The sequence below is a fragment of the Hemicordylus capensis genome, chromosome 1, assembly GCF_027244095.1.
Source record: "Hemicordylus capensis ecotype Gifberg chromosome 1, rHemCap1.1.pri, whole genome shotgun sequence".
Taxonomy (NCBI): Eukaryota; Metazoa; Chordata; class Lepidosauria; order Squamata; family Cordylidae; genus Hemicordylus; species Hemicordylus capensis.
This window is the reverse complement of record NC_069657.1, coordinates 403,473,583-403,607,807: the sequence shown is the minus strand read 5'-3', so window position 1 is coordinate 403,607,807 and position 134,225 is coordinate 403,473,583. Positions and strand designations below refer to the sequence as shown.

At 44.7% G+C, this 134,225-nt stretch overlaps 1 protein-coding gene across 2 annotated transcripts; it reads left to right on the top strand.

The window, feature by feature from the left end:
• Window positions 1-22,631: 22,631 nt before the first annotated feature.
• On the top strand, window positions 22,632-113,113 carry LOC128349513 (uncharacterized). 2 transcript variants are annotated; one of them, XM_053305926.1, is made up of 6 exons: window positions 22,632-23,241; window positions 37,397-37,475; window positions 39,698-40,188; window positions 73,296-73,349; window positions 93,102-93,143; window positions 110,655-113,113. In XM_053305926.1, the coding sequence occupies exons 1-6, from the start codon at window positions 23,083-23,085 to the stop codon at window positions 110,781-110,783; spliced, it is 954 nt and encodes a 317-aa protein (XP_053161901.1). In that variant the 5' UTR covers window positions 22,632-23,082; the 3' UTR covers window positions 110,784-113,113. The 2 variants fall into 2 exon arrangements, with proteins under 2 accessions (XP_053161901.1, XP_053161912.1); XM_053305937.1 differs by lacking the exon at window positions 93,102-93,143 and having other exon boundaries at window positions 22,633-23,241.
• Window positions 113,114-134,225: the final 21,112 nt, after the last annotated feature.

Genomic DNA, 134,225 nt, shown 5'->3' with positions numbered 1-134,225 from the left:
CCTGGCTTCTCCAAGATAGGCCTGAGAGAGATTCCTGCCTGCAACCTTGGAGAAGCCGCTGCCTGTCTGGTTAGACAATACTGAGCTAGATGGACCAATAGTCTGACTCAGTATATGGCAGCTTCATATGTCCCTGTGTGACTGGGAATAAGAATTACTCAGCTTGGAATGAATTAGTCAGCTGGGTTTCAGGGCTGGGTAGGGCAGTGCTGTCCTACTCAGTGTTTCGCTCCCGCATGATCACACCCCCCTTCTCCTACCGAGGTTTTTGCTTGCACACAATCAAAAATCAGGAGCACACATTGCTCCCAAAGTTGGGTAGGACTCTTGTCCTACCCAATTAACACTTGTGAGAACCAGCCTACTGACTGGCAGTCACTCTCCAAGGTTACAGGCAGGAGTCTTTCCCTGTCCTACCTGGAGATACCAGAGACTAGACCAGCGACCTTCTGCATGCAAAGCAGCTTGCACTTATCTCTGAGCCATTGCCCCATCCCTAAAATACTTGCTGTGTGCCCATGTCCTGCCAGCTGATGCATTTCACACAATCAGCCCACAAAAAGAGTCAGGGGTGTAGTGGAGGGGAGATGCACAGGGACGGAGTGCCGATACTTCTCGGCTTCTCTGGCTGTTGGGCTGGGCACGGCCATGAGGGCTGTCATGGAGAGTACAAAAGAAGCAACCCTGGCCACGACCCTTTTCATGTTGTTAGCTGCCACCATCCCTCGCTTACTCCACTTGCACCAGTGCAGCCATCCTGCTCTCCACAGTGGAGAACAAATGCAGGTTTTGAAGCCCAAACGCAACAGGAGAGCAAGTGCCTTTCTCATGGGAGGGTTTCACAGAGAGGACGGGGGATTGTAGGGGAAATCATGAAGACAGGAAGCCATGGTCTGGCGGGCATCATAAAGCAACTGAAATGCAATCACCTCCTCTAGATTGGGCAAGAAGACATTTTCCCGTGGGCTCAATGTAACGGGATGATTTTATTCCGCAATCGATCTGTATGTACTCGGAAGGTTCCTCTGCTGTTTGCACTGGCCATACTTTAAATCAGGTAACACTTGGCAGCAAATTGAATTGACAGCTTCTCCCAGAAGCAGCCGTTAAACCGCAGGGTGCCCTTGCATGTGTTCTTCAGCTTGGCTAGTTTGGAGATCGACACTGTCAGGATTCACCAGCCCACTCTGGCAATGAAGCTCTCTCATCCACACTGTCCTTATTGGCGGTATATAACTTTCAACATACATCACAATCTTTCACCTGGACAAAAGGGAAAGGTGTCCTGGTTATCTGGCCTCACTAAAAATACATTAGGAATTAAGGGGCAATAAGGTAGCTACCTTATTGCCCCATAAGCCAGATAACCAGGACACCTTTCCCTTTTGCCCAGGTGAAAGATTGTGATGTATGTTGAAAGTTATACACCGCCTAGAGCCTTTGGAGACAGGTGGTATATCAAATGAATGAATGAATAAAAGGTCACGCACTTTGATCAGTACATTGACCCAGTACGTTATTTCAGTTTACTGCATTTTTAAAACCTCTGATTCTCTGTGTTCAAGCCCTGTCAGTGCAAAGATCTGCTTCAATGTTATTTCCTTCTGAAAAGTGTACAGAAGGAAGAGGGGGGATTGGGGGGTCCAAGGGTTAGATCTGTGCGAAGTGCTTTCAAATTTTTAGAGGACCAGCCATCACTCATTGGCAAAGCACAGGATGTATATGCAGAAGGCCTCAAGTTCAATGCCTGGTATCTTCTGGTAGGTCTGGGAAAGATCCCACTCCCAGTCAACAGGGTTTTTTAAAAGGGAAATTCAGATTGTACAAATATGAGAGTAATCCGCACATGTAATATGTGCACATGTAATATGTGCATATGAATATTACATATGCACATGTAATATTCGCACATGTAATATGTACAACACAAACCTGTGCATTTTCCTTGTCTGTGCACACATATTTTGTTGCCTAGAGTCACATGCTATGACATTTAGAAGCCTACACAGAGTGGGAGAAGAAGCTCAGAGCTGGGAATCTGACAGAACTATTAGAGAAGAGTGTTACATTAATTGGTGAAGACTCTGTGGGGAGTGGCAGCAGAGTCTGCGGGAAGCATCTTTGGCAGGGGGAAGAGAAATGGGTACACTCTCTCAGGGCCTGCGTTCTAAAGGAGTCTGGACTACTCACTTTGCTTTTCTTGTTACCTGTCGCTTTTTAATCGTAGCATCTAACATAATACAACTTTTGCATTACTTGGATTTTTGAACGGCACAAATGTTCTTTTGTAACTGCAGTGTGTGTGTGTGTGTAGCTGCATGTTTTGTGTCTGCACATTTATAAAAGCCCTGCCAGTGCCAGTTCTGAGCTAGAGGGACCAGTAGTCTGACTTGATAGGTAAGGATTTTACATACAGGTTCAAATCTCACTTCTGCTGTGGACTGATTACATGGCCTTAATGACTCTCAGGTTCTCCTCCTCTGTTTACCTGGGACAACCTTACAAGGCTACTGTAAGGCTGAAGAGAATGAAAATTGGAAATCATTCAGGAAGGGGGCGAGATTCATGGGCAGAGCACATGCTGAGCTGCACGAATAAAGGTCCGGGTTCCATCCCTGGCATCTCCGGTTAAAGGGCCTCAGGTACCAGATCTAGGGAAAGCCTGAGACCTTGGAAAGGTGTTGCCAGGCAAGGTAGACAGCAGTGGGCTAGGTGGACCAGTGGCCTGATGGAAGCCAGCTCCTTTGCAGCATCATGAGGACAGAGCAGGGGCATAGCTAAGGGAGAGGGGGCCTGTGTTCGCCCCTGTCGCCAGTGGCCCCTTGGAGTAAGGGAGATATTGAAGAAAATAGGGAGGAATGGAACTGGGTGGTGGCCCTCAGTAGCTGGGGACCCCGGGTTCTTGGAACCCCTCTACTCAGTCATAGCTACAACCCTGGGACAGAGTCAGCTATGCTTCTGAACAATTTAAATTCTTCCTATCTCTAATGTTTTAATGAGAACAGTGCCTTCATAAATCAGGCTGCATTAGTGCCGATAAAACTTTGGCCCTATTTAATTTGATAAATCTTTGCTGCCACCTAGTGACAATTACTTTACTTTTCATAATGTCTGGGTGAGTTAGAAAGTGTTGTGCTGCCCCCTGCTGTTCAGAACTCTTCATGACAATTGAATGTATTGTTCTGGTTTCTCTTTTGCTCTGTATTTATATTTGGGATGTCTTTTGATTAGATTTTGCATTAGTCTAGAGTCCTAACCATGGACATTACATTGTACATGCACACAGATGTCTGTTCACAGGTACATGTTTTTGTGCAAATGACTGTATGTGAATTCACTTTAAAATGGAACCTGAGTATGCAGGCCCCCACAAATTCAGGGTACAGGTGCACTTCAACATATGAATTCAAAGCTCCTGGACTTTGGAATGCACTCCCTGTTGAAATAAGATCCTTCCCATCTTTGGCAACTTTTAAAAAGGCACTGAAGACACATTTATTTGACCAGGTTTTTAATTAGATTTATGGTTTTAAATTTTTAATGTTGGTTTTAAATAATTTTAATGTTGATGAGTTTAATGTTTAAATGATTTTAATTGTTTAATTGATTTAGTTTTGATTTTATTTGTTCATTCATTTTAATTGTTTTTATTTTGATATAAACCACCTTGAGCCATTTTAGGAAGGTTGGTATATAAATCAAATAAATAAACATAAGTGAGAATATATACATGCATACATATTGTACATGCATACTCTGTACACAGATGGCATGTGCACTGAATTTAACGTGTGAATTGGGCTTCTGGAAATCTATGTTTCTTATATAAAAAGAAATCCAAACATGCTGCTTTTGTAATTTTCTTCTCCCATAGTTACTCTCGCTTTCATTTTCAGAAGACTAGGGCCATTCTAGGTGGTGGTTTGTTCCAGCACAACAGCTGATTCTAATAGGCTATTTTGTGGGCTGTCCAGATGAGATTCTTCACATCCATGGGCATAGCTACAGTAGTATCTGGTATCCTCTGTCAACTCCAACCTTTAAGATATTGTGTTCTTTTGTTGTCTGCAAAAACCATGCACAGTCAGACATTTTGGTTTTTCACTTTCAGTCTAGCAGCTCTAGTTTGCCAGAGCCAATAAGTTCTGATCTTTCTCTCAGCCTTTTTGGGTGATGTGGGGTGGGACAAGATGTAAGCAGGAGGCTGGGAGATCCCAGGGCACTGTCTATCATTTATGGGGTTAATTCCTTCCCAGCAACTGTGCTCCCAGCTCTGTGAGGCTGAGAGATGTCATCTCCTATGAGTTGTGAGGATAATTTTGGCCCACACCAACTCCATCCAGGTTTGTTGGTCACATCTCTCCCCCTTCCCTCTCCTTCTGGTGGACTGCAGCCACTTCTGTTTGTTCCTCCTTGGTTAAGCTGTCCTAGAAGTTGCCTGTCACCTTAAGTGGTGCAGTGGGAAAATGCTTGACTAACAAGCAGAAGGTTGCTGGTTCGAATCCCCGCTGGTACTATATCAGGCAGCAGCGATAGAGGAAGATGCTGAAAGGCATCATCTCATACTGCACAGGAGGAGGCAATGGTAAACCCCTCCTGTATTCTACCAAAGACAACCACATGGCTCTGTGGATGCCAGGAGTCGAAATCGACTTGATGGCACACTTAGAAGTTGCCTGTGAATATTCCTGGAAATCCAGCCTGTAGAACTAGGACATACCTACCTTCTTATATGCCTGGTCTTTTCATCTCCCCCTGATTTTTGTTCCTAAACTTGTAAACAAACCTTGTTAAAAGTTATTTTAAAGTAAGTTTACTCTCTTACGTTCCTATTTGGCTCACACACCTGTATACCTCCTGTATCAGTAAAATACAAAAGGATGCTGGTTAAGGCTTTCTTAACTGGGAAGGCCAGGGGTGGATAATTCCCAATGAACAAGCCCTGAGAGACCTAGGTCTTTCTTTCTGGGCTCGTTAGTATTAAGGAGGTGGTGATATTAAGTGGGTGGTGACAGCAAGGTCACAAACAAAAGAAGAATCTGGAGAGCCAGGGATGGAGAGCCATCTATCTATATATTTATTTCTCTTAGATGTTCCTGTCGCTAATCCCCTGTGTGGCAGCTCTCGCAAGAGTTCGGAGAGCTGCCAGATAGTGACAGGGATGATAGCGATGGGGATGGGTAGCTGGCAGGCGGGCCGGGAATTAACGGCGGCGAGGGTGGGCAGGTGCTGAATGATGGGAGAGCGAGGAGGCAATGACAGCGGAAGCAGGCAGGGAGGAGGCAGAGGAGGCAGGCAGGGACTGGGAGGAAACCGTCGTGGAGGCAGTTGGGCGAGGAGGAGGAGGAAGGAAACGGCGAAGGGGGCAGGTGGCCAGGCTTGGCGGGGGGAGATGGGGCGGGCGGGATGGGAGAAAGCTGTGACAGCAATGGGTAGGGGGGAGGAAGGAAATGGCCGGGCGGGGAGAACTAGAGTTGCAGATGCTCTGTGCCCAACCCAGCAAGTTTTATTTATTTACTAATATCTATATAAACTACTTTAGGAACTCTTGTTGAAAAGCGGTATATAAATATTCACTGTCTTCGTCTTGTGGAGATCTAGTCATAGGTCATGACTTTACTGCAAGATCCACAAGAGAATCTGTGAAATGCCAGTGTCTTCTCATACTACATTTATTCTAAGCTAGTCACGGAAGGAAAACCTTGTGTGAGGAGGGAAAGGTGTAGACAGGCTGTTGCGCAACCTGTAGAGGAGGGGTTATTTGTGTCGGTAGTGACATACCGGAGGGTTAGCTCACAAGACGTATGCCCCCGCATGCCTCCTCTCTTCTGCACAGATCACATCAACATACAAGTTTATTTTGTAATTATACCTGTATATGTAAATGCATATTCATCCATTTTTGGGGGGGTGGACTCACATTGAGGTCTTCCACATGACCTCAAGGCCTTAGGTGGGTGAGCTGTGGGGCAGGCAGGAATGTGTCTGCTTTCCCCAGAAGATGAGCAGTGGCCACCCTCCCCTCCGCCATGCCGCATGCCCACACAAGTAGCAGCGCAGTGACTGTGGGAGCTGGGAGTGGGAGGATTACCCCACTCCCACATTCCAAGGGGCCCCAGGGCATGAGCATGGCAGCTGTTCTCATTCGAGCAGCTGCTGCACTCAGTGTGGCTGCTCCTTCCCCTCAGCTCACTGTCAGAAAAGGCAGCGGGATGGGTGGAAGCTGTTTAACTTGACGGCAAGTTGACCCAGATGAGTGGGTCAACCGAGGTTAATCTAGGCTAAAACCTCTGCTAAAAAACTTGGCTACAATCTCGCTTAACCTCGACCAAAACCGCAGATAACCTCAGCTGAACACTGGGTTAAAAACTCAGGCCTGGTGTGGGGGCAGCACCGGGATCGGGACCAATCACAGTGCTTCGCACGCACAGCCTAGCCCAGGCTGGGCTGTCCTATCCTGGGCTGGACTCTGCGTGTGAGGAGCCTCATTGTTTGAGTGAAACAGAATAAAGGTTGTTGATTAAGAAAAATATCTCAGGGCAGTTCACTCAAGCACATTTGGGTAAGAGAAGCCTTACACCCTAATTTGGGAGCTGGGCATACCCCAAATTTCAGAGCATGTGTTAGATACAAAGTCAGAGGTGGGGAACTTGCCCCAGCTGGGCAGGACAGTTTTTCCACCTGCCTTGTTCAGAAGTTGAGGACAGATAGGGATGTGCCCAAAGCAGGGGTGTAACTATGACCGGGCAAGGGGAGGCAGATGTCTCGGGGCCCACCCGCCTCGAGGGGCCCACCAGAGGCAAGTCACATGATACATCCCTACTCCCCAGCCGTCGCCCACTCGATTGCAGCCCACTGCCCGCCCTGGGCTTCCTTCAGTATTTCTTCCTTACACGGTATTCCTTGTCTCCCCTCTCTCCTTTCCCCATCTCTCTTTTGCCGCGTAGGCTCCTCCTTCCCCGTCCTGGCCCCAGCCAGCCAGCCTTGAGCCTTCTCTGGAGTCAGGGCTCAGAGAAAGGCTCTCATTGGCTGGACGCCTCGGCGTTCTCCACACACGCAGCTGCTGCTCCCGCCTTCCTAACATCACAGACCCTGACAGAACACCATGCGGGGATCGAGCCGCCAACACTGTGAGGGCAGCAAAGCACATGCAAAGGGCCTACACACCTTCCTTTCCAGCTGTAGCAGGCAGCTCTTCTCTGCTGCTGCCCCTCCAAATTCCCCCTTCGGGCTTCTAAGATTACTAGGAGGTACGTTTCACCTGAGGAAGCCCATTTTGAAAGGCCTCCTTTGTCTGAAAGGCTGGAGTTTTAGGGATCCTTCCCCGCCCACTCACTCTGGTTTAGTCTGCTTCCTGCCTTCACCCGTGAAAAGATTCTTACCCGGGCTAGGAGGACATAGTTCATCTTTTCTTGATCATTTTAATAATTCGATCCTTCCCAAGCCACTTTCTTGGAAACAAGACCCATTACTTTCAGAGAGTTAATTCCAAAAAAGGCTACTAAGGATCGCAGCCTCAGTATCTGCAACTAAATTCGAACAGCCGAACCTGGCGTTCTTTGGCACAAGGAAGACTGGTGGGGCAAGGGGGACCCGACATGGACACGCCCCCCCCCCGGCCTCAGAGAAGCCCGCTGGTGGGAATAAGTACTAAAATCTTTTTAAAAATTACTCGCGAACCCCCCAAACAGCGCAGAATGGTGGTGGTTTTGGTCTGGGGTTGGACCAAACAGGAGGTGGTTCGGTTTGACCCTGAACTGTTGAACCAAACCAGTTCAATGTTGAAAACATTCAACGTTGAACCTGTTTGCACATCACTATTGGGCACATCCCTAAGGAGAGAATCTGGGTAGGGCACGCTTGTCCTACCCAGCTGTGGATTAACTAATGATCAAGCTCCTTGCCTCCTACCTTATTTTTATCTAGCACACAATCAAGGATCAGGAGTGTGCCCAGCTCCTGAATTAGGGTGGGAGGCTTCTCCAACCCTAATGTCAGTCGTGTGAATGGCCCTCTAATGTACGAAGTCCCCTTGCCTCAATGGCAGTTAGTATAGCTCATTAAAAAGCAGATGCAACTACAAAGATGTTTTTCACTGGGGGGAAAAGCCCAAACACCACTGCAACATCCATTTGAATCATGCACATAGTTCATCAGGATGTATTAGAATATGAGGAGCTATGTTGCGCTGAATCTGATCATCGGTCTATCTGGCCTTTCCGTAGCATTATTGATTCAGCATTAAAATTATTAAACTAAACTATCACTATATAATATTTTGATTCCCTGTTGGTTTTTGCATATGTTGTTGAATCCAAATAGGATTTTCTTATCTTTTCTTGATTGTTTCAGATAGGAGTCTTTGCTACAGGGAAAACAACAACAACAACAACAACAAATAAGATGGCTCCCTGTCCCCAAAGGGCTCACAATCTAAAAAGAAACATGAGAGACACCAGCAACAGTCACTGGAGGTACTGTGCTACAGGGTGGATAGGGCCAGTTACTCTCCCCCTGCTAAATAAAGAGAATCACCATGTTAAAAAGTGCCTCTTCTCTTTGCCCAGGTAGCAGGGGCAACATTTTTTGGGGAGGGGGGAACAAAAACACCTTGGTTGTTTTTTTAAATTTTAATGACCACCCATACACCCAGGACTTCACAACTCTAGTCTTTGTCCTGGTTCATACATTACCTGTACCAACTCTCTCAATTTCAATGGGACTACTCTGAGTAAATTTCTCCATCACCAGCCATTACAATTGGAATCCCTCTAAGCATGCAACTAATATTTATTGCCTCTGCAAGCCTGAGGCTTCTGAGGTGAGACCTGGTGAGGTGATGAGAGTGCCAACCCTGAAGGGGAAACAAATCTAGTCCAGGATAGGCTCAGCACTAATGGCCGAGGAAAGGTGGGGAGGGAGGAAACAATTCTCCTAATGTTTTGGATACATTTTTCTAGGGCAAACCTTGCAATATTTTCCCTTTGGGAATGATGAGTGAAACACTTTTTAAAGAAGTGTTATAAAGCAACACCGTTACAGCCAGTTACGCTGCTGAGAAATGCCTAGCTTCAAAACTGGCAATATTAGTGAGGTTTGAGGTGATGTTGCCTTGGGTGTTGCTCCGATACAGCTGGGGTTGCCAACTAGGGACTCTTATAGAGGACATGTGACTATTTGGGGGGACCAAACAACGTTTTTTGCATGTGTTGTGGTGTCTGAAGTTCTGAGGAGAAGCTGAAACATTTTGTTCACTCAAAACACTTTGTCCCCATGAGCAGCTTCTCTTCCTCTGTCTCCCTCCCCTTCCTACGGGCCATCCATCCAATGGGGAAGGCAGAGGGGAGGTTCTGATTCCATGGTAGGATGCAGAGCCACGTGATGCAGGAGCACGGCTAGGTGGGCCCGACAGGTGCAGCTTGCTTCCTTCATGTGGCAGCGGTGGCAGCAGTGAGAAGTTGGCAGTTAGCTAACTCACTTTACTCAGCAGTTACCCCTGCTAACTGAGTAAAAAGGCACCTTTTAAACTAGTGAATCTCTTCTATTATATTGGGGAGGGCAACTGGCCTTATCTAAACCCATTCCTTCAGAGGCTGCTGCTGGTATTACCTTGCATTTCTTTTTAGATTGTGAGCCCTTTGGGGACAGGGGAGTATCTTATTATTTATTTTTCTTTGAAAACCACTGTGAAACCTTGGCTGAATTCAGATGCAATAGGGATACCAGAGGTATGGAAGAGGATGCCCTTCACCTCCTGTTTCCATAGCTGTATGTCCGGATGTTGGAAACTGGAGTTAAGGACAAAAAGGGACCTGCGGTTCCTTCCCCAAACTCCACACTGGACCTTCGTACAGAGTGGAATTTCGCTGCCTTTAACTATGGTTTTGTGGTGCCCACATTACGCCCGAATGCTGGCACTGCAGTTTCAGTCCCATGGAACCAGAGTTGAGGGAGGAAGCTCCTCCCTCCCTCCGGCCTGATTAGCTGTGCGGGCTGTCTTTCTGTCAAGCCTACACAGCCACCTCCCCCACCTCTCTGCAATCTCCCTGACTGTAGAAAGACAGCTTTCCTGAACATCCAAATTCGGATGGGAGAGTGGGGGTAGGGGGTGTGTGGAACTGTGGGCTCATTGGACCTGCGGTTCGACGTGGTGTGTGAATTCGGCCCTTCTGTTGAAAAGTGCTATATAAATGTTTATAGTTGTAGAAAAGAGCAAGTGAGTAGGAGTCCATGCATGCACTGCTGTGCCAGCATGCAAAGAGGCTGGCTCGGTAGCTAGTTGGTTGCCATGCCTTGAGCCAAGAGGTGAAGTTGCTGGCCTGGCTGGGGAGAGAAGGCTGGGTGAACCATGGGGGAGGAGGACAGAGGACTGTGTGTGTGATAAACCTAACTAGGAGATGAATTTACGGTTGGAAAGTATGGGTCTTGAGAACTCTGCACCTAGACAGCAGACATACAGCTCAGTTGGTCATCGGCTTCAAAGTGGTGAGATGCATTTATTCTCAAATTATCCAATTTTTAATCTCTCTCTCTCTCTCTCTCTCTCTCTCTCTCTCTCTCTCTCTCTCTCTCTCTCTCTCATACCAATGAACATGTGCAAATTTTATGCAAAGTGGAGACATTTGGGAGACTTCTTTGGTAAAAAGCATCCTCTATTTCCATTTTTTTTGGTGATGGATGACTTTTTCACCATCTGGACCTGGCAACCCTTGACTGACTGACAGACTGTCAAGTAGGTGTCGACTCTTAGCGACCGCATAGATAGATTCTCTCCAGGATGATCTGTCTTCAACTTGGCTAAGGTCCCTCAGTGGTGCATTCATTGCTGATGTAATCAAATTCATCCACCTTGCTGCTGTTCATCCTTTTCTTCTCTTTCCTTCAACTTTCCCCAGCATTATAGACTTCTCAAGGGAGCTGGGTCTTTGCATAATGTGTCCGAAGTATGATCGTTTGAGCCTGGTCATTTGTGCCTCGAGTGAAAATTCTGAATTGATTTGTTCTATGATCCATTTGTTTGTTTTCCTGGCTGTCCATGGTATCTTCAAAAGTCTTGTCCAGCACCAAAGTTCAAAAGCATCAATACTTTTTCCATCTTGCTTCTTCAAAGTTCAGGTACAGCTAATTTGGTCAACTTTGCATGTGTTATACTCTGCAACAGGTTCTAAAGATGCTGACCTAGTGAGATTTCCAGATAAGGTGGGGATGATGATGATGATGATGATGATGATACCACAATTAGATTACATGCACTTCTTAATCACAACACATCCTTTTTTATTTGAAAAAAAATGCTATAAAATGTTTGTGTTAAAGCATCTGATTATGTAAGATGCTTTTCTGTGTGTAAAAGCATGTTATTAATGATTAACATCATATGTTAATCATTACAAACATCATTTGTGGTCTGTGCATGATGCTACTAGAAGCCTATGAGCAGAGTCATCATTTTTTGTGATCTTGCATTGTGATAACTTCTAGAGCAGAGTAGGCAATGTTGGCTCTCCAGCTATGGTTGAACTACAACTCCCATCATCCCCAGCCACAATTTATTGGTGGGAGCTGTAGAGCAGACACAGTTGGAGAGCCAATGTTGCCTGCCCCTGCTCTAGAGGGAACATCTGTGTTAGTTTGTTGCAGCAAAACCAATGAAGGGCCATTTCAGATGATACTTCTTCCACCAGTCTAACCACATATGATAAGGACACGTGTGCATCATGAGCATACACTTCGTTCTCCTCTTCCAGCATGCTGGGGTATCTTTCCTTAGTCCCATGGTGCGGGAGTGTGTTTCATCCAAACCATTCCTTAGTTGGAGCTGGGCCTCTAGCAGCGTCAGCTGTCAGCAGCAATATCTCCTAATGACCACTAGGGGCTTTAGCAGACTAGATAGAGAGTAGGGATGTGCATTTTGTTTCGGATACAAAATGTTTTGTGAACAAAACAGGCCATTTCGGCTGTTTTGTAGCCAAAACAAAACACCCAGTGCTCAAAACAGAAAATTTTGTAGCCAAAACAAAACATCCCTGTTTCGGATACAAAATGTTTTGTTGTTTCGGCTGTTTTGGAACTCCATTTTGCAATCGCAGAAAGTCTTTCTCCTTCAGTCTCCATTTTTAGTTTTGACATCTGTTTGAATTTCCAGACCTTCCAGCCCGCAGATTGGCCAGTGAAAGAGTGCGCTGATCTGCTGGCAATTGCCTCCTTATTCCTTTTAAGCAAATTTAAGGGTAAATTTTACCCTCATTGGCCAGTGGGGCACTGTGCATTTCATTGTTGTTGTTTCACACTGTTGTGTGTAGAACAATTGCATTTTGGGTGGGGGGGATTTGGATGTGCATGACCTTTAGAAATCTGCCTGGTTCTTTGCAAAGCTCTGCTGTTGTTGATGTATGATGTTGATGTTATTTGGGGTGGATTCAGGGCAGAAAGGGGGCTTTGGGGGCAGAAGGGTAGTTCAGGTGGTAATGCCCCAATAGGTGCTTGCTGCCACCCAGATTCCAAAGGAATTGAGAAAAGGGCTGATTTTTAAAGAATTTCTGAAGTTGAAATGTCTTTGGGGCAGATTCGGGGCAGAAAGGGGGTCTGAGGGGCAAAACAGTGGGTTGGGTGGCAGTGCCCCAAGGGGCGCCTGCCACAACCCAGATTCCAAAGGAATAGGGCAAAGGGCTGACTTCTTAGGAATTGTTGGAAGTTTACGCTTCTTTAAGGTTCCCTCCCCCAGGGAATAATGGAGGTTTCAGCAGACCCATAACTCCACCTGGGGGGCTCTGGGGTGGCCGGGAGTGAGTGGTGGTGTAGTGCACATAGGGTGCCAACCACCCCCATTGGGTGCTGGGTTCTGTTGTTTCTGAGGTGTTCTGAGTGTAGATTCCCTGGTAGCATATGGGATTTTCAATGACAAACCATGAATCCACTCTCATATGCTACCAGAGAATCTGAATCTACACTCAAAACAACTCAGAAACAACAGAACCCAGTACCTCATGGGTTAGCAACCCATGGGGGTGGTTGGCACCCTATGTGCTCTACACCACTCACTCTGGGCCACCCTGGTGCCCCCCAAGTGCAGTTATGGGGCAGGAATTATGGAGGTCCATAATTCCCTATGGGGAAGAACTTTACAGACACGCAAACTCAATTATATCTTTAAAAATCAGCCTTCTGCCCAATTCCTTTGAAATAATTCTGGCAGCTTCCTTGCCCCCCACTGGGCACTACCACCCACCTTACTGTGCTCTGGGCCACCCCTTCCCCACCAACATGAAGCTATACTTTTGCTAAAACCTCAATTCTTCCATAAGGGAAAAATCCTATACTTCAAAAATTCACCAAAACCCAGCCCTTTGCCCAAGTCCTCTGAAATTTGGGTGGTAGTTCCCACCCATTGGGCACTACCACCCTCACCCACTAGTTTTTCCCTGGGGCCATTTTTTAAAATCCAAAACGTTTCGGATTTGGATTTTGCAATTTCGAACAAAGAACAAAATTGAGGTGTTTCAGATTGGTTGGTTTCGAATAAAGAACAAAACGGGGGTATTTCGGATTCGGGCCAAAAACAAAACAGAAAAAAAAAACCCCAAACACACAACCCTAATAGAGAGTGCCAGACTCCTCCTCTCTTTGTCCCCCCAAAGTTAGTCTCTCAGTAATCTCTCCCAGAGATACTTGTTGGTTAGTCTCCCTCCCTCCTTTCTACCATAAGCACGGCTAGAATAGGCTGCAGACTTTCCTATTGTGTTTGTAACTTCTAAAGAACTCCATGTATTCTTACAACTGTCTCCAGACCTCCTGCTTGGCTGAGTTCTCACTATGCCGGTTTTACTCTGCTGATAGTCTAGTCAATTTCACCATGCCAGTTGTTTGGGGCCAGGAGAAAAGCTGCAATTAGGAATAATTCAAACACATAATTAAAACACTTAAAATGTGAGATTTCTCTGCACACACTCCTCTTTATGGTTGTATTATTGAGCTACTAATATTGTATCATGGTTAGTGCCACAGTAGCACTAAGAGAGGGAATGTACTGCATAAAGAATCATCTAAGCAGAGCTTCAATATTTTTCTGTATCTGTAGATTTTTTCCCCTTAAGATTGCCCTCTTAAGAAAAATGACAGTCACCTTCTGCCTTAGATAAGATGGCTTGACTTTAATGAAGGCAGGAACTGGGGACATTGTGACATTTGCAGCTATTATTTGCAGGTAATAGTGGGAGTTAAAGCAGTGGCCCAAATTTCTGCTCACCAGGGGCTTTTTTAAGCAGCACAGGGAGTTTTTTTTAAGGAAGCAATCCTTATTTGGGAGTAACAGGGGTGGCCCAAGCCACTGTAGCACCTGAGGGGAAGTGCAAAATGCTGCTTTGCCCCATGCACCTGTTGAGGGCAAGGCCTCTTTCAAAAACCAACCTTTGCAAGCTTTGTACAGAAAGTGAGGAGAGGCCCTCCTGACAAAGTTTGCAATGGTCAGATTAGTCCCAAAGAGCTGCTTTGGTGGTGATTGAGGCGGGCGGGCTGCAGGTGCTCTAATAACCTGCCACCCAACTGGCTCACCTTGCCTCACAAAAAGGCCACCCCTGGGGAGTAAGCCCCAGTAAACCTCTGGGGAGATATATGAATGGGTTCGAGAAAAACCACTTTTAACGGGGGAAATTAGCTTTTCTTTTCTTTGTGCAAAATAGGGTTGCCAACTTCAGAGTTGCCTTTATCGACAACTTGATATACAGATGTTAGCAGGTGATAGAGCTTATCTCTATGCCATTAAAGGCTTCAGCTGCTGCTTTCTGAAGTGCCAGCCTCTATAAAACACAGAGTATGAGGCTAGGTTGTTTCTTCTCATTAGTTATTAATAGCTCTCTCTCTCTCTTCATACACACACACACACACACACACACACACACACACACATACATATATATCCCACTTTTCTGTCAAGGAACTCAGGGTAGTATATATGTGTTGCCCCCATTTTATCATCACAACAGCCCTCTGAGATAAGTTTAAGAAAGAGTGACCGGCCCAGGCAAACTCAGTGAACTTCACAGCTGAGTGTGGATTAGAAGTGTGGACCTGATCTCCTTGGTCCTCATCCAACACTCTAACCACTTCACCCCAATGACCTTCAACCTCAGAGCTGGTCTTCTTGTAGCAAGCATGAATTGTCACCTTTGCTAAGCAGGGTCTGCCCTGGTTTGCATCTGAATGGGAGACTACATGTGTGAGCACTGTAAGATATTCCCCTTAGGGGCTGCACCACTCTGGGAAGAGCATCTGCATTCTTGCATGCAGAAGGTTCCAAGTTGCCTCCCTGGCATCTCCAAGATTGGGCTGAGAGAGACTCGTGCCTGTAACCTTGGAGAAGCCGCCGCCAGACTGGGTAGACAATGCTGAGCTAGATGGACCTATGGTCTGACTTGGTATAAGGCAGCTTCCTATGTTCCTAACCGTACCCTTTGCAAACTAACAGTTCCACAGTTTCCTGATGTCTGATGTCTTGTGATGTTACACTGATGTCTTTATCTTGCAATACACTGGCTGTTAGGAGCAGAGGATATTGTGCATTCAGTACAGAGTTTTAATTTATTTAACAAGTTGTTCTGGTTAGAACTAATCCGCCTACTTTCCTTTCACTATCCCCACAACTGGACTAAATGTGGTCCAGATCGGTTAGGTGTTCACAGATTAGCCCTTTTGCTCTTCAAACATTCATCTGCCTTCTTGAATTGGGGCGGATGACATCATCACAAACTATGCAATTGAGGTGTCCCTTTATGTCACTCACTGCAACAGCACCATATTTGCTCCAAATTGGTTAGATGTTCCACAAGTTAGCCCATTTGTGCCTCAAATGTTCATGCATCTGCCATCTTGAATCAGAATGGATGACATCATTACAAACTACACCCTTAAGTTGTCCTTATGTGTCCCTATAGCTGTAGCAAATTTGGTTCAAATTGGTTAGGTGGTTCACAAGTTATTCCCTTTGCACCACAAACGTTTATGCATCCACCATCTGGAGAGGATGGTGGATAGTTTACACATCTACCCGTCTGGGAACTGGGGAGGATGACTCCACCATTGAGGTGTCCCTATGTGTCACTCACTACAACTGTACAAAATTTACTTCAAATCGGTTAGACATTCCACAAGTGAGCCCACTTGAGCATCAAACATTTATGTGTCCACCATCTTGAAATGGAGTGGATGACATCATCACAAACTACTCCACTGAGGTATCCCAAGGTGGATACCTCACTAAAATTGTACCCAATTTGGTTCATATTGGTCCAGGCATTGCAAAGTTGATGTGAGGACACGCACACACATATTGCCGGGTTACCTCATAAGCTTTCCTTAAGGAAAGTAGGCTAAAAACCTTTACAAATAGCTTCTTTGTAGTAGAAAGATGCCCCAGGGAGAAGGTCTGGGCATTTAATAAACCCCAGTGTCTCACATTATTACTTTCAAATACCTTTTGCTACTGATGATGGCTTGAATCCAGTATAAACTGAAGGGCTCCTGAAAGCTGTTAATATCTGATAGTTTTCTAGCAAGATATGTGAAAAGAATTCCCCCCTACTGCCTACATAGTAAAATGATTAACAATTTCTACAGTGACAAAGGGATCTGCCAGTGTCTTGCAGGGATCCTGCCCTTTCAGCATCCCGTGCCACCATTTTGTCTGGCAAGCATCCAGTGCTTTTTAGCAACTGTGCTTTTAGTTAGTTTGGTCTTATACCAAGTCAGACCATTGGCCCACCTAGCAAAATATTGTCTGTGATGTTGGGCGGAAGCCCTACAAGATTTCAGGCAGGAATCTTTCCCAGTCCTACCTGGAGATGCCAGGGAGTGAACCTGGGATCTTCTGCACACAACACAGACACTCTACCACTGAGTTATGGTTCCATCCCTCTAAACATACAAGAAGAAATTCCATAGGCATGGGTTTTCCTGGCATAGGTATGTCTCTATAGAGGAAACTGTGGTTCTTGAATTTCTGCATGACAAACAGCTGCCAAAATCACAGGAACCCCTCACAAGGGGTGGGGGGAGGTGGCAACCCTCGTGGTGGAAGCAGCAGGATTGAATATAGGTGTTCTTGCTGTTCTGTAGAGAGAAGTTGCTTTTTTAAAAACCAAAAGCCATTACCAGAATATTGGCAATAGTTCAGATATATCCTCCCTTTCCCTTGATTTTAATTTCCCTTAATGTTAATGACAGGTATCTGATAGGCTTTGACTGATTGTTTAAGTGCTGTCAAGTCAGTGTCGACTCTTAGCGACCACATAGATAGATTCTCTCCAGGATGATCTGTCTTCAACTTGGCCATTAAGATCTCTCAGTGGTGCATTCATTGCTGTCATAATCGAGTCCATCCACCTTGCTGCTGGTCGCCCTCTTCTTCTCTTTCCTTCAACTTTCCACAGCATTACAGACTTCTCCAGGGAGCTGGGTCTTCGCATAATGTGTCCAAAGTATGATAGTTTGAGCCTGGTCATATGTGCCTCGAGTGAAAATAATGTGTCCGAACGATTCTAATCTTTGTTAGTATAGTCACATCATGGCATCTAAATATCCTTTTCAAGGCCTTTATTGCAACCCTACCAAGTGCTAGTCTGCGGCGTATTTCTTGACTGCTGGATCCTTTATTGTTGATGGTCATTCCTAAAAGGCAGAAGCTATCCACCACTTCAATGTCTTCATTGTCAATTCTGAGGCTTGTTGCTGTACCTCTTGTCATTAGTTTAGTCTTCTTTACGTTTAGTTGTAGTCCCATTTTTTCACTGTGCTCCTTGATTTTCATTACTAGAGCTTGCAGATCATCCACATTCTCAGCCAACAGAGTGATGTCATCAGTGTAGCGCAGGTTATTGATATTGCTTCCTCCAACTTTAAAACCACGCTCATCTTCTTCCAATCCAGCTTCTCTCAGTATACGTTCAGCATATAAATTGGATAAAGGAGAAAGTATACAGCCTTGTCTAACTCCTTTGCCAATCTAGAACCAGTGTGTTTTACCATATTCCATTTGGACCATGGCTTCCTGTCCTGTGTATAGGTTTCCCATGAGAACAATGAGATGTTCTGAGACGCCCATTTTCCTAAGGATATTCCACAACTTGACATGGTTGATGCAATTGAAGGTTTTTTTGATATTGACTTCTTTTTGGTGTACTAAAATCAATGTAAGATACTATTTGGATAAATAGGAGTATATGTAAGGTTACATTCATATGGTCCAACATGTGAGCTAGACCCATACCCAGGGAGCTGTCTAGGACAGACCCACCCCCCTGAATTTTTTTCTGCCTCCCCTAAAGTTTTTGCAAACAATTTTTGCAATGTAGTGTGATAGAGAGCATCACACTCTAATGTCATGTGATGGAGAGCAACTAAACGTGCCCCTGATAATTTTTTTGGCACTTTCCCAATTTTTTAGGCTGGCTACAGGAGATTTGCCTGCCCACCAAATACAGTGTATTTGGTGGGCAGGAAGTATATATGGCAGAGTTCTCAACCTTGGCTCCCTTGATGTTGTTGAACGATGTCTCCCATCACCTGAAGTCCATTATGGCTGGGGATAATGGGAGTTGTAGTCCAACATTTTGGGACCCAAGTCTGAGAATCCCTGGTATATGAAGATTCCAGGCAGCCCAGGGCTGAAAGAAGCATAAAACACAGTGCTAGGGCTTGAGACAGGCACATCCCTTTGTTAGCACTGCTAGGACAGCTATTTGAATGGAAAGTGTTTTTGTCCCTTAGCCCAAAGGACCTGGGTTCTGGGCTTGTCAGCATCCACCCGATGAGTAACAGTGATCATAACTATAGTATGCTGTGGTTCTCTCTGTACTGAATGCCCAACACCCATCAAATAATGAGGCTGTTTAGGGTGTATCCGCTTGAACGTTAGCAAACTTCCTTTGGGACTTCTGTTGTGGTACTTCAAGAGGCTGTGTGGAGACAATTTTATATCTGGAGTTACTTCCCCCTTGCTGCGGCTCGTGGTTTTATAATCTGTACAAATGTAAAGCAGGGAAGAGGAAAAAGCTTTACAGCAGGTGGGTGGGGGAAGGGTTCATTGCTGTGTATTCACAGTCGCTTCCCCAAGACTTAGACAAGTAAATTGAGTGGAGAAGTTCTCTGAGGACAGAGGTTGCCTTGTCCCCTTTGTTTTTAGAGGAGTACAAGTGCACATGTGTGATGACGCACCCATCCTTTGATGCACTTTTTAAAAAGTCTTTTAAAAACAGTCCCACAACTGCTCTGGGCATGGGTGGTGGGAGGTCATCATGGGCTGCTACAGCAGGGACAATCCAGTAGACAACAAAAGATATAGAGGTTCAGAGAGGCTCGGTCCACTTCTAGCTTCTGAGGCTCCTAGCCATAATAGATTTTTTTAAAATGACAATACATGAAAAATAAGGCACCAAAAACAAAACAGCAACAGCAACAACAAAAGTAAGTGTGTGTGTGTGTGTGTGTGTGTGTGTGTGAGAGAGAGAGAGAGAGAGAGAGATTTTGGTCCACTAGGGATGTGCATAAAAACAAGCCACAAAACTTATAAAATGCCAAAAAAATAACTAAACATGAGAACCATTTTGAGCTTGAGGCACAAGCCAAGTGATCTCTTCCCTCTGATTGTCCCTGGACATCTAACTCCAGCAGTGCTGGCCATCCTTCCTGAGGGCTAGTTTTGGTTTTTTCACAGTACAGCTTGAAGTGCTAAACACACACACGTACAAAGTGTTAATTAGAAACTATAGCCTAACCACACGTTCTGTATGATCAGTCAGTCAGTCAGTCAGTCAGTCACGTTTATTTACGGTCATAGACCAAAATTTAAGGCATACATAATAATACACATATGATATAGTAGTAATATATACAGAGATCCAATATTATCTCATCCTAATCAGCAGTTTCCAGTTTACATAATCTGGTTTACCATCTGTTGTCTAGCATTCTTAGCTGCCTCACAAAACTTAGCAACTTTAATTGTTACTTACTCCTTCTGATCTGAGAGCAGATAGTTGACGTAGAATACAGCTGTATGTCCTGGAAAGTCAGCCAGCAATGAGGAAATATAACGAGATCGAAAATCCCTATAGAAGAGGCAGTGGAGTAAAATATGAAAGATAGACTCCTGTTCTCCAGAGCCGCAAGGGCATAGCTCTTTTGGTATCCCTCTAAATTTACCTTCTAGTTCAGCTAAAGGTAGCACATTAAATCTGGCCAGTGTGAACATCCTGCAGTACTTAGTAATCGTAATCTTTTCCAAGTAATTCGCAGGTTTAGTATTATACATTTGTAATCCCAGAAAAACTTCTTTAGAGATTAGAGATCGATCAGTCTGCATTTCCATGTCATAGATCCGCTGCTTTAGTATCAGTCTTGCACGAGAAAAACCAATTTCTAATAAAACGTCCGGACTAAAGCCACATGAACTTATTTGAAGAGATATTGACAGCTTCCAACTAGAGTTAAATTTATCAATAAAAATTAGGTGAGCAAGGCCTGTAGAGAGAAAAAACAACCTTAACCAGAAACTCAAAATGGATCTGTATGATCAGTGTACAGTGCATGCATGTACAAATCTGTATGCACATCCAGTTATTCACACATTATTAAGTTCAACACACATACTGAAGTGCACTTCCTATCTGAAGGTACCTGCATTTAAGGGAGGTCTGTATTCAGGGTCACTTTTTAAATGTACAGTCATTCACATTAAAAAAACATGTACGTGAGTATATATAGGCACCTGTACAACATGATGTACAGGCACATGCAACACAATGTATATTAAGTATAGGCATGTGCAGGGTTTATGGTGCAATAGAAAAAATTAACATGTCTACCATGTTCAGCAATATGGTAGTGCTCTACAACTGTGCAGCAAAGTCTCTGAAAAGCTATCTTACATGCTTTCAGAAATAGAATACTAACAGTGTTTTTAAATGCCCCTCTCTCAGAAATATAAGGTTTTTAGTGAAGGTATCAGGCATCTAACACAAAGTTCTTCTTGACTCTCCTTCCTGCTATGCAGGTAGCCATATTCTAGTTCACAGAAGCAACCATGGCCTCTACTTCTGTTTTATTTACATAAAAATGAAAGGAGTTAGTTATTCCGTTTGAAGAGGTGTTGATACTCTGGATCTTTCCTTATGTACAGCCTGCCTGACCCTATCAATGAAGAGGGAGGAGAGCTGGTCTTGTGGTAGCAAGCATGAATTGTCCTCTTTGCTAAGCAGGGTCTGCTCTGGTTTGCATTTGAATGGGAGACTACCTGTGTGAGCACTGCAAGATATCCCCCTTTCGCAATGGGGCCGCTCTGGGAAGAGCACCTGCATGCTCGCGTGCAGAAGGCTCCAAGTTCCCTCCCTGGCAGCTCCAGATAGGGCTGAGAGAGCATCCACACCCACTGGGGCCCCTCAAATCCTCTTTAGTCTGTCTCAGGTGGTGTGGTTGCCATGCTGTGCACCAAACGTGACCTCTGCTTTAGAGACAAAGGCTGTGTGTGTAGGGGGATGATGCTTAACTTTCAGCGGTGAGGGTGCGGGGGCTCCAAAGGCCTTTAAGTCCAAGCTCCAAGATCGCCTAGGTGCACCTCTGGAAGTAATTCCCACTGAGCTCAATAGAGCTTACCCTGAAGTGACTATGCTGTGGTTGGATCACAGGGGTGTGTGATCTTTTGTGTTACACACAACTTTTCTTTGGGCAGAATGGGGAGACCAATGAACCCTATTCTGACTCTACATTGTTTCTGTGTTGATTACATGTATTCATTTTAAATGTGAGTCTGGGAACGGTCCCCCTGAGATGCAGGGTACAAATAGAACAGGGGTTAGGTTACTGTTCCTCTTTAAAGAGGTGTTAATACTTAAGTTGCTTCCTTATGTACTGCCTGAGCTTGTCTATGTTTACTTGGAAGCAAGTCCTAATGATATGTCAGTAATTATGTGCATGCAGATCTGAATGTGTACGCGAACATAGCTTGTGAATAATCTTGCTTTAGGTACAGCAGAGAAATACCTATTCATGCAACTATTTTAAGTTGCTTCAAAGCAGATAAATGTCTATTAAAAGTTTGGTGCATCAAACATACCCAGAACAGTGCACTGATCGGGAAGACATTCTAGTCTAATTAAAGGCTATGGCTTTTAATTCCCAGAATGGAGCATACTGTCTTTGTACCCAGGCTGAAAGGGGATACCAATTAATTAATATCCATGCTGTCCAGTTCTATTCTGTTAGTTGTCATTGGCAGGAACAGCAGGAGAATATTGTATAAAAGAACCAGCTCAGGCAGAGACGATGCTTTGAGGAGGCGGGGGGAGAGAGGGGAAGGAAATCGTATTAAGCTTGTCCTCCTCCTACATAGCATTTCCTTCTGCTGCCCGCGAGTGGTCTTCCCTGAAGTGGTTAGCCTTGGGGAACGAGGAGACAAAATCCGTTCGTGTTTTAAGGAGATGGTATCTCACACACTTTACCTTTATCTCACTCCGGATCCGCAAAGTGGTTGGGGAGGTACCCTGCTCTCCTTTTGGTTTCCCTTTAAATGGAAGCCCCGCCCATTGAAATTGACACAAGTCCTCGGTGGCTGGCCAATGGGAGCCTCGGCTGCGTATTCTGTTTGTTACAAGTTTCACATTGCGAGAAGACAGGGAGAGAGAGAGAAAGGAACAGAGGCGCAGTGTGAGAGCGTGCAGGAGGAGCGATGCTTGTAGGCAACTGTTGGCAGCGTGAGGGAGAGAGAGCGAGGTGGCATGTTAGACCATTCTCATAAGTAGTGGAGTCCCGGGCCTCGGTTGGGCTGAGAGAGCTTCCCTATCTCTCCTCTCCTTATTGCATCAAGTGCCTCTTGCCCTTTGCAGAGCGGAATATTTCCAGCTGCTACTGTATTTCTTCTGCAACCTGCCTTTAAAATAAAATTTAAAAATCGGTGTTCAAAAAAAAAAGGGACGTGTGTGTTTGGAGAGAGAGGAAACAGCATCCAGCGTGTCCCAGGAAGACAAGAGAAGTCGAATCGAATTTCTCTAGATTTGCTCTCTCCTGCTAAAAGTTGGATGTACCTGGAGCTGCTGAATGCAAGCTATTCTGAGCACCTCCAAGCGTGGCGGCGGCTATAGATGTGAGTGCATGCTTAACTTTTTCCTGGCTCCCTGGATTTGTACCATGCTCAAGATCCTTACCAAGAAGCTCAGGAATCAGAGTTTGAATGAGATCCAGCCTTTCCAGCTAAAGGTAAGCAAAGCCCTCTCTTCTCTGGAACGGCCGGCGGTACTTGCAGTCGCTTGGAGTACAGTGGGTTTTTCCACGTTTATCCTGCGCTCACAAGTTAAGAGTGCGAGCTAGTCTCTCTGTATACAAGAAGGCCCATTTACTTCCCCCCTTTTAAATACCAAGTTGCTTTTCTTGGTACAGGAACTCGTGTGATAAAAGGCCTAGCTCTGTTTGGACAGACTGATCCTCTTAAGTTCTTCGTGACTGTAAGGTTGATTAATGGATCATTTTTGAAAGTCGGTATTTTGACATGGAGAGGACTCTTTCAGAAGGCCCACTTAGAGTAATTTGTCTCTGTGTTCTAAAAGACTGAGAACTGTAAGTCGTTCATGCAACTTCCTGTGCTAGGTGCTGTCTAAATCAAACCATTCTTCTGCAATATTCCCACACTGGCTTGAGAAGAATGGCTCCCTGCCGTCGAGTACAGTCGGGGGTTATTTCTGAGTAAGCATGCTTAAGCGTGCATTGCATGGCTGCAGCTCTGTATCACTTACTTAAGAGTAGCCCTATTGAACTCTAAGTGTGACTTCTGAGTAAAAGTTGGTGGATCAGAGTGTACTTACTAAGAGTTTTTCTCCCCTACCCCACCCGCTTTGCTGGATATGAAAGATTCAGTTAGAACTGAACATTAGTCCTTAACTCGTTTAAGAGCTGATCTTTGGCTGACTGGATCTTGAATTAATAAACAAAGGTAAGGGGGTCCAGACACTGGAAAGTTGAAAACTTTTTTTTGCTTCTTAATGGTATGTAACAATTGAGCATGTGATCCAGAGTATAAGATGCTGCTCTTCTGGCTCCACTGTGAGTGTGGAATGTGCTTTAGAGCCAATGGGGTCTGCATGCAGAAGCAAATGCTACTGAGCAATGCATACCCTGCATCTGACCTCCTATGGAGTCGTTTGCATGCATGGTTCTAGAATGGGTCTGATGCATTTGAAAGCATATATATACTGAGGAGAGGGAATGAAAGAGACTCATGCAAGACTGAGGACTGGTTATATGTGTTTGCATTAGTCTTAAACTTTTTCTTTCCCAAAAGAGAATGGGTGTGTGGGGGGAACCAGATAATATATACAGCAAGTCTGGTTCTAAGCCCTTGCATGCAGTTGATACTACTGGGCTTGGAGTACTGGAATAAGGAATTTCTGGAAATTTAAGTAGGCAACATTGATTTTTGTTTTGCAAAGCATGCTGTTAATACTAAAGCAAAAAATAATAACCTAGGTGTAATTCTAGGCATGTTTATTTGGAAGCAAGTCCCACTGTATTCAGTGGGGCTTATTCTTAAGTGTGCATAGGATTGGAGCTTAAAGTAAATGAAATGACATTTGGTAAAGAAAGATGTTAAAATATTTTTATTTGTTTTAAGAATTGTTTTATGCTACTTTTGTATTGTTTCATGTATCTTAATCTGTGTAGATCTTAAAATATATTAAATGTTATACACCATCTATATCAGGTGGTATAAAAATAGGATAAATAAAATAAATAATGAAATATGCATTTGGAAGCAAAATGGCTTCTTGTCCACCTTACACAGCTGTGGAAGGGGTATATTTCCAGGTTTGCATTTTTATTCTTATATAAAAGTTTACAGCCCTGGGTTTGGTTAGAACACAAAGTCTTGCAACATCAGACTGTGAAATCTTTGAGCAGAATTGGTCTCCTGTTGAGTCTCCAGGGCCTGTTGCTTGGAGTTGAGTGATAATCTCAAGTTCTCATGGGGGTATCAATATGCACAAAGGGCAGTTCCCAGGGTTCTGCCACATACCTCATCAAGAAGCCCAGGGTGGGGTGATGCAAATAGGAGCAGACCCAATTCTCAGTGGCTGCCAAAGTCAATGGGGTGTGCAATTGGCAGAATGATTGTGGCCTATCTCTTCTACTGTCCTAAATATAGCAAGTGCAAGACTTGCAATCTGGTGTTTGATTATATCCATTTTTTTTGCTATGTTTGGGATGACTTAGTTTTATTACTACTACTACTACTACTACTACATTTATATCCTGCTCTTCCTCCAAGGAGCCCAGAGCGATGTACTACATACTTAAGTTTCTCTTTCACAACAACCCTGTGAAGTAGGCTAGGCTGAGAGAAAAGTGACTGGCCCAGAGTCACCCAGCTAGTATCATGGCTGAATGGGGATTTGAACTCCAGTCTCCCTGGTCCTAGTCCAGCACTCTAACCACTACACCACGCTGGCTTTTAGAAAAAAGGAACTCGGAGGAGGATAGAATTATACAGGGTGTGTGAGAGAGTAGATAGAGAGCAATTCCCCACCCCCTCACAATGCTAGAACCAGTTGTCATCTCATGAAACAGGCTTCTAGGAAATTTAGGACCAACAGAAGGAAGCACTTCTTTGCCCAGCACACAATTACAGAGTTCTCTGCCCTGGAATGTGGTGATGGTCACCAGCTTGGATGGCTTAGACAAATTCATGGAGGACAGATCTATCGAAGACTACTAGTTTTGATGGCTACAGGCTGCCTTCAGGCTGAGTGATGATGCCTCTGTCAGTTCCAGGGGAGCAATTGCAGGAGAGGGGGCATGCCTTCATCTTCTGCATTTGGGCTTCTCAGAGGCATCTGGGAGAGCACTGTAGGAAGCAGGATGCTGGACTGGAAAGACTTCGTGCCTGATCCATCCAGCAGGGCTATTCTTCTATTGGTAGGTTTTCCTTATCCACCCCACCCCCACCCTCCTGCCCCTATTCATTACTAGATGTGTATAGTTGCCAGAAGTGCAAACTCTGAGCTGGGAAATCTCCATTTCAAAACTTGGTCTGCCCAAGAACTCACTATGTGGGCCTTAGGCAAGCCACTTTTCACACCCACTCCACTCCCTGTAATATGGAGCTAATAGTACTAATGACCTCGTGTGTTATAAAGCCGACTAAGATAATATACACCAAGTACTTTGTGCACTTCAATGCTCTGTAAATGCTTATGTTCATTAAATGATTGCACTTCATAGGAAGCTGCCTTAGACAGAGTCAGATCATTGGTCTGTCAAGCTCAGTATTGTCTACACTGATTGGCAGCAGCTCTCCAAGGATTCAGGCAGGGGTCCTTCCCAGCCCTACCTAGAGATTCCAGGGAGTGAACATGGGGCCTTCTGCATGCAAGCAGATGCTTGAACACTAGCTACAGCCTCATCCCCTCCTGCTGTAAGGGGAATTTATTAGAGCAGGCAGCTCTCACACATGCAGTCACCCATCCAAATGCAAACCAGAGCAGACCCTGCTTAGCAAAGGGGACAATTCATGCTCATCAAGGTCATTCTGCATCCATGATGTCATCCTGATTTGTAGCTCAATGGGAGGCCGCATGCTCATTCTCTGCCTTCAGAGGGGCCTGGGTCCAATCCTCGGCAGTGTTCCCTCGAAGGCATGCCCATGTGTGCGCACTCACACATGTTTTGATGTCTGCTCAGTTAACTTTAGATCCTGCTCAGGTTAAATCAGGAGGGCCCCACACTGATTGCATGTGTGTACACACTGCCTTGATACCACCACCCAGAACAAAACTCATTCTGCAAACAGATGAGAAAAATGAGCACACTGATCCTCAGTGTATCTCCAGATAGGGCTGAGAGAGATGCTTGGTGGCAGCTTCCAGTCAGCAGAGGCAATACTGAACTAGAGGGGCCAATGGTATGGCTTGCTGTGAGGCTGGCAGGCTGAGATGTGCTTCTCGCAGTCCTGTGAGCCATATGGAAGTCCTTGGTCACTTGCCAGGAGAGGGGTGAGCTAGGGCATCAACTGAACAGACCTGCTGTGTTTGTTTTTATAAACAAACAGCGGGGTATAAAACATTTATACCCTGCCCCTCCAGTACATTACTGCTCAGGGCACTTATAAGACAGTTACAATATAAGATCAGACTAATCAAATTAACCAAGTTAAAAATCCCAGCTGAAACCACAATCAAAATTAGCTTTTAAAATTCCAAATTTATTTATTTCTCTAACATATTTTTATACTGCCCAAAACTTACGTCTCTGGGTGGTTTATAACAAGAGAAAAACAGAAAGTAAAACATGAGTTAAAAACACAAACAAGAAATTTAAAACACAACCATTTAAAAGCTTTAAAATGATATTCTAAAACATTAAAACAATATTAATTAAAAGCCTGGGTGAACAGATAGCAATAGCAATAGCACTTACATTTATATACCGCTTTATAGCCGGAGCTCTCTAAGCGGTTTACAATGATTTAGCATATTGCCCCCAACATTCTGGGTTCTGGGTACAGATGTGTCTGTTGTGAGGAGGTGGGTAATTGCTCTTTATCTATTGCTCTTTATCTACTCTCTCTCTACACCCTGTATAATTCTATCCTCCTCAGAGTTCCTTTTTTCTAAAAGCCAGTGTGGTGTAGTGGTTAGAGTGCTGGACTAGGACCCGGGAGACCAGAGTTCAAATCCCCATTCAGCCATGATACTAGCTGGGTGACTCTGGGCCAGTCACTTTTCTCTCAGCCTAGCCTACTTCACAGGGTTGTTGTGAAAGAGACTTTTTAAAAGCTGTCAGAGATGGCGAGGCTCTCATTTCACTAGGGAGCGCATTCCAAAGCCTTGGGGCAGCCACGGAGAAGGCCCGTCCCTGAGTAGCCACCACATGAGCCGGTGGCAACTGCAGGCGGACCTCCCCTGATGATCTCAGTGGGCGGTGGGGTTAATTAAAAACCTTAAAGCTAAAAACTAAGAATTATAAAAACTAAAGAACCTACCAGGTATAGGTTCTTTTAAAGCATTTAAAAGCCTCTTTAAAAAGATGTGTGTTTAGTTGTTTCTTAAAAACACTGAGAGAGGGAACATGGCAAAGCTCTTCAGAGAGGGTGTTCGAAAGCTGAGGGGCCACAACCGGAAAGGCTTGTTTCCTCATTCTTGCCCTCCCCAGTATATATAACACAGGAGCCTGTCACCTTGCATCAACTCCTGTATTAATAATAATCAGGGTGGATTTGATTTAAATCAAACTGATTTAAATCACGATTTAAATCACTAGCAGGGTGGATAAAAATAAAAAAAAATCCGATTTAAATCAAAAAAATCGGATTTTTTTTATTTAAATCGGATTTTTTTGATTTTTATCCACCCTGCTAGTGATTTAAATCGTGATTTAAATCAGTTTGATTTAAATCAAATCCACCCTGATAATAATCATACACAGATTTGTTAGCCAGCTCGTAACAGATTGTTCTCTGGGTGGCTCAGAACACAGCAGTATTGATGATCAGCTGCTGTTTAGTTAGCAGATTGCCACCACCTTGAAGATCCTGCCCCAGGATGTCCAGTTTCAGTCTCTCTTCTTGCTACCCTCAGTTCTAAGAGGAGAGCAAGTCTTGCCAGCTTTTGAGCATCAGGTCCATATACGTGCAGCCATTACTAGAAACATCCTTGTAAATGTGGGTGTCTCTGGTTAAGTCTACCTAAACCACAAGGGAAGCTTCTCTCACAAGCGGGTGATTGTATGGAGCTCTAGCCATTAAGCTCTAAGTGGTTATCTGTGGGTGGTGTGCTGGGTCATGCACACAATTGACTACAGATGAGGGATGGCCGGCCAGCCGGCCGGTCACTCTTTAATGTTAATGGCTGTTGGACAATGGATTTAAAATGAATAATGCAACCAGTTTAGAAGTATGAGGTTAAACAAACCAAAACACAAAAGAGCCCAACCTGCAAACACTATGAGTTGCATGACAACGGTGCTGGCGGTCTCTTGGTAGCCAAGTAGCCGTCTCAGCCAGTCAGCTGGCTGAGGAATAACTAGTTGCTGGTTCAAAACTTAGGAACATAGGAAACTGCCATATACTGAGTCAGACCATTGGTCTACTTGACCTAAAGGTCTTGACCTTTAAGGCTCTACACAGCTTGGGGCCGGGTTATCTGTTGGACTACCTTTGCCCATATGAATCTGCCAGGGCCCTCTGCTCATCTCACACCCTGCTCATGGCCCCGCCACTGACAGATACCCGGTTGGCGGGAACTAGAGTTGGGGCTTTTTTGGTTGTGGCCTCTTGGTTCTGGAACACCCTCCCTGTAGAGCCTAACCCTAACCCTCCCTGTGTTTTTTAAGAAACAACTAAAAACAATTTTTTAAAAGAGGCTTTTAAATGTTTCATTTGTTGCTTATATCTGGTAGGCTCTTTAGTTTTTACCATTCTTAGCTTTTAGTTTTTCAAAATCTTTCAATTGGATATCTTAAAATCTGTGATTCTTGGAATTTTAACTTGTTTAGCTTAATTTGGTTAACTTTATTAGTCTGATTTTACAGTGTAACTATTTTATAAATGTTGTGAGCCACCCCGAGCTGTAGTGTACTGGAGGGGTGAGGTGTAATATTTTAAATAATAACCAATACTAGAATACAGAATCCCAGGTGCACACAGATTGAGCATGTGCCTGGAAGGCAGCACTTTCAAGGTTAATACTAACTTGGAGCCTCTTGCCGCAACTCTGACCTTTCTAACCATTTCCAGCAGCTCTCAGTTTGGGAATTGGCTCCCTGTCTCTCCAATCTGTGGAACAATCCTCCCCATACAATCGGAGACTTCAGCTGAATTGTCTCATTTGCAAAGTTGAACAGGATGCTTGGGAGTATTTTCTGTAGGGGCAGAAGACTTGGGAGTTGTTGGGTGTTGTTGTTTTTGGTTCTGTAGTTGTTGCTCAGTCCTTCCGCTGGGCTCTAGCTTGCTTTCTCATTCAGCTGATGAAAGTCTTGCTCAATGGAACTTATTTCCAATCTCTGTCTCCCAGAGAGGCTATTTCTCTCATTCTTTTCTTCTTGTTTGTGCAAGTTTCCTCTTTCCATTCGAAAATGTCTTTCTTAAATGGAAGATTTCCTCCCTTGTTTCTCCAGGTGCATGATGTTGTTGACGACAACTGGTTTTAGTAGTACTGGAAGTCTAAATACAACTGACCTATTATCTGAGACGAGTATTAGTTTGAAGCTTGGCCGCCACTAGAAACCAATACAATTTCTTGAATCTTGACCACTCAGTTGAAAGTTGAGTTAACGTGGAAATGGCAGTGCCAATACCAGAAACGTAGTGATACTCGATAGCGCAATCTATCGCTGGTGAAATGGTCAGTGGGCAATATTTATTTATTTATTGTTTTTATAAACCACTCTATCTAGAGGCTCTGGGTGGTATACAACTAGTTTATAACAATAAGCAGTGGCATTGTTTTTCTTCTACTGCTGGATAACGCTTGGCCACTGTCTATGGGATCAGTCAGCAGCTGAGGCTGAGTAAAACTTGCCATTAGGTTCTTCCAACCTAACTTTAGGTTAGGTTAGGTTTAACTTTAATGGGTGCAACTGCACCCCAGCAACACTGTGGGCTTGTTCTCACGATCCTAATCTGGATAGGAGGAGTACTCAGCCTTGGTAGCAGAACTATGTACACGCCTGATGCACACAAAGATCGAAGAGGAGGAAGGGAAAATCATCATGTGGGTGAGAGCTGGGTATAAAATGCTGGGGACAGATGTGGGTTGGCTGCATTAGTCCTACCCAGCTTCTGGCTCCCTCACAACCGCTCTTCTTCCTCCCTTGATCTCTGTATTCCAACGACCCCAATCAGGAGCACGCATGGTTCTGCTACCCTGGCTGGGTGCTCCTCCTATCCAGACTACGCTCGTGAGAACGAGCCCGCAGTGTTGCTTGCGTGCAGTTCTCTATTGGAAGAACCTAATGGGTAAGTTTTAATCAACCTCAGCTGCTGACTGAGCCCATAGACAAGGGCCAAGTGTTATCCAGAAGTAGAAGAAAAATAACCAATGTCATGGCTTATTGCCCAGTGACCATTTCATCAGCAATAGATTGGGAAATCATATATATGTATATTTGTGTGTGTGTGTGTGTGTGTGCACGCTTTTGAAAATACGTTCATATGGGATCTTCTGAGCCAGGTGAGCTGAATATTGGAGTAGAATCCAGCAGCTGAACTAGTTTTAACTTGCTCCTGCCACCTTGCTGAGCAGAGGTGATTCTCAAGAGCCTTGTTCTCCAGCATAAGGAGCTTCTCTTCCACTAACCCAGAATTTCCTGGGGTGGGGTGGAAGGAGAGGGTGGCAGGTGTTCCACTGGCTATTTTGGAGGCAGAAGCACCATGGTCAATTACATGGCTTGTGCCTAGGGTTCTCAGGCTGTGAGTCTCTGACTGTGTGGCCTGAGGAATGCCAGGGAAGCCATTGACAACCATCTGAAGAGCTGGCTTCTTGCCAGGGGAATCTCTGCTTGGCACAAATATTTATTAAGCAGGTTAAGCTAGTGGCATGCACATACTCCCCACCCCACCCCAGAGAACTGTGTGCAACCTGGGAAACTAATTGCATTCTGTGTCACTGGATTTATCTGAAACCATTATCCTGGGACCAGTGCATCTGCCAAGCTTAAAACAGCAAGTTGTTTTTCAGTAATGGTTTCTTTCATTGCAAAACTCAGAGGATGGAAGTTGACCTGCAAGCTCTGTTTCTTGTGTTTCTGTGCATGAAGAGTTTTGTGCACATTCTGATACCTGGCAGAAAATCTTAACTTTCTAGCCCTCATGGTCTTGAAAGTGTGTGTGACAGGTGGGAAGGGCCTTGCCCCTGTCCACAGTAAACTTGCTTCAAGAACTGAATGCCTGACAACTTTTCCATTTCATACAGATGTAAACAACCTGTTGTCCTAGTCCTACAGACAAAGCCGATAACAGTTGCTTACGTTGCCTGTTAACAGCTAACAAAGCAGAGGAGAATGTGGAAAAGGAATGTTCTGGGGGGGACAAAAGAATTTAACAGAACAAGAGCAGAACTGACATATGCTGCCATTTTTAGCCTACTTTCCTTAAAGTAAGCTTATGAGATCATCTAGCTTTTCATGTGTGTGTCCATGTCCCCATCCCTATCAATTCTACAATACTGGGACTGATCTGGACCAAATTTGGTACAGTTGTAGGGACCAGTGGCGCACCTAGGTAATTTTGGAGCCAGCACCTGAAGGGTTTGGTGGCCCCCCCGCCATGAGGCCCCCCTTAAAAAAATTAAGAAAAAGAAAGAAAAACTTGCATTTTGGATGCTTCCAAATATCGTGGGGGGCCTTCCCAGAAGCCTGCCTCCACCCCACTGCTGCCCCACGACACTGGATACTCATACTGCACAGGTGCACTGGAAGATCTCGCTGGTGGTCAGTCAGGCCCACCAACTGCTGTGCCCACCACCAGGCCATGGAAGAGGCCTGTTCGGCTCACCCACGGCCATGCACATGGTGGCAAAAATGGCTTAGATTGGTGGAGAGGGAAGCAGCAGGGTGATGGCAGGCTTCTGGGTATGCCCCCAAGGACATTTGGAGGCCCCATCTTCCTGTTGCTGAGGATCTCTCTTGATCCCCGAAGTCTGGTCCTAAGAGTGCCACTTGTAGAGACACCACAATGGCATAGTTTGTGATGATACCACCCACCCAGATTCAAGATGGTGAATGTTTTGAGGTGGTAGTGGGCTAACTTAGGGAGATGGTAATGAATTAAGATTATAGTGAAAGGAAAGAAGGCAGATGAGTTCTTACCAGAACTTCTTGTTGCCTTTGCAACTGTGCAGAATCCCCCCACCGCCCACGCACACTGAAACTTGTCAGAGTAGGCATCTGGTGAACACACATACACACAATGGAGTGCAGAGGCAGCGCTGAAGGAACAAAAAGAGGGAGCCTTCAGCTGCTTCACAAAATTCTTCATTGAGCTTAACAAATTTCAGATATATCACTTCTCAAGGGTACTTTCTGGGCTTAAACAAAAACATTATGAAAAGGAGGTACAGTGTATGCTTCTTTTTGTCTTGGCCTCCTTTTTGTGAGGCGTTTTAAGGTTATTTTTCTTTAGTGGTGGCCACAGTGAGCTGGTTTAGATTAGATGCCAGCTGTATGCATCTTAAAAATGGGGTCCTGCAAAGAGCACACCTACCCTAATGTCACCGGAGGGCGTCCCAACAGATTGAGGTCTCCCTTAATTGTGTGAGGGGAATACTGTATTCATCTGAATTGCTCCTCTGCAAATGTTCAAAACACCTGTTTAAACAGGTATTTGGAGCCTGTGTAGATGGGCGCAGTGTGATCCTTGATTCTTAATTTTAGCCTACCTTGGCTTTTTCTGATTATTTTTGCCCCCAATGTGTCTTGTCTTTACCTTTCTTTAGACTGTAGAATAGGGCCTAACTTTAATATTTGAACAATGCCTAGCAACATTTGGCATTTAATCAATATTGATAGCCCACTTAACTGTGTCTTGTTGGCCCCTGATATTTCATAGCTTACTTCATGTCTCATTCTTTCTAACCATTCCAGCAGCTCCTTCCCAACTACATACTGGACAACTTTGGTCCCTGCTTTCCCTTTCATATGGTGATGCAGTAAATGCATATGGTATTGGGTGTTGACTGACTACTAATCTGCACCTTACTCCCCATGAACCAGTTTCTGACTTCAAAGCCCTTCACCTTCTCCTGCTCTCTCCCTCTCTAATATCTGGCACATCTGCTTGCTGTGACTTGCTTGGAATCGTGACTGTGACCTACTGAGAGAGGCCCTGGTGACTGGCTACACTGGGGGATAGGCAGCCTTTGGCACTCCAGCTGTTGAACTACAATTCCCATCATTCCCAGCCATAATACTTCATAGCTGGGGATGGTGGGAGTTGTAGTTCAGCAGCCAGAGTGCCATAGTCTGCCTACTGCTGAGCTCTCCATACCGTTGTGCTTGCTGGTTCCTTCAGAAAGCCAGATCTGAAAGGGGTTCAGGGGCAGCCCTTCCATGAGCCAAGGTAAGGCAATTGCCTCAGCAGATTGTTGGGGCACCACTAAAGCAGCCAGATGCCCCCTGGTCCCACTTAAAAAAAGAAGGGGATGAGGGTGTCCCTAGGGCGAGTGACATTTTGCACCTTGCCCAAGGCACATGGAGGTCTTAAAGCTCCACTGAGGGGAGTTGTTCAGTGAAGATTGCTGGAGCCAAAAATAATCTTCATACTTCAGGAATGGTTTGCTTTAGCTGGTATTGAGTGCCTCATTAAAATGCATATGGCTGGCAGCCAGTCCTGGGTATAATTAGGATGTTGCCCAAGGACTCTCAAGGTCCTTGGGCCTGTTTCCTTGACTGATCTGCTTTCCAGACTTGGAGGTGGAGGATGGTAGAGGCAGGTAAATGGAATGCCAAACATCAAAGTTGTGCCGTCAAGTCGGTATTGACTCCTGGCGACCACAGAGCCCAGTGGTTGTCTTTGGTAGAATACAGGAGGGGTTTACCATTGCCATCTCCCGCGCAGTAAGAGATGATGCCTTTCAGCACCTTCCTCTATTGCTGCTGCCTGATATAGGTGTTTCCCATAGTCTGGGAAACATACCAGCTTGTCAAACCCACCCTGTTTTCCTAGGCTTTCATCATCTTTTTCTCCAGTGGGAAAAGTAACTGTTGAAGGAAACTTGAGCATTTTCCAGCCTTGAGTGGGGGTCAAAGTATGTGAAAGAATGAGAGTCTGATGTAGTAAAGGCTCCAGCTGTGTTGAAGGTTTAATCCATAAGCAAATGCAGCTTCATCTTTCTATTGAGACAAAGCCAATTTTGCAGGGAATTCTGGAAACCAGGGGCGGACAACCTTGCCTCTCCAGCTGTAGTTGAACTACAACTCCCAGCTCCGCAGACACATTTGTGGCTGGGGATGATGGGAGTTGTAGTTCAACAGCTGGAGAGGCAAGGTTGCCCACACAGTAGGCATGCAAAGTTGCATGGTTCTGGACAATAACCTCATTTCTGTGTGTGTGCACACAAGCATATTGAGTAGATTTGAATAGTGACATGTAACCGAGGGCACTTGTGCTCTCTAATTCACTGAGTAGTATTGCTCTGAGACACATGCTCTGGTTCAGAATGCAGCAGCTCGCCTACTCATGGGTGCCAGAAAATATTTTATTTATTTATTTATTTTTTACATTTCTATACCGCCTTTCGTTAAAAGAAAACCCCAAGGCGGTTTACAAAAATTAAAACATACAATAAAAGCAGTAAAAACATCAAGCAATAAAAACATGACAGGATAACACCTCTCCTACAGTCATTGTGCTGGTTGCCTATTCGCTTCCGAGCTCAATTTAAGGTCCTGGTTCTGACTTTCAAAGCCGTGTGGGGCCTGATGCCTGTCTACCTACAGACCCGCCTCTCCCATCCAGTTACATCCCATCCGGTTATATCATCTCAGATGGCCTTTCTGTCGGTCCCTGATTTCCGAGATATTTGGGGTTCTAGGACCCGTGAAAGGGCCTTCTCGGTTGCTGCCCCGCTCCTTTGGAACTCTCTCCCCCTACAGATCCGGCTAGCCCCTTCTTTACCGAATTTCAAATCGCTATTGAAGACTTTTCTTTTTCGCCAGGCTTTTGCCCTGTTCATTTTTTCTGTTCTTTGGTAGTTACTTTAGTTTTTTAAATTTTTAATTATTAATGTAATGTAATGTTTAATGTTGCCTGTTTGCATGTTGTTGTGCACCTCCCAGAGTCTTTGGAGTGGGCGGTATATTAAATGTCTCAAATAAATAAATGTATAGCATTGTAGTGAGATTCTTTGTATTTTTCCTTCTATACTTAAATTGTTACATTGTTCTGTGGTGGTCTTTCTCCCCCATCCCCAACCCCATGTGTGATGTTATGTATGCGTGCAAAAGCTCTTCTTTTCAATGAACAGATCGCTTGGGAAGAAAGATTTGCAGAAGAAAAACATATTTCCCAGGACTTATACAGATTTTTGTATCTCCCCCCCCCCGCACCCTAACTCCTGTCAGTTTCCCATTAGGACTACTTAGCCTGACCTAAGGCACATCTAACCCCACTAACATGTACCAGTTTAATAGTTATGGATCCTACAAAGCATCCTGGGAGTTGCAAGCTGAGGGGAGTGAGAATTCTTGGGTATCCCTAGGTCTCTTCACGGAATTACAGTTTCCATATTCTCCAGCTGTAAGGAATGTCCATTTTACCAGTTTTGAGACTGATGGTAGGAAGTCTGTGTTGCAGGGGAGAAGTTTAGTTCATTCCAATTATAGCAGAGCAAGTCAATTAAAGAGTAACTTGTGAAAGACACATAAGGTTCAAAGCAAGTAATTTGCGGGTGGGAATTACATACGTGGATAGAAGAGCCTGTGTCCTTGAGCTGAACTGCCGGAGGCCTGTGGAGCATGGTAGGGCACCTTACTTTGAGTGTTTTTCTCATTTTACACTGTTTTTGGCAAGATGATTGGTCCTCCAGGAACCTAATCTGCATGATCCCATAGACTTTAATGACTCGGTATCCTTGTTTTCACTCTCCATGGTAATTGTGGAGAACAGAATCCCTGTGCATGGACTACAGGTCCACCTGTATTCATAGTTTATAATGGTCCTATAGGTTGAATTAATGGACTTAACTATCATGGTTATGGGGGTTGGGGAGAGTTGCCAGTCTCATGCTCTGAAGAAAGTTGTAGACTACTTTTGCTGCTTGTTGTAACAGAAGTATTCAGCTTAATGAATGAAGAAAATAAACTAAGAACATTACCTTACCTCTATAAGCCTTGAATGAATAGCAAAATCCTTGCTCCCCTAATAATGTTCTTTGCCACCCCTCTGTGCTCCAAACTAATACTAGAGCTGTCCCTGGAGAAGGGTAGGCGGGGAAGAAAAGAACAACTTCTTTATCTTCTCCACTGAAGGATAAGCTACTATGACACTAAGCAGTAGAAGTAAATGGAACTGGTTTTTATTGTTCTACATTGTGGTGTTAAATGTCATATTACTTTTATTGTTGTGAGCTGCCCCGTGTGGCATTGTACTGGAGGGGTTGGATATTAATATTTTTTAACAATTGCCGGGAAACCTCTCAGAGCAATTTAGTAATGGAATGAACAGATTATGAGGATCTTTCATGGAGGTTATCAAGGAAAGATTAGCAGATATCTGTCAGGAATGCTTTAGAAATTGTATAAGATGATCAATTTGGGGCATCTTTGGCAAAATGTGTGTATCTACATACTGACCTTAAACAAGGCATGCTTGTTGGGGTGCTGTGTGTGTGGCTGGCTGTGCAAAATTTACTATTTGTTTTTCTCCTAGATTTCCTACCCCCCAAGTGATGAGGAAGACAGTGATGATTCTGAGGGCGAGAATCAGGAACTTGCTCAGATTGACAGAGGTAACTATTGCAATAAGGGGATGACATGGGTTGTGTCTGAGAAGTTGGATCTTGGGGTTTGCTAATACCCGAGACACTTATCTTCAGGTGAAATATTTTGTCAGCTTCATTTGGGTAGAATATCTATTTATATAATCCCAGTCTCTCTCTCTCTCTTATCACTTTTTAAGACGTACCCGTCGCTAATCCCATGCATGGCAGCTCCTGCGAGAGTTCATGAGCGAGCTGCTGGGGGCGGGGAGAGGAAAGCGGTTTGTTTTAAACTGTTTTAGCATTTGATTTTAATGTTGTGTTTTTGTTTTGTTGTGAACTGCCCTGAGACCTTGGGTTGGGGCGGTATACAAATACGTTAAATAAATAAATAAAAATAAAGTGGTGGCGGAGAGGCGTTTGTGCAGGGGGTGGGGAAGAAAGTGTTAGGTGGGGGTGGGGCAGGGGGGACAAAGCGGCGGGGGGAGAGAAAGCGGTGGTGGGGAGGACTGAGAACGGGGGAGTGTCGAGAGGAAGGGGAGGAAGGAGGGGGGAGAACTAGAGGCACAGATGCTCTGTGGTCGGGCCAGCTAGTATGCTTTATTTCTCCTTTCACACCATCTGAGACTTCTTATCCACAAGCATCTTCCCTAGCTTGGTGGTTCTGAGGATGCAATAATTAGACAGCCCATAAAACCAAGTGTGACTGAGTTAAATAATGAAATGACACTCCAAGGAAGGGTGAGATAGAGATCTCTATCCCATCTTTTCTCCATTGTTCTATGGAAAGGTTATTCCACTTCATCTTCACAATATGAGGTAGGTTAGGCTGAGAGATGGTGGATGGCCCAAGAATGTCTACTAATCTTTATTTTTTTGTTATGCTTTCAATCTCTGTCTCCTCTACCAAAATCAAATAAATACCTGCTATACTGTGCTGGCTTTCCCTGGCAAAAGCTGATGCTTCTGTCTGTAAGCTGCGTCATATGCAGGTGTAGAGGTCTACACTCAAAAGGGGTGTAGACAAACTCAGAGGACAGGTCTATCAATGGCTACTAGTCTGGTGGCTATAGACCACTTTCAACCTCAAAGGCACGATACTTCTAAATATCATTGCAGGGGAGCAACAGCAGGAGAGAGGGTATGCCCTCACCTCTTGCCTGTGGGCTTCCCAGAGGCATCTGGTGGGCCACTGTGTGAAATAGGATCCTGGACTAGATAGGCCTTGGGCTTGATCCAGCAGGGCTGTTTTCATGTTCTTATGTTGTTCTAGTTAATGTTCTGGTGCCTTGGGAGTCTTCTGGTGTACTTTGGCTGTGAAAAGGGCCAGCTGCTTCATAAATCACTACCTTAAAATCAAAAGATGACAAGTGACCTGGACATTCTTAAACCTAGATTAATAACAACAAGCAGTAATTAATAAAAGATGTCGGGACCCTATGATTTGGGTGTTGGAATAAAGGGTCTGTCTTTGGTACCCATTTTGTTCAGGTAGCTCTTCTCTGGCTGAAGTGTTGATTAAATTGAAGGGACTGTTGCTTAGTGGTAGAGCATGTGTGGAAGGCCCCAAGTTCAACCACTGGACTCTCCAGTTCAAAGAATCCTAAATATATCTACATATCTAAATATTTGTAGTAGTTAGCAGTTTGAGGAAAGGCCTCTGCCTGAGATCTTGGAGAGTCACTGCCAACTGTAAGAGGCAGTCCTGGACTTTTTAGTGTTTGAATATTTGTGAAAGCAACTATGGGAGTTCTCGAGATTTTGAGGTTATTCCCTGATACTTGCTATATGCAAACTGACCTGTGGTTAACCCACTTTTATTTAAGTTCCTGCTTGCTTCCTCACACTTCTCATCTTTGGACACAGGTGTGACTTTCAGCTTTAAGAATACATCCACGCGATTCATGTGTAATGGGTGAAAAGGGGCCCAGAACAATTCTACAAGTGGCTTGGACAGCAAGGGTAGTGAAGTGTTTAATGAGAAGAAGGGAGATGAAGCAATAATTGGTTAGTGTCCTCTCTAATTCTTTTCATCTGTGTGCGGAATGAGTTTTGTTCTGGGCACCGGTAGCAAGGCAGTATGTACACACATACAATCAGTGTGAGGCCTTCCTGATTTAACCTGAGCAGGATTTAAAATTAACTGAGCGGACATCAAGAAATGTGATTGCACACACATGCGCACGCCTTAGAAGGAACACTGGTTGGTTACAATGACCAAGATTGCTTATGTTTCTTATCCACTTCCTTAGAGAGAAGACGGAATTGCACCTTGACCCCACTGGCAACCAATCAGCTTCAGAACCAGGAAAACCAGTGCTGCAAGATGAGGGCCCACTTTCCTGCTGGCCTGGACCGCCACAGCTCTGAAGAGGAGCTGGAACGTATCAGCCGTGAGTTTGCCGCTGAGAAGCGGAAGTGGTCGCAAGTCAACAGACTGACCTGCTGTGGTGACGGCTGCAATACCTCCTCCAGTGATGAGGAGGTGAAGAACTTGTGTGGCATGTCTTTCCGGCCTGTGGTAGAAGCAGCAGATGGCTTGCATGCCAGCTCCAGCCCAGTGCTTTTCAGTGCCTCTCCTCCCAAGAGACTCCAGCCCTTGGTACGGACCCCAGCATCCCGGCCCCTAATCTTTACAAGCGTTGGAGCCAGCTTTGAGCAAGTGATGCCATGTAAACGACACCGCCGGCAAGGCTACGGAGACATCAGTAGGCCCAGCCTTGACTTGGAGAAAATGCAACAGGTAAGGCTCTGTCCTGTTTATGGTAAACTTCATTGTAGAAACTGCAGATGAGTCGGGAATCACGGCTCAACCTTTCCTTGGTGACATGGGTTGAAGCACAGCTGGAACTGATCTGGTCCCAGGTTCAATCCATGGCGTCTCTGGATACTGCTGGAAAGGCTCCTGCCTGAAACCTTGGATAAGCCGCTACCAGTCAGTGAACATCAGGGCTGCACAACTTTGGCCCACTAGCCAGGAGTGTAGCTATAATTGAGCAGATGGGTTCAAAGAAGCCGGGGCCCCCAGCTCCACCCCTCCCTATTTTCTTCATTATCTCCCTCACTCTGAGGGGCCACTAGGGAGAGTGGCAAACCCAGGCCCCCTCTCCCCTAGCTACATCCCTGCCTCTAGCTGTGTTCCAACTACAACTCACATAATCTCCAGCTACAGAGGACAGTAGTGATTATAGGAGCTGTAGGACAACATCTTCAGGATGTAGTTGGCCAGGGATTCTCAATGTTGGGTCCCCTGATGTTGAACTTCAGTTCCCATAATCCCCATCTCCAGTGGCCTTTGGTTGGGGGATTATGGGAGTTGAAGTCCAATGGTCTGAATCTGTATAAAGTCGCTTCTTATGTTCCTAACTATTGGTCCTAATCACCTAGTAGTCTTTACCTAGTAAATACCTTTTGCACTGTTGGATTTTAAATCTTTGTTCCACATCCCATGACGGTCTCCTTTGAGCCTGCTTTCTTTTTCCAGACTTATCTGCTGTTTGCTCTGGACCAGAAGCCTCTTCCCTGGACTTGATTTCACATAGGTCTTGTCAAGAAAACACAAAACCTCCTCCTCATTACTATGCCGCTACTGATTAATATTAATCTGTAATGTTAACCCATTACAGTGTATGTGTGTATGTGTGTATGTGTGTATGTGTGTATGTGTGTATGTGTGTATGTGTGTATGTGTGTATGTGTGTATGTGTGTATGTGTGTATGTGTGTATGTGTGTATGTGTGTATGTGTGTATGTGTGTATGTGTGTATGTGTGTATGTGTGTGTGTGTGTGTGTGTGTGTGTGTGTGTGTGTGTGTATATATATATATATATATATGCATGCAAATTTCCCATCCCTACCACCAGCAAACCAATCTCGAGTTTCCTAGTCCTCCTGTTTTTAATGGGAACACTTGATGTTCCATACCTGTTCCTTTCATGAACTGAAGCCACTGGCATCCTAGTGCCTGTGTGTGTGTACAGGACTGGATGGTGTTGCATTGTTTTCCTGTAATGAGTTGCAAGAAGCAGCTTCCCCATCTGCTTGACACGCTAGGCCGCTCACGCCTGTGCAGAGGAGCGTTTGGTTCAATGTGCATGTTTCTTTGCATCTGGCTTGCTTCCCACTTTCTTTCCCCCCTCTTTTAATTGGGCTGAAATGGTTTGGCTTGTGTACAAAGGCAACGATACATCTACGGTGAATGTGCGCTCTTGCGCCCCTTGATCGTTGTCCTTGGGCAACGTCCTAATTATACCCAGGACTTGCTGCCAGCCATATGCATTTTAATGAGTGCTTTGTGTCTGTGTCCCAGAAAGACCAAGGTCACGGCTGGCCTCTGGCAGTAGGTGCAGCCTCTTCTTTTCAGTGTAGCCAATGGGGTTGCATTGTCTGACACGAGGCAGATGGTGTGTGGTGGGAGAATGGCCTTGGTTGCTTGAGGTGAAGGCAGTCAGAAGTGCCCAAAGAGGATAGAGATCCTGTACCTTTCATTGCGGAGCTGAAGATGGAATTTGGGGAACTTCTGGTTGTCATGCAGGGCTGAGAAGAGTTTCATCGACCGAAATTCCACCTTCTACACAGCTATGTACAGTACAGGAGTACTGCCCTGCTTTGCATCTGCCACTGTGTAGCAGCAACAATTTATATTTTTATTTTTATTAAGAGATGAGGTTAGTCAGAAGCATAAATGGGCAAAAGGGAGCTAAAAGAACTATTCTCAAAGACCTGTACATGAGCCAGCTGGTGTGGTTGGTACCATCTGGCAGGATGAAAGCGCAGTGTGACTTTTGACAAGGTCTGTGACTCTAGAGATGGGAAATAGGTGATAGCATTGCAGTACATCCAGCTTTCAGGGTGCTATCTATCATGCTTCTATTATCCTGATCATTAGGCCTGCAGCAGCCAAACTTGCAATGGTGTTTTAAAACACAAAAGCTACTATAAAATGTTGTCAGAGGACTGAAAATGAAGATTGGTAATCAGGGTGGCCAGAACCTAAGGGGTATACTCGTGGGTCAGATCACTCCATGGAGAGAATACAACAATTTGTTTGTTACCCTATTCCTGCCCCTTATTCTGACCCTAGACCTTTACTATGTGCAAAAATGGCTAATTTTATTCTGTTTGTTTGTAGGTAGGGATAAAGAAGTAAAGTTGTGTAGTTGAGTCGGTGTTGGGGGCTATAGGCCACCTCTAGCCTCAAAGGCAGGATGCCTCTGAGTACCAGTTGCAGGGAAGTAACAGCAGAAGAGAGGGCATGCCCTCAACTCCTGCCTGTGGCTTCCAGCGGCATCTGGTGGGCCACTGTGCGAAACAGGATGCTGGACTAGATGGGCCTTGGGCCTTATCCAGCAGGGCTGTTCTTATGTTATTATGACTCCTGGCAACCACAGAGCCATGTAGTTTTCTTTGGTAGAATACAGGAGGGGTTTACCATTGCCATCTCCCATGCAGTATGAGATGATGCCTTTCACAATCTTCCTATATCACTGCTGCCCAATATAGGTGTTTCCTGTGTTCTGGCAAACGTACTAGTGGGGATTCGAACCGGCAACCTCTTGCTTGCTAGGCCAGTCATTTCCCCACTGTGCCATTAGAAGGGGCGATAACACAGAAAGCTGCATGTGCAACAATGCTCTCGCCTGTTTATCATCTCTCGGATGGTAGACATTGCCAAAAATCACTGTGGGCATTCATTCCCTTAGATGGTACTGATAGCCAAAACTTTTGGACCTGGATCATAGAATAATAACAAACTGCAGTTGATCCAGAATGTGGCAGCTAGGTTGGTGCAGGGGTCATCCTGGAGAGACCACATCACTCCTGTCTTGAAAGATCTACACTGGCTTAGGATAGGTTTCCTGGTAAAATACAAGGTCTTGGTTATAAACCAAAAAGCCCTAAACAGCTTGATTGATCAATTAAGTGCTGTCAAGTCTGTGTCGACTCTTAGTGACCACATAGATATAAATTGAATGAGTGAATAACATAGATAGATTCTCTCCAGGGTGATCTGTCTTCAACATGGCCTTTAAGGTTTCTCAGTGGTGCATCCACTGCTGCTGTAATCGAATCCCTCCACCTTGCTGCTGGTCGTCCTCTTCTTCTCTTTCCCTTCAACTTTCCCCAGCATTATAGACTTCTCAAGGGAGCTCGGTCTTCACATAATGTGACCGAAGAATGATAGTTTGAGCCTGGTTATATGTGCCTCAAGTGAAAATTCTGGATTAATTTGTTCTATGATCCATTGGTTTGTTTTCCTGGCTGTCCATGGTATCCTCAAAAGTCTTCTCCAGCACCAAAGTTCAAAAGCGTCAATGATTCTTCGATTTTGCTTCTTCAGAGTCCAGCTTTTGCATCCATAGAGTTCACGGGGAAAACCATTGTCCAAATGATTCTGTTCTTTGTAGGTGTAGACACGTCATGGCATCGAAATATCCTTTCCAAGGCCTTAATTTCAACCCTACCAAGTGCTAGTCTGCAGCGTATTTCTTGACTGCTGGATCCTTTACTGTGTTGATGGTCGATCCTAAAAGGCAGAAGCTATCCACCACTTCAGTGTCTTCATTGTCAGTTCTGAAGCTGGTTGCTGTACCCATTGTCATTAGTTTAGTCTGAAACTTTACATTTAATTGTAGTCCCATTTTTTCATTGTGCTCCTTGACCTTCATTACTAGAGCTTGCAGATCATCCGCATTCTCAGCTATCAGAGTGGTGTCATCAGCATAGCAGAGGTTATTGATGTTTCTTCTTCCAACTTTAAAATAACTTAGGCCCTGGGTATTTAAGAGAATGTCATCTTCGCTATGAGCCATACTGCCCATTGAGATCACCAGGAGAGGTTCATCTGCAGTTGTCATCGGCTTGTCTGGTGGCTACTCAGGGATAGTCCTTCTTTGTTGCAGCCCTTAGGCTTTGGAATGCACTCCCTGCTGAAATAAGAGCCTCCCCATCTCTGAAAACTTTTAAAAAGGCAATCTAGACACATTTGTTCACCAAGTTTTTAATTAGATACTGTTCTAATAGTTTGATGATTTTTAATAGTTTTAATGTGTAACATTTTAAATTGTTGTAATGTGTTAGCCTTTTTACTTGTTTGTATTTTGTTGTAAACTGCCCCGAGACTTGCGTTTTGGGCAGTATGCAGATAAGTTATATAAATAAATAGGTGGTTGTAGACTAGTTAAACTAGTCTAAGGCTTGGAATCCCACAAGTAATCGTACCTTTAAGGCATGTACAATAGGAATAATTTTGAAAGCTTTTTCTGCACTATAAGCATAATGGTCACATTCAGTGTTGCCTCTAACAGGGATTCCCAGATGTTCTTGACTACAACTCCCAGAATCCCCAGCTGCAATGGCTTTTGCTTGGGGATTATGGGAGTTGTAGTCAACAACATCTGGGAATCCCTGTTAGAGGTCGCACTGGTCACAATGAGTACAAAGGCACTAGGATGACTGACAAACACTCTGCCCTCTTAAGGACTGAACACATAGAACTAAATTTGTGTGTTTGCTCTATTATGTTGCAATAACAATGATGCTTCCCTGCCTCCAACAACACAACGTATTATTCTTTCCTATATGTATGTATAACTTCTGGCTATGGACTCGTGGCTCATTATATGCACATGTGGAATAAACCAATAATTGTTGCTCCAGTCATATAGTCTCCTAAGGACCATATGAAATGAATGTGTAGTTCCTGTGAGTATATCAATGCTTTCAAGCAGGGTTGCACAAGTTCAGCCCTCCAGATGGTGTTGGACTACAACTCCCATCATCCCTAACCATAGAAGTTGGGGGCAGTAGTCAGGGATGATGGGAGCTGTAGTCTAGCTACTGGAGGGCTGAAGCTATACAGCTCTGCTTTAGAAATTTATCTGTGTTACTAGAAGTAAGGAACCTTCTTGTGCCCAAAATACTAAACATTTTCAAAATTTGGCTGCAACCCAGAGTTAGCCACTACTAATTTTCATTGAAATAAATGCTATACTCAAGATTCCCTTGAAATCAGCTAGTCATCACTAGCTATTACTGGATTGTGTCTATGGAGCTTCAGCATCTGGTCCCAGCTGAAAGGATGAGAAAAGGAAGCTATTTAGTGGCTCTGCTCTGCTTGTATCATGTTTCTGCAGCCTAATAATCAAGCAATACTTGGACTCAAGCTTTCATTTAGAATCCTGTGCTCTTGAGAGTAGAGAGAAGCATCCCAACTTCACTGCTCTAGGAGAATCTGATTTCCCCCCAAAACCTTTCTCTTAATCTCTGGTTGGATATACACCTGCTGCTAAATGAGGTGGGAAAAGTTGACAGTCCCTCGTAAGACTTTAGCTCAGTGATTCTCAAACTTGGGTCCTCAGGTGTTATTGGACTTCAACTCCCATAATCCTCAAGCAAAGGCCACTGAGGCTGGGGATTATGGGAGTTAAAGTTCAATAACACCTGAGGACCCAAGTTTGAGAATCCCTGCTTTAGCTGATAGACTACATTTGTTTTTCTTTTTAAAAATGCTTCCTCATGTACAGAACTCCATTAAAGTCTTTAGATGCATGGGAGGGAAGAGTAGACTTAGCCCAATCTGCTTTCTACTTCTCTTGCAGGTCTTAAAATCTGACCGTTCTTGCATGTGGTCCCCCATGTATCACCCGAGAGATGACTTGTGCATGTAAATTGCGCCTCCACTCCTATGTTGGGCAGCAGCGATATAGGAAGATGCTGAAAGGCATCATCTCATACTGCATGGGAGATGGCAGTGGTAAACCTCTCCTTTATTCTACCAAAGAAAGCCACATGGCTCTGTGGTTGCCAGGAGTCGACACCGACTCGACGGCACAACTTTGTCTTTTTACCAGTTTGTTAATGTGGGAGGAAGAAAAGGTTAGATTTGAAGATTATAATTGCAGTGGTGGATTTTGAAGAAAGGAATGGGAAGGAACCAGAAGTGAGAGTGGAGCCCAGATCTTCCCTGACGGGAGAAAGCATCTTTGATATGCAGGAACCTCCTGTAATACAATAAGAAATAAATACTAATCAGTAGTATTTACTACTTGATTAAAATATTTATACCCTGCCTCTCTTGGGAACTCAAGGTGGCTTAACAGAAACTAAAAACAAAAACCTATATCAGTTGAAGAAAAAAAACCTCCTAGCAGAATACAGAATTGCAGTACATAGACGTCAAAGTGCATTTGAGAGAACCATTTTAAACAGGTCTTCAGCTGTACTTAGATAGGCCAAGAAAGTGCCAACCACATCTTAGAGGGAAAGGGAATTCCACAAAGTGGGACAGGCACAAAGAAGGATTGTACCCATGTCATTGCCAAGCTTGCTCCCACATGCTGAGGGACATGTAGGAGGGCTTCCCTCTGAGCATATTGGGTCATTCACACAACTGGAAACTAGGTAGGACAAGTATCCTACCCAGGTTTGGGAGCCATGTGTGTCCCAGTTTTTGGTTGTGTGGAAGCAAACTAGGTAGGAGGAGAGAGAAGTGACTGTGAAAGCTGGGTAGGACAGCACTGTCCTGCCCAGCTTTCATCCCCAGCATTTGGCCAAGGTAGGAGGAAAAGCTATTCTACCCAGATTTCCCTTCTACCTCGATTCTGCACAGTTGCTTCTCTCTCTTCCTACCTAGTTGTTTGCTCTCACACAGTTGAAAATTGGGAGCATACATGGTTCCCAAACCTGGGTAGGACACTTGTCCTACCCAGTTTTCGGTTGTGTGAATGACTTCTATGAGGTGCAAGGGAACTGGATGAAATGCTTGAGGGACAGCAGGGAAGTCATCTTGATTCAAAGGGGCAGTGCTAGCATCTGTTCAGGCATGGCACTTTTGTGAGGTCTCCTCAGGCAGCAGTTTGAGGCATCAGCAGGCTGGCAAGATGTCGGCTGCTGTCAGAGCATCTCTTTGGGCTTGATCGAAGCTTTGCAAGAAGCACGAGGAGATGAGGGTCCTGGCAATGTTCCCTCCTCCACAGCCCCTGCACCACTTTCAGAGTTTATAAAGGCTGTTTTTGAGAGTTGGGCCCCATCGGAGTCATGGGGCAAGGCTGCCCTTTGCATCTCGCCTCAGGTGCTGTAGTACCTTGGGCCAACCCTACATCTGGCAATAAATTAGTCTGACATGGAAGCCACCCACTTTATTTGGAATTGGCTGGCTCACTAGAAGGCTTCCTTGCTTCGCTGTCACCCTTTTGCCTCTGAGTTCTGCAGCCTGGTAAGAAGGTATTACAGTTGGGCTGTTGTCCTGACTATTGTCCAGAAGGAAAGGTCATCTAGGCTTGCCGGCAGCATTATCACACATGCTTTGGTGCTTGTATGGTGCCAAGACGATGTCCCAAGTGCTCCTAAGGTGTGAATGCACTGCAAAGTGTTCTGTAATTCAGCCGGACTGCAGTGATCTTGTTTAAGCCATGCAAACAATCCTCCCATTCTTCTGGAGTGCTTGCGTGTCTGTAGCCACTACTGTTTGGGTTAGGTGGTGTGCTTGTGGGCCAGGCAGAATGTTACTTTGTTTGTTAAAGGCACAGAGAAAGCCACTAGAGATTCGGTTATCTTACTGGCTTCAGAATAGGAATGCTGGCTTGATCATTCAAGCAAATTAGAAAAGAATCCTTGGAGGTTTTTGAAGTGACTGAGATTTCCTCCAGTAGTAATCTAAAATATATAGGAGGTTATTTTAGAGTCATGAACAGGACTAACAACTTTGAACTAAAACTCCCATCATCCCCAGCCACAGTGACCAGTAGTTGGGGATTGAGTTGCAGACCAACATCTGCAGGAGGGCCAAAGTTATGCAGCTATGGTCTTAAAAGACAAACTTGGCTTTCTCCACTTCTGAATTACCCTGGATTATATCTATTGTGGTGTTTGAATAGCTTTCAAACTTGAAGTGTGTCTCCCCGCCCGCCCCCACTTTCCTTCCTGCAGGACTAGTTGGTAGGCATTGTTTGGAAATTCACAGAACAAGATCTGCTATCTTCAGGGGCAACCCTAAGTTGGTATTCTAGAAATACTTGGTGGCAAATGGGAAAACCTTCTTGTGTGGCACATGGCATTGCCTTGGCCCTGCATATAACTGCAAGAAGTCTCAAATCCTGTGTGTTTTCCATTATGTCTGCATTCATCCAGGAGTGAGTGCTTGCTTGACTGGTATATACAAAGCAGAACTTTCAAAGCAGTGGAAAACCAGTGAAGAAGCATTCTGATGAAGGGGGAAAGACTGATATTTGACTTCTTCTGGAAGTGATGATTCACTTTTATTGAACAGACTTCTGGTGGCTGATGACGATGATTCCATGCATACTGTGAGTTCAGTTCACGTTTGGTGGTGTCCATGCAAATTCCTTAAGAGTGAATACATACACCTTCTGCACAGAAAGGTCAATTAACGCACAAGGTGCTTCTGTGTGTGCATGGTCTTGCTGTGGTCCTGTATGCTGCAAAGGTACTTGTGTGGATGCTACTGTCAAGGGCAAGCCCAATCCTAAACTGCATTGTATTCTGGATATTTTTATAATTTGTTAATTTCAAAAATGCTGTAAGCAGATTCTTGAAAATCAGGAGGAACTAATTTTTAAAATGAGTACTGGTACAAGAGACTGGAATTGTTTTTTATAGGGAAAAGCCCAACTTTTGAAAGTTTCTTTCTGGAGATCCCTTTTTAGCCTACTCTTCAGTAGGCTTATGAGATAACCCGGCATTCTGTGTCTGTGTCCCCCCCCCCCCCCCGCCCACCCCATCAACTTCAACTTCACAACACCTGGACCAATATGAACCAAATCGGGTACAGTAGTAGGGACGCATAGGAACACCTGAATGGCATAGTTAGTGATGATGTAATCCACCCCAATCCAAGATGGCGGACGTGTGAACTTTTGAGGCGCAAATGGGCTAACATGCAAACCACTTAACCGATTTGAACCAAATTTGCTACAGCTGCAGGGACACATAGGGGATGCCCAAATGGCATGGTGTGTGATGATGTTGTCCACTCCAATTCACATGAACATGTGAGGCACAAGCGGGCTAATTTGTGGACTGTTTAACCCATTTGGTCCAAATTGGGTACAGTTGCAGTGAGTGACACACAGTGTCACCTCAATGGCATAGTTTGTGATGTCATCCACACCGATTCAAGATGGCAGATGCATACACTTTTGAGGTGCAAATACACTAATGGACAGTCTAACCAATTTGAACCGAATTTGCTACAGCTGTATGAACACATAGGGATGCCCCAATGGCATAGTTTGTGATGATGTCATCCACCCCCATCCAAGATGGTGGATGCATGAACATTTGAGGTGCAAGAGATCTAACTTGTGGACTTCGATTTGGACCAAATTTAGTCCAGTTGTAGAGACAGTGAAAGGAAAGTAGGCTGATTAGTTCTTACTAGTACAACTTGTTTATATTGAAAAAACTAGCTCCAACCTGCTCTTCTGTAGTATTTGTTACACCCATAGAAGTCCTCCAGGAGTTTTGGGTATAAGTATTTAATGAATGGCCTCCTTACACTTTAAATATAAGCGTTGGGGTGTGTGTGGGGATTTCCTCAAGTATTTGGCAGTGGTCTGACTGCTGAGTGACTTCTGTGGGAGAAGATTTAATTCTGTACTGAGGATTTTGCAAAACTACCCCCCCCCACACACACACCCCAACCACAGAGCTTTTAAAAGCTGAAACTGCTGTAGGGAAATCAAGCACATTTCAAAGAGGAAAAGCAGTATTCATAATCTCTAGATATTGTAGAGGGCTAAATGCTGGAGAAATGCACTGCAAAACTCACCAGGAGGACAGTGTCATTCAGACTTCATAATATCCTGTGTGTTTAGACCATAACGAGCCCCATCTCCTGTCTGCTATGCCCCATTAACCCTCACAGCCTTTATTATGACTAGAGCTGTCACCAAAGTTGGTAAATTTCAGGCTCAGAACATGAATGCTAACTGCTCATAATGCTCACATTCAATATAAGGGGGAAGTATTATGACTCTGAAGTCTTCTCAGGCTCGCTTTTAATCAGTGCTGGATAATTCCATCTCGGCACCCAACTTGCAGCAGCAGTGATGGGGGAGGAAGGCTTCCCTCCTCTGCTCATTCTCATCTCTCTGTTGCATGAAATGCTGAGGTTGCTCAAGATCCTCTAGGAAACTTAAGATCCCCAGGGCTCCCTGTATACACTGCTCCAGCAGCATTTCACTACTGGGGACAAGGAATATAAGAACACACGGAGTTGCTTTATATTGAGTCAAACTATTTGTCCATCTAGCTCAGTACTGTCTAAACTGAATAGCAGCTGGTTCTCCAAGGTTTCAGGCAGGAATCCTTTCCCAGCTGTACCTGGAAGTGCCAGGGATTGAACCTGGGGCCTTCTGCATGCAGATCTTCCACTGAGTTATGGCCCCAGTCTTTCAGTGCTCACATGTAGTCATCCATCCAAATGCAAACCATTAGGAAAGCGGAATATTCCTGCTCACTGCTGCAAGACTAGCTTTCTTTCCCAAATGTCTGTCTAGGGAGAGAGTGATAGACATCTACTGCTATCTTCCTCACTGCTCTGTTTACACTGGTGTGGGTAGTGCTAAAAAGCCTAGAAGATGCCAGGTAAGGAGGTTCGGGGCTCACATGGAATATCAGTTTCTAAGCGTTTCCTCTTAGTCCACTTGAACATAGGAAGCTGTTTTATATTGAGTCAGGCCATGGGTCCGTCTAGCTCAGTACTGTCTACTGGCAGCAGCTCTCCAAAGTTTCGGATAGGAGTCTTTTCCAGCTCTGCCTGCCAGGGGTTGAATGGGACTTCAGATGCTCTTCCACTGAGCTACAGCTCCATACTTGAGAAGTGGCATGTTATCAAAACTTGGTAAGGTTTGACTTTTCCCTCCATAATGTAACGTGCAGCAGGAGGATCCCTTGCCTTCTGTGCATGTTCTTAGCCATTGTTTCTCAGATCTGTTGCTGCTTCAGTGTCATTTTTAAAAAAAAAAAAACCTTGAAAGAGCTTCTTCACATTGGCTGGGATTATAATTGGGAATTATGTAGGGAACGTGGTGCCACACAGCCGATGCCCTGAAGGGCGAACAAAGCCTCCCTGCTGCCCTCACTCTTGATGGAGAGACTAGTTCAGACAGCCAGGCTTAAGCTCTTGGTATCGCTTTGCCAAGCTGGCAGTTAACTTGCTTGTTGGCATGGTGTTCGAGGATTTTTGCCCCAGTCCCGTTCTTGACATGAGTTGTCTTGTATGACTAGCTGGGGCAGAATGTAGGTGCAGATTGGAATATGCATCCGAATGCACATACTGTTGAAAGTAGTGCAATGCAGAGGGAGAACATCCCCAACTAGTCAGCCATGAACAACTGGATTGAAGTGACAAAATTCTGGCCAAGGCCAGTGGTTGGCCCCTGCAGACACCCATGCCCTTACAAATCCTTCTGTACCCTCTGTGAAGAACACCTTTAGAAGGAATGTATATTTTGCAGGAGATGAAAATGTTTGTGAATCACTGCACTGGCTCTTGGTTCAGCAGTATTAAGCTTTCGAAAAGCTTGTTGCAGGCTCTGCTTATATGTGGAAATCTAACAGGGTGTCAAAGGGAACGCAGCAGGAGATAGATGTTGCTGAAAGACCTTTGCTATCTAGCTTAGGTATCTAAAATATGGACTGAAAATAGCTATAACTCCTTGGGCTGTTGTGCCGAATAGTTCCTAAAATTCACACTTGGTTCAGCTTGGTATTTGTGCCGGTAAGATTATTTTTAAAACAGCTATCGGCAAAGGTAGCCTTGGCTGGGCTCCTTGAATCCAGAGTTGGATCTGCAGTCCTGCTATTTCCAGATCTGTGTATGTCCTCACATGTGGCCTGCACCATTTTCCTTCACCGTTTTCAAGGGTCTTGCTTGAACACTGAGTGCAAAGTCTGCTTGCTTCCTAGTTCTGGACAGGTCTAAAGGAGCAAGTTCTTTTAGTTGCCTGGCAAAGAGGATGCTGTCCCGAGCACGCTAGACCTCTTCACTTGTCAATCTAGATCAGGCCTGCTCAGCTGAGGCTCCCCCATCTGTTTATGGACGACAACTCCCGTAATCCCCAGCCAAAGAGGCCAGTAGCCAGAGACTATGGGAATTGTGGGTCAATATCTGCAGGAGGGCCAAAGTTGAGCATTCCTGATCTAGCTACACTGTAGCCGGGTGGAGGAGGAATATGAATGTACTGGTTAGCCCCGCCCCCTGCGCAGACATGCTTGTTAGCCATGCCTCTTGCTCTCCCAGGATTCAGTGCTGCCCTTGGATGTGCTCTGCTGCTCAGTGGTAGAGCACCTGCTTTGGAAGCAGAAGGTCCCAGATTCAATTCCTGGCACTTCCCAGGTAGGGCTAGGAAACACTCCTGCCTCAAACCTTGGAGAGCCACTGCCTATCGGGCAATCCTGAGCTAGATGGACCCATGACCTGACCCGGGAAGCTGCCTTCTACTATAAGTAAAGTTGTGCCGTCAAGTCGGTGTCGACTCCTGGTGACCACAGAGCCATGTGGTTGTCTTTGGTAGAATACAGGAGGGGTTTACCATTGCCGCCTCCCATGCAGTCTGAGATGATGTCTTTCAGCACCTTCCTATATCGCTGCTGTCCGATAGAGCTGTTTCCCATTGTCTGGGAAACATACCAGTGGGGATTTGAACCGGCAACCTCTTGCTCACTAGGCAAGTTACTTCCCTGCTGCGCCATATAAACGCTGAGCCCTGGAAGAGCAGGGGGCATGGCTAATGAGCACAGGAGGCAGTGCTAGCCAGCATGCTTACATCTACCTCGACCCCCCACCACTACCCAGGTACCTGAATTAATAACTACTGAAGATGGCTATTGGTCTGAATGGATCCCCCAGGTTTGCCAAGTGCCTATATAAGGCTGTAGCAGAATGGAGGCATGCCACATCTGAGAAGCAAGCAGGAGCACTGTGTTGAACCCTTCCTAATTGCTCTGGGCCTAATAGAGCACACAGTATGAATGTGCAACTGATCCGCTACCAGAATTTGGGCACAATGCAGGCAGCCAAGCAATTAGCAGGAGAAGATTGGGAGAATGCTCCCCAATCACGGCAGTTAATTATTTGTTGCATCAATGGATTAAATCACTGGAGAGTGAGATCCTTTTATCCGATTAGTAGCTCCAGTGTGTGCTCTTGTATCATGCGATATGTACGTGATGCTCAGTGGGGAAGAGGATGCAGAGAGATGGAAACGGAGAACATTGGGTTAGCCCATACATTTCCTCTTTCCATAATTATTATACTGCCATCATCCTTGGGAAGCTTCTAATGATATTAGACGGTCTTTTCAGCCTGTTCATAACATTTGCTGGTGGTTTCAAATAATTATGCTTGTTGATGTCAGATCAGGCTTGTTTGCATATCCAAATGAGTCTAATCTATCATAAATAAACATAGTTGCATGTGAAAATTAGTGTCTCACTAGTGTGTTTATATTGCTATTAATGGATAGTGTGGACGTGGGAGTAGCCTTGCCAGATGAAATGCTTTGAAACTAGTTTTTCTAATTGGAGATACACAACCGAATAGGCACCACTTTCATTTTTGTCTTTATTCTGGAGCCATTGGCTGTTGTAGTCTGCTCTTGACTCTCTGAATTAGCTAAGACTGGAGCTCTATTCTCATATTATGTTTGTACAGCGTGCAGAAGTACAGATCTGTACAGTTATCCACATGCTGAATGCAGATACAACAGTACACTTCCTGTTTGTACCATGCATTTCAGGCATCTGTTTACTTTTGTAATGAACCCGGGTACAGTCATGCACACACAAACACGTACAAGAGGACAGACATCTGAGTGCAGGTACAACATAATGTCCAAATAGGGCTAAGCTGTTGGTACAACAAGGGGGTAGAGGTGGAAGCATCCTGGTTGGTGTTAGGAGTGCATATCTGTGAACATACGATGCCTTACATTGGATGCCTCACTGAGTTGATAGGGAGACATGACGTTTATGTGTGCAGCTGGTGTCTGTCATGTGAATCGCAAAGAAGCACTTAGTATTTGGGAGCAAAAGGCCTCTGAGTGGCCGGCTGTGGCATGTGCTCAAGTATGCCCTTAGGAAACCCCTAACTAAATTACTCTTCTCCTTTTTGAGCCAGCCGTACAAGAAGAAATGAGGACACGGCCAGTCTTCTGATAAATGATCTGGGTGTGCTGCTCCCTCATGCGTGCAGACTCCCCTCCCTGGTCGCCACGTGGTGAGGCGTAGGTGGAACCCCATCAAGCCGAAGCCTTGTAGCTGCAGCCTGCCTCACAATAGATACTTTGTGTTATGGCCTGACCTCATTCCTCCGTCACACTGCAGCTGCTATGCGCGCGCGCACACACACACACACACACACACACACACACACACACACACATTAACCCTCGGCATTCTGAGTGCCAGACACCAGCAATTAAGGGGGAGGGAGTAGGCAGAGTCTTCCTTTGTTCCCTCACTGGTTCTCTTGTTTGGGTGTTGGTCACTGTGGTATTGCATCTTAACTGGCATTCACAGGGAGTAGGCAAGAAGGCTGCAAGCCCCTGGAAGCCTAGCAAAATGTGCCATTTTTCCCCAAATCCCTTTCCTTGTTACCTTTATTCTCTGTAGTAGTGAATATTCTTATGGGACTGCTATCGCAATGGCTTATGAGGGGCAGGGGTGGAAGGCAACACACACTCGAGGCTTCTTCTATTGGACTAGAGCAGATGTGGACAGTGGGTACCAAAGATGTATGTTCCGATTATCCATGGATTTCGGACTAGTCTGCTGAGGGTATGAGAGGCAGCAGGAATGGAATATGTCCAATAGGACTGTCCATTTCCAGAGCTCACGGGTGGAACACTCTCTCTCTCCAAAAGGTAATGATCTCCTATTCAATTATATTAAGTGTTCAGGGTTTCAGCAGTGAGGGTGAGTTTTATATTGATAAAAAGCAAAGCCCTTTTTTGCACATCAGACTCTCTCTGAGTTAGAATAGTAACACAGGAAGCTCCCTTGCACTGTATCAGTCCATGGGTTTATCTAGCTCGGTATTGTCTACTGTGGCAGTAGCTCTCCGAGGTTTCAGATTCGAGTCCTTCCTCTCCCTATCTCAGGGCTGCACGACTTTGGCCCTTCTGCAGATGTTGGACCACAACTCTCGTCATCCCACAGATACAGTGGCCAGTAATCAGGCTTGGTAGGAGTTGTAATCCAAAAGCTTCTGGAGGGCTGAAGCTGTGCACTCCTGCCCTTACTGGAGATGCCAGGGATTGAACCTGTGACTTTTTGCACTCAAAGTATGTGCTCTGCCATTGTGCTATAGCCCAGCTTGTGGTGGTGTGGTGTGATTGTACTTGACCACCCTGGCCTATGCTGAATTCACCTTGCCTTCCCAAGTTGAGTGATATGTATGCACATACATCAAACTCGTGAGCTTGATAAACTACAGCCTGAGTGTGTTTGCATCTGTACAAGCAAGAAAAAAGTTGGGGGTGGGGTATCAAAAAGGACAGAAATGCACAGGGGAGGCAAAGCTGCACATGCGCAGTGAGGATCATGGTTTCAGGGCTAGGCAGGTTGGTCTCTCTAGCTCAGGGTTTCTTAACATCCCCCGGATGTTGATGGACTACAGCTCCCATCATTCCCAGCCATGTCCATTGTGGCTGGGGATGATGGAAGTTGTGGTCCATCAACATCTGGGGGCCCAGGGTTAAGAAGCCATGCTCTAGGTCAATCACATATATAATTGACATACAGAGGTGAGAGGAGTGCATTCGACACTAAGCAAGTAGGTCCAGTCCTATTGCCTCATTTTGTTCTGGCTTTATGTAGCTAACTCAAATTCATTTTGCATTTTAAGTAACCAGAAGGACAATTAAAGAGAATCTTGTATGATATTGCAGTTTAGGCATATCGTACACCTGTTGAAATAGGTGGCCTGGCTACCTATAAAGGCTAATGTTTCAAGAAACCAAATAGTCTTTAAGGTGCTATCGCCCTCTGGATCAAAACACTGACTGGGAGTTGCAGGAGGAAATCAGGGAGGCTTCAAGGAGAGACAGGGCAATAATCATGGGTGACTTCAATTACTCACACATAGACTGGGTACATTCACAGTCAGGTAATGACAGAGGTCAAATTTCTAGATATGCTGAATGACTGCCCTAGAACAGTTGCTCTTGGAAACAACCAGAGAGAAGGTGACTTTGGACTTAATCCTGAGTGGCAGCCAGGACCTGGTGCGTGATGTTAGTGTCATCGAGCCTTTAGGGAACAGTGACCATAGTGTGATCAAATTCAGCATACATGTGGGGAGAGAATCACCAAGGAAGTCGAACACAGACATTTTGAATTTCAGAAGAGGAAACTTCTCCAAAATGAGGAGTATGGTGAAAAGATAGCTGAAAGGGAAAATCAGGAGAGTAACTTTGCTCCAGAATGCATGGAGTTAACTCAAAACCACAATACTAGAAGCCCAGTTAGATTGTATACCCAAAAGGAGGAAAGGTACTACTAAGTCCAGGAGGATGCCAGCATGGCTAACAGGTACCGTCAAGGAAGCCATAGAAAGGAAGAAGACTTCCTTCTGAAATTGGAAGGCCTGTCCAAATGAAGAGAACAGAAGGGAACACAAACTCTGGCAAAAGAAATGCAAGATGACCATAAGGGAGGCAAAAAGAGAGTTTGAGGAACATTTAACTAAAAGTATCAAGGGGAATAACAAAAACTTCTTTAAATATATCAGAAGCAGGAAACCTGCCAGTGGGGTGGTTGGACCATTAGACAATGAGGGAGTGAAAGGGTTTATTAAGGAGGATATGGAGGTTGCAGAGAAGCTAAATTAGTTATTTGCATCCATCTTTACAGCAGATGATATTGAGCATATACCTGTTCCTGAAGCAGGCTTTTTAGGGATGGAGGCTAAAGAACTGAGCCAGATAGAAGTGACAAGAGATGATGTTCTAAACTTTCTGGAAAAACAGAAAACTAACAAATCACCAGGGCTGGATGGTATCCATCTAAGAATCCACAAAGAACTCAAATGTGAAATTGCTGACCACCTTGCTAAATATATATAACTTAACCCTGCCATAGGGCTCTGTACTGGAGGACTAGAAAGTAGCAAATGTAACACCGGATTTCAAAAAGGGATCCAGGGTTGATTTGGGAAATTACAGGCCGGCTAGCTTAATGTCCATTCCAGGCAAATTGATGGAAAGCGTCCTCAAGGATAAAATTGTAAAGCACATAGAACAACAGGCTCTGCTGAGTGAGAACCAGCATGGCTTCTGCAAAGGGAAATCTCGCAAACCTTTTGGAGTTCTTTGAGAGTGTCAACAAGTGTGTGGATAAAGGTGATGTAGTTGACATAGTATACTTGGACTTTCAAAAAGCTTTCAACAAAGTTCCTCATCAAAGACTCCTGAAGAAACTTAGCAGTCATGGGATAAGGGGACAAGTACATGTGTGGATTGCTAACTGGTTGAAGGACAGGAAACAGAGGGTAGGTATAATTGGAGAGTTTTCACAATGGAGGGAAGGAGGACGTGGGGTCCCCTAGGGATCTGTACTGGTATCGGTGCTCTTTAATTTATTCATAATTGATCTAGAGGTAGGGGTAAGCAGCAGATGATACCATACTCTTTCGGATAGTGAAATCCAAAACTGATTGTGAGGAGCTCCAAAAGGATCTTTCCAAACTGGGGGAGTGGGCAACAAAATGGCAAATGCTCTTCAATGTTGCCAAGTGTAAAGTGATGCACATTGGGACAAAAACCCTCAACTTCAGGTATACACTGATGGGATCTGAGCTGTTGGTGACTGACCAGGAGAGGGATCTTGGGGTTGTGGTGGACAGCTCATTGAAAGTGTCTACTTAATGTGCAGCAGCTGTGAAAAAGGCCAATTCCATGCTAGGGATCATTAGGAAGGGGATTGGGGAAAAAAAGTTAATATTATAATGCCCTTATACAAAACTATGGTGTGGACACACCTGGAGTACAGGTGAAACTCGGAAAATTAGAATATCGTGCAAAAGTCCATTAATTTTAGTAATGCAAATTAAAAGGTGAAACTGATATATGAGACAGACGCATTACATGCAAAGCGAGGTAAGTCAAGTCTTAATTTGTTATAATTGTGATGATCATGGCGTACAGCTCATGAAAACCTCAAATCCACAATCTCAGAAAATTAGAATATTACATGGAACCAAGAAGACAAGGATTGAAGAATAGAACAATATCGGACCTCTGAAAAGTATAAGCATGCATATGTATTCAGTACTTGGTTTGGGCCCCTTTTGCAGCAATTACTGCCTCAATGCGGCGTGGCATGGATGCTATCAGCCTGTGGCACTGATGAGGTATTATGGAAGACCAGGATGCTTCATTAGCGGCCTTCAGCAATTCTGCATTGTTTGGTCTCATGTCTCTCATCCTTCTCTTGGCAATGCCCCATAGATTCTCTATGGGGTTCAGGTCAGGCGAGTTTGCTGGCCAATCAAGCACAGTAATCCCATGGTCATTGAACCAGGTTTTGGTACTTTTGGCAGTGTGGGCAGGTGCCAAGTCCTGCTGGAAAATGAAGTCAGCATCCCCATACAGCTCGTCTGCAGAAGGAAGCATGAAGTGCTCCAAAATCTCCTGATAGACAGCTGCGTTGACCCTGGACTTAATGAAGCACAGTGGACCAACACCAGCAGATGACATGGCTCCCCAAATCAACACAGACTGTGGAAACTTCACACTGGACTTCAAGCATCTTGCATTGTGTGCCTCTCCATTCTTCCTCCAGACTCTGGGTCCTTGGTTTCCAAATGAGATGCAAAAGTTGCTCTCATCAGAAAAGAGGACTTTGGACCACTGAGCAACAGACCAGTTCTTTTTTTCTTGAGCCCAGGTAAGACGCTTCTGACGTTGTTTGTCGTTCAGGAGCGGCTTGACAAGAGGAATACGACATTTGAAGCCCATGTCCAGGATCCGTCTGTGTGTGGTGGCTCTTGATGCACTAACTCCAGCCTCAGTCCACTCCTTGTGAAAGTCCCCAACACTTTTGAATGGCCTTTTCCTGACAATTCTCTCCAGGCTGCGGTCATCCCTGCTGCTTGTGCACCTTTTTCTTCCACAAACAGGACGCTGGACTAGATGGGCCTTGGGCCTGACCTGATCCAGCAGGACTGTGCTGTTTGTATAATCACTCTACTATTCTTCTGAAATTCATTCCTAATCTGAAAAGATTGAGACAACCTGACTCAGTACTGGTGACTTTGTTGTCTTCACTGGCAGAGTTCCTAACCCACTGTGGGATTTTTGGATGAACAGTGCTATATAAATGGTTTAAAAATAAATACTTGAATTGCTTGTTTTAGTGCACCGCAGCTTTATACAACAGCAAATGTGTCTGTAAGTCTCCTTATGACTTGCAGTTTTGATGTAGCAACCCCTTTAATTTTTTTAAAAAATTCAGTCAGTTCGTTAAAAACTTGTATCTCAGTTGAAGGTTTTCTTATAAAACTCTTTGATGAAGCTCCATTTATTTCTGAGAGATTCAAGCTCGCACAGAGATCAAATGGCCTATTTAACCTTTGCATCTAATGGCACAGCGGGGAAATGACTTGACTACCAAGCCAGAGGTTGCTGGTTCAAAACTGGTATGTTTCCCAGACTATGGGAAACACCTATATCGGGCAGCAGTGATATAGGATGATGCTGAAAGGCATCATCTCAGACTGCGTGGGAGATGGCAATGGTAAACCCCTCCTGTATTCTACCAAAGACAACCACATGGCTCTGTGGTCACCACGAGTCGACGCCGACTCGACGGCACACTTTACTTACTTTACTAGTGAAATGCCTGTCTGGATGGTAGAAAAGAGTAGCACAGGAAAAAACGTGAAAGATCTAAACCTAGTAGGAAAAACCTCTGCAGCTGCATGGCAATTTTGGAAAATATGTAGAAAAGCCTTTCCGTAGGAAGGAAAATGGTACTGGCCTGGAGGAAAGTGCAGACATTCCGTTAACCATTGCTATTGATGGCCAAGAGGTCGTAACAAGGAAGGAGTTCTTTTCTTGAAAGGTCAGAGGCCCTGCATCAGAAATCAATCTCTGGCAACCTGGCTGGGTTGTGATGTGGGAGAGCTGTCCTTTCACTCCCTTGTGCTTTCTATAGGTGGGTTCTGGCTTAATGTGGGACCCGGTGTTTGCACAACCTCCCTTAGCCCTGGGACCACACATGCTCGCCCCCCATCCCTGTGCACATGTCTACTTCCTTTGGAGATTAGGATATGCCAAGATTGGGCCTGATACTTGAACCTATCCATCTCTACATATTCTAACCTACTACATATTCTAACCTTTCCTTCAGAAAACCTGAGATCTGAACCTGAGGGCTGAATCTGGTTTCAGATCTTGGGTTTTCAGAAGCAACTAGATTAGAATAGGTAGATACTGGGCATGATGTCAGAACCCACCACTTTTGATGGCACAAACCTCAGGTTCCACATTAAGCCCATAGAAAGAACAATGGAGTGGGGAAATGGCTCTCTCACACTACAGGGCAGCCAGGTTGTCATGGAGGAAACTCTGTTGGAGGCAGGGATGACTCCAAGGGCTAGCAGTGCCCCCCCCCAATATTTCCTGCTCCCCCATCCACCAGACTGGAGCTTCTCAGCAAAGTGAGAGACAATAGTCCTAGTATTTGTATCGCTTGAGCTAATTTTAAAGGTTTCAATTGTTTAAAGAAGCCTCATTCACTCACTGCTCTACCCCAGAAGAAGCAGCAGTAGCCAGTGCAGCCAGGTAGGTGGGAGATTCCTTTAGCCTCCCAGGAGCCAGACCAATCCTTTATCTCCTTCCTGGCCAGGAACTGCACTTGGTGAGACTACGTGTGCAGGGTCCATCTCCCCTGCGGACTTCAGCTGGCCTGGTACTGACTTCTCTCCCCACCAGGAATTCCGAGGAGTTTAGGGGAACTGCAGGACTAGGCCTCTTCTGGAATCTTGCAAAAGCTTACTTGGATGCTGTCATGCAAAATATTTTATTGAAGAGAATCACTGTGTCTCTGAGAGGAAAAACCTGCTCATTCCCGCTTGTCAGCTAGCTTTAAAAAGGCTCTGACGGAAAATGAAAATGATCTGGCTAGTCCTAAAACCAGAATTGCTCTAGTTTTTGACTTGAATTCTAGGCAAAGGTAAAAGAATTAATTGTGCTAGGAAATGGCAGAGAAATTGCTCTGGTGGGAAGATTTGGAAGGCTGAAGTTTTCTTTGATATTTCTTTTCTATTAGCTAAACCCATTGGTCTCTTTATTTCAAAAGCATAATTTTGCCTTAAAAGATTTAACTTTTTGATTTCTAGCACAGGGGCAAATAGCATGATAATCTGCTTTGGGAGGGAAACATTTTTTTAAAAAGTTATTGAGTGACTTAAGAGTACACATGACAAATGAGTTGCCTCCACTGCAGTCTACATAACTCTGCAGTGAGCATTCTTGCTAATATTTGAAAATTCAACTGGAAGACATGGATAGACAATATGATAAATAAATAGCTGGATCCTATCCCTAAAAAGCAAGTAGTGTTGAGTACCAATAGGTACAAATCTGTGTATGCTTACCTTGGAATCAATAGTGTTACATTTGTTTTTCAAAATAGCCATAGAATTGGGCTCTTGGGTCTGTTTCTCTGCAAATGCTTTCTCCCCATCTTAATTTAATAAACCCAATGCTTGCACTTAATTCAGATGATATTTCTAGAAGAAAGCAAAATATTGTGATGCTTTATATATCTCGGTTTAAAATTCTGAAAAGAGAATAAAGTCTATTAGATTCCAAGTCCATGGACCTGTCCAAGTCCTTTGCATAGTTTACTGGCAAAAGGTCCAACCAGGTCTCTTGGGCAACATCTGAAGAAATTGACTTTTTTCAAGGAGCTTTGGATTTGCATTAGTAACTCAGACTTGGCTAGGCTAATTTTGAGCAAGCTTGCAAAAGAGCTGTCTTGCAAAGTGTTTGCTTTGATCATGCAAGCTCTGTGCTCGAAAAGGTTTTAGTGTTCATTACATTGCTCATGTTATGGGCAGTTTAATCTTGAGGCTAGATTGTCTTTGTTAAGAAAATCTACATAGGACTGTTCCAGATCTAACACGTAAGCTCATTGTGATCTGAGTAGTTTTTGAATGTTTACCTTTCCTGGAATAATAAGGCATTGTTCTAAAGTAGTATTGGCTTAGGTTAACATGTAGGCAGTTTTCAGCCAGCATAACTATATTGCCTGCTATCAACGCACTAGGTCTAGTGCAGCTGCTATGGCAGCAGGTGTGAAGATTCCAGGAAGCTGAGTTCTTGTGTGAGCAGAAAAGCCTGTGGGAGCAATTTAAAATCATGCTGTTACAAAGCAGTCAGTCCATTTGTGTGTATTGTGACTCTTGTTCAAGGAGCAGGGAAAAGGTCTTATCCGGTGCCTGACATACTACTGAGTTGGCAAAACAGAATTAGGACTGCTAAATAGGAATGTGCAAATTGATTTGGGTACAAATCAATTTGTACCCGAATCTAGCTGATTTGGGTGATTGGGAGACAAAACAAATCACCCCTGTGGCCCATTGGCTAGATTTGGGTACAAATCGAATCGAATTCATTAAAAATCAACCAAGTGCCCCACTGCCTTGAAATTTGGGTGGTAGGTGGCACGCATGGGGACCTACCCACCAACCAAATTTGGTGCCCCAGGCACCTTGTTAAGTGGCCTGAATCGGTCCAAATCGGAATCGAATAAAAGCAAATACAAATTGAATCTGAGGTGATTTGGAGGGGGTAGATTTGGATACAAAACAAATCAGGGGTGATTTGTTTTGAGCACAAATTGAATTAAAAAATTGATTTGTGCACATCCCTACTGCTAAATCACCATTCTTGCCAGGGCTTTTGGGCTTCTAATAGCAATGTGACGCGTGGCAATAAAGTGGTGGAGCTCTTCCTACCTTAGCCTGACTAATTTTTGCTCTTTTTCTTGGATCCTAAAGGACAGGAGCCCCTGCCAGAAAAAAGTTGGGACGCCAAACAGCCTGTTCCAACTCTTATGCCTGTCACTGTGCTCAACTCTATGAATTAGTTTAAGCTCAGAAATGGTGCTGAGCTTGCCTGAGGCCCACCCAGGAATAAAGAAACGGAGCTTGGATGTCTTGTCTACGCCTAAATCCAGTGCTCTTATTATTATTATTTATTTATTACACATATCCTGTGCTTCTTCAGAGGAGCTCAGAGTGGTGTACATGGTTATTTTTATCCTCACAACAGCCCTGTGAGGTAGGTTAGGTTGAGAGATGTATGACTGGCCCAGAGTCACCCAGTGAGTTTCATGGTTGAATGGGGATTCGAACTTGGGTCTTCCCAGTCCTAGTCCAACACTCTAACCACTATGTTTTATTTGCTGTTAGAAGTACAGCCAGGTTAACACTGCTTCAGCTGTCCCATTTGTGTGCATATACACACAGGCCATGTTGCTTTCCTGAGTGAGTAGAGAGCTGGAGAAAACTCTGAAGTGGGAAAGAACGGGTTGCCTCCAGTGCCACTTGGGTGTTTGTACGGTGGCAGCGCACTCTTTTTTTGTAACTCGGTAAGGCAGTGTTCTTCACTGCAAAGTAGGGATGTGCATGGAACCATGGAGGTGCGGTCCGGCACTGAGGGGTGTCTAGCTTTAAGGGCGGGGAGGCAGTAACCCCTCCCGTCACTTTTCCCCCTCCGGTGCTCCACTCCGGAGCAAAGTTTTAGGGGCAGCAGCGTTCCTCCCTGCCGCCCCTGGCCCTGTTGTTGCCCGGAAAAAGGGGAAGTTGCCGCCATGCATGTGCCTGTTGCGGCGTGTGCGCATCAGCCACCACCACACATGGCAACGATGGGCATGCGCCGCAACAGGCGCATGCGTGGCGGCAACTTCCCCTTTTTCTGGGCGACAACGGGGCCAGGGGCAGCAGGGAGGAACACTGCCGCCCCTAAAACTTTGCTCCGGAGTGGAGCGCCGGAGGGGGGAAAGCGGCGAGAGGGGTAAGTACTACCCCCCTCCCCCTTAAAGCTAGAAACACACACCCCCGCCGGCCCGGCCCAATTCTGAACCGGTTCGGAGGCCTCTAACATGGCCTCCAGACTGATTCGTGCACATCTCTACTGCAAGACCCAGTAGCTTGTGACAGTTCCCATAAGCCCCTGGTGCAGCTCCCTAACTTATTTATTAGGCCTGTGTGAAGCTTTCTCCTGAAACCAAATACTGGGCCCAGCCCACTTGACGCTGTGCTGAGGTGACTGTTCCTGCCATGCAGTTCTTTACACAGCCCCTTTCAGGGAAATGGAACCCTCTTCCAAGAACCATCTTGGAAGATACATGTGGAGCACTTCTCCCATGGAGTCCTATAGGGAAAGCTCTGGGAAGCTTGTAGCATTCCATTTGTACTCACTTGTAGCACACCATGCATACCTTCCAAGAGGGTTCTGGGACTTTACAGGGCTCTATTTCTCTTAAAGGGCCCCCCCCAGCTCTGAGAAGTGTGGCACTGCATGGAGGTCAGTGCATTAGGAAATGGCTTACACTGACTGAAGAGGTCCCCCCCCACTCCAAGTGGCCCCCACTCGAAAAATAGCAAAGATAACTGCTGTAAGGCAACATTAAGCTTAGACCCTGAATTGGCTCAGTGGGAGGGGGTGCATGTCTATGTAAAGATGTTTAATTCTGTTCATAAAGAGCAATCTCGAATATACATGGGCAGAAGAGTGTGCTTGAAGGCAGACTAGAAGGCCATTTTGCTAGTGAAAATGTACAGTATTGTACCCATTAACCTCTCTGCTCCCCACACTCCAGTCTGACTTCCTGGATCGTTGTAAAAGAAACGAATGGCTGTGGGACCAGCTGCTTTTGGTTATCTCTAGCCTTTGTAGAGACAGGATTTAATGCCATTTCAGAAGGGAGAGCCTGCTCTAACAGATTTATGATCTGACTTTGCAGGCTTCAGAAAAACCTCTAAGCTAAGCATGTTTATCTAAGCATGCTTATTTGGAGGTGAATCCTATTGAGTTTGGGGCTAATTTCAAGAGTGTTTAGGATTGCTGCCCAAAGTCAGTGATTGAGGCTTTATGGAATTTTCCCCATTTGGAAGCTTGGTTGGGAATTGACATAGTGGAAGTGCATCGGAAATCCTACCAATAATCAGGCACCACAAACTTATGACTTTGCAGTGGTTGCACGGTAGAGATCAGTTTCGCTTCCCCATAAAGAGTTAACAGGAAGTGAACACTGTTTTGACTGACAGGTTGGTGAACTCCAGGGCTCAGCCAATCAGCACACCAGGTGGGTGGGACCTAGAGAGCTATTGCCGGGAAGAAGGGAGTTCTTTGTTAAGGGAGAAGCTAGACTGGATGTGCACAGGAGGACATATGGTCATGGGGTTTGGCTGCAGGAGAATAACTCTGCACATCCTTGAAAGACAGGAGGGCAGGAAGTTTGAATTATCATCAGGCATTTGGTGAGTTCAAGGCAAGGAGCCAGGTCTTATGGCTTTGGGAAGTTTAGTCTAGGGAAACATTTGTTGTGTCAGACTTTGTGTTAGGGATGTTCTATTTCTTTGGTGTGTGCGCTTTTGCATATTCCTGATACTGTTCTATTATTCACCTATAATGTAATTAAAATAAGAAACACTAGCATACGCCCATCCTACCTAGGGTGTTGCAAAAGACTCTATGAACATTTAAGCGTGCATTAAGGCAACTTATTTTTGTAATCCTACTACGTATTCTTAACTGTGCCTAAAAGCTGAGAGAGCCTCAGATGGGAGCAGTCTGTAGTAATTAAATGAAATTGTTCTAGTTCTTTTCTCTTTACAAGTCTCTCCGAGTTAGTTTTTAACGCGGGAAAAGTGGGGGACAAAGCGGGATTTCTCTGGTGTAAACACGTCCTCAAACATTCAGCAGCTATCAGTTTTCTTACTACATGAAGGCTTGCATGTGGAAGATTTTTGTACTTAGCCAATAGCAAAATAAAGAGAGTTTCCCCTGGGATTCCACCCCAAGCCCAGGGAGGTTCGAGCTCTGTTGATAAGAGGGGTGGTGGTGGCAGCATTTTGAACCTACCAATAATATAGAATAGTTTTAGGAGAAGCCTTGCCAGGCTGCTCAGCAGGGATGATTCAGCATTTCCTTCCTTCACGTCAGCTTGCTCTGAGTAGGGATGAAATGTAAAAAGCTCTGCTCAAGATATAAACTTTCAACTATAGAAAAAGGATGAGTGAGGGAATCAGAGTTGCCTTATGATTGGTATATGAGAGAATCTGGAGAAAATCGGTAGAGCAAAACTGTTTGAGAGAGGCTGAGCCAAGGGTGGGGTGAAAGAACCCTTTTGCTGCCATCTGAGATGCCCTCTTTTAATTGTCTAAATAGCTGATGTGTGGATTCCTCTGTGTGTTGGCATTAGTTGCCATTTTGCCTGGATTCTAGGCATGCCTGTTCAGGGTGCTAGCTGACTTGGATTCTTACTTTTCCTCTTCAAGCAAGTACAGTTTCTAGCCCTTTGTAGTTCTAGAGGAAAAAAATGAATAGGCAGGATTCCACCCAGTTTCTCAGAAGCAAGATTACTCCCTGTTAATAGAACTGCCCCAGGGTGATTGGTAAATACCCCCAAAATTGCATCCAGGCTTTGTGTGGGGAAACTAGATCAGAGTGGAGCCGTTCCACATCAGAGTAGATTTAATACAAAGTGTTGGTTAGAGGAAAATGACTGGCTGAGAGAGAGGGATGTCCAAAAACAGAGAAGGTTTTATTTGAGGGTAAGGGGCACAATAGAATAAGAGTCACTAAAATCAATATTACTAAAAATACACTACAAGATTAACCATACAACAGCTAGGAGAAAATTTAGCTTAATGTCCTAATTAAAGTAGCTTCTAGGCTGGCCAGAGAAAGGAAGATCTTGGATTTAGGAGAGAAAAGATGGGGATAGAGGGTCTTTCCGTTGCTCTTTCTCCCAACTGTTGCATTCTGCAATAGTAGGAACACTCTATACATGGGAAATGCTGGATTTCATGCACTTAACTTGCACAAGAAGCCAGCAACTTGTAATATCAGAATCATCTTTATTATGGTCTCTGACCAGAAAAGCAACTTGTCTAATATGCAGATTTGACTGCACAGGTTTAAGAGACTGGGGTGTGGCAGTCCTAGGTACTGTGTGTCCTGTGGCTATGTGCAGGAATCTGGAGACAGATGTATATAAACCCTCTTTTCTTGGTCTAGCAACATGGTCTACTTGTCCACTCTCTGCTCCTGACCCAAAGGAAAGCTGGTCTTGTGGTAACAAGCATGACCCTTCCCCTTAGCTAAGCAGGGCCTGCCTTGGTTGCATATGAATGGAGACTAGAAGTGTGAGCACTGTAAGATATTCCCCTCAGGGGATGGAGCCGCTCTGGAAAGAGCAGAAGGTTTCAAATTCTCTCCCTGGCTTCTCCAAGATAGGGCTGAGAGAGACTCCTGCCTGCAACCTTGGAGAAGCCGCTGCCAGTCTGTGAAGACAATAGTGAGCTAGATGGACCAATGGTCTGACTCAGTATATGGCAGCTTCCCATGACAGGAACTAAGGGAAGGAGGGAAGCTGCTGCTGCTGCTACTTGGTGAGCTCTGTTCAAGAGGGGGCAACAGCAGCTGTTTCTCTTTCAAACATAATGGGATTGCTCTCAAAGTTGTGATGCTTGTAATTTGACATGCAGGTATCTTTTTCACCTCTCTAATCTGCACCCCGGCATCTAGAGAATCTAGGCCATAGTGAGAATCATCCTTCCATGTGACATCAGAGTTTCCTTCTCAATCAGCCAGTGGAATTTAAAGACAAGTCAGTGGTTTTGTGGTGAAGGATGTCACACTTATAAGGCCTGATGGCCTTTTGTGTTGTGTCATTGCTTTTCACAGTGCAATTCTCCCTCCCACCACCCGCTTAAGATTATATTCACATACACACACCCTACACCACCCCTGCCTTTTCAGAAACTTTCTGAGCTGCAGCTATGGGGGTAGGCAGGGCGACTTTTAAAAAGGCACGAAGCTTGCCCAGTAAATGCCAGCCTGACAATACTGCTGCAAAAGAGAGCTGGGAGCAAGTCCAACTTTGTTTTATAGGAATTCCCAGAAAATTACATGTGAAGTTGGCAGGTACACGCATGGCTCATCATCTCTGTTGGTGTTTCCTGCCTTTTAAAATTCCTTTAAATGTTTAACTTTTACTAGTGAGGAAGTCACAATGCTTTCGTACTGGATGCCAGCCTGAGCAACTTGTTATGGAAAAGTGGCCTATAAAATTAAAATGTTTGAGTGATCCTGAGTACATGCCTTGCTTAAGAACTTCTGCTGGAGCAGACCAAGCTCCACTTAATCCAGTTTTCTTTGCAAGAATCCCAGTAGACAACATACAAGAAATTGGTCCGTGGACCATTGGACTGTGACCCATCTTCAGCCTTCTCTTGCATTACAACACACTACCAGGGTAATAAAGCTTCCTAGACCATTAATCTTGTTCAGTCTCGTCGGTCTGTACATGGTTGTCTAGGATAAATAAGAGGTGGGTTTTTTTTAATATTGTCTACCCTGATTGGGAGAGTAGTGGCTCTCCAAGATTACAGCCGGAAGTCTCTCTTAGCCCTAACTGCAGATGCCAGGGAGTGAACCTGGGAGGGATTTTCTACATGCAGATGCTCTTTCACTGAGCTATGGTCCCATCCCCTAAGGGAATATCTTACAGTGCTTACATGTAGTCTCCCATCCAAATGCAAACCAAGGGGGAGCTTGCTTAGCAATGAAGACAATTCATGCTTGCTTCCACAAGACTAGCTCTCCTCTGGATCAGGATGGGGGCAGAAGGTGCATTCCTTTTCCCACCCCCCTGCCCCATTACACATTCAATGAACACATGGAGAACTTCCATACTGCACTGATGAGATGTGGATAAACATGACAGTAACACAGTGTGTGTGGTCCTGTGGGTGCCATAATATGTGAGATACAAGAACAGGGTTTTATCAGGTTTTCAAATACCCTCTCTCCCCTGACCTAAAGCAGAACAATCTGTGCCTCTGGTATCTACACAGGCTTGCCAGTCCTCTGTTGTTTGTATTTACAAATGTGCATAATGCAACTTATCATTAGCACTTCAGAATGCTTTACAAACCAAATTCCTAACCATGGCGCTTTCCAGACTAGCTGCTCATCAGCAGCAAAATGCCTCCGTGCGGGCAAGTTGCATTTGAAATGTAAACAGTAGGGGGCGCAGTCTTGTAGCAACTAACAACCTCACAAACCAGCAACTTTTTCATGCTGGATATACGACATCCTAGCTCTATTTCGCAGTTATTAAATTTGAAACAAGGCATTGGAAATGTGAACGGTACCCTGATGTCTGCATGGGGACTGCAGTATCATGACACAGGAAGTGTGGAAGCACACTTCTGAGATATTTTAGTACCAAACCAGCTGATTATTGTCAAGCCCTAATAACTTCCAAATATCGTAGAGCATTTGCCCTGGCCTGCTTTGAAGTGTTGCCCTCAGCAGTGTTATATGGTAGATATGGTGGGATTCCTTATTCTGAATGCTGCTGTCCATGTAGTACACAAGCCATAGAGGATGTGGGTCATGTTTTATTATACTGTAATTTTTATAGGGTTTTGCGTGAATCATTAAATTTACCCTTGATTAAGGACTTACCAGGCAGAGGAGATGAAGGATATATTTTATTTCTCTTATCAGGCCATCAAGCCCACGTTACTCATAACGTGGCTAGGTTTTGTGTAATAGCAATGCATATACGACGGCATCTACTGGAGTAATCTACTATACTACTATATATTCATAAAGTTATTGTTGCTATATTATTGTATGGACCTGATTTTGTGCTTCCCCACCACCACTACCCCTTCTTGCTTCTGTACTGGTCAAAGACTGTAATAAAGCTTATCTATCTAACACTTCTGAGATATGTCCTGACCCCATTGTAGGATCTAGTCTGGAAAGCACCCTTGAGAGATAAGTTTCAGTGTTGTAACTGGATTTCAAATGGTAATGGTAATAAATATTCCTTGCATAGCTTGTTTTATATCATTGACCCTCTTTAAGAGCGTATGTACACAACTGATTTAAGCTTATTATTTATTAATAAGCTTATTAATAGTTTTAATATTATCAATATTAAGTTTATTAATAATTACTTCTCTGCAGGGAATTCTAGGATTGAGGCCAGGGATAAGGTCTGTGTTGAACCTGCGGTTCCCAGAATCCTTTGGAAAGCTATGACAGTTAAATGTAGCATGTTTTAAATGGGTTTGTTTCTTGACAGTGAAGGTGGGCAGAAAAATATGTGGAAGTCGTTTGCCTTCAGTATCCATTGTATGTTTGCAAAGGTCTGCCTTAGAGATAACACAACAGTATGGTAACATGTTAAAAAAAAGTATACTTAACTGTTTTTTATTTTAACACCAAGGTTGACATGATGATCTCTTGTGATTAAAATCCTCAAGGTGGGGATTGTTATGGCTGAAGTGCTATTAAGTACATTGAGACCATGTTAGAGCACTCTGGGAGAAGCTATAATTGTGGAGTTGCTTCTTGCCTTTGAATTGGAAAAAAGAGATTTCTGTCCTGAACAGAATCTGGCAACTGAACTGGGTACATTGATATAGCCCCTGCTGTGCAAAGGGGCACCTTTTAAAAAATGGTGGTTCCCTCTTATATTTAGCAGAGGGAGAGAAACGGTCCCTTTCCAGCCTCGGCACAGCATCTCTTCTGTGGTGGTTGCTGGTGTCTATCTTAAGTTTATTTCTAGTTTGTAAGCCCTTTTTATTTGGGGAACCATTACTTATTTTTCTGTGTAAAACACTTTGAGATCTTTTGTTGAAAAGCAGTATATAAATATTTGTTGTAACCTTGAGTGTGCAATAAATAAATCGTATAAACCAGGGTTTCTTAACCTTGGGCCCCCAGATGTTGTTGGACTACAACTCCCAGAATCCTCAGCTGCAATGGCTTTTGCTTGGGGGTTATGGGAGTTGTAGTCAAACAACATCTGGAGGCCCCAGGTTAAGAAACCCTGGTATAAACTAATACAGTGGTCCCTCGACTTACGAACTACGCGACATAAGTATTTTTCGAGTTACAAACGGCAGTTTTAGATCCAGTTTTAGATGCGGTTTTTTCGACTTACAAATTTTTAGATGGGGTTTCCTCGACTTACGAATTTTACATGCGGTTTCCTTGACTTGCCTGCCTGTTTACTGCCTGTTTATTCTTGAAAAGAAATGTTCCTGTGCAGTTTGCAAGCCTTACTGGGGGTCTGGGTCTTTTTTCTAGGCTCCGGAATGCATTAATCCGTTCCCAATGCATTCCTATGGGAAACCGCTTTTCGACTTATGAACTTTTCGACTTACAAATGTGCATTCGGAACGGATTAATTTCGTAAGTAGAGGGACCACTGTACTTTGATTTCCTAATCAAAAGGAAGCCTCTCCCTCCCATACATTTGTTACAAGAACAGCTTGCAAGGCCAAGCATTGGCAGCATAGCCGTAGCATCCATTGGGCAAGGGGGTGCGACTGTCCCTGGGCCCAGACTGGTCAAGGCCCACAAGGGCCCCTGCTGTTGCCTGCCACAGTCTTGCTGCTCATACAGCCCATAATCTTCACCGCCGGGGGGAGCAGGCCATCCTTCGTGGTGGGGGTGGGCTTCTCCCCCCACCCCCCAGCTGGCATGCAGCTTATCTTGGGTCTGTGCACCTGCATCCTCAGAGTATGGATACCATCATGTGAGAAAAGCTGCACGCCAGCCGGGAGTGGGGGGAAGAAGCCTGCTGCTGCCACCACCACGGGGGGCGGCCTGCTTCTGCCAGAGGTGAAGATCAAGGGCAGTATTATCGCAGTGGGGCTGTGGCGGCACAGTGGTGCCGTGGAGGGCAGCGGTGGGGTGAGTAACCCCTAAAAATCAAGGGGGGCCCTTGCAGACAGAGGGGGCAGGGCTTGGGTGGTGCTCCCCTGGGGAACTTTGTCCCTGGGCCGTCGGGCAGCTTGCTACATGCCTAGGTAGTTCTTAAACTTGATTTTAAATCTCTAGTTCCATTACAACAGAAGTGTAGCTAGGGGTGTGGTGGCCCCTGTTTGCTGCCCCCCTCCAGGTTGGCCCTACTGGGGTTTTTTGCACAGGTGCTATGCTTGTGTACCAGCAGCCTCCTTTGCATGTGAAGTCACATGCAAGAGGCGTGGCCAGAGCCTCAAAGGGCCACTTGAGCTCTCCAGCGCTCATTTCCAGCTGACTCTTCATTGCTGGGTGCTTGTTTTTTCCTTTCTCTCCTGGGAGGGAGGGAGGGGAAAACAAGCCCCCAGCAATGAAGTGTCAGTTGGAAAATGAGCTCTGGAGAGCTTGTGTGGCCCGTCCGGGGATCTGATCATGCCCTCCCCCCCTTGTGTGTGATGTCACACAAGGGCGCATGGTTGGAGCCCCGGAAGGGCCACACATATTCCTCCAGAGCTCATTTTCCAGCCTTGCTTGCCGCCAGCTGCATGTCTGTATGAGAACGAACAAAACACGTAGCTGGCAACGAACACAACGGAGGGCTGTGGAGCTCAGATCGGGGGACAAGTCAGGCCAGCCTTCAGGAGCTGGCTTAGGTTCTTTGAACCTGTCTGCCCTAATATAGCTCTGCCTCTGCTTTCCAACAGCCAGGCTCCCTTACTTCTGCAAATTTTAATCATCACTACACAATGTGTATTTTGCCATAGGTCTCCTTACCAGAAAACTGGCGCCTACCTAAGGATTCTGTTTCTTTTTCAGAAGATGCTGTTGAAAAAGAACTGCGGAGCAAAGACGCGACTTATCAAAATTCGTGTAAGTTGGTTCTCTTCTGATATATTTCCTTCTTGGGTCAGGTGGTGGGAAGCTTCCTTAATATTGTTTACAATATACAGGTTCACACAGTTGTTCGAATCTAGGTTTAATGTGGGTTGCCAGCATCAGTGTGATTGTGAGAACCTACACCAAGGTGGTCTATGGCTCAAGATGAATCTGAAATTCCTGCCAGGCCAAAAGGTCTTGTGGTATTTCTTGGCTTGAGTCTTGGGCTTCTGCACCCCCTCCTCTCCCCAACACACTGATTTCTTAACTAAGTTCTGGCTTCTCAGTGAGTTGAAGTCTGCCTGCAAACCATATCTGCTAAACCGAGAAGTCAGTGAAGGAAATGGCGGTGTACAGGGTGAACGAGTGCATGAGCCTAAGGCTTCTGCATATAATGCCAAACCATGGCTTGGCTTTTTGTCTGAATCGCACCACTATTTGAGAACCAAGTGCATATGAAATCAAAGTGTGTTTATTATTTGAGTGCGCTCAGACAGTGGAAAATAAATATATAGAATTGTGTGTATTAATACCAGAGACTAATCATACAGGAAAAGCAGATGTCTACCGTGTTAAAGTAAATGCCTTGGTGCTGTGTGTGTCTGTGTGTGGTGGTTGGGTGTGGGGAGATGTTCTAGAAAGTGCCTGCCACTTTAACAGAAGGAGACTTTTGCAGCAAGTGAGGACTGGAAGGAGCATGGAATTAGATAGCTAAAGCAGATGCCTGTGCAGTTTTGTTCAATAAAGCTAAGTTCATGTTTAAAGCAACTTAAGTGTCCAAGCCATTCTTCAGGAGCACAGGTGTAGCTGCTCACATTTCAGTGACTGTATTCAACTGATAAATATCTACAGTTTTTTTAGTTGTAAATCCCCGTTAAAACGCATTGCATATAATTGCCAAGATACTGTATGTCCTGCTGATAGCTCCCCCAAGTTATAATGGAACCGGAATACAGGATAAAGGCCTTCTGTTTTTCCAAATGTTGGAGCTAGGCTTCCATAGTAAGATTCTTCTCAGTTTCCTAGCAACCTGAAGATCGCTAGCTGCGATGGGGCGGGATTACCCTTCGAGACTTCAGGCAAATGGGAATGTGCAGGCCCGGGTAGTCCTGCAACATCCTTTGGAAGTACAGCAGGGATAGAACACAACATACAGGGACTCCAAGGATTACTCTCAATTTTTTGTATATAATACAACTCGGTTTCCTAGCATTCATGATACGATCTTGAAAATAAGCATTCAGTATATTTGGAATGGTCGACTGACTAGTAAAGTAAATTCAGCTTCTGTGTGAAAAAGAATCAAATCAAATTAACAACGTGTACTTTAATGTGGTAGAAGCCAGGCCATTAATGGAAGGTTATTCCTATTTTTACCTGCAGAGCTTTTCAGCTGTGCTCTTGATGCAGCTGACCTAAAACTTCAGTTACAGAGACAGGGACTTTGTTTGCCTTCATGTGGAGGATGCCAGCTAAGTGACAGCAAACAGTAATTAGTGGCTTGCAGCAGATTGAGCCGTACAAATAAATGCAGGGCTTTGCTTTCTGTCAAAGTGGTGCTTCCTCTGTGGTTTTCGGTGCTGAATAATTTTGCTTGTTCTGCAGTATTGTTCTGTGGCCATTCCTTCTTGGGATTTCCTGAACTAAAAGAAGACACAAGAATGGTCTGGTCTGCTTGTTCACCAGACAGGAGGGATACTTGCTCTTGAGCATTGGCCTGTAGGGCTCCATGACTCTAGAGTTGCTATGCCCTCCGGAATTTCAGGTTTCACCCGGATTTTAAGTATCTCACCCAGATTTCTTAGCCTACCCAGATTCACACAGATTTCATCTTTCTTTCTTTCTTTCTTTCTTTCTTTCTTTCTTTCTTTCTTTCTTTCTTTCTTTCTTTCTTTCTACTAAGCTCTAGCTCTTGTAGAAGCAGAGTTATGGAGCAAAATGTGCAGTCACTATTTGGCTGAAAAATTATTTTCAAGCCAATTTACATAATATGCAAATTCGGCACCTGGATTTGGAAAGCCAGAATATGGCAACCCTACATAATTTAAGCACAGAGGTTGGGGCAAATTCCGGTCCCAGCAGGATGGTTTCCATATAATGACGACTCTGAAGATTATTTTCCTTTGGAACACAATGGCATCATTGACAAACTCGATCGATCAATTTGTATATTCCCTGTTAGGGTTGCCAGCCCTCCAGGCTTGGCATGCTTGGCATCAATCTACATGAAACCCCTGGGTGAGGTAATCAGGAGGTTTGGTGCTGGGTGTTATCAGTATGCTGATGACACCCAAATCTACTTCTCCTTTTCATCTTCAGGAAATGGCATTCATTCTCTAAATGCCTGCCTACAGGGAGTAATGGGCTGGATGAGGGATAACAATTTGAAGCGGAATCCAAGCAAGACAGAGGTGCTCATTGTGGGGGCTCAGAATCTGAGGGGTGAGTTAGTTCTTCCTGTGCTGGATGGGGTTACATTCCCGCAGAAGGAGCAGGTGCATAGCTTGGGAGTACTCCTGGACCCAGGCCTCACTTTGGTATCTCAGGTAGAGGCCATGGTCAAGAGTGTTTTCTATGAGCTCTGGCTGATTCAACAGCTTCGCCCATTCCTTGAAGAGGATGACCTCAAAACAGTGGTGTATCAGCTGGTAACCTCCTGGCTTGACTATTGCAATGCGGCAACCAGATTGGTCTCTGGGGCTACCTGGAGAGACCATATTATGCCTGTCTTGAAACAATTACACTGGCTGCCAATATGTTTCCGGGCAAAATACAAAGTGCTGGTTGTTGTTATTGATTGATTGACTGATTCGATTTTTATACCGCCCTTCCGAAAAGGCTCAGGGCGGTTTACAATTAAAAACAGAAACCATTAAAACCAATAACAATTAAAACAAAGATATAAATATTAACACCAATTAAAAAACATCTTAAAAAACAATTAAACTATCATAACAATTAAAACCCTGAAAATCAGGTTAGCATTAAAACAATTAAAACTAATTTAAAACCCTGAAAGGCCAGACCAAACAGATGGGTTTTTAGGGCTCTCTTGAAGGTCAATAAGGAATTAAGATTATGAATTTCTGCTGGGAGTGCATTCCACAGTCCGGGAGCAGCCACAGAGAAGGCCCGCCTCTGAGTCGCCACCAAACGAACCCATGGTAACTGGAGACAGACCTCCTCAAATGACCTTAACATGCGGTGGGGATCATGTAAAAGAAGGCGCTCTCTAAGATATCTTGGACCTAAGCCGTTCAGGGCTTTAAAGGTAATAACCAGCACTATATATTTTGCCCGGAAACATATCGGCAGCCAGTGCAATTGTTTCCAGACAGGCATAATATGGTCTCTCCGGGTTGCCCCAGAAACCAATCTGGCTGCCACATTCTGAACTAACTGAAGTTTCCGGCCTACGTACAAAGGCAGTCCCACATAGAGCGCATTGCAATAGTCAAACCGGGAGGTTACCAGCTGATGCACCACTGTTTCGAGGTCATCGTCTTCAAGGAATCTGTCAAGCAGCTGTCGAATCAGCCGAAGCTGATAGAAAGCACTCCTGGCCATGGCCTCCACCTGAGATACCAGGGTGAGGCCTGGGTCCAGGAGTACTCCCAAGCTGCGCAACTGCTCCTTAGTAGATTTGGGTGTCATCAGCATACTGATAACAATCAGCACCAAACCTCCTGATGACCTCACCCAGCGGTTTCGTGTAGATGTTAAAAAGCATTGGTGACAGAATGGAGCCCTGAGGGACTCCATATAACAGCTCCTGTTTTGAGGAGCAACTGTAATCAAGCTCCACCATCTGGAATCTACCCGAGAGATAGGAACGGAACCACTGCAAAGCAGTGCCCCCCTATCCCCAACTCCCCCAGGCGATCCAGAAGGATACCATGGTTGATGGTATCAAACGCCGCCGAGAGATAAGAACATAAGAACAGCCCTGCTGGATCAGGCCCAAGGCCCATCTAGTCCAGCATCCCGTTTCGCACAGTGGCCCACCAGATGCTGCTGGAAGCCACAGGCAGGAGTTGAGGGCATGCCCTCTCTCCTGTTGTTTCTCCCCCACAGCTGGTACCCAGAGGCACTCCACCCCTGAGCTGGAGGTGGCCTACAGCCCTCCGACTAGTAGCCGTCAATAGACCTCTCCTCCATGAAGTTATCCAAATCCCTCTTAAAGCCATCCAGGTTGTTGGCTGTCACCACATCTCGTGGCAGAGAATTCCACAAGTTGATTCTGCGTTGTGTGAAAAAGTACTTCCGTTTGTTGGTCCTAGATCTCCCGGCAATCAATTTCATGGGATGACCCCTGGTTCTAGTGTTATGGGAGAGGGAGAAGAATTTCTCTCTATCCACTTTCTCCACACAATGCATGATTTTATAGACCTCTATCATGTCTCCCCACAGTCGTTTTTTTTTTCTAAACTAAATAGCCCCAGGTGTTGTAGCCTTGCCTCATAAGAAAGGTGCTCTAGGCCCTTGATCATCTTGGTTGCCCTCTTCTGCACCTTTTCCATTTCTACAATGTCCTTTTTTAGATGTGGTGACCAGAACTGTACGCAGTACTCCAGGTGTGGCCACACCATAGCTTTGTATAAGGGCATTCATCTTCTAGCTTGTGTGTGTACTACTGCATTTGTATGATGTAGGGTTGTTTTATGGGGTATTTGAGTGTGGGTATAATACATGGGCATGCTGTGTATATAATTGTGGGGGGTGTGCGTGTGAGTGAGCAACTGAACTGAACTACAGGGCAGATTACGCCTGCACCAACCTTCCTGCCTGTTGATCATCACCCAAGGCTCTGGGTGTCTCCTCAATCAGTGGTTAGGTGGGTGGAAACTGGGGAGAGGGCCTTCTCTGTAGTGGTGTTTCAACTCTGGAATGATCTCACCAGGGTTTTCTGGCACTTAGTTTAGTGACATTAAGCTGCCAGGCTCAGACTGTATTTACCTGCTACTGTATTTACCTGTATTTACTATTTGGAAAATGGGCTAGAAATTGCTTAAACTCTGAGTGTCTTACTTAATTGATGCATTGAAATGACAATAAATGCGTAAAATCATAGAACAGTAGCATTGGTGCTCCTAACAAATACAGGAGACTCTTATTATTCATGATTTTGCGGATTGCGGTTTCATGTATCTGTAGATAGGTCTTGGATCCGGTTTCTTTATCTGCAGCATGGAATATACATTTACATTGATATCCTGCTCTTCCTCCGAGGAGCTCAGAGTGGTGTACATGCCTTTAAAAAATCCTCACAACAACCTTGCGAGGTGGGTTAGGCTGAGAGATACATGACTGGCCCAGAGTCACCCAGTGAGTTTCATGGTTGAATGGGGATTTGAACTTGGGTCTTCCTGGTCCTAGTCCAACACTCTAACCACTATGCTATGCTTGCCTATCTGTGGTTCCTGAGTGGCTGGAAATGACATCAAAAGTCATTTCTGGCCACCATGTTGTGGCTTTTTGTGTGTTTTTAAAAAGAGGATTTGGGGACATTCCTGGAGAACAGGATACCATGCTTTGCTTTTCTGCCCCCTTCCTGCATTTTTAGTGGTTCTTTTCAGACTAAGGAACCTAACCCCTGGATTCGCATAGGGGTAAGATTTTTTATTTGCTGTTCCCAATTGCACCCTAATTGGTGGGAACAGAACCTGTGTAAATAACTAAGGCCACCTGTAATCTATAATAATAATTGACACCCTGGGTGCAGTTCCAAAAGATCTTGAAGAGCACCTCAACACCATAGGGGCCACAGAAATCACCATCAGCCAATTACAAAAAGCAGCTTTACTGGGAACAGCCTATATTTTGCAACGATATCTATAACAGCAACAACATTGACAATAAAATTCAGCCATCCCAGGTCCTTGGGAAGGACTCGATGTCTGGATAAAACATTCCAGTTAATAACACCTGTCTGACTGTGTAAATAAATAATAATAATAATTTATTATTATTTTGTGAATATATCCCACCTTTCCATCCTTACGAATACCAAAGAGTAAAGCTGACTGAAAAAACTTACTATACTGATGTTGCTCTTAGGTTTTTACTCTTCTGTCATTGAATCACATTTTACTCAATACTGTATGCATTTTAATTGTTTTGCTAAATTTTTTAATTTTAATTTTATTTATCATATTTTTATACTGGCTGATATGTATATCTCTAGGCAGTGTACAAAATTTAAAATACATGACAATAAAAACAATGGAATAAAATTATTAAAACAAGTTTTTAAAAAATTATTTATTGAGACTTCTTGTATACTGCCTCCGCCAAAGACTCCAAGCAACAGAAATACCAACCATCAATTTTTATATTTATATATATAAAGGGCAAATGCCTGGTGAAACAGGTGTCTTAAAGAGGGCCTTAAAAGCAACCAGGCAGGGGGGCTGAAGTGTTCCAAAGAAGAGGGGCGGCCACAGAGAAGGCCCTCCTATGGGCCCAGGCACCACGCACTACACCAGGGCCCAGGGTACTAAAGAGGGCCAGCTGAGAAGACTTCACAGGACTTCATACAACTGGCTGAAAGAGGTGATCCCGGAGATATACAGGTGCTAAGCACATAAGGATTTTGTAGGTGAGAACCAGCACCTTGAATTGAACCTGGAAGCAAACAGGCAACCAGTGCAGCGACCATAAACGAGGTGTGACACTATCAAATCTACGGCCACCCATGAGGAGGCAGACTGCTGTGTTCTGGACTAGTTGAAGCTAGTCCAGAATGCACTAACTAGTTCAGGAGGACCCCCTGATCACGAACCATGTCTCTCAAGGGAAGCGCAACGCCGTCAAGAGATAAACACACACGGCAATTGGCCAGATCGCGAACTGAACAAGAGCAACTCAGTCTTGAAGGGATTGAACCTGATTAAGATTATTTCTAATTAAAAGCATGAGAGAACAGGAGGGTCTTGAGGGTCTTCCTGAAAACAAACAGAGAAGGAGATGCTCTTATTTCAGCAGGAAGCTTATTCCAAAGCCCTGGGGCAGCCACAGAGGAAGCCTGAGTTGGTGGCAACCGTAACTGGACCTCTCTAGAAGATCATAACAGGCAGCAGGGATTATGACAAAGGAGGCGCTCTCTCAAATAGCCTGAACCCAAGCCATTAAGGGCTTTATAGGTAATAACCAGCACTTTGTATTTCACTCGGGAACATATTGGCAGCCAGTGCAGTTCTTTTAGAACCAGTGTGATGCGGTCCCTTTGTGTTGTCCCAGAGACCGTTCTGGCTGCCGCATTCTGTACCAATTGTAGTTTCCGGACTACGTACAAAGGCAGCCCCACATAGATCACATTACAGTAGTCAAGCCTACCAGCATATGTACCACTGTTTTAAGGTCATTCATCTCTAGGAATGGATGTAGCTGACGTATCAACCAAAGCTGTTAAAAAGTGCTCCTGGCCACTGCCTCCACCTGAGAAACCAGAGAGAGCACTCCCAAGCTATGTACCTGATCTTTCAGGAGGAGTGTAACCCCATCCAGAACAGGCAAATCTAAACCATCTCTCGGGTCCTGGCCCCCCACAGTCAGTACCTTATTTGGATTCAACCTCAGTTTGTTATCCCTCATCCAGCCCATTACTGCCTCCACGCAGGCATTTAGGGAAGCTGTGCCATGGAAAAATAAATCTGGGTGTCATCAGTATATTGGTAACACCCAACACCAAGCCTCTTGATGATTTCTCCCAGCAATTTCATGTAAATGTTAAAAAGCAATGGAGACAGTATGGAGCCTTGTGGGACTCCATACTTCAGTTCTTGCTTAGTGGAACAACAGTCTACAAGTGACACCATCTGGAATCTGCCAGAGAGGTAGGAGCGGAACCACTGTAAAACCATGGTTGATGGTATCGAAAGCCGCACAGAAATCCAAAACGACCAGCAGAGACACACTCCCTCTGTCGATAGCCAGTTGGAGATCATCCATCAGGCCAATCAAGACAGTCTTGACCCCATAGCCCACATGAAAACCTGTTTGAAATGGGACTAGATAATCTGCGTCATCCAAAACTGCCTGGAGCTGAGAGGCCACCACCCGCTCAACCACCTTGCCCAACCATGGAAGATTAGGAACAGATCTGTAATTAGCTCTGAGGGATCCAGAGTAGCTTTCTTCCAAGGTGGTCTAATAATAGCCTCCTTAAGACAAGGAGACATCCTGCCCTCCCTCAGAGAAGCATTTATAGTATTAACCAGACCCTCTCTGACAGTATATCAGATGTGATAAGCCAAGTTGGGCAAGGGTCAAGAGAACAGGTTGTAGGATGCACAGTCCAAAGCAGTTTGCCCACTTCCTCAGGAGTCACAAACTGAAAATGATCCAATCTAATCCCGTAAGAGGAGTTGCTGGACATCTCCACAGTAGACTCTGCAGTAACTGTGGAATCCAGCTTGGCCTGAATCTGAGAGATTTTATCTGCAAAAAAGTCATTAAAGACATCACAGCAAGTGACCGATGGTTCAAAGGTTAAATTCAAGGGGGAGGGGTACATACTAGCCCCCTCACAACCCTAGACAACACAGTTGGACATGAATTTGTGGAAGAAATGTCGGCAGAAAAGAACTACTTCTTTGCTGCCCATAGTGCCAGAGCATAGGTCTTCAAATGTGCTTTGTGTTGTGCCCAATCAGACTCACCGAGTCTTCTGCCACTTGTGCTCTAATCCTCCACCTCTCCGCTTCAGCTCCTGTAACTCATCTGAATACCACGGGGCTGTCTTTAAAGCAAGTCGGAGATGACGCTTAGGAACCATTGTGTCTGTTGCTCTAGTAAGTTCATTTTTCCATCTCTGTACCAGAGCATTGACAGAATCGTTAGCAGAGCCAGCCCTAAACCCCTCCAAGGCTTCTTGGAATCCTATTGGATCCAGTAACCTCCTTGGGCGGACCAGTCTAATAAGTTCTTCATCCCTGCAGAGGTGGGTCATGGCTGAAAGTTCTGCCTTAGCCAGATGATGATCCGTCCATGACAATGGGGAGATGACAGGAGTCCCCACCCATGGAACACCTCCCTGATTGGAGCAAAGGATTAAATCGAGCATGTGACCAGCATCACACGACCAGTGGTTAGAGTGCTGGACTAGGACCAGGGAGACCCGAGTTCAAATCCCCATTCAGCCATGGTACTAGCTGGGTGACTCTGGGCCAGTCACTTCTCTCTCAGCCTAACCTACTTCACAGGGTTGTTGTTATGAGGAGAAACTCAAGTATGTAGTACACCACTCTGGGCTCCTTGGAGGAAGAGCGGGATATAAATCAATCAATCAATCATGTGTCAGACCAGAGACCAATTGGGACAGGCCAACAGTTGTCATGGTTGCTATGACCTCTTGAGCCGCCCCCAACAACCTGGTCCCCAAATGAACATAAAAGTCCCCCACCAACAATAACCTGGGTGACTCCAATGCCAACTCAGCAACCAGGTCCGTCGGTTCAGTTAGGGACTCAACTGGGCAGCCGGGTGATGGGTACACCAACAGAAGTCCCAGTCTATCCCTGGTCCCTAGGCTTAGTTACACACATTCAGTATAGGCCAAATCCCTGACAGGGATCCTGGCAAGGGAGATGGTATTCTTATAAACCACAACCACCCCACCTCCCCAACCACATCCTCTCACCTGCTCTACCATGGAGTAACCCTCTTGGAGAAGATGGGACCAAACTGGACCATTTAGCCTCTCCCAACTAGGTGTCCGTAATACATAATCCCAACTAGGTCAGCTCCTTCATCCATTATCAAGTCATGGACTACCTCAGATTTATTTTGAAACCACCTGGCATTACAGAGTAATAAGGTGAGGTTCTGTGGCTGGGTGGCATTGCTCTCTAGAATCAAAGCAGTGGTAGGCCTGCTGGAAGGGGGGGAACAGCAATTAAATTTCTGAATTCCCTTTCCCTATAACGGCCCGCTGGCCTACCAACACCATATATCAAATATCATACAGTGACTTAAAATTCTAGACTGTCTCAGTTTTTTAATATGAATAATTGATTGCCATCCCTTGTTTTGGTTAAGAGACCATTTTATTTGGTTCATAGTTGACTGTTCTATCACCCCTGTCTTGTCTTGGCTTTATATTAACCCCTACATGCAAGGACCCCAGATGAGGAGAGCTGCACTTATTTTTGCATTTTGAGCACAGATTTGCCTGATCTGCATTGCAGAGGCAAAAAAGGATGGGCAACTGTTAACATGATTGCAGCTCAGCTTATCCCTAGGCTTGGCTCCAGCATATGTGTTGTATGTTCTAGGGCTGTAGCACTGGAAATAGAGCTAGCTGAAATAAAATAGGGACGTTGAGCCACTGCAGAATGCTCTACTTCTGGATAGAAGGGTATGGACACTCTGTTCCCACCATATTTTTCTAGAAACTGAGTACTTACTGGCCAATTCTCCACTGGATTGTTGGGAGACTTTCACAGTACAAAAATAAAGGGCGGGGGTGGGTTGGAGGAAATGTTGAGTCAGTGGCAACCATTGAGCCATGTGATTTTCTTGGTAGAATACAGGAGTGGTTTACCATTGCCTTCTCCTATGCAGTTTGAGATGATGCCTTTCAACACCTTCCTATATCGCTACTGCCTGATATAGGAATTTCCCGTATTCTGAGAAATACACCAGCGGAGATTCGAACCAACAGCCTCCTGCTCTCTAGGCAGCTTGCTTCTTCAAACAATCCACTCTTCTTTCAGCTCCTGAGATTTGGCCCAACGTCTTGGAACAACTTCCTTACGCCTTATCTCTGTTTTTTTGTTACCCAAAAGGCCACACCAGGAAGCCTCTTGTTGAGATTTTCTCCTGCTAAGACAGGGGTGGGGAACCTTGGCCCTCCAGCTGTTTTTGAACTACAACTCCCATAATCCCCAGCCACAGAGGCCGATAGCTAGGTATTATGGGAATTGTAGGCCAACATCTGCAGGAGGGCCAAGGTTCCCCACCCCTGTGCTAAGACAAGGAGCTCTTTCAGTTTGGAGTTGGAGGGGGAGATGCAAGGCTTAACGTTTCTTAGCAAAGATTTTGCATTGTGCCAAGAATAAACAAAATATATCATGCTATAGAGCAAATCAGATCAGAGGCGCCACCATCAGGAGTGCATATATGTTACTTACTTGCATGCCATGTCCAGAGTTTTAGGCACTTGAATATGGTCCCACACCCTGAATGGTTCTCTCCATAAATGGATGAGCCTGTATGCTAAGTTGGGGATAGGAATGTGCACAAAATTTGCCCAAATTTGAATCAATACAATTCAATTTGGAACCATTGTCGATGGAGATTCATTCGAATCAATCTGAATTTGCCCAGATTGAGTTGAATCAAATTTTAATCAGTTCAAATGAATCTCCACTTCTTTCTTCTTCTTTTACAATAGCCTTACATTCAAATTACATTCAAATTACATTCATTTATTTAATTAAGTAAATAGAATTCCCGCTTACCTATCTGCGCAGTTCACATTAACTATACATATAAACCATTGCTATAATAATTCAAAACATATATACTCCACATTGCTACTCGATTTTACCCAACCCAACCTGCTGTTATTACTATATTTCAAACCCTGCTGAAAAGTCCATATTAGAAAAATAGTTCTTTAAGTAAAGTAAAAATGGTTCCCAATCTTCTTTGAAAAGATTCTAAATTTTCATCCCTTATAAGTTCTGTAAGCTGTGCCATCTCAGCATATTCCAAAATTTTTATCAGCCAGTCTTCTTTTGAGGGCATTTTAGTGTCTTTCAATTTCTGCGCATATACTATCCTAGCCGCCATCGTTGCATACATAAAAAATGTTAAATTTCTTCTGGAAAACTCTCCTTGGGTTATTCTCAGCAGGAAGGATTCTGGCCTCTTAGGAAATGTCATTTAAAAATTTTTCTTCAACTCATTATATATCATATCCCAAAAAGCCTTTGCCTTGCTGCAAGACCACCACATATGGAAAAAAGTTCCTTCACATTGTCCACATATCCAACACTTGTTTGAAACGTTTTCATACATTAATGCTAATTTTGTCAGTGTCAGACATCATCATCTTATTTATAATAATACATCATCTTATATATCATCTTATACTAATTTTCTTTTAAAGTATAACATGCAGTAAACTTTAAATCAGTTTTCCATAATTTTTCCCAAGCAGCCATATCTATATTATGACCCACATCTTGAGCCCATTTTATCATAGTCGTTTTAACCACTTCACCTCTTGTCTCCTCCAAAAGCAACAACTTATACATCTTAGAGACTAATCTTTTGTCATTGTCACACAACTCCTTCTCAAATCTCGACATTTGATCCACAAATCCAACTTTAAGATCCTTATTATAAATTTCATTTAGCTGATGATACTGAAACCAATTACTAACCAAATTTTGTCGTTCATTTAAATTTTTTAATTTACAGCCCTTCTCTTGAAAACATAACAAATCCCTATAGATACCCCATTCAGATTGCATATTTGTCTCTTTACGTGCCAAAGCCTCAATCGGAGATCCCCATAATGGTCTTTTACACTCCAACCATTTTTTATATTTTGCCCACAAATCTCCACTTGTTTCAATGGTCCCAGATTGAATTGATTCTAATTTGGGCAAATTTCATGCACATCCCTAGTTGGGAATTTCCAGCCTTGGGTCCCCAGATGCTGCTGGACTAAGACTCTCAATATTTGAAGGCCATTGTGGCTGGGAATGACAGGAGCTGTAGTACTACAACATCTAGGGGCCTTGAGGTTGAGAACCCTGGTGTTAGGTAAATGTGCCAAAGGCACATTCTTAAGAGTGACATTGCAATGGCAATTGTGTATATTAGGAACACAGGAAGCTGCCTTATACAGAGTCAGACCATTGATCCATCTAGCTTAGTATTGTCTACCCAGACTGGCAGAGGTTTCTCCAGTGTTACAGGCAGGAGTCTCTCCCAGCCATATCTGGAGATGCCAGCGAGGGAACTTGGAACCTTCTGCATGCAGATGCTCTTCCTAGAACGGCCTCATCCTCTAAGGGGAATTCTTACATGTATCTTCCATTCAAATGTCAACCAGGGCATACCTTGCTTAGCAAAGAGGACAATTCATGTTTGTTACCACAAGACCAGCTCTCCTCTCCTATTGAAAAAACAGAGCAGAAACAACAAATAAGTTCAAAGTTAAATTGTGTGGGGGAATAACTGTATCATAGCGATCTACCTGGACCATGATGATGGTAGAGTTAGATGTGTGTGTCAGAATCATATTGCTGCCAATTTCCTAATCATTGCTCCCCATTCTTCGTCCAGCTTTCAAGTAAAGCATGGGTGGTATGGTGATAAGTGTTGAACCACTCCTCTGCACTGGTGGATTAACACATAGGCAAGATAGACACTTGCCTGCGGTGGCAAATCTTGAGAGGCGGCAAATTTTAGGGGGGTTGAGGGCAAGTTAAATCTTTTTTGACTTTTTAAAACCACTGCCGTGCGGCGGAAACTAGGGCGGGTCAGTGAGGGGAGGAGGCTGCAAGAGCTCCTTCCATGGGCCCGCCTGCTGCCCCTATGACAGGTCAGGCCATTTTTGGCACATTTTGGGGCTTTCTGAGCACATGTGTGCACAGAGGCCTGAAATGGGCTGAAAACGGTTCAACCTGTCATTTGGGCAGCAGGCGTTCTCTGCCGTCTCCGCCACCATCTATGATGGTGGTGGAGATGTAGCAAGAGCATCTTCCCTGTGCCCAACTGCCGCCTAAATGATAGGTTGGGCTGTTTTCAGCCCATTCCAGGGCTTTCTGCGCTGCCCCCTGCCAGCCGCCCCCGTCTCCGCTACCTTCCCAAGCACACGGCAGTGGTTTTACAAGGTTAAAAAACAGATCTAACTTGCACCCGAACCTCCCCTCTTCCAGTCTTTGAGTCAGGACAGCAAATCTTGTTTGCCTTCAGGTGGCAAAAAGCTTAATCTGTCCCTGCCTCCTCTGCCTGCTTGTTTTTCTAATAAATGTGTGTTCCCCCAACTGCATTTCTTCCACTCTCTAAGCCTTCCAGGAGGAAAACATCTGGGAAGGAGCAGGGGTAGGATTGGTCATTGCCTGCCCAAGGTGTGCTCTTAGTCACCCTCTCACAGCAATGAGGAATTGGCATGACTTGTACTCTGACACAATGGTCATGCCGCTGTGACTGTCTTGTTTGTCCCCAAGTGGGGGCCTTTTTACTGTTCATCTCCTCTTGCTTCTTCATAGGGCCCTTGGTATAGGCTACCTTTACTTTGATCCCTGCACTGAAATGCAGAATTGATTCCTTTTTGCTTGTTGGGAGGACGTGAAGTTAGAATCAAATACTTGGAACTTCTGTAGCTTCTTCCAGTTAGTGAGATAATAAAAGTTGCTAGAGGGAGCTAGACCTGGAGGTAGCGGTTCTATGATCAGCTGTCTGATCTTCTTATAAGTGATAGAACAAATGTTCTACATTGATGTGACTGGAAGAGCATAAAACAGACAAGCAGTTAATTTTCATATTTAACTGTACTTTCTCCCATATGCTTTCCCAAGAGGGAAAACATACATGTTTGAAATCTGCTGGGAACTGGCTTGGCAATAAATTATTCCTTGCACTTAGTGGCTTCTGCTTTTTTGCATCTTCTCATGGTGCAGCCTACTTTACTCTCCGTAAAAGTCAGTATTGTGCATAGTTGATTTAAAACTGCCTTTGCTAGTTGCAAATGATTTCCTGATTTTGCTGGCCGTCCAATCAAAAGATGTCACATTAGAGTAACTTGCATGAATTACCAGGCAGTAAATACTCTTGTTTCTAGAGCATGCAAAATAACCAGCCTTGTTCACAAATGGCACTATAAGATCAGTTCTTAAAGCTGCTTGCAGGCTGTTATCCTAATGAGGAAGATTGATGTGACTTGCAAAGACTAAGTTCAAATATTTTTAGCCCATGTAGAACTCCCCTAATTCGAGACTGTTAACACTGTAAATTAGTTCTGTGGTAGATTATAACAAAGCAAATCTGAAATGGAGGTCCACGGCATGGATACACATGGCAGCTGTTAAAGCAGAGTAGGTGCAAATATAATTGAATATCCCCTGCTAACTTGGCAAAGATGCACTTTTTAATGTGGTGATTCTCTTTATTTAGCAGAGGGAGAGTAACTGGGCCTATCCACTCCCAGCACAGTACCTCCAGTGACTGTTGCTGGTGTCTATCTTGTGTTTCTTTTTAAGATTGTGAGCCCTTTAGGGACAGGGATCCATCTTATTTATTTATTATTTCTCTGTGTAAACCGCCCTGAGCCATTTTTGGAAGGGCGGTATAGAAATTGAATGAATGAATATACAGTTCTCAATGTGTTTCAAAATATAATTTTTACAAAGGAAGTTATATTAATTGAGCTTGAAGGCACAGATCCTTGACAAATGAAGTGATGGAAGGGAGCACAGTGTTCTATCTAACTGCTATAGAATTTCATCTAAGGAAAATACTTCAAAATGTGGTGGGAATCCTCTGTTAAACTACAGGTAGCCCTCATTATCCATGGGGGTCCGTTCCCACCAATTTCCATGGCTAACAAAACCATTGAATTGGGGGTTAGGTTCCTCTGGGTCAAAAAAGAAAAAGGCAGAAATTAGAGAAATAATGTACTGTGCCATGCTTGGCAAGTCTTGAGCTGTCCAGCATTGCTCACGAAACTCCCAACTCCACAATTTTTCAATGAAAAATCACAGGAATCTTTTTTTAAAAAGAGAGACACAAAATGGCTCCTGTCAGCAAAATTGTGGCCGGAAATTACCTCTGAGGTCCTCCTAGGCTTGGGGTGGAATTCCCATGGAAAACTCTTTATTTTGCTATTGGGAAAGTACACAAAAATCCTCCACGTGCAAGCCTACAAGAGGTGAAAAAACTGGTAGTTTTTAAATGTCTGAGGACGTGATTGCACCAGAGTAAGACCTTCCAGGTTCCCCTTTCTCCTGAATTAAAAACCCTGCTTGGATAGGCTTGTAAAAGAAAAGAACAAAAAGAAAAACAGTTGTATTCATTTGCTACAGACTGCTTCCATCTGTAGCTTTCTCAGCTTTTAGTTACAGGTAAAATACTCAGTAAGTTACAAGAATATTTCAAAAAGCATCCCAGATGGTGTTGGGGCACCATGCTTTAAAAATTGTGGTTATCCAGTTTCAAGGAACAGGTATGTAGGAAAATACAAAAGTACCTTTAAAAGCTTATCGAATCTTTTACAACACCCTGGCTGGATGGGCTTGTAAAAGAAAAGTGTTTCTTTGTTTAGTTATGTTACAGGTAAACAATAATAGACCAGTGTCAGGAATATGCAAAACACATATACAAAAGGAATATAACATCTAATGCAAAATCTGACTAAACTAACTTTCCCTAGACTAAACTTCCTGAAGCCGAAGTCCTGGCTTCCTTTGTCTTGAACTCACCGAACTTTGGATTGAGAATTCAAGCCCCTGCAGTCCTATCTTCCAAGATCCGCAGCCATACTCCATGGACACATGTCCTGCTCTCACCCCCAGCCTGCTTCTTCAAACATAAATTCTCCTTCCTCCCAATGGCTCTCTAGATCCCACCCACCTGGTTTGCTGATTGGCTGAGTCCTGGAGTCCAGCCTGTCAGTTGGGACAGGGTTCACTTCTAGTTTACTCTTTAGGGGAGATGTGGCTGATCACTACAGAGGCATTTGTAGGTCTAAGCATCTGAGCACTTAAGATATTCATGTCCTTTTGGAATTTCTGCAGGGGGGGGTCTGGACAGGGGGCTCTGTGCAACCCTTTGAACCACCAGGTTGTAGCCCTTCATGGTATTTTGGTTTGTAGAGGGAGGGCCCTCTGTCTAATCAGTTCTCATGTGTTTTTTCTGAAGTTTATCCATGCTGGCACTCCTCTTCAGACTGAAGTGATTGGAGATATTTGGGCTTGCCCCCCCCCCTTCTGATTTGGGAGAGTGGAAGCCGCTGCTCCGCAGATGAATCTATTAGTAAGCTGATTTTGCCTCCTCCTGTGCAGGAGAGACCATCCTGAAGGATGAAGAATGCTCCTCTCCTACAAGAACAAAAGTTGATAGTAAAAAATTAGTTTCTCTAGCATGGTTTAGCAAATCACTCCAAAAACAGATTCTTTAAAGGATTCAGGGCTCATGACCCACAACTGGGTGAATATACTTGACTAAAATGAATGGGGCCATAGTTTGGTGGTAGAGGATGTGCTTCGCATGCAGCCAATCTCTAGGTAGGACCAAGAAACATTCTGCCTGAAAGCCCTACAGAGCTGCTGCCATTCGGAGTAGATAATACTTAGCTAGGTGGACCAGTGGTCTGACTTGGTAGAGGGCAGCTTTCTGTGTTCCTACATCAAGAATTTGCTTTGAGGATCCAATACTAGCTAAGACACTGGTATACAGTAGAACTTGCTCCTGCTAATGTCACTGAGTACGTAAAGCAAAAACAATAATTCCAAGGCTTGGCTGGCTCTTTCTTTAGAGGCAATAGCTCTAAACCGGGGTGATAGAGTAAGTACTACAGCCATCAAGGGGATAAATGACTTCCTTTTAGAGTCCCTATGATTACATTATTCTACTCTAAACAGCAAGCTTTTGTGGAAGAACTTATAAACTCCTTAATTATAGGGATTATAACCTCTTCTCTGTGCAAAAAGTATTTTTAAAAATTCTCCATGGTGCCTGGTGTGAGTTTTTAACATATCAAATTGGATTGTACCCTTCTAATAAAGTCTAGCCAGTTGCCTGGCACATTCATTGTTAGGATCCATATTCTGGAGCAAAGGCAGTGTTCCCTCTAAGGCATGTGCATGTCCGTGCACTCACAGGTTTTTAAAATGTCCACTAAGCTAATTTTAGATCCTGCTCAGGTTGAATCAGGAAGGCCCCACTCTGAATGCACATGTGTGCGCACGCACTGACTTGACACTGCCACCCAAAACAAAACTCATTCTGCACACACATGAAAAAAGAATAAGAAGGAACACTGAACAAAGGATGTGTCTACAGGATAGGTCTTCTTTAGTAGCGCTTGTTGTCCACGAAGAGACCCTACTGGGATTAGTCCCTCTGGGATGAGAGTTCACTAACTTTAAACTCTCAGTCTCTTCATAAAATTACAATTCCTGGTAGTTTTTGTCCTGCAGGAAATTGTGGCTGTTAAAACTGGTTAGAACCAGTTAAGTCTACACTCTTAGCCATGTCACAGATGGGAAATAAGGTTTTGTTGATGGTCAGATCTGCAGTAACAGGAAGGAAGCCATGATTTGAAACTTACTTTTCTCAAGAGATATGAGGGGGAAGTCTGACTTATTTGTACAGCTTTGTCAATGTGCTTATTGAAGAGTCATGGTGGAGTTGCACGTAGTTTGACTTTGCTTAGTCTATAAGGATCTCGTCAGACAGACAGGTGCCTGTCCAAAACAGGTAAAATGTGTCTCTTTGTAGTAATGCTTCTTCAATAATGCCTCCTGATTATCTCTCCCAGTGGTTTCATGTAGATATTAAAGAGCATTGGAGACAGTATAGAGTCTTGTTGAACTCCATACTTTAATTCTTTCAGCAGCCTTCGATACCATTGGCCATGCTATCCTTCTGGAGCGCTTAAGTGGGCTGGGCCTTGGGGGCACTGTTCTTCAGTGGTTCCAGTCCTATCCCACTGGACAATTCCAGTTGGTGTTGATTGGGGGTGAGTGATCTGCACCCTGGCCCCTTGTGGGGTCCCAGAGGACTCAGTCCTTGCTGTCATTCTTTTTAACATCTACATGAAGCCGCTGAGCCAGGTCATCCGTCAGTTTGGAGTGAGTTTTCATCAATATGCTGATGATACTCAGCTTTATATCTCTACCCCTGGCCAAACAGGTAATACTGTTCATGTGCTGGCTCAGTGCCTAGAGGCTGTGAGGACCTGGATGGGCCAAAACAAGCTCAGGCTCAATCCCTCCAAGACCGAGTTGCTCTTGTTCAGTTAGCAATCTGGCCAATTGCCATGTGTGAATTTATCTCTTGATGGGTTTGTGCTTCCCTTGAGAGAGACGGTTCATGATCTGGGGTCCTCCTGGACTTGCGGCTCCTGCTTCAACAGCAGGTGGAGGCCATGGCGCCTTTGCCCAGCTTCGGTTGGTTCGCCTGTTATGGCCTTTTCTTGACTGGCAGGCCCTGGCAACAATAACTCATGCCTTTGTTACCTCTTGTTTGGGTTACTGTAATGCGCTCTACCTAGGATTGCCTTTGAGAATGATTCGGAAACTTCAACTAGTCCAGAATGCAGCAGCCCGCCACCTCATAGGTGGCCGTAGATTTGATAGCGTCACACCTCTTTTATGCTCACTGCACTGGTTGCCTGTTCGCTTCCAGTTCCAATTCAAAGTGCGGGTTCTCACATACAAAGCCCTTATGGGCTTAGCACCTGTATATCTCTGAGATTGCCTCTCTTGGCCGGTTGTATCCTGTCCTGTGAGGTCTTCTCAGCTGGCCATCTTTAGTGTCCTGGGCCCTAGTGTAATGTGTGGTGCCTGGGCCCATAGGAGCCAACCCCTCTTCTTGGAACATTCCTCTCCCCGCCCCAATTCGTTCAGCTCCCTCCCTAGATGCCTTTAAGGTCCTCTCCTACCTGTTTCTCCAGGCGTTTGCCATTTAATTTGTGGTATGTATGTATGTATGTTTGTTTAAAATTGTGATTGGTATTGTCCACCTCCTAGAATTTTAATAAATAAATAAATTCTCGCTTTACAGAGCAGCAGTCTCCAAGCGACACATCTGGAATCTACCAGAGAGGTAGGAACAGAACCACTGCAAAACAGTGCCACCCAATCCCACACACCTCAGGCAATTCAGAAGGATACCATGGTCGATGGTATCAAAAACTGCAGAGAAATCCAAAAGGATCAGCAGAGTCACACTCCCTTTGTCTATAGCCAATTGGAGGAGATCATCCATCAGGCCGACTAAAGGCAGTTTCAAGCCTATAGCCCACTCAAAAGCCAGTTTGAAATGGGTCTAGACAATTGGTATCATCCAAAACTGTCTGGAGCTAAGAGGCCATCACCTGCTCAATAAACCTTGCCCAAACATGGAAGATTAGGAATGGGTTTGTAATTAGCTAACACTTAGGGATCCAATGTAGGTTTCTTCAAACATGTTCTTCTAATAGCCTTCTTGACAAGGAGGCATCCTGCCCTACCTCAGAGAAGCATTTATATTTACCAGACCCTCTCTGATAATACAGTTATCAGATGAGATAAGCCAAGTTGGGCAGGAGTCAAGGTTGTAGTATGCACAGTCCGAAGCAGTTTGTCCACATCCTCAGGAGTCACAAACTGAAAATGATCCGATCTAATCCTGTAAGAGGAGTTGCTGGAGACCTCTGCAGTAACTGTGGAATCCAGGTTGGCCCAAATACAAGAGATCTTATCCACAAAAATGTCATCAAAGACGTCATGCTGAGTGACTGATGGTTCCAAGTTCAGGGGGGAAGGGGGCATATACTTGCCCCCTTGTGAACATAAACTAGTCCGCTGAATTTTGAATTTGAACTCCTGAGCCACTCCCGACAACCCAGTTCTAAAACTAACATTGAAGTTCCCCACCACCAACCATCTGGGCAACTCCAGTGCCAGCTCCATAACCAGGTCTGTCAGCTCAGTTACAGACTCCAGTGGGCAGCGGGTGATTGGTACACCAACAGAAGTCCCAGTCTGTCCTTGCTTCCTAGACTTAGGTACACACCTTCAATATAGGCCAATTCCCTGACAGGGATCCTGGTAAAGGAGATGGCATTCTTATAGACCGCAGGGTGTTATCAATATGCTGATGACATCCAGATCTATTTCTCCGTATCCACTTCATTAGGAAATGACATTACTTCCCTAAATTACCTGAAAGTGGTAATGGGCTGGATGAGGGATAACAAACTGAAGTTGAATCTGAATAGTTTGGAGGTACTGTCTGCCAGGGGGTTGGGACCTGAGAGATGGATTAGATCTATCTATTCTGGATGGGGTTACACTCCAGCTGAAAGACCAGGTACATAGCTTGGGAGTGTTTCTGGATCCAAAACTCTTCTATGGTTTCTCAGGTTGAGACAGTGACCAGAAGTACTTTTTATCAGCTTTGGCTGATACATCGGCTAAGTACATTTCTGGAGGTAAATGACCTTAAAAGAGTAGTACATATTGTGGTGATCTCCAGGCTTGACTACTGAAATGCACTCTACATGGAGTTACCTTTGCATGTAGTCTGGAAACTATAATTGTTACAGAATGCAGAAGGCAAACTGGTCTCTGCCACAACCTGAAGAGACCATATAACGCCGATTTTAAAAGAACTGCACTGGCAGCTGGTATGTTTCTGAGCAAAATACAAAGTGCTGGTTATTACCTATAAAGCCCTTAATGGCTTGGGGCCAGGTTTCTTAAGAGATTGCCTTCTTTGTTGTGAACCCTGTTACCTATTAAGATCATCTAGAGAGGTCAGGTCACGGTTGGGGCTGGCTCTTTTGGCAGCGATTTGGGGCTGGGCCTTTTCTGTGGCTGCCCTGGAGTTTTGGAATATATTCCCTGTTGAAATAAGATCATCTGCTCCTCTGTTTGCTTTTAGAAAGACCCTCAAGACACAGCTATTTTCTCAAGCTTTTAGCTGAAACTTAATTTTAAACTGTTTAATCTTGTTTTTATTTCATGAGATTTTTACTTTTTATTCTGTTTAAAATTTAACTGTTGTGTTTAAATTCTGTACACCACATAGTGAATTCTGTACACATCAGGCTGTATAAAAATATGATAGATAAATACTACACAAGGGAAAGCAGCTGGATAGAAGGGAGCAGTGTTCCCTCTAAGGCATATGCACATGCGCACGCTCACAAGTTTTTGTTATGTCAGCTCAGTTAATTTTAGATCCCACTCTGGTTGAACCAGGAAGGCTCCATTTTGAATGCATGTGCTCACACACTGCCCCTAGAACAAAACTCATTCTGCACCCAGATTTTTTTAAAAAAATTAGGGAACACTGGAAGGAAGAGGGGAAAGGAGAAAAGAGTTGCTTCAGTTGAATATAGTATTGAAGGAGTTAGCCACACAACATTGGTACTCTAAGGAGGAAATAAGGTTCTGGGCAAGGGTGGGCAAACTTTGCCCTCAAACCTGTTGTGGTTAGTGAAGATGGGAGTTGTAGAACTGGATGGCCAAGTGTCCACCCCTGGTCCAGACTTATGAGGCAGCAAGAATGAACAGGCAAAGCCTAGTATGATGAGGCAAACTCGGATGAACACTGAAGAAAGAACAAGTATTGAACAAGCCAACTTACGTGTTCAATCTTGGCAGTCCGGCTGTTAAACTACCTCTCTCATCATCCCTAGCCACAAATTGTAGCTGGGGATGTTGGGAGTTGGAGTGTCAAGATTGCCCACCCCTGATGTAAGTAATGAGTGAAATGAGCCGGAAGGTAGGATTGGGCAAGACCATGAGAAGGCTTGGGTGCAAGAACAAGCTTCTTGTTCTGGATAGAAAAACCTGGGTTTGCATGCAAGTTTGGGGGGAAGCCAGTCTGTCAACCCATCTTCTAGGCTATCCTTTGTGATATTTGACAATCTGGCTCTCCTCCTCATGAATCCTTTTGTACATGATAGACTTATGGAGTTATCCTTTTCCATGGCCTCTTCCATTTGAGCAGCTTATCCAATTGGCATGTGCCATACCAGTGCCAACTGCCTTGGTTAAACTAAGATGATAAAGATGTACTTTGTTCATTTTTAATTTTGCTTCTTTCTAAATGGATAATATTGTCTGTGTTGGATTACTTAGCTCTGTGGAATTGCAGTGCCTGGAGCTAATGCAAATTGCAGGGTGTGCTATGCATGTACAATCCCACACACTACACATTTAACTTCATAAGGCAGCCATTCATTTTGTGCATTGTAAATTCTGGGACTAGCATCTGATTTGCATGAAGCATAAAGCAATAAGCTACATAAGTACATGTACCAACAATGCTCCTTCGAAGCTGCATGTCCTTGCGTTTGGTTGAATCTTGCTTGTTTCAGTGGAGCTTTCTAAGGGAACTGGAAACTTGGCATCTGTAAAATTAAAATGAGCCCAAAAACCTTTGCTTCGCAAGCGATGAGAATATAAGGGATTCAAGGAAGCAGCAGATGTTTTAATCTCCTATGCCTTTATCTAAGTTGGAATAGGGTTTCTTGGGCCTTGCTCACTCTTCCAGCATCTGATAGGCCAAAGGGCCTTGCTGGGTTGAATCCGTCTTTCAGTCCTAGATATTCCAGCGGAAGCCTGCCTGCTTCCATCTGAACTGCTTTCCTACTCTTTTGGTCTGCTCAGCTTTTGCTTTCACTCCCACCCTGCCTTAAGGGAAGTCAACCTCATGAGGACTCCTGCTTCACTGTCTGCTTCATTCCAGAACTGCTAGTGAGCCGTACCTTAAGTTGCCCTCTGAGCTAGATCCATGGATGCTCACATGTGATGCTCAGGATCCAGACAAATAGTTTAGATTGCCTTGGGTTCCCAGCCTGTTGTCATGACTCTCACTTGTTTCCTTGAGAGGAGTATGCACTTGCCACAAAAATAGGGGGAAATAGCATTGCAGCTTCAGCAGTGTTCCCGCTAAGGCGTGCGCATGTGCATGTGCTCACACATTTTTTTAATGTCTGCTCGGGTAATTTTAGGTCCCACTCAGGTTTAATCAGGAAAGCTCCATTCTGCATGTACTTGAGCACACACTGCCTTGATACTGCCACCCAGAACAAAATTCATTCTGCACACAGATGAAAAAAAATTAGAGCGAACACTGAGCTTCAGTGACGCGCAGTAAGTCTCCAGAGCGGAATCCAGCAAGTTGCAAGCAAGAGAATAAGGCTCTGGTGGTGTGTTCCATCAATGTGAATGTACTGTGAAATCTATAAAGGGCGGTTAGCTACAGAGATGATAAAGTCCATTCACTCAGGTATTTGCTAATTATACTCTGCCTGATTTCCACCATGGAGTTCAAGGCAGCATGCATGGGCTTCTCTTCCCAGGCAATCGCAGTGACTAGACCTGGTTAGCTCCAGCAAGGTGGCTGTGTCTCAAATAATGCCCTGGGCAAAAATATGCAGTTCACTTACAGGTCTAAATAGCACTCGCACACACCCAATTTGGAGAAGGGCAGGAATTGAATTGGTCACAGTCCTGCTGTCATCCACCTAAGTAGACAGATGAGAAGCTGTTGATGATTGACTAGAGCAATGCACTGCTAGATGTCTTAGAATGATGCTGTCCAACCGATGCCTATGCCAGTAAGTTCTGTAGATAAAATGCTTTTCAAAACACCCTATTTCATTTCACGTGTTTGCCCTCTGGGCTTTGCATCACAGACCAATGAAAGCTATTTATTAATGCAAGCACTGTGCCAGAGAGAGAGCAGAAGAGAGAAGGAGACTATCTGGAGTTGTTGATGGTGAGAACCCAGATCTGGCTAATTTCCTACATCTGGTTATGCGTAACCGAGCATAATGCCACTCTCTCTTTGAAGAGCTGTTCAAAGATTATTGGACATTGTCTGGTTGCCCCTTTGTACAGTTGCCAATGGCCACCTGACAACTTTGTAAATATGGTTGTGCTGTTTTCCCCCTTAAGGAGGACATTGGTATGTTTACTTGACCTTTCCAAATGGGGCCACCCCTTAGCAACACTGCAATAATACAAAGACGATGTTGAGCAGTGATTTCTCTTTGGTTTATGTAGCATGTCAGGGATTTTCTTCTACCACTTTCAAAAACAGTAGGTGGGAAAGAGGGCACTGGAGTCCCCAGCTCTTAGGGGTGTGTGTAAAATACTAACCCAAAAAGATGTGTTTGTGCAGGTGAGGGAACTAGTTTTTGTTATTATCCCTGATTAATGGGGAACATGATACTGAATGCCTTTTCAGAAAAGTGCAGAGATTTTCTCCCCTCTGTCTGCTCCAGCTTTGGTGCTTTGCCACAAGCTCACTGTGTAGGGAATGGGACAAAACAGCCATGTAGTGCAGTGGTTTCCCAACAGAGTTCTAGGGAAGCTTCAGGTTAATTGGAAGTGTGTGTGTGTGTGTGTGTGTGTGTGTCTGTGTGTGTGTACGTACACACACCATTGCTGATCTTACTGAAGACAAGCAAGAGTGATCTTCTTATCGAAGACGATCTTATCTTCTTATTGAAGTTTGCCTGTCCCTATCAATCTTTCCCTAAAATGCATTCAGGGAATATTATGTATCTAGATATCCTTGGAGATCACATGAGAGTCCACATATGAATTGCATTCATGTGGGAACATTCCCTAGGGGTTCCTCCGTAAAACAGTTTCATGAAGGTGAAAACTGGAGGTCTGCTGGTGTCATAGATTTAAGAGAAGCAAATGGTGGCATTTACTTGCAGAACCTTTTTTAATGCTGTAACATGTTTGTCTCCATAGGGGCAGTAGCAAAAAGATTAGCACCTCTGGTATGCTATGCCACAAGCAAAGGAAAAGCTCACATGGTTTCCTTCACCATATGGCATCACTATACCTTTGTTTATCTGTTCCAGTTGCAGGAGTCTAAACTTAGCAAGGTGTCATCTTGCAGTGTTCTCCCAAGTGATCTATAAAACTGAGCACATGCTTTTACATGCAGAAGCGACCAGGTTTAACTCGAGTTTCATATATATATATATGTTCTCTCTCAAAGGCAGTATTTTTAAATATGGCCCCTATCACTGGTGTTTGAAAATAAATCATATTTCCCTCCCCACCATAACATAGATATATCCACCACCTTGTGGGCAAATGTTGCTTCTCTCATACCGAGATGTGTCAATATCAACTTTGGTTTCTGGCTTGCTTTTTCTGCTTAAATCTCATAGTCCCCTCTGTAGAAACACAGCTTGGTCAGTCTGTTGTAATTAGAAACAAAGCTAGTCTCTGGAGCTACTACAGACAGATGCAAGTGCAAACTGATTCTCTCTAGGCTTCCTTCCCTCTCTCCTGTTAATGTGTTTGCTACTAACTGTTTGGGGAGAGCTCCTCTCTTGAGCATGTCCTTAAGCAGCATCTACTGTGCCCTTCAGAGCTCTCAAAGAACATGAAAGAATTGCTCATATTCTCCTCCACTCTTCCTTGTCTTTTGACTTTCTCTGCTGCTGGTGCTGGTGCTCCTTCTTTTAAAGTTATAATGCATACAATAGGGTTTTTTGCCCCTTTTTCTTTATTTGTAAATTGTAGGGTATGGCTGCAGTGGGTTGCCCATTCTTTGTTTTTAGATGGTTTTATCAAGCCATTTTGATTGAAGAGGTATACCCGAGGGATTCATCAGCGGATACTAATATGTTCTTTACTACTACTTTACAACTCTGCTGATCATGCACATCTGTGATCTCAGACCATGCTACACCCTTCTGCAGATCTTGAATTTCCTGTCATCCTCTCCTGCATCTAGGACAAACTCCCAACTAAAATTAGACAAACTAAAAGCTGTCCACAGCTTTGCCCCATCTTATTTCTTGGCCAGTTTACTAGTACTTGTGCTACAATTTTGATAGTGCAAGAGAGATCTGCTCTTACTTTCTGACCTGAGTTCTGAACGGAAAACAAACCGAGGCAAACAGAGCTTTGTCTTAACTATCAGTTTTTATTAAAAAGAGGTGGAATAGATGTTGAGAAAATGGGATAAAATCACACAACAAATTTCTGAAGGGGTTCTATGGCTTTTGTATCTTTTAAAGGGACTGCGGTTAGTTTTTGTATTTGAGAGAATGGCATTACAATATTTCCACAATGGCATATGACTTTTTGCAATCTCGACTATTACTTGACCAGTAATAGTCAATGTTGTTGTCATGATAAATTCTTCCATCTTTTGGCAATCCCAAAGAGCCTATTGAAAATGATTTTTATCCTAGTTTCCTTAAGGAAAGTAAGCTTATGAGATCACCTGGCATTCTGTGTGTGTCCCCTATCAACTTTGTAGTGCCTGGACCAATATCAACCAAATTGAGTACAGCTGTAGGGACACCTCAGTGGCATAGTTTGTAATGTCATTCACCCCAATCAAGATGGTGGATGTGTGAACATTTGAGGTGCAAGTGGGCTAACTTGTGGATCGCCTAACCAATTTGGACCAAATTTGGTACATTTTGTAGGGACAGTGAAAGGAAAGTAGGCAGATTAGTTATTACCAGAACAACTTCTTAACATAATGAAAGAAATATTGAGGATTATGCCACCGTATGACCCATTGGTACATTTGGCAACAGTCTTAAGTACTCCTGAATGAGAATCCGTTGACTTGAAGTCTGTAGGATTCTTCTCCAAGGAAACACAAATAGGATTAGTCCTCACATTTGTATAAGATACATTCACTTGGTTGTCATTTGCTTTTTATTGACCTCTCAGATTATACAAATTGTAAGATATTGTGTGTGTGGGAGGGGGGGGGCTGACAAAACCCTGTGAAATTAATAGCCCTCTTCTCACAAACCCCTCTGTTTACAGAACATGGTGTTGAGTGGGACCATGCCTTCTGGTCCTATCCACTGATGCCGACCAGGCCCAGCCCAAGCCCAACTTATGCCTGAAGCAACAGGCCAAGGCACCACCTCCATCATCAACCCCCACCCCACCCCATTTTTTTTGACATGCAACTTCTCCCTCCTTCATCCCAGACATGTTTCCCTTTCTCCTGCCACCCCACCCTTCTTCTCTTAGCAAGTAAAGTGCACTGGCAAGCAACTTCTCACACCCCTATACCTTTCCCCTTCAGCTGGTGTGGGGACAGCATAACGGCCACTGATGTTCATTCTGTTCCTCGTCTCTTTCACGTTATTAAGTTCCCCACGCTCCCTGCCCACAGGGAGAGGGAAGTGGAGTAATAGGAAATGAGAGGCCACATTTCCTAAGTGGTGGTGGAGACATGGCAAGGCAGTGACCTGAGGCCCCCCAGGAGGTGCTGCCACCTCCAATCCACCATCTGAGGTGACTGCTTCACCAGGGTCCATTGAAGGGGTGGCGCTGCTGCTGGCCATATGTTGGCCTTCATGAAAAAAGGACTCTATATGCTTGTTCTGTCCCAATCATCTAGGTTTCCTGCTTGTGTGGAGTACTCGGGTAGGGCCCCGTTCTCATGAAAGCTGGAGGTGTGGCTGTCGGGAGCTGTGACCAGTGCACATCTGTTTCAAGGCCAGAAGGCGGACTTGTACCTATCCCACATTGTTCAGTAAACATGTGAGAGATTGTGAGAAGGCTGATCAAAGCTCTGGGGGGAACTACACGCAGTATTGTTCACAGGATAAGGCATTTTCCAAAATGATCATGAAAGAATGATTAATGTTTAGAGCAATTGGTAAGGAGACTGCTTAATAAGCACCATGTCAAACAAGGAGATATACTTTATTTGCATTTCATTTAACTTTGTATGTGTGTGTGCTGGTCTTGTGGTAGCAAGCATGACTTGTCCCCTTAGCTAAGCAGGGTCTGCCCTGGTTGCCTATGAATGGGAGATGATGTGTAAGCAATGTAAGATATTCCCCTTGGGATGGAGCCGCTCTGGGAAGAGCAGAAGGTTTCAAGTTCCCTCCCTGGCATCTCCAAGATAGGGCTGAGAGGGATTTTTGCCTGCAACTTTGGAGAAAACGCTGCCAGTTTATGTAGACATTACTGAGTTAGATGGACCAATGGTCTGACTCACTATATGGCAGCTTCCTATGTGCGAGTGTGCTAATAGCCAATTATGTTTTATGATAGTGCTCTGAAATATTAATTATTGAAAAAATAAAGCTCTGCTTTGAATGCCATTATTGAAATAATTGTTCATACTGCTTCCTACACTTTACTTCACTAAAGTGGTTTCTTGTCACCTTCGATCCTGCATGGTTCTTAAATTTTTAAAAAGTGTCCCACTGTTGTCCTTGATTTCCCCCCTCATTTTCCACTTTATATCTGTGCCTGAAACTTTTCTTCCTCCAGCTCTGCTGTCAAATGACCCAACTACTCTCTCAATGCCATCTGTGTCTAAACCTTTTCAAAACACCTGCATGATGCTGCTTCTCTCTTTCTCCCATAGTTCAAAACCTGTCTTCTCCGTGTAATCTATTGCTATATTCGTGTCTTTAATTCATGGTTGCCATCCTAAAAGTGAGAGACCCTTGGGCTGTGGTAATGGAAATACCATATTTATGTCCCTATTCAAGGATTTAGTCTTCCTTGAATGTTATAGGCCATGGTATGAACCTTTCACTTCATCTGTTGCTCCTAACGTGATAAGTACACATTAGAACACAAGAACAGCCCTGCTTAATTAGGCTCAAGGCCCATCCAGTCCAGCATCCCATTTCATACAGGGACCAACCAGATGCCTCTGAGAAGCCTGCAGGCAAGAGGTGAGGGCATGCCCTCTCACCTGCTGTTGCTTGCCTGCAATTGGTATTTAGAGGCATATAGCCTCTGAGGCTGGAGGTGGCCTATAGCTGCCAGACCAGTAGCCATTGATAGACCTGTGAATGTATCCAAGCCCCTTTTTAAAGCCATCCAAGCTAGTGGCCCTCACGATAACCCATGGCAGAGAATTCCATAGACTGACTATATGCTGTGTGAAAAAGTACTTCCTTTTGTTGGTCCTAAAATTCCCAGCCTTCAGTTTCATGGGATGACCCCTGGTTCTAGTGTTATGTGAGAGGGAGAAAAACTCCTCTGTCTACTCTCTCTACTCCATGTATAATTTTATAAACCTCTATCATGACTCCCTTTAGTTGCCTCTTTTCCAAACTAAAATGTCCCACACACCTTGCCTCATAAGGAAGGTGCTCTAGGCCCCTGATCATCTTGGTTGCCCTCTTCTGCACCTTTTCCAGTTACAATGTCCTCCTTAAGATACGGTGCCCAGACCTGCACACAGTAATCCAAATGTGGCCACACCCTAGATTTGTATAAGAGCATCATAATATTAGCAGTTTTCTTTTCAATCACCTTCCTAATGATCCCTAGTATGAGATTGTCCTTTTCCACAGCTGTCATAGACTGAGTTGACACTTTCAATGCGCTTTCCACCACAACCCCAAGGTCTCTCTCCTGATCAGTCACCAACAGCTCAGACCCCGTCATTTTACATGTGAAGGGTTCTATTTTAGCTCCCCCACTGAAGATGCCCTAGTGGCAGTCTTTCTTCAATGGGCCCATACGGCTACATTACAGCTCAAAGGGAGAGCTGTTGATATGGCAATCCCATTGGCTGTATCTTTGCCACTATTAATCTTCTCACTATAGAATCTGCCTTCTGTAGAATACAGTTTGATACCCTGCTTCTGTGGGATTGTGGTGTTTTATGTGAGAAGATTGGGCTCCTGACAAACCTCATGTGAGACTCTGGCAAAATGATAATTGAGGCAGTGCAAAAAACAAACTGTAGAGCACTGATAAGCAGCTATCACTGCAGACCAACTGCCTGTGAACCCTACATCCTTCCATTTCCCCACCCCATTACAAGTGATGTCTTGTCACGTTAAGCTTCTTACTGACCTACGCACATTTTTTAATGGGACTCTGTGAGTGACTCCGGGCATTATTCTGCCACTACATGAAGTATCATTATTTACATTGACCTCTATTTCCGACCACCACCACCCCCGCCATCTCTGTGCTATGTCGCCCACCTGCAATGGAAACATCCAGCTTCTGCTTGTTCACCAATCTTGATTGGTTGGCATTTCAAAATGGAGGACAATGCCAGGCTCTTTGTCCCCTCTCTTGGTACTGGCAAGCGGTTTCTTTGCACAGAAGAGGGACAAATCTGTCTGATTAATTCTGCCCCTTTAGCTCTGAATAAAGGTTGCTATGTTACCCTCCCACTCGGAGACCTGCCAGAGCACACACCATCCATAATACCACAGCAGGCGGCTGGTGAATGGAACCTCTTAAAATGGGCCTCTCCTGCTGCGTTCCTGCTGTTAGCCAAGGTTCCCGGTGAGGGGGGAGGGTGACATTTGGTTTATTTTTTCTGGACAGAGTTGTGGATAGTCTAGTCTTAGATATAGCACTACTGGCATCTTTTCGCAAAGCCCATTGCGGCTGGTGGCTGATGGAAGTTGTAGCCCATCATGTAGGGACCGCAGATTTGAGAACCCTTGTAGTATAATACCCAATGCAGTACAGCACTGCTACTGAACTGAAAAATGGTGGGAAGATTCTGCTTAACAGTGCTGAACTCTCCAGTATATACAAGAGTAACAGATCAGCTGTCCTTCCTTTCTGGTCGTCGGTTGAAGCAGGAGTTCTCAAACTTGGGTCCCGAGATGATGTTGGGACTACAGTTCCCATCATCTGCAGCTGTTGTGGCTGTGCATGATGGGAGTTGTAGTCTAACATCTGGGGACCCAAGTTTGAGAACCCCTGTCTTAAAGAATAGGAGCACACTTATCATATAACTGGCTGACCCTTACACTTAGAGCTTCAAAGTGAAGAAGGCAATCAGGATATGTGCATGGATTACATCAAGACCTTCCCTCCTGGTGAGTCTCATCAAAATTTTTCCTTATCTAGCAACTAGGTCCTGATTAAGCATCGAAAGCAGCAAGACACCTGCAGTTAAGCTGAAATGTTTCAAAGATAACTTGACTCCATATATAGCACTGGCTAAAATTCCCACATTTCCTGGGCCTAAAATGCTGACTGTAATGGCTTGAGCCAGCCAGTCTTCCTCCACAGCTCAAGGGGATAAACTTGATGAAATTCTGGCTCAGATTAGGGCTGCTAGAGGACTGAAATTGCAGCCCAGCTTGCTCCAATTAAGGAGCAGCTCACTTTGTTAATGGACTAGGCTGACAAACAAAACACACATTGCATTAAATGTGAATACTATACAGACCTGCAAATAAAATGGAGGGAAATTAAGATGGGGGGCATCTTCAGCTAAGGAACAACCAGTGCTTCCTCAACAAGCTGGCTTTCTACAGACTTTCTGAGCATGTGGGAGAGCCAAACCTTGAGGCTTTTTTTTACAAGACTTGCTCATGGAGATCTCCACTGTTTTGTTCCTCCCAACCCTGGTTAAAGCCTGAAAAAATACTCATGGTACCCTTCTTAACATGTTGTGTCCAATACATATACAGTCTGTATATTGTACACGCATACACATATGTGCAGCATAACATCTGCATGCAGCTAGTATGAAACTTGCTCGCTCCGTTAACCTCAAGGCTGCTTTGGCAGGCTAGCCACCGTTGAACCACCGGGCTTGCCTGCTGTGGTTCTCACAATGGAGGGAAACCAGGCTGAGCTCCCTTAGCCTGGTTTTCCTCCATTGTACGAATAGCCTCAGAATAAGGCTGCTTCCTGTGTTTCTAGGGCTGGAGGAATCTGAAAGATGTTCCCCTCCTGAGCTGGAACTCTCAATTTCCTCGCATGTGTGTATGTATGTAAAATATTTCTACCCCATTCCTCCAGTACACTACTGCTTGGGGCGGCTCACGTTATTAATACAATAGATACAATGTAAAGTAAAAGATTATTAATAAAGTTAAAAGACCAGGCTGAAAACACATTTAAAATTACCCTTAAAAAAAAAAAGGTTCAAAGTAAAAGTTATTCATAAAAGGCTAAAAACAGAAAACTAATAAAACTAAAGAACCTACCAGATATAAGCAGCAGATAAAACATTAAAAAGCCTCCTTAATAAAATCACATCTCTTTATTTTGGTTAGCGACCAGCATGAGATTAAAACAAATGTGGAAGAGAAGTCAAACAAACTTCTACTACAGCCTCCTTAATTGTTTGTTTGTTTGTTTTTTTAAACACTGAGGGAGGGAGCATGGCGAGACACTTCGGGGAAAGCGGGTGGGTCACAATCAGATCTCTGTTAGTGGCGGGGCCATGAGCAGGGCCTGAGATGTCGAGTGGAGGGCCCTGGCAGGTTCATATGAGCAAATTAAGTCCGCCAGATACCCCAGCCCCAAGCTGTGTAGAGCTTTAGAGGTCAAGATCAGCACCTTGAACCTAGCCCAGGAGCAGACTGGTAACCAATAAAGCTGCCGTAGGATGGGTGTGACAGTCATGAAGTGACTTGCACCCATGAGCATCCTTGCAGCAGTGTTCTGGACCAGCTGAAACTTCCAAACTGTCTTCAAGGGCAGCCCCACATACAGCATCTTTCAGTAGTCCAATCTGGATGTTCTCAAAACATGACTGTAGCTTTTGAACAGGCCATAAAGAATGTGTCTGGTTTTTTTAAACTGCTTTCTGATTTGTGGATATGTGGGATACCCTTGACAAGTTGCAAGTTGTTTCGTTGTTGAGACCATGATTTGTTTACAACTGTGTATTGTATACGGGCGAAGGGAAGATCACAGGAGCCCCTTTCACATGCCCATCACTTAATTTATCTCACTGTTGGTCATAATATGTTAAGCTGATTTGCTCCCTTCCTGGAGGGCTGAGTGGGGAGTTCTAAGGAAAGATAACAGGGATTTTTAATGTAATGATTTTCTTTAAAGCTTTCGTTGCATGTGAAAATCAAAGCTTCTTTCAGAAAATGAATAAAGGCCTGGATCCAGCGTGTGCTGTGAATGTACATAATGCATAAATCTCACTAAAGCTAAGCAGGTCTTGGGTTATTCAGTTCCTAGATGGGAGACCACCTGGAAACACTGCACAGTGTGCTGATGGGAGAAAGGCGGGATATTAAAAAAACATTTTTAAAAGGAATTATTTTCATCCTTATTAAACCTCTTATTGAGATATGGAAAAGCAGTGGTGGGATAAAGTTTGGCATGTAGTGAGAATTGACAGCCAAGTTGTCAGTAGAAAATATTTTACCTCATTCACTTCTGTTATAAGGTTCTTTTATAGTATCTCATTATTCTGAAGATAACTGAAACAAGCGTCATCACACTTATGGCATTTCCCTCTTCGGAGAAGCTTTGTTCGCAGAAGTGAGGTTTCTCAGCCCTAGAGTGGGGCCTACCAGTGTGCACTCAGACGCTGTACAACAACTTTTTTTTTTAGAATGTCTGTAGAGGATTCTGGTATCTTGGAGATTCATCACAGCTGGCATCATGAGAAGGTCAGGTTGGGTATGGGCACAAGGGCCCACACCCATCCAGCCAACCCTTTTGTGTCAGTGCACGTCACCTGATGCTTATTCCACCACTACCTTCACCAGTGGACTTAGACTTGTGTGACAGCTCCTCCTGCTCACTCTCCCAACTAGTCAATGGGCTTTCTCCCTGCAAGGATTTAGGTAGGGCCACCACCTAGTGGCGCAGTGGGTAAGTAACTTGCCTAGGGAGCAAGAGGTTGCTGGTTAAAATCCCCGCCTCCGCTCCTATGTTGGGCAGCAGTGATATAGGAAGATGCAGAAAGGCATCATCTCACACTCCGCGGGAGATGGCAATGGTAAACCCCTCCTGTATTCTACCAAAGTCCAACCACATGGCTCTGTGGTCACCAGGAGTCAACACCATCTCAACGGCACTACTTTTAGAACAAAGCCCATTGGCTTCTGGGAATGGGAGACATTATTGTTAAGGAAACAGCAGTGGCAACTCCTCTCCTTCCCATGGTAGGAAGAAGAGGAGCTGTCACTCTCCACTGCAGAATTTAGTGAATCCTTCATCTTCCACCCTCCAAAGCTCAAGTAATTTAGGAATGATTGTTGCTTCTTTTGACTTCAAGGAGATCAGCCCTGGCAAGTTATTTTATGCATTATCATAAACTAATGGATAATATCAAACGTATAACATGTTATTCATTATCATAAATCGGTGCGTAAGCGAACTCTTTACAGGATTGGCTTATCAAATTCCCAGGAGAAGAGAGGTGGGGAGGGAGATACACCATATACATGACCCTCTGTGCTCAAGAGTTGGTGTATAATATCCTGTATCAACTTCTATGTATATAAGTTAGTCCATAGTATTGACTATAGGTACTGATATTTGTACACTTGGCTTATTCTCATATTGTGCCCGTAGGTATTGCCTTTTTGTTGTTCATTGTTTGATTTGGTCTAATTCTTACAGGTGAAAAACCTTGTGTTCTGTTTTTCTCTAAAAGACAGAAGCTTTCCTAGACAGCAGGCTTTACTGAGGGTTTTCTGTGAGGCTTTATTGCAAGTTCAAAGTTGCCGAAAAAGAACCAACACAAAAAGTGGATTTTTTTTTTACCCTGGATATAAATCGGGCTACACTCTAATGCATGATGAAAAACCCAAGTTGTGTGTGAAGTGCTCCCTGAGAGCTCACAGGGACGTCAGGGTAAATTTGGCTGATATGTGAAGGCACACCCTCCATTCTGGAGGAGATATGAACCCAAAGCTGGGTGTGAAAAACTTCCAGGCAGTCATGGTGGAGGCTTATGTGACACAGTAAAGTTTTCAACAGGAACTGGGCTAATAACACACACACACTGTTTACTGAGTAGATGATCCCCATGGGGTGTGTGCATGCATGCAGAAATTTGTACAACTGTGATCACAGATATGGTGTTTGGGTGCATAATGCAGCAGCTCTCTTGGAAGACAAGAATCTTGGCTTTTATTGGAACAAAAGGCCTCTCCTGTTTCCTATGCTAGGAAACAAATTGCATTGCATGGGGAATGAACTGGATAATCTAATGGACCCTTTTCCTCCAACAAAGGGAATTGACCCTATTGACTGGGTCAGCTGCCCTGAAGAGTGCTCTGTTCATGACCTTTAACTGTTGATTGTAAGTCACAACCCATTAGGGAAGATGCATGGATCAAAGACTGACATCCTAGATACAGTGGCCACCTCATGGCAGACATGACTGTGAAGTGTCAGAGGTCACTTCAGGATAAAAGACTCACTAATTGTTGCTCAGAATCCTAAACTTTGCAAAAGGGCCATCCATCCATGGTGGCTGAGTAAACACTAGCATCTAGGGAAGCAGGAAAAGAGACAGCAGGGTTTCTAGAGGCTGACTGGTAATGGCCAGTGTGTAGCCCTACATGTCTTCTTTAGCTTCCTTCGTCCATAATATAATGCAGTTTTGATTGGGATTCTGCTCTTGTGGAATAATTGGGCTATTAATAATGGCTGTAGACCACTGGCATGTGAGAAGACTGACTCTTTAGTGTTACTGTGGGTGTACAAGGTTTCCACCAATGGCTTTCTTTATTCCAGCTGAGCTTCTGGAGGCACACACCTGGCCAAGACAGCATGGTCAAGTTACTAAACAGATTGCTCTTGAGAGACACTTTATTTGAATTGTCGGCTTTGTTGAATACCTTGTAAGCTTGTAACTGGGTAATAGCAAATTATGCCAAAATAACACTACTCTTGTTTTATCTTAAGAAAGCTAAAACTAACTGCATACACTACCCTTACCTCCATCTTCCTTCCTTTCCTCTGTCAAACTTTAATTCCTTGAAGCTGGGGGCTTCAAATGCCTTACACACTGATGGTGGTAGACAAATGAGAAGAAAGACTAAGTTACTATTAATAAAATACATTGAACATTGCTGTACACACTTTTTCTAATGTTTGTTCAAATCTTTCTAATGATGAATGCAGTTAGGCAGTAGCATAAGCTGACAATGGAGATTGTGAGATATCTTTTTGTTGATGCTCTCAAGAGAATGGTAGATGAGTACCTGATGATGAATTAAGCTAGAGTGGAGGGTTGGCCTGGATCCATCGGGATCCCTCCAGTTCTGATTCTGTATTTATTCTTGCCCACTGAGGTGACTGCAAAAAAGGGAAAAGAAAGCACACATGCTGAATGGAAACTTATTACCCTCTGCGCACTCCCAACTCCCCCCCCCCGGTAGCCAAAGATGCAGCCATTTTGTCTGGCTAAGCAGAGCCAAAGGCTATGAGATCATAGAGCTAATTCTCTGAAGGTCCACTTTTGAATCTGCCTGTGCACTTTAGTCTTCAGAGAAAGCTCAGCTCTGTATTATGGGCTGTTACAGGCACAGGAAACGGAACTTTCCCAATGGTAGCACTCAGGTTATAGAACTCCTTTGCTTTAGGTGGTCTGGCTTGATCCCTCTCTAGTAATGCATGCCAACACTTTCCTGTTTCTTATGGTTGCTGTTTGATGGTGTTCTGCGTTTTCCGTTTTTGTTGTTCTTATTATTGCTGCTCGTGTGTGTTTGATTTATTGCTCTATAAAAGTTATAAGCTGCCTTGATAGTTCCATGTTAGAGCAAAAATGTAAGGTATACATAAATAAATAAATAGGACATTTCCCATTGGAGTGTGGATGGGATGCTGTATATATGCACAGTTGGTTTGGGCTCTGATGTTTGCCTCTCTCTCTTTCCTTCTTTGCAAACAGCATATCAATGGGAGCCGGCCACAACCTCACTTCATCTACGACCCGTCTACCTTTGCCTTCCGGTCCCTGAGCACTTTGAAGCCTCTGAGCCCAATAGCTCCGGTTGAAGAACCATCATGTGCCTACTGAAGGAGATACTTGACACTCTCAGGAATCATCATACCAACCAACTGCCCAGCAGGGACTGGGTGTGGGAGGGCATGTTTTGGCAATAACCACCAAGATCCTTGGTAACATGAGATGGGTGACTTTTTTTGGTCTTGTGTCTGTTTTTCATGCCGTCATTACTTCTGAAGACTGGCAGAAAGAGAATGTATGTGCATCGAGTAAGTCAGGCTCATAAGCCAGAGTGCAATTATGGAGATGTTATCTGATGCACAGAGAGCTAGTTTCTTATAAGACAGAGCTGGTGTATTGCCTTTATTGAGTGAGCAGGAAATGTGCTGGAAAGTGAGGAATGTCTGTCACTTGCCTCCCCAAATTTAGTAGAGCTGTTCCTCTACAGAGGGGTATCCCAGTGGCCTAGCTCCTTTCCAAGGAAGGTCTCCGACCTCATCATGCCTGTTAATTTGAAGATAAATGTAGGCTTAGCTGTCTTTTGAGCTGCGCTTTTACTTAGTATAGCCACATTGCAAGGCTAGAGCAAGAAGCACAATGAGGTGGTACAGCCTCAGACTTGCCTTGAGACACAGTGGCACAGTATGCCCCAAAATAATTTTTCATCTGGAGGCAGAAGAATATTGTGTGTTTTGCATATGCAATCTGGAATACAGCGCCAAAGAACCACAGGTTTTCTGTGGCTGGGCAGATGTTAGGTTAACGGTACACAAGAGAGAAGACTAGGAGGACACAGACCTCCATTTACCCCTGCACTGGGCAGTGTGGGAGTCACTTTTCCAGGTGGTTATCCCATGGGGTTGCTGAGAGGGGTGTGTATGCATGTGCATACACACACACACCGATCACTGGGTGAGGAAGAAACCCACAATTGTGGTCACACTTTTCAAACGCCGATCCCACATTGGGTTACACTGTTTGCACACATGCCAAAGAGGGTAGTAACATAGGAGTATGTGTGTGCCTTTTGATTTATATGTAGGTATACTCGTTTAGGTGGAAGAAGTACTGGGATGTTTATAGAGTTTTTTGGGGGAAATGCATACGTGATGTTCTTGTTGCATAATTGGTTCTTGCAGATATAGGTGGTGAGGGAGGAACACAGACATGTTTTAAACAAGCATCTTTATGGGGGCAATAATATTTCTTTACTATGGATACAGTCTCAAATTCTGTACTCTGGCTTGTCCACATAAGAAAGACCAGTCATTCATACCGTTAAATGGACCAGATTCTACAGGGTATTCTGCTAACCTAATAACATATTCAGAATATGCTGGGCCTTAGGAAACTAGGTTCTGATTATGTACTTCAATGTTCTTTCAGTCTATGTGGACTCAATGACATTTATTCCAAAGTTGGTCTTACCCAAGTACTAATACAGTGGTTTACAATCTAGCAAACCACGCTGCTGTGCAGTCTCCCATTTCTATTTTTTAAAGTCCAAAACAATTATTTGAAAAATTTGTATTGGCTGTAGCTTGAAAAACTCTGATGCCTTTTCCCTTAGCTCTTGAATTGTGTCTTAGAACATAGCCCTGTATGGTGTAAATTACTCTGTTACTCTTGTTGCCATTAGAATCCCAAGAGTGGATGCTCTGTACATTGTGGATATAAAAGTTGATTCTTCTGCCTGTAGACCTCCATGTATGATGATGTGTACATGGGTGATGGGAGCTGAAGAGTATTTAGATAAAGGACTCCCACACTTTTTTGGGGGGGACATCATTCTGTACGAGGGTAATTCAGGGATGTACACAACCCTCTTTTCACCAGCATTAGTGAAATAAAAAGGTCTCCCTTTGTCCACTGTGTGGTTCTGCTAAGAACAAAATCAAGAATGAATGCAACAAAATAGATCTTTCAAAAACTGTTCCTTGTTTTCCGTTGTTCTCCAGTTAAAAGAGGGGGAATTATTTTCTAACTTGTTTTAATCCTAAAGATGATTTTGGCATGCTCTGTGGTCAACAGTGCATGGTAGGATTTGTAGTCCCGATCGACTCTGCCTCCTTATACTAATGACAAGAGCAAATGTAATCTGTTGTGCTATTTCTGCAAATGTAGGCTTGGTCTACAAATAGCCATTGTCTGTTACAGTCAAGAAAGGTTTTGGTGCTTCTTCCTGTGCTCAACACCATCAATTTGTTCCACAGAATGCTTTGTTTCTTTGCTGAGCCAGCTGACTGTTTGGCCTAAGAGATGCCCATATGATGCTCCAAGATGAAGGAATGGAAGGGAGATGACCTCTGTCAATGTTGCCTTTCTTTAGTACTTTTGTAACATTGCTCTCGTGTGTGTTTTTTTCCAACCAGAACAATAAAGTTACATTTTAACTGCTGCTATATTCACTACTTTTGGCTATCTCTTTGCAGATAAGGCTCTGAGGAACTGAACGAGTTGTGGGTGGGGGAAGCCCACCAAACATGTGTTTACTAGCATAGCAGACAACTTCTAAAGTGATGCACTAAAATACTCTTCATTCTAAAGGAAACACATGCTGTGAGCTTGGAATCTATTTTGCAAATTGAGGGAAATTGTGCAGGAGTAAAATTTGCACAATTTGACTAAGAGAAGGGCTGGTTTTCCTATGTTTGGGTTGTGTGTCTTTGTTGTGATACTTAATGAGCAACCATTCCCTGTCCAATATATAAGCACACACACCCAAGAGAGCTGACAAACCTACATAATTGCATCTTTTGGTCTTTCTACAGTATTGTGAGGTCATAAAGAACATTTGGCTTACATGATGGACGTGCAGCAAGACATTTAAGTTACCTAGTATGGAAGGCCATGGCCAATTCACACGTGAGAATGTGAATGTATCCATGCAGCGTTTAGCATGTGGTTTAGAGATTGTGCACCTCCACACAAAATTCAGTGTATTACTCTGAACTACTGCAATTGTGAGAGCCCCTCTGATATATAAGGGATCACTTAAATTTATCAGTGCTATTAGGTCTGATAGATAGAACTTTCCCGAATCAGCAGAGCATCCATTACAAGCGGCTGTTGATAAAACAGGTTGGCTATGTCCACCGTGTCCCAAGCATATCTGAACAGCTATTGTTTGAGAGAGGGGACATCTGGGCTGGCCCTTCATGCCAAATGTTGGTGTTCTTTTGCCTCTGGGTAAAATACAGTAACTGAAGGAGGCATAAAAGGTGGCATGTTTCTATTGTGTGTGTTTGTGCTTTATTTTTTAATTTTTTTAATGCTAGTTATGCTTTTTGGAGTTGTTCTAGATTAACTTTCCTACTTCAGTGCCCAATGAAAGATTCTTATAGCCAGCTGTTTTTCTTTGATAGAACTCAAAGCAACATATATGGGGTTTCCAGGGAGTTTTCCCATTCAGGCACTGACCAGATCCAGACCTCCTTAGCTTCAGCAAGGTTTCTGCTTAATATACCTTCAGACCAGACCCTGAGGAAGTTGCTTCTTTCTTATATGAGCTGCAGCTTGAAGCTTAATGAAGTATGAGTATTACTGCAAGAGGGGCAATTCCACTAATTTGTACAGCTGTTCATAATTCTGGTACATCTGCGCAAGGATGATGGTGCTTTAAAAAATGTCTTTTGTTCAGGGGTTGCTTCATGGGACTCACTTGGCTTGGTGGGTTGGCGGTTGAGCTTACAGTTGAGCAGCCAGAGCAGACAGTTCCCGTAAGTTTTGACTGCCAGCCCTCATCCTGTTGCCTCTAACTAGATGTATGCAGGTGTTTCCTTTCAAAGGTGAAAACAGATTACTGTATTTCAGTTGTGAAATTGGGAGGGATACCAAATGAAGGGGTGCCTGTAAAGCTCAGCCTCTAAAGCTCAGCAGTTTTAACGCATTGGGGCCTTTCTATGCATTTTGATGAAGAATTTACAGTGGCTGTTAGAGGGGATATCCTGATATACCTTTCTTCAGTGAAGAACTAGCTGCAGTTATTAGAACAGAATGTTGGATTGGGTGGAACTTTAGTTTGATTCAGCACAGACGTTCTTGGGAATGTTCCTTTAACACAGGGGTTCCCAATCTGTGGTAGTCCAGGTGATGCTGAACTACAACTCCCATCATCCCCAGCTACAATATGGCTATGAATTGCACTCCCTACAGATGTTCGTAGTTTAACATATTTACCGGCCTTTAAAAGAGCCCTCAAGACACATTTTTTAGCCAGGCGTTTAGTAATCTTTGACTATTTTAAATTGTTTTAAGAGTTTGTCTGATTGTTTTGGGTGTGTGTGTGTGTGTGTGTGTGTGTGTGTGTGTGTGTGTGTGTGTGTGTGTGTTAGAGCCCTTGGAGTCAGGCGGTATATAAATAAAATAAACAAATTGTAGCTGGGGGTGCTGGGAGTTGTAGTTCAGCAACATCTGGAGTACCACAGGCTGGGAGCCCCTGCATTAAAATATTTGCAAACTAAATGGTGCACAAAACAGCAGCAGATCACTATCAGGGGGTGTCCTTAGAGCACCCATTATTACACCTATCCAGAAGGAGTTGTTCTAGTTGCCAACCTGTCTGAATACAATTCAAGGTACTAGTCATTGCCTTTAAAGCTCTAAACAGTTTGGGTCTCTTGACACTCCAAGGACCACCTGCTCCATGCTGAATCTACAACAATGGATATTTATATACCGCTCTTCAACCAAAGTTCTCAAAGCGGTTTACATAGAAAAATAAATAATACATAAATAAGATGGCCCCCTCTCCCCAAAGGGCTCACAATCTTAAAATGAAACATAAGATTGACCCCAGCAACAGCCACTGGGGGGATGCTGTGCTGGGGCTGGATAGGGCCAGTTGCTCTCCCCCTGCTAAAGAAAGAGAAATGCCACTTTAAAAAGATGCCTCTTTGCCCAGTTAGCAGGGGTTTGCCTAATGAGATCTACTTTCCTAATGAGATCTATCGGGGTCCTGCTAGTGACAGTTCGTGTGCTGTCGCCTGGGGAGGCATATTTGTTGTGCATGCAGGACAGAAACTTCTCAGTGACAGTGCCCAGATTGTGGAACTTTCTCCCTGAAGAAATCTGTGCCATTCCACTTCTCTAGTGATAGGTAAATGCAACCATATTTGTCTGGACGTTCGGCCTTTGTGTTGTATACAACTGTTGCTGCCTTGAGCTTCTTGGTTGCTTCTTTGTTTATTGTAGACTTTTAACATTGTGATGATTTTGGATTGTTGCCCTGGGGACCTAGGACAAAGGGCAGTTTAGAAATTAAACAAAATTCTTATGAGCACTCTTGCTCGTTAGGTGGAAACATCCAACCTTTAAAGTAGTTGAATATTGTTAAACTTAATAAAGACGAGTAATCAATCCTATGCCACTCATTATCAATGCTGTTGGGGAGATAATCCAATCAGTGTGCAACCCTGAAACAAGCACTTTTTAGACAGTCCTTACTAGCTCAATGGAACAGCTAGCTGTGGAGAATTGCACACAACACCATCCCCGAACATAAAATACAGAGTTTTGAACTCTGAAAAAAAAGTAATACATATACAAGAAAGGTTCCTTTTGGGCTCCCATCCCATTTGCCTACAGCATCTGATTTTCAAAAATATGCTGCCTCTGAACCTGGAATTTCTATTCAACAATTAGGCTAACAACTGTGGATAAATCTCTGCTCTGTGATTTACAGGAAAGCCATCTAAGTCAGTGGCCATTGCCACATCGTGGGCTTGTAGCAATGAAAGAAATAATTTGAAAGCTGATGTAGCTGCATTTATCAATAACTTCTCTACAAAAGCGAGAAGCAGTGTGCAACATCTATAAAAGTACGCTGTCTGGGAGTGCTTCAAGATCCAAACTTCTCCCAGATTGAGGCGGTGGCCAGAGGTGCTTCCTATCAGCTTTAGCTGATATGCCAGCTGCTTCTGGATCGAGCCCAAGGCCTGTCTAGTCCAGTATTCTGTTTCTCAAAGTGGCCCACCAGATGCCTCTGGGAAGCCAACAGGTAAGAGAGGAAGGTATGCCGTCTCTCCTGCTATCGCTCCCCTATAACTATTATCAGAGGCATCCTGCCTCTGAACAGGAGGTAGCCTATAGCCATCAGGACTAGTAGCCATTGATAGACTTGTCCTCCATGAATTTGTCTAAGCCCCTTTTAAAGTCGTCTAAGCTGGTAGCCATCAGTCACGATATCCCATGCCACATAATTCAATAGCTTAATTATGTGCTGATCCTGATCAGGGCCCCACTGCTGCTTTTTATTCAACGAGTAATTTCTGGACTTGAAATATGTTGTAATAACACATTAATACAGTTGTCTCTTGCCAGCTGTGGTTTTCTCAATCGCGGTTTTTAATATCCTGAGTATCCGTGGCTTGGTGAGGTTTTTTTGTAACTTTGGGGAGTGGGTTATGATTTTTGGGGTGATTGTGGGGAGTTGGGGTGCTTGCTGTCCATTGGGGATTTAAAGGGATTCTGGGTGATTTTTTTGTCATTTTATTTCTTTATTTTTAGTTATTTTTTCGCTACCGTGATTCCCCTAGTCTCCTGTTTACAATGCTTTTCAATTGCTTGTCAATTGCGAATTTGCCAACCGCAAGGTTTTCCCGGAATGGAACCCTCAGCTCGTGGTTGGCGAGGGATTACTGTGGTAATGAGAAGTTTGGCCCTTCAGTCCACTGAAATCAGTGCAGTTAGACTTGGCTAACAGCATAGCAGTGGGCTGCTAATATCCACAATGCTAACTGGCATTACAAATTCCTCCAGTTTTTTCTGTATGAATAATGATTTGCTATTAACACTGTAAAACTCGAAAATATGTGTGTGTCGGGGGGAAGGGATACAAAATCCCTCCTCTAGTTGTGAGGAGTCCCAGGCAGGCTACCACCACCCACCTTCTATATGAGCAGATTCACCCTTCCAAGGTAAATCCAAGCACAAGTTAAAGATAAATTCCCTGATGCATCTAGCTAAGCTGGTCCCTATCCTTCTTACTTACTTTCAGGTAAGGAACTCCCCAGTTGATTCCCAGCCCAAGGCTGTTAGTCTCTTTTTCCTACAATAGTTGCTGATCAGACCTCACTCATCAAGTCCTCCAGATCAGAAGAACTGATCTCTCACACACCCCTCCCCTACTCTTCTATAGTCTGTTGTCTGGTCAGCCTCACTCTGGATTGTGCCACAGGGATTTGATTCAGGACACTTCCTTCCTTCCTTTATTTTATTTAATACATTTCTATACCACCCCAAACCAAAGTCTCAGGGCGGTTCATAATCATAGAACAATACAAAAGCACAAAACATTAAAATCAATTAAAACTCCAAAAAGCTGCCTAAAAACAAAAACAATTCACAGTATTTAAAATTACAAAAGCTAAAAGGCCTGTTTAAAAATATGAGTCTTCAAAGGTCTTTTAAAAACCGCTAAAGATGTTCAGAGTCTTATGTCAGCGGGAAGAACATTCCAAACTCTCGGAGCGACAACTGAGAAGGCCCGTCCCTGAGTGCCCACCAAATGACTTGAAGGTAGCCACAGACGGGCCACCTTTGGAGAAACCCACGCTCCAAGTGGCAGTTCCTCAAATTGAGGCCAAGCCCTCCCTCAAGCCTAACTATCACTTCTAACACAAATAGTGCTAATGTGGTTTAAAGTAAAGCAATTCAAAATTTCACTTGCAAAAATGTTCCATGTTGGACTTGGGCATCTGTGCCCAGGCTGCCTTATGCTGAGTTAGACCATTGGTCCATTGAGCTCAGTATAGGAGTCCTTCCCCAGCCCTACCTGCAGATGCTAGGGTTTGAAACCTGGGACCTTCTGAAGGGAAAGCAGATGCTCTGCCACTGAGCTATAACCCATCCTCAACTTGAATCTGGAAACCAAGTTTCCCACATGGTTTAGTCTTTGTTCTCCAAGTGTAAAATTGGAGACCAAAACAATATTGTCCAATAGACACTAGAGTTTGCAATAATAAGGGCATATGTAACAAAGAATGAAAATACTTTGCAAGAGCTGAAAATGTTCTACCTAAAAAGTTGAAGTTACTAGGATCTAAGGAGATCTTAACCATGGTTTTGGTTAACTTGGGACAGGATATGCAAAATTGACAGAACAGAGGAAGAACCACACACCCTTTCCTTTTTGTGACTGAAAGACAGGATTACCCACAATAATAATAGCTGTTTCTGATGGTGAGCTGGCCACATAAGCATCAATTGTTGATGTCAATCTGGCACCAGCTTGGTAGTTTAAAGCCAAGCTGAAAGAGGAAATGATATTGCTCTCTATTCTAAGCAGATAAACTTCATGCATTTACACTCAAAGGGGATTCCACCCCTTGAACCTGAAAGTCAGGTAGAAGGCAAAAGTCTTTCCAGTTGCAATTTTCATCATATCCAGTAACGATGAAACTCCCAGACTATGCAGCTGTTTGCCACTAATACAGAAAGTGAAATGGGGTGGGGGATGATGATCGCAAAAAATCCTGTTAATGGGAAGGAAAAGACATTCACTTCTATAAATCTTAAAGTTTTACAAGGTATATTTAATTCAAAAGTTGAACAGTGGAAATAAATCATTCCCATTCCGAGACCCATGCATAGAGGAGTAGCCAAACATTTGAAGCTGGTTCTTGGGCACAATGAAAATATGTAGATCAGCTACATGTGCTGGACTGAAAGTGAGAGTGTTGGACTAGGACCAAGGAAACACTGGTTCAAATCGCCATTCAACCATGCAGTTTGTTCAGTGATTTTGGGTCAGTCATGTATCTCTCAGTCTAATCTACTGCACATGACTGGTGTGAGGATAAACATAATCGTGAACACTGCTCTGGGTTTCTTGGAAGAAGAGTGGGATATAAATGTAATAGACAAGTTACTCTAAGTTGCTACCTCAAGAGTCTTGATGACAACTTTGTACACAGTTCTGAAGTTTGCACACATTCATGTTTACACAATTGCACATGTATACATTGAAAACATGTATGCTCATACAAGCAAAATGTGTGACCACAGGCCTGCATTAATTTGGGCCTCCCATGCACGTGTTTTGGATATGAAGGTGTGCACATGCATTCTTATAATTACTCATGTATATGCACCCACAGCACAAACATGTGCATAACAGTAAGGCACAAAATGTACTTTGTAAGCCTGTGTTGGTCAAGGGCCCTGCAGCCAGGATATAGGGTCTTAGTCTGGCTCACAAACTGGCACTGTTTGGCTTATCCATGACTAGAGAATGTAGAAGAGATTCTAGTGCTCCATTTCTAAAATGAAGGGAGCTGGGGCCCAAATGTACCTAGACATTTGAACTTGGAAGACCTGTGTAATCCCTAATGTTTTGAGTGATGGGACTCGTTGTGATTGCTCAGTGGTGAGGGAAAGACCACTCGACCTGTCCAGTCATATTCATTAGGTTTATTCTCATGAGCAAAAGCTGGGTTGGAGGAGTGTTGGGCCAGGCTCCAAGCTCCATGTGCGCTCCAGGAGAATTAAGAACATAAGAACACAAGAACAGCCCTGCTGGATCAGGCCCGAGGCCCATCTAGTCCAGCATCCTGTTTCGCACAATGGCCCACCAGATGCCTCTAGAAGCCACAGGCAGGAGTGTGGTTGGTTGTGTGTTGGCAAAAACCTAGGTAGGAGGAGGAGGGGGAAGTGATGGTGTACTAACTGTAATACGGGAATGACAACACATGATGTGCTTTTCCTCCACCTTCAGTACAGTACTGGATAATGTGAGTTGGCCATGGCCATCCTACCCAGATCACAGATAGAAAATTGCAGCTAGAACACAATCACTTCCCCCTCCTCCAGCCTTGATTTTTGCTGACACATAATGTGGCTTAGAGCCTGTCTGGATGCTCCTTCTACCCAACTTTTGGTCATGAGAACGAGCCTTATGATTACTTTACCTGTTTTAACAGGCACAGTGCCAAGCCCTTTAGAACAGAAGAAGATTAAACCAAATTAGATTAAACCAAAGGTCCATCAAGCCCAGCATCTTTTTCCACCAAGAGGCCTACTAAAAGCCTCTCGGATTCCAGAAGTGGAATGTTCGTAAGTAGCCCCATGCCTCTGCTACTTCTCAGTAGTGGTGTGCAAACAGGTTCGACGTCGAGTGTGTTTGGTTCAACTGTTCAGGGTCAAACCAAACCACCCCCCTGACTGAACCCCACTAGGGATTCATAATGGGGGGTGGGGTTCGTGAACACACAGCACCCAGACCGAACCAAACGGGGTGGTGGTGTGTTTCTGAGGGGGTGTTGGACCGAACTGGCCTGGTCCAGTTCGGACTCGAACCAAATTGGGCCAGTCGGTTCTGTGCACACCCCTCCTTCTCAGGAGTTCAGAAGCATTCTGCTTTTGTAGCTGGAGGCAGCATATAGCTATCATGACTAGTAACCATTAATGGATATGTTCTCCATTGATGTATCGAATCCTCTTCATCTAGCCTAGTGGCTATCACCACTTATTCAAGTTGCTCACATGACCAAAGTGGCTGGGGCTCGGGAGGGCTGGGAGGAAGGCAGGAACCTACCAGCTGCCCCCTCCCCCAACACACACACAATATGAGCCCGGACAGACTAGCAGTGCAGCAATCGAGAGGCCAGGGGAAGGAAGCTGGGCTGCTAGATATGCTCAGCTGCCAGGCACATGCTCGTTCTCCTACCTCACTGTAAGCCTGGGTTTAGAAGCACGACTACCTGGGGGAGGAGTTGCGGGATTGGGAGCAATCTTGGCACTTTGCACAACTGGCTGGACTTGGGGTAGCCATATCCTACCCCTTTAGGGCTGGTCGTGTCGACAACCTCAATACGTCCCTGTATGCATAGAATTTCTTTTCATGAAAAATTCTTTTGTGATAGTTCTAGGCTGAGAGTGAGAGACCTTTTTTTTGTTGTCATGGTGTTCTCTTTGCATGTGTTTCCTTCTCCCGCACTCTTTGAATTACTCAACAGCTACTTACAACCATTGTTTTCTTTCCTGCATCCAATGCTGGCAATCAAGCCAATTATGCTCCTGGTTTGATAGCAAATCATTTGAGCAATTACTACCCAACAACAATAAAATGCAGCTGTTTCTTCTGGTGTCATTAGCACGTCCCAGACATTTTGTTCTCATGCTTTGATGTGCAGTAATAGCCCAGCCCAAATGCACTACCCAGTGCAATGTAACTTCCCAGCTGTGCCAGCTTTCCAGACGCAATGGCTTTTTCCTCCTCTGAGACACTGTTAATTTTCAATCAGAGCCTCCAATCCACTCCTACTACTTGGGGAGCCACAGTTTAGCCTGTGATTTACCCAATTTAGCATTCTAATGGCTGAATTGGCTGGGTAGTCATCTGTGCTATGTGAAGTTCCTTTCATACTGCTTTGAAGCACAGAACTATTGGTGTGGGGGAAACAGAATGGCCAGGGGTGTAGCTATACTGGAGTGGATGGGTTCAAAGAACCCACCCACCCCCAGCTCCACCCCTGCCTTTTTTCTTCATTATCTCCCTCACTCTGAAGGGCTGCCCGGGAGAGGGGCAAACACAGCCCCCCCCCCAGCTATGCCCAGGGGCAGATTAACCCTTTTGCCACCCATAGGCAGCCAAGGATTTTCTGCCTCCACCGCCAGTGAGGAAGGTAGCACTTGCCTTGGGAGCACCATGCTCGCCTGTGAGCCTGGTGGTTCCCACGGTCCCTGGAGAGCGGGCTAAGCTCCCTTAGCCGGCTTTCCAGTGACCGTGAGAATAGCTTCTTACTGTTGTAAACGTTTAGGGCTCTTTAAACCACTATTTTGATTTAGGGGTTGCTTCAGTGTTTCAGGGAAGCCCTGATTCAGTTATTCAGGGGCAGTCTGATTCTCTTTGGCCCCATTCAAAGGAGCAGTTTTGAATTGGGCCAAAACTTCAACCCATCCCTCTCCTCTCTCACCAATCCCCTGGTCCCCATTAATCACTATTACTATTTCTTACCGGGCAGAATCAGGAGAGGTTACTGCAGCAGCCTCTGAAAAAACTAAATTTCCCAACATGCTCAACACCTTTTCCCAGATGGAAATGCTAATAATGCATTTAGCATCACATGTACCACTAGACGCTTGGCCTGAGGAAGAGGCAAATTAGAATTAGCACCTTTCAGCTGCAAGACAATGGTTGGATTCATTCACCATTTGCCTTCAGAGTGCTGCTCTCAGCAACCCTATAGGACCAATATGTGGAGGCAGCTGTTCCATTTGCCCAATGGGTGCATCAGTTTAGATTTTGTAACAATGGAAGTTCTGAAAGAGTCACCATTACATTCAAATACAACCTGTGTATAAGGAAAATAAATCAAATAAATCTGGCTAAGGAAACTTAGAACATTGCAACAGTCAGCTTTCAGGCCAAAGAATGTTTCCCACCCACCTACCCCAAGACGGGGATAGTTTAAGGTTCTTCTTTGTTTCCAGTTCCATGTGGTTTCTCAACAGCAGCTTTTGATGATTGTGCAATGGAATTATTGTTGACCTAGCTCTGTCCCTGTTCCCTCTTCAGGTTCACACATCTGCTTAAAAACATATGTTGATGGTTATGCTGGAATAAAATTGGGCTGGCCACAACTCAGTAAGCCTTCTGATAATTGTAGCTCCAGAATTAGCTAATCAATCGGATATTTATCAATGTAGAGAGCTGAAAGTGACACACTGAAATTTATATTTGATGGCCAACATTTGTGCAATAGATCTGGTAGAAATCCAGTTGCCCGTAGCTCTGATACGGATAAATAAATAAAAAGTCCAAGTTCTGCACTGGAATCTTCATCCAGAAAAATCAAGATCTACAATAGGAACCAATTACTAAGATCAAGTAAATTTGTATAAACATGTGGGTGCTGCATATATTCTGTTTTTGCAAGGAGCTATAGAACTTTGAAGCCTTATTTCTCATCCATGGAAACTAAGCCTTGCTTAGCACCCTGCCCCAGCTTCTCAGATTTCACCAGACACTGTCCACAGAGCCAGCCCTAGGATAAGTAGTGCCCTGGGCAAGGAGTGCTCACTGCAGGCATTACACTCAACAAGCAGCAAGCTGCTAAGCTAGGTCAGCACTGGTGTTCCCTGTAACAGGGGTTCCCCGATGTTGTTGACTACAACTCCCATCATCCCAAGACATAGACCATTGCAGCTGGGGATGGTGGGAGTTGTAGCCAACAACTCTATTACAGGGATCATTGGTCAACACTCCTGTAAGGTAGGTGAGTTGAGCAACCACTCAGCTCACCCACACCTAAAGCTACATGCCCATCTATTTTTGAGCTTGTCTTTGCAAGTTGTAGTCACTACACATTTATTTGAAAGAATAAAAGCCAACAGCTTGGGTGGGGCACTGACTGTGCTGTCTTTGCCTCTGCCCCACCTTTCCTCAGGTGTGTAGGATCTCCTTGGGCTGTGGCTGCTGCTGTGGCTGGGGGCTCTACTGCTATATAGGGCAGGCTGGCCCAAGGGCTCTCGTCCTTGTGGCTCTCAGCCGTGGGGCGAGCTGCCTGGGGCCCAGAAGATCTTTCTCCTTCTGCCCTGAAGATCCTTCTTCCTGCAATCAAGAAGCCAGCAAGAGATTGCACAAGTCTGGTTCTGGTTTTTATTAAGCCAAGAAGCTGTAGTGGGTTAGTCTGGGGAGATGTGTCTGGGAGGGCGAAAAAGTGGGGATGGAGTGGGGGCAGCAATATCACAGGTAGTGGGCAGAGGGAGGTATGGCGGTGGGAGTTGGGCAGGCTGTTACAGGGGGAAATGATCCAAGCAATTGAGGCCTGTTCCTTTTTCTGGCCCTTCTCCCAACCCTCTGACCCCAGGGAGCTCTGAGAACACTCCCTCGAGGATTAGGGTGCTGCTGCTGAATGCCAGGTCAGTTAATGCAAAAACATCTCTCATCCGCGATTTGATTGTGGATGAGCGTGCTGACCTGGTATGTGTGACGGAGACCTGGTTGGATGCGCTGGGCGGGGTTGGTCTCTCTCAGCTCTGTCCTCCAGGTTTCCAGATCGTGCAGCAGCCCCGCCTCGAGGGTCGGGGAGGAGGCGTTGCAGTCATCTTTCGAGAGACTCTCCCCGTTTCCAGGTGCCCGGTCAGGCCATCTCAGAATTTCGAGTGTTTGTCCTTGAGGGTGGGCCTCCGAGATAGGCTGGGGATTCTGCTGGTGTACCGACCACCCCGCTGCACCTCAGTCTCCCTACCTGAGCTGGCGGGGGTGGTCTTGGAGGTGGCCTTGGGTTCCCCCAGGCTTATTGTTTTGGGGGATTTCAATGTCCATGCTGAGGCCCCCCCTAGTGGGTGCGGCTCAGGATTTCATGGCCTCCATGGCAACCATGGGCCTGTCTCAACTGTTATCGGGCCCTACCCACATGGCGGGACACACTCTGGATCTAGTTTTTGCCAACTGGGAAATAAATGATCTGTAGGTGGGGGAATTTGAGACCACTCCCTTGTCATGGACAGATCATCATCTGGTGGGGTTTCGTTTGACTGCTCCGTCTACCCTCTGCAGGGGTGGTGGGCCGATTAGGCTGGTCTGCCCCCAGAGGCTTATGGATCCGCTTGGATTCCAGACAGCCCTCGGGGAGTTTCCAGTGTTCAGAGCTGGTGAACCTGTCGAGGCCCTGGTTGATCTCTGGAATGGAGAGATGGCCCGGGCTGTTGACACGGTTGCCCCCAAACGCCCTCTCCAGCTTGGTGGAGCCCGATCTGCTCCTTGGTTTTCCTTGGAGCTTAGGGCGATGAAGCAACTCGGGCGATGGTTGGAACGACGCTGGAGGAAGAGTTGTCACGAATCCGACCGAACATGGGCTAGAGCCCATTTTAGGGACTACGCCGTGGCGGTGGGGGTGGCGAATAAATGCTTTTTCTCCGCCTCCATTGCGTCTGCTCAGTGCAGACAAACAGAGCTGTTTCGTGTGGTAAAAACCTTGCTCCACACATCCCCCCAGACAATGGGGGAGGAGTCATCAATCAATCAATCTCTTTATTTCGGACAGCGACCAGCATGCAGGAGGAGTCATCTACAGCTCTTTGTGATCAGTTTGCCTGTCACTTTGCAGATAAAGTTACTCGCATGCGTGCTGACCTGGACTCCAGAGTTTTGGCAGTTCCGGCAGATGTGCCTCTGGTACCATCTGGTCCTGTTGTGTTGGATTCTTTTCAGTTGGTGCAGCCTGAGAATGTGGACAAGATCCTGGGCAGTGTGCGGGCAACTTCATGCACTCTTGACCCTTGCCCTTCATGGCTAATAAAAGCTGCCAGGGAGGGGCAGATGGCTGGAGGTGATCGTTAATGCTTCATTAAGGGAGGGCAGGATGCCATCATGCCTCAAGGAGGCGGTGGTAAGACCACTATTTAAAAAGCCCTCCCTTGATCCCTCCAACCTGGATAACTATAGACCTGTGTCTAACCTTCCCTTTTTGGGCAAGGAGATGGAGCGTGTGGTGCAGAGGGTCTTGGATGAGGGTCTTGGATGATACGGTTGCAGAGGGTCTTGGATGATACGGATTATCTGGACCCTTTTCAATCTGGCTTCCGCCCCGGGTATGGGACTGAGACTGCCTTGGTCGCTCTAGTGGATGACCTACGCCGGGAACTAGACAGGGGGAGTACGTCCCTGTTGGTTCTGCTGGACCTCTCGGCAGCGTTCGATACCATCGACCATGGTATCCTTCTGGGCCGCCTCTCGAGTATGGGAATCGGAGGCACTGTGTTGCAATGGTTCCAGTCCTTTTTTGGGGGGAGGGTCCAGAAGGTGGTGCTGGGGGACCACAGCTCGGCCCCGTGGCCGTTGGCCTATGGGGTCCCGCAGGGATCGGTCTTGTCCCCCATGCTATTTAACATCTACATGAAGCCGCTGGGAGAGGTCATCTGGGGACTTGGACTGAGTTGTCAGCAATATGTGGATGACACTCAGCTCTATCGCTCCTTGTCATCTGATCCTAGGGAGGCGGTGGATGTCCTGAATCGGGGGCTGGAGGCCGTGATGGGTTGGATGTGGGCTAATAAACTGAAATTGAATCCGGATAAGACGGAGGTACTGTTGGTCAGTAGGAGAGCCAATCGGGATGAGGAGATTTTACCGGTTCTGGATGGGGTTGCACTCCCCTTGAAGGAGCAAGTACGCAGCTTGGGGGTACTACTGGACCCGGCTCTGCTTTTGGAGGCTCAGGTGGAGGCGGTGGCCAGGGGTGCTTTTGAACGGCTTTGGCTAGTGCACCAGCTGCGTCCCTTTCTCGATAAGGCAGATCTGGCCACGGTTACCCATGCCTTAGTCATGTCGTGGCTGGATTACTGTAACGCACTCTACGTGGGGCTGCCCTTGAAGAATACCCGGAAACTGCAGCTAGTGCAAAACGCAGCAGTGAGGGTTTTATCCGGAGCTGCCCATTGGGAGAACATCACCCCCATTCTGAAAGAGTTGCACTGGCTGCCGGTTCATTTCTGGGTCCAATTCAAGGTGCTGGTTTTGACCTTTAAAGCCCTTAACGGTTTGGGCCTGAGGTATTTGAGGGACCGCCTGCTCCCAAGGGTTGCTGCCCGCTTGACGAGGACATCTGAGAGGGCCCTGCTCCGGGTGCCGACAATGAGGGAGGCCCGGCTGTCGTGCACTCGGGACAGGGCCTTCTCTGTTGCTGCTCCCAGACTTTGGAATGCTCTCCCAGTGGCCATTCGCTCCTCGGACTCCATCACGGCTTTTAGAAAGCTTGTTAAAACTTGGCTTTTTACCCAGGCTTTTACATAATCGTTTTACTGCTGCTTCTGTGTGTTTTTACTTGTATTGTTTTTATGCCTGTTTTTTATGTTTTTATATTTTTTAGCTTGATGTTTTTATTGCCTTTTTATTGTGTGTTTTTAACTTTTGTAAACCACCTTGGGGTTGTCTTTTAATGAAAGGCGGTATAGAAATATAACAATAAATAAAATAAAATAAACATGTGTAAGGCTTTAAACCTTAATGGCTTGGGCCCAGGGTATTTAAGAAGTTCTATTAAGATTGTCAAAAGAAGTTTGTCTGAGGGTGCCACCCTGTATACAGGCACTCCCCAACTTACAAACATCCGACTTACAAACACCCATACTTACAGACAAAGCTCCATAACATATTCCATTAAGTAATTCCCCAACTTACAAACACCAGCCTACACACACACAAACAAGTTGTCACTCTTGCATCCTGAGTTATGAACATTCTACTTACAAACCAGCTTTTGGAACACAGTTATTTGTAAATTGGGGACTCCCTGTAGTTGAGGACTCCCCATGGTTGTGGAACGTGCTTCCTGTTGAAGTGAGAGCTTCTCCATCCCTGATGGCTTTTAGGAAATTACCGAAAACACACTTGCTCAGTCACGCTTTTAGCTGGACTTTATTGATTTATTGTTTTAATTCAGATTTTGTGTGTTATATGTATGGTTTTTTATTTTTTTTGGTTACTATTGGTATAGGCAGTAGATAAATGTATTAAATAAATAGAAGTACATATCATATTAACTATATAGTTTGAGCCTGCAGTGTTTTAAATTAAATAGCAATTGTGGGGGTGGGGGCGGGGAGCTGTTCACAGCTGACCATGGTACACTTGAATTGTACTTGTTGCAACGACTGGTTGCATTGTGGTGGTGGTAATATTCTCATATCCTGGTTCCCTTTTTTTATTACAACCATGGAAGATATGTGTTTCACGGGCACAGGGAAAGACAGACACACCCATACTCAGACCCCGAGGAGCCAGCCCTTCTGGTGCCTTATGGCAATGATCCCGTGGTGATTGCATCCCCTGGCAAACAGCTGGAGCTTGCCCTTTCTCTGGGCTTTCCTTCTGAAGAGTGTGGGCCCTCAGGTGACCCAAAGCTCCCCATCTGGGCCTCTGCTGTAGTTGACAACATCCAGACCCTTCCTTTGCCTCTGGGACCCCAGGAATGGCAGCACTGATTAATCTGGGCTGAGCTCCAGAACCAGCGGTGAAGTCTCTGCCTGGCTGCCAAGGGTTGCCAGGTCCAGATGGTGAAAAGAGTCAAAATCTACAACCCAAAAAGTGGAAAATGTTAGTGGTGTTCACTAAAAGAGACTCCACTTTTCATTAAACTTCACATAAAATGTGCATATCCTAAATGGTATAATATGTGCATAAAAGGCAAAGTGTGCTGTCAAGTCTGTGTCGACTCCTGGAGCTCACAGAGCCCTCTGGTTCTCTTTGGTAGAATACAGGAGGGGTTTATTTATTTATTAAAACATTTTTATACCGCCCAAAAATTACGCCTCTGGGCAGTTTACAACAGGATCAAAACAAAGTAAAACAGTTGTTAAGACAAAAATGGGTAGGGGGAAACACACACCTTACAACAATTTAAATATTTTAAAATAATATTTTAAAACAGTATTAAAACCATTAAAACAACATTAATTAAAAGCCTGGGTAAAGAGATGTGTTTTTAAAGACTTTTAAAAAGCTGTCAGAGATGGGGAGGCTCTTATTTCACTAGGGAGTGCATTCCAAAGCTTCGGGACAGCAGCAGAGAAGGCCCATCCCTGAGTGGCCACCAGATGAGCCGGTAGCAGCTGCAGATGGACCTCTCCAGCAGATCTCAGTGGGCGGTGGGTTTCATACCGAAGAAGGCGTTCCCTTAAATATCCAGGGCCCAAACTGTTTAGGGCTTTATAGGTTATAACCAGCACCTTGTATTTTGCCCAGAAACATATCAGCAGCCAGTGTAGCTCCTTCAATACAGGAGTTATATGGTCTCTCCGAGATGACCCAGAGGCCAGCCTGGCTGCCGCATTCTGGACCAACTGTAGTTTCCAGACTATGTACAAGGGCATCCCCACATAGAGCACATTACAGTAATCCAGTCTGGAGGTTACCAGCAGATGTACCACTGTTTTGACCCCCACTTTCGTTCACCTCAAGAAACGGACTCAGCTGGCGTATCAGCCAAAGCTGATAGAAGGCACTTCTGGCCACCGCCTCAACCTGGGACACCAGGGAGAGGCTCGGATCCAGAAGCACCCCTAGATTGCCTACCTGTTCCTTCTGGGGAAATGTGACCCCACACAGAACAGGCAGATCAAAATCATCTCTCGAGTTCTGACCCCGCACAATGAGTACATCTGTCTTAGCCGGATTCAGTCTCAGTTTGTTATCCCTCATCCAGCCCATCACCGACTCCAGGCAGGCATTTAGGGAGGTTATGCCCTCTCCCGATGATGCTAACATGGAGAAATAGATTTGGGTGTCATCAACATACTGATAGCACCCTGCACCAAATCTCCTGATGATCTCTCCCAGCGGTTTCATGTAGATGTTATACAACATTGGAGACAAAATGGAGCCCTGGGGAACACCATACAAAAGTTCAGATTTTGAAGAACAGCAGTCTCCAAGGGACACCATCTGGAACCTGCCCGAGAGGTAGGAGCAGAACCACTGCAAAGCAGTGCCTCCCACCCCCAACCCCCTCAGACGCTCCAGAAGGATACTATGGTCGATAGTATCGAAAGCCACCGAGAGGTCCAGAAGGACCAACAGAGTCACACTTCCTCTGTCAATTCCCAATTGGAGATCATCTATCAGGCTGACCAAGGCAGTCTCCACCAGTCCGAAAGCCAGTTTGAAATGGGATCAAGATTATCAAGATAAGATGAAATGGCCATCTCCCATTGCCATTGCCATTGCCATCTCCCGCGCAGTATGAGGTGATGCCTTTCAGCATCTTCTTATATCGCTGCTGCCCTATATAGGTGTTTCCCATAGTCTGGAAAACATACCAGCAGGGATTCGAACCAGCAACCTCTGGCTTGCTAGTCAAGTCATTTCCCCGCTGTGCCATTAGGTGGCTGCTATAATATGTGCATACTTTGCTTAAATAATAATTAAATACAATAGAATAATTAAATTATTCTAATTAAAGAATAATTAAATACAACTCATCACTGTGGAAGGTCATAGAATCCTCTGGGGACAAATGGTGCATTTTTATTTCATTTTTACGGGGGGAGGGAGACCACCACTGCACCTCTTCTCCCCACAGTTCAAACACCAGCCTCCTCCGGATCATGGGACAAATGGTAACAAATGGTGCATTTTCTTTCTTTTGCAGGGGAGGGGGGTGGCACACCCCTTCTCCACACAGTTCAAACACTAGCCTCCCTGTTTTATAGCTGCTTCTTTCATAAACTCAAATAAATCTTTTGTTTGTTTAACCAAGCTTTATTCAGAAACAACTCCATTTCCCCCCTTCTCTCTTTTCTTCCTTTTTCTTTCAGACCCCTTCCCCACAGGATCCCCAATCCCCACTGGAACAAATGTCCAAATCAAAACATACAAAAGACTGATGGACAGAACTCTCCCCTCTGCATATTGTGAGGAGGGGGAGCATATGTTTCTTGACTTGTATGCAGCAGTAGAAAAGTCCTTCCTAGTCCTTGGGCCACTGCACTAGGCAAGTGAATCAGACTCAGAGAGGAGAGGATGAGGTTGCCGCCACCAATGCTGGCTGTTCAAAAAACACTTGGCTGAGAGTTTGTCTGACTCTGAGACAGCTGAAGTCACTCACGGATGGATTGGCACTCTGGCTCCTGCTGCCTTGTGCTCTAAAACTTGCCACCCTGTCACAGCTTCCCACCCTCTCTCATTGTCTTTATGCCAGCCACCAGGGCAGGAGTGCCACGCACATACAACAGCAGCAGAAAGGCTGCTGCCTGGCAGTGCTATGCAGGCGGAGGAGCAGGGTTCCCTGCACGTGCAGTGAAGAGCCTCTAATTGGCTGGTGCTCATGGAGACATTGAAGTGGTAAATAGCTCCTGCCTTTTAGGATTGCCCATCAACAGTAAAGGATCCAGCAGTCAAGAAATACGCTGCAGACTAGCACTTGGTAGGGTTGCAATGAAGGCCTTGGAAAGGATATTTAGATGCCGTGGCATGTCTACACCTACAAAGCTTAGAATCAGTCAGACAATGGTTTTTCCCGTGACACTCTATGGATGTGAAAGCTGGACTTTGAAGGAGCAGGGAAGAAAAATTATTGATGCTTTTGAACTTTGGTGCTTTTCTGGCTGTCCGTGGTATCCTCAAACCACGGACAGCCAGAAAAACAAACAAATGGATCATAGAACAAATTAATCCAGAATTTTCACTCAAGGCACAAATGACCAGGCTCAGACTATCATACTTTGGACACATTATGAGAAGATCCAGCTCCCTTGAGAAGTCTATAATGCTTGGAAAAGTTGAAGGAAAGAGAAGAAGAGGACAACCAGCAGCAAGGTAGATGGACTCGGTTACGACAGCCATGAATGAACCACTGAGAGACCTTAAAGGCCAAGTTGAAGGCAGATCATCCTGGAAAGAATCTATGTATGTGGTCGCTAAGAGTTGACACCGACTTGACGGCACTCACTCACTCAATCCAATCAATCAATCATGGCAATGTCAAAACTGAATTAAACATGTGAGCAGCTTAGCTGGCTGGGGGCAGGATGGCCTGGAACTCTGGACACCCTTCCAACATGGAAATATTTGGAGGGGGGTGAAAATATTGGGAATCTGGGGTAAAAGTCACCATCTGGCAATGCTACCAGGGCCTCACTTTCAATAGGCCTACTCCTGAAGAGGAAGCTCTGATGTGTGTCCTAGACTGGGACCCAGGGAGATTCAGGAAGGGATGGGGCTTCTTTCTGGTATATAAACTCTTCAACTTCAGCCAGGTCTTTGCTGATACAACAGCCCTACTTTGGGATCCCCCAGTTATTTCCACTGGCCCTTTGCTTCAGCTTTGCAGTCTACTCCCTCAAATTCCCTGCCTTGCTCTCTGGTTTCTGTAGTAAAGTGCATGTAACAGTGCTGTGGGGTGAAAGGTTAATACTGGTGGGCAGGGCTTATAAACCAGAGGAGTTTGGGAAGAAGAGCTCAGCTCTCTCTATTAATAACTAGTATGGCAGATTATATAAGAATCTCTTGATGATGAGTCTGTTAATTTTTGAATATGTTAAAACAAAATCTGCTTACTTAACCTCTGAAGATGCAAGACCGATTCTGCTGTGATGTCTAAAGGAACCAGTGGTACAGCTACAATAGTTTCTAGCATGAAGCTTTGGTCTGCTGCTCCTGCCTCCCACTTTGCCTCTAGAATCTATGTCCTGAACCTTCTGCAATCCACCTCACCTCCATGGGCAGCAGATATGGACAACAGTCTTCAGACCCTAGATATGTAAGGTGATAATCAGAGCTGATAGCCATATGCAAGTTTTGAAGTTCCACAGAACTCTTCATCAGTTAGTTTTAGCACCTAGGCCTTAGAAATGTGTGCACAATAGTGGGCCAGTTTGGATGACACGTCCAAGCTGGCCTACCACACAATTAGGGTTGTGCATGTCTCGCTCTCCCTCTTGGCATACATTCCTCCTTCTAATAGAGTGTGGGCAAGTTCATTTCACATGCAGTCTAAATACTAGATCATGTTGAGGGGGTGGTTACGATGAGGGGCACAGGTTCTCTGTGAAGGGGAGCAGGGTGTGCTCATACACATCCCTAATTGCACTGTAGTCAGTTTGGCTCAGAAGTAAGATCAGAACAGTTTCAGAATCTAGTTTGTTTCTTGTTCAATGAAACACAGATGAGTGTTCTTGGAATGTTTGGAAGAAATAAAATGCAGCCTCTTTAAGAGACTGGGATTGGGCGCTATATTAAATCTTTTAATAAATAAAATAAATAAAAAGAGATGCAGTTGGTTCAACGAGGCCGAAGGAGAGAAGGCATCATTTAGCAGGCGTCATGCACAGTGTCTGGCTTGGAAAGGCTATTGAAGAGCCCTCCCTCGCACCCATTCCTTGGGCAGCAGCTAGCGAGCAGTGACATTCCAAGCTGGCATTTCACCCAGTTCGCTGGGGGAGAGGTGACGGGATCATGGGAAAACTCGGCCTCCGACTGGCTGCTGTCAAACTGGCAACAGTTTCCAGCACTGCAGTGAAATAGCAACCGTCAAGCTGACTGCATCCTGCCTTGTCTTGAAGATTGCTGTGGTAACAGTCAGCCTCAAAGGGCGTTAGAATGATAGATGAGCCAACCACCACATGCTGGACATGGGGGCTGACTACAAAATGGATGATTAGAATTACAGCTGAGCAAGCCTCCTTCACTCCACGGGGTAAGGGCAGGGTGCATTCCTGGCAGACAGAAAAAAGAAACCCATCCCTTTGGTCACTGTTCCATGCCTAACCTCAACACAGCTTTCTGTTGTCCAAAAAACGTCTGGTGCTGCGACATGAGCACACACCCTACAGCTCTCCATGTCATATGACAGCTCCAGAATTTTAAACTGCTTTGCTTTCCCTGGCTTTATCATGCAATGTTGTTGTAAATTATATCCTCATCTTTCCAGTATAACATAATGGATATAAATTCCATGGTATTATAACAGAATTGTTGCCACTATTGTTCTAAAAACACAATGGCACTAAAGAAGAGAGTGCCTATAAGCATGAGCCTAGTGTCCGTGTCCTCTGGGAAGCTTCAACTTCATT

Bases quoted from the DNA above. Each gene is read 5' to 3' on its own strand.
- LOC128349513 (XM_053305926.1), top strand. From the start codon at position 23,083: ATGCAAGCTATTCTGAGCACCTCCAAGCGTGGCGGCGGCTATAGATGT. The intron at 23,242-37,396 runs GTAAGCAAAGCC...TTTTTCTCCTAG, and splicing joins TCCAGCCTTTCCAGCTAAAG to ATTTCCTACCCCCCAAGTGA. The intron at 40,189-73,295 runs GTAAGGCTCTGT...TTTCTTTTTCAG, and splicing joins ACTTGGAGAAAATGCAACAG to AAGATGCTGTTGAAAAAGAA.